This window comes from Lissotriton helveticus, chromosome 4_1, assembly GCF_964261635.1.
Source record: "Lissotriton helveticus chromosome 4_1, aLisHel1.1, whole genome shotgun sequence".
NCBI lineage: Eukaryota > Metazoa > Chordata > Amphibia > Caudata > Salamandridae > Lissotriton > Lissotriton helveticus.
The window spans coordinates 440,533,842-440,678,020 of NC_136063.1; positions in this window are offsets into that span (position 1 = coordinate 440,533,842).

Below are 144,179 nucleotides of genomic sequence, written 5' to 3' on the forward strand. Positions count from 1 at the left end.
GGGCCATATGGCAGGCATACCTGCCCTAAGGGCAGGTCTGCCTGTCATATGGCACAGGTGTGCATGCACACATGTGCATGCACACCTGAATCGGTATTTCACCATCAAATTGAATTTGATGGTAAAATACCGATTTCTTAGGCCTTGTGGGACTCATAAGAGTCCCACCTACATATCAATTTTAACGAATCTGTAAAAATACCGGTCGGTAAATATACCGACCGGTATATTTACAGAATCGGTAAAATTACCGATCGGTAAATTTACCGAATGGTAAATTTACCGATTCTGCCCCCTACATCTCAAAATCCTTTTACCGGTCGGTAACGGCCGAATTCGGCCGTTACCGACCGGTAAAACCCTACCTACATCTGGCCCCTGATCTACAAAAGTTTTTGACTAGGCCCTCAGATTGAAAGAATTTGAATAGTGGTTATGCTTTCTTGATTACATATTTTATATTCCTATTTTTGCACTGCATGAGGACTTTTTGCACGGAGCAACTCAGTAGAAACCATTGTATACTTGAGTGGTGCAATGTTTCTATAAATGTACTTCTACGTTTTTTGACTCCTGTGTGTGTTTTTGAAAAAATAATTTGCTATGTTTCCTTTTCATATATATTTTGAGTGAATCTGACAGAAACAATTTTTTATGATATGATATTTAAATCCCAGGGGCCTCATTTATGGGGCTGTGCATCACTTTTACGCCGCCGGTGCGTCACTTTTTGTGACGCACCAGTGGCATAAAAAATGCGCCTTGTTGTGCCATATTTACAAAGTGACGCATCTAGTTAGATGCGTCACTTTGTAAACCCGTGCGCCACATTATACCTGTGCCAGGTATAATGTATGCAATGGGGGCGTATTGACGCAAGAAAGGGTCATAGAAGTGACGCAGTGAAATCTATGAGATTTCACTGCGCCACTTCTAGGACGCCATTGCGTCATTATCTTGCGCCTGCCTCACAGCAGGCGTAAGACTGATGCAGGCCCTTTCACATGGGGCTTGCCCCATGTGAAAGGACGCATTGCTGGAGTTGCGTCACTTTTGTGACACACTCCAGCAATGCGTCACTTTTGCGCTTACAGAAACATCAGAAATACTGACGTATCTGTAACTCCTTGCGACATGATGCATCATACTGTAAATATGACGCATCATTAGTGTCACAAGGAGTTCGCAATGAAAAGTGACGCATCGCTGTTTTCACGCAGCGATGCGTCACTTTTCATAAATGAGGGCCCAGGTTCTAAGGAACATATGGTAGCCCCATTATAAATAGCAGCCATTCCCACTATGGTACAGCCGAAGGCCAAAGTTCGATGCAGAGCCCTCACCATGCACTGCTTATGACCTAATATATTACAACACTCATGACATGTTCTGTCACATCATTGACAGCATTACTGATGACAATTGAACTGACATCATTGACGACAACTGTGCAGGACGGGGACGGGAGTTATAGTTTTTGAAATATATGTAACTGTTGAATTTCAGTGTTTTTTAAGTTTAAAACTTTAAGTTTAAACTGACATTTTTACCTAACTATGACGTCACTTTCACCTTTGTTTTTTTTAAGTGAATTTCTGAGGTTTTTTCATAACGAAAAGTAAGTTATTATTACCATACCTAACTATAATGTCGCTTTGCCTGACTGGTCTCATAGGGGAGACGAGGTTTATAGTTGTACTTTGATGGTGTGACGATCACCTCTGTAACTTGGGACACCACCTAGCCACACTCAACAGGAGGTGTGTTAGGGCAAGTCCTCAGCAACTTGTTACTGAGTACATTGTAGGTCCATTTAGAGGAGGAGATGGGATGGACATAAATGTAGGACAACGTCAGTCCATGCTGTTATAGGATGTATGAGAAGCCTACTCTGTCAAACACTGCCAAGTTTTTAATGGTTATATTTTTATTTGATCATTGTATCACTGTTACTTGTTCACATTAATAGGGATATGCAGCGCATTAACCACCTCGTTGCATTCCACGTCACAGCAAGTATTTGCCCCACGCTTGCAATTTGATCTAGGCACCGTAAGTATTCTGTATGTGATGGTACTATATATTGCTGCTACACGTGTCCCGAAATCAAAAAAGTTACACAAAAAAACAAACTTTAATTTCGTTTTAACCTTTGCTTTTTTCAGTGACTGCACTTACCTGTAACATCATTGAAGTAATGCCTCCGGTTTAACAGTAACATTTTTTGATAGAAAGAATGCTCTAAATCCAACCAAGATAACTATACCAATGGAGACTCAATTGAATGTAATTATGCCATCAGACAAATGTATTTAAAGGATGCAAGTTCTTCCCCCATATTCTTTCTATCACTCTATCACTCCGTACCAAGAAATGATCGGCCCAGTGCTTAATTTGTGCCGGTGCTTTCCGGTGCTTAGCACCGGCACTTATTCATGAGGGCCGGGTCTACGATAAGCGTCGGACACAATGCCATATGACGTGAAAAGTTACTATAATTACCTCACCGACTCATTGAAGACCGTGCTGTTCCTCTCCTAAGTCCCCGGTGAAGTGTGTTGTGGCCGTGGGAGCCAGTAATAAAAAGACTTTAACCATATCCATGATGCAAATTTGCCTTGGGCCCTTAATTTAGTGTTGCAGGTGGGCGGGACACTGATAGGGCTGGGTTTAGTTCTTCGGGAGTAGGGTCTGTGCTGCAGCGTGCGTAGATTTTTTCAAAATGCGACGCCCTTGCACACACGCACCCGACGAGTCACCAGTAGTTCAACTCGACGTCGAGGGCAGGCAGCAAAGGCAGTGCCGCCCGCCAGTAACTGTAAGTAGCCAAACCAACTCTGCTTGATAATAAACAGACTTTTGGTATGTGAAGTTAACCGAGTCAGAGGCCTGCCCTGAGCAATTATGCATCCGGCGCCGGGCACCGTGTGGAGGTACAATGCCCCTGGCGAGGAGGAGGCTGAAAGGGCAGCACCTTTAACTTAACCCCTATGGGCGATTCTTACAAATATGCAGTTTTTCTATTAACAGCACAGTGCAGTGCTGTGAGAATTCACTCCCCCACAATCAAGGACACGCATCTCTCGCACACAAATATGATCTTGAAAGGACACAAACAACCATGTGCACAAACACCTACATACATACATAATGCCCTAGACACACACATACATGCACAAACGTGCGCACACAAACACACTTAGATCACAAACAGTCATGACCATTATTTCAACATTGTTCACCCAAACGTGCACATGCACGCAAACGGAGGCACCTGGGAATGCCTCAGACACGTATCTACACCCACATTATAAATATTTCACCCCATGCATGTGTCAGGTCGCCGGGGGTCGACCTACATGAAGGGGGGCGATATGGGAAAACTGCACACACAAATTATAGACAGCCACACGCTAGCTCTCTCGTGTGGACTGGAAGTCACGAGCGACCCTGGCCCTTTTATTTATGCTCTCTGGCCATGCCTGGCTAGAGAGTGTTACATTGTGTGGTGGTGCTTCCGGGGCTCCGTCCAGAGGGGACAGAGCACTAGACCGCTACATCCCATCCCACGTTAGTCTTTTCAGCCAATACTAAAATGTTCTTAGCATGCAAAGTCTGCGAGTCTCCGGCTGGGCCTGGGATTTGGCCTGACATTGTATAGATGCTGGTGGCCCTCTCGTTCTCGTCTGGGACTCACCGATCCTCTGTCATTCGCGACACACTCGGGAATGAGCGTTCTAGATGACGATGGCCTCATGGGACTTGGAGTTGAGTTATCACCATAGTTGCCTTCTGTGTCGCAGTTTCCAAAACTCAGAGGTCACGAACGCCACACTCGAATATTAGAGGTTCATAGACTTTCTGCCACATTTTTGAAGGATACGAGGAGCGGCTTCTAATTAAATAAAGACGCCTGAAACAATTCATCGCTGAAGACAGGGATTTCTACATACTCTAGCACTGCTTTGCATCTAGAGAAAGATCTGGGACCAACTGTGAATTTATTTTCATCTTTTGGAATTTCCACTGACAGACTGCTATTAATAACGATTACTCTGCACATTACAAAGGGGTCAACCGGTATATTTTCATTTTGTCCTGAAGATGGTCTCGGCAATCAAATTCTAGAGACCGAAACGTCGACCAACGCTTTTTCTCTTATTATCCTGTATTGATTACAACAAAGAAGAAAAGCGTATACAATTGTTACAGTGGAGTTGTTTTGTTTCTGTATCATTTACTTCTTCTAACATTGTAGATATACTTTTCAGTACCCTATTTTATCAAATTACACATAAAGAATATTTTTTGTATACACCCGTTTTTCTGCTCTTTTTCTTGATCATTAAAGTGACTGTCAGCACTTGCTTTAGCTTTACATGTTTGAATATAGACCATCATTTATTTGGGTCGTGAATTGAATTTTCTTTAATAAGCATAAAACATTATTAATAAAATCCCTTGACGGTACTTTTACCCTTTTATTTCTGTGACTTCGGGCTGGGGTTCCACAATTGGCGCTTGCTCCGTGGTTTGCTGTGTCCTATTCGGTGATGGAACTTTCTTAAACCATGAGATGTTTCTTGCTATCACTTCCCCATCTCGTTCAATGGTGATGGCAGTCCCTTTGGTTGATTTTACGGTCCACAGCCCTGGCTCATATGGGGTGCGGAATTTTCCCCCACTCTGCCGGTTCCATATTAGTACGGAGCAGCCTGGGATCACCACACGGGTTTGCGCCCTTCGTCGACAACTTGCCTTGTCATTGGTTCTCTGTCTCCATGCTTGGGTGCCTGCCAGGTCGTATGGCTCGGGAGTCCAGTTGTCGGCCATGGGTAGCATGTTGCGCCAAGGTCCCGTCAGCATGAGCGACCATGGAGATCGTTGCGTCGTTCAGTGCGGCGTGCTTCTGTATTCTCTTAAGAATTGTTGGAGAGCAGCTTCTGGATCCTTTTGTTCAGCTGTTGCTACGCGCAATATTTTGTTGGTGGTGCGCATGAAACGCTCGGCTTCTTCATTGGCTTGTGTCCACTGTGGGGTAATTTGGTGATGTTTTATACCCAGTCTTTTCAGAAAATCTTTGAACTCACTACCTTGGAATGGAGGCCCATTGTCTGTCTTGAGGACATGAGGCAGGTTGTATGTTTGCAAATGCTGTAGATGGTAGTACTTCTACAATGGGATACTTGGTGTAACTATCGATGAGGACTGCTGTTACCCTCCCATCGGGAAAGCTTCCGAAATCAAGGCTTACCCATGACCATGGCGATGGGGCCGGATCTTCCGTGATCACTGGTGCTGGGGCTTCGGAGTTGCCAGTGAGTTGGCAGGCTCTGCAGTTACGCACAACGCTGTCCACACTGTCTTCCAGCCCCAGGAACCATACTTTTTCCCTCATCCTTGACTTCATTCTCCCAATGCCTTGATGACCTTCATGTCTGAGGATTGTTGCTTGTTCTTGTAGGCCTTGCAGTACCACGATTCGTGAGCCTCTCAGGATTACTGCATTCTCCGCGGAACTGAGTTCCATCTCAAATCTTCCAGAATTTCCCTAAGTAGGTCCTGTCGGGCTCACTCCACCCTTGGATATTCTTTAGAAAACCTTCCCAAGATCCATGTTTCAGAGCTTCGGCTACTCGCTTGAGGATCACATCAGTGTCCATATGTGTTTTTATTTCGTCTATCGAAATAGCTCGCGGGCATGACCACTGGGAGATCATGTTGACAAACTCTTCTGTCCTTGTCTCTTTATCACCGTCTGCCTCGGCTGTGGACGCTGGGTGGCGAGATAGTAAGTCAGCTGGGTTCTTTGCCCCTGGTCAATATATTAGTTCCATCTGGTAATGTTGCAATTGGATGGCCCACCTTTCGATCCTGGGAGGTGGGCGAGGTGCAGTTCCCTTGAACCAAGGGAGAAGGGGTTGGTGGTCTGTTATTACTCGGAATGGGTGACCACTCACGTATAAATGAAAATGGTTGCATGCCAATTTGATGGCCAGTGCTTCTCGCTCTATTTGTGAGTACCGGGCTTCTGTTGCTGTGAGTGCTTTACTTGCAAAGGCTAACGGGACCCAGGTCCCTGGTTCAGTCTCTTGGGTGAGCAGAGCTCCTAGGCCCACCGGGTTGGCATCTACTAGCAATTCTGTGGGGCGAGTGGTGTCAAAGTATGTCATGGTTGTGCTATCTAATAGAGCTGATTTTACTTTCTTGAAAGCTTTGTCTTCTACGGGGGTCCACTTCCAAGGGGTTTCTTTCTTTGTAAGGTTTCGCAATGGCTCTGCAATTGTGGCTAGGTTTGGGATGAATCGTCCGCAGTACGTTGCCATCCCTAGAAAACTTCTTACTTCAGAAGTGCTGGTTGGAGCAGGGGCGAGCTGACTCGCTTGGGATTTTCTTGGGTCTACTTTGACACCTTCCGAGCTAAACACATATCCGAAGAAATCAATCGTTTTGCGGAAGAATTGGCATTTTTCCTTGTGAAGGGTCACGCCAGAGTGGCTCGGAGTTGTCAATGATGGTCTTCAATTGTCTTGGAGTGAATGAGAATATCGTCGCTTACGTTAAAGACACCTTGGAGGCCTGACAGAATCTCTCTCACTGCGTTCTGGAATATCTCCGCTACAGAAGATATCCCAAAGTTCTTTTGTACCGACGAAGCCCAAGGTGGGTCGAAAATGTAGTAATGTACCTGCTTTCCTCTGCTAGTTTCAACTGGTGATAGCCAGCATTTAGGTCTAACTTTGAGAACCATTGCAAGCCATTGAGATCGGCCAGAATGTCGTCAACCGTTGGCGTTAAGTGTCTCTCTCTCTTTATGGCTTGATTGGGCATTCTCATATCGATGCAGATTCAATCTTCCCTGGCTGCTTTGGCTTTTCAGCGATTACCATGGGAGACACCCAAGGAGTTGGACCCGTTACCTTTTCGATCACTCCTTGTTGTTCTAGCTTCAGGAGCTCTTGCTCTACTAGTGGTCGGAGATGGAAAGGGATTTGTCGGTGTCTTAGCGCAACAGGTTGTACTGCCTTATCTATATGCAGTTTTACTGGTGGTCTCCTTATATTCCCTAATCCTTTAAACAACTGTGGGAATAAATCCAGAATGTCATCGGTTTGGAGGAGTTTCACTGCGTTTGCAAATGCAATCAAATTGAGGTCCTCTGCGGTATGACTACCGACTAATATGTCTGCTTCTCTATCAACAACGTGGAATGTTGTTACTTCTTGGGTCTCCGTTTTCACCTGGACTATCATTTTTCCTTTCAAGGGAAGCGGTGTCTGGCTTCTGTACGTTAGAATCCTGATCTTGGACGGGGTGAGTGGCGGTCTCGGGTTCAGTTTTTTGTAATGTTGCGACCCCATTACGTTAACTGTTGCTCCTGTATCAATCAATCCGATTACTGGTGATCCATCAATCTCAATGTTGCACTTGGGTTGTGATCGTCGTCTCTTCTTGAGGTCGCCTGCAAACTATACGAAGTAGCATTCTTCATCTTCTTCCGTGGAGGAGTCATCCAGGCGCTGGTTGTGGCGAGTGGTGGTTCTTGTTGATCGCAAAATTGTGGGTTCTTCTAGCGATAGATGCCTTACAGCTCCTGTCGGTGTCCTCCTCCCTGGGTTGCCTCTGCCTCGTGAACCTCCTCGACACACGCTCGCAAAATGGATGGGGATGCCACACTTGGTGCACGTCTTTCCCCTTGCCGGGCCATTATCTGGAGGGTGCTCTTGTCTCCTGCAATATCCACACTGTGTCTGTCGCATTGTCCTGGTGGGCCATCTTCCTCGCCCACCACGAGATGGTGTGTGGACGGCGTCAGCTCGCTCTGTCTTGACGTTAACTGTTTGATCAATTTGTTGGTTGAGCGCAGTCTCCATTGCAGTTTCTCCGATGTCAGATAATTCGTGTGAGCGAGCGAGGATTAAGAGATGCGGGGTTGTCAAAGGATGAGTGTCCGCAGTGTCTTGTTGCGGCAACCTTGGATAATTTGTGCCATCACCTCTTTGGTCTGATCGTCTTCAGTGCATGTGCTTGCTAGCTCCCTGAGGCATGCATGATAAGTGTCCATTGATTCTCCCTCTCTTTGCCTGGCTTGTCTAAGTTTAAAACGCTCGTAGTGAGGGTTAAGCTGGGGTCAAAGTGTGCGTTTAAAGTTCTGACCGCAGCATCATAATCGGTGGGCGTGCCAGTGTTTGGGAGATGCGCAAATAGTTTGTATATTTCGTCTCCAGCAAAATGTAATAGTAGTGATCTTTGATGGCTCCGTCTGTCTCCCTCGTTGCCACGAAGTAGTTGTCGAGGCGGCCCCCACACTTTCCATCTTGGTGAAGCGGTGGCCGGGTCGATTAGTTCGCTGAACGGAGGAAGTGCGTGAATCTGGGAGTGTACTGGAGGTGGTGGCTCAGGCAGGGCTGCGGGCTGTTGAGCCGCTGGAGCCGCTGGGTTCGACATTGTGTATTTCTGTCGTGGCGATGGCTTTCTCGTTGGTGTTTCTTTGGTCTTGTGCTGAATTTATGTTGCCTTTGCCAACGCTTGTTTGTTGGTTTCGCCAATGCTTGTTGTTTGCTTAGGCACTGATGTTTTTTTTTCACTTGCTAATGTTTGTTTGTTTATGCTTACTCTAATTATAGCCGATGCTTTCGGGTGGGCGCTGAGTGGCTTGTGTGTTGTTTGATGTTCTTTCTTCTCACTGCGTGGCAGTCTGCTAGCTGCTCTGTGTCCTAGCGCGCTCCCCTCTTCGTGCTTACTGACTCTCCGCCGGGCTTCTGGTGCTTCTGCGCATGCACGCACTCACTCCGGCAATACAGGACGCCCGGGAGGTGTTACAGAGGCCTTCGGCTGCGTGCGCAGGTACTTCAGGCTTGAGCAGTTACCATGCGCTGTGTCAAGTTGTGCGCTGCTCACCGTGTGTCCGCTGCTGGATTTGGTTGTCCTCTACGCATGTTGCCGCTACCGTCAGTCGGCACAGCGAGTGTTTCTCTCTTCCTTTGCGGAACGCGCGGCTTCTTCATGACGCGATCTGCTGCATCCCGCCCTCGTCGCCAGTGTCAGGTCGCCGGGGATCGACCTACATGTAGGGGGGCGATATGGGAAAACTGCACACACAAATTATAGACAGCCACATGCTAGCTCTCTCGTGTGGACCGGAAGTCACGAGCGACCCCTTTATGTATGCTCTCTGGCCACTCCTGGCCAGAGAGTGTTACATTGTGTGGTGGTGCTTCCGGGGCTCCGTCCAGAGGGGACAGAGCACTAGACCGCTACAGCATGCACACATTTCTCAGCATAATTTGCACACTCGTGCATTTTTGCCGAGCAATAGCTACACACAGCAAAGGTGAACACACACACTGCTATGTATGCCACGTACACACCCCCCTAAGTATATCTAACGTGCGAGCTACATTAACAAACACAGCAGTGGCAGCACATATACACATGTGTTCAAAGTATTAAAAGCCTTCATGGAGACTGTCAAAAACTAAATAAAGCATAAGCTAAGCACTTTTCATATCCAGGATGTTTATACATTTGTATGAAAAAACCTCAAAAGGAAATCCACACCAGTTTCTCACATTGATACATATACAGACATACACACATTAAGTGTACATACAATTAAAATGTGATTTGCCAGATTTTCTCTTTCCTGTGTTTCTCAGCCACAGATGCCATGTTTCATTGTCACCATGTCTAGTCAGGATATGAGATTGAAAACTATATTCCAAAAGAATCCAAATCACCTTTTTCAGAAAAAGCCTTTCCAATCGATGTACACACACATGACGCACATCCATGCCCACACAAACACTATTAACACACACACACATGCACACAATGAAGCTTATCGATGCACCCATGCAGACCAACAGGGACACATACTCAAATGGCACACATACTCAAGCTTTAGCACATGAGTTTATAGGTAAACAAACAAATAAAGGAGGCAATCATTTACACACAAAGGCACACAAATAACACACGTCACACACAAAAACAACCCCACAAATGCACACATACATGCAAAATCCCGTTCATCCGCACACATGTGAGGACCAGCCACAAACATGACAATTATTTAAACTTAGTTCACACAAGCACTTGGAAAGGCTTATGAGTAGACTATAAGCAAATACAAATATGGACAAAACTGAATTTCCAAATACATACATACTTTTCAATACAACGCACATTACCATATACATTTAAATCTTTCAAATGTATTCCCATGCACATTGGTCCAGTGTGACTTGAACATAAACATTAGTAGAGCAATAATTATACACAGAGCAAAGGTGTCCACATGCTCATAAATAGAAAGTGATGTGCCAGTGACAGGCACAAACTCACACATGTGGCTTGCGTAAACAGGGACATACAAGCAATCAGTCATACAACAACACTCCAAGTCAGGCAACACATAAGCATACGGTAACATACACTATCAGGCACATACAAGCACAGGCACAATTGATGTATATAAGCAGAACTGATGAACATACGCATGAGGCACACACAAACATGGAGGAGCACACAGTATTGCACACATAGGGGTATGATGCACATAATGTGCACTGTACTTCTCCCTCAAGTGTTCCTTTCCCCTTCTCTGCTGATGGTCCCCACCTCAGCTCTCCACTGTACCGCCTGCTGCTCCTCTCTGCCCTGGTCAACCTTTCTCTCCCCCAGTGCAGGCCTTGCTTACCTTCTGGTGACCACTGACAGAACTTGTCTTTGTGCCTCTGTGACATTTGACAACCTGGGAGCAGACTGATCCTCATACTGCTGTGCTAGTTGAAGCAAAGGATTCAGACCAATTCTGTGTTAAAAAAATTGTCGCTTTTTTACCCTTAAATATCATTCTATGCTAATAAATAAAGTGTAATTTGGCAGGTAGGTAACTCTAAAAGGGCAGGTGTGTGCCTCCTTGTGTAACACTAGAAAGAGCAGGGTTCTCTGGGATCTAAGACAAAGTACCGGGTATCGCTTTTAGGGGTGAAGACAGGAGGGTAACACAGGGAGAGTATATTCATTCTTTTGTTGTCACAGCAGCAACTTACTAAGCACCATGGCACATGTGCAGGATACAGGTCTGGCTAGGGCCTTAGTCCTGACCCAACTAGGGCTTGCCAAACTGGTACTAATCGGCCTTATACGTCATTGGGTGCATGAGGAGAGTCTGTGCATGAAATAAAATGTTAACCTCTACTGATCTAGCAGGAATAAGTAAAGCACAGCACTTTATAGATCATGTAGTTTATGTTCAGGTTGCCAAGAATGAATTCACTTTCACTTCTCTCCTTGTTCATGAAGTGTTTTTGCAAGAAGCAGGCAATATCCCTACCTCAAAGAAGGTCCATGGATACAGCTCATGTCATCAAGTCCTTTTACTTGCCATTTGGCCTGTCTTTATTAACTTACTGGCACCTGTGCCATGTGCTTGTTGCCACATGGATTTCTGCGCCTTTGCTTTACCCTCCTTTGTGCTGTGCATACACAGTAAAGCACTGAAGCTCTGGCTCGGCTTGTGCTGTTTAGTTGCCTGATGTTTTGGTATTAACTGTGCACATACCCTCCTGGTCGCAGCCTCTCAGATAGGAGCACCTCTCCGGCTACTCACACCTGACACCAAAACACTTCCTGGAAATTCAACCCGGCCAACTGTGCACTCCTCGAAGGTGTAGTGTGCTATAGCACCCCACATAGGGGCATGAAGCGCTTTATCAATGCTACAATGCTAAGCACACAGTGCATCCAACAGAGGCACATCTCTCAAGTCCTAACCCAGGCGGTCCAGTTTGCTTCTGTACTACACCTATAATTTTCCTTCCACAGGCACTTCCGATATAAGCATACATGTAATTATAGCTCAGAGGTTAACCGTGTCTGAAACAGAGAACTGTGCGTGTCTGGCAGGGTCTAATTCGAAGACAGCAAACTCAGCTTCTCATTCTTTCTAACTCAATAAAATCAGTACCATTAAGTTGTATGACAATAAGATGAAGTATTTGAGGGGTGCACTGATACGTGTTTTATACTTTTAAATAGTGCTTAATTTAAGCCAGTTGTTTCTGGTGCTCGGCTCCACCACTTAATTGTCAGCATCATCTCCAACTCTAGTGACAGTCTACCACATGGTAGAGCTGTCTAAGATGTGCACTACAACAGTTTTTATTAAGTCACATGGCACTGAAAATGAATTCAGCCTTTCACACCATTATTATAGCTTTGTGTGGCTAGAAATAGTCTGAAATGTCATACTTGTATGATGCGATGGTTAGGTGTAATGTTGGTATTGTCATTGGCAGCTCTGGCAAATTGTTTACAAATTAATAACTGGATCGGCCACAGAGCACCTATGCTACTACGCAAAGAATTTTGTGAACACTATTTTATCATATATCAATGATGAACTGAAACACTCAGTGTTCAGACCTGTATTCAGCATGAGGCTGATACACGCATATGCTATGTATGTGAGTTATATGTGCGTCACCTACCAATAGAGGTCTACAAACAATGCTCCACTCTACCCTGACTTCACAACACGGAAGCTGGTATGCAGCTCAAATAAGTGGCTCCACGGGGCAACAGGGTAAGAGCGTGTTCTCACTGGCTCGACTTAATGCAGTCCTATTGTATTTCAGTCATCCATTTATAGTTTTCCACATACCAGTACTTAATTACAGTAAGTCTAAAATTAACCCTCTGGCACCACCCTTCATGGTGCCCTTTCCTTAGTGTAGTAGAGTATGTACCTTCCTAAGAATTTCTGTTCAACTTTCACTGTTTTCCAAAAAATACGTGTGCCGCCTTGCATGAGTTTCGTATGTTTACCTACACATAACGTAGAGAAAAGGATGTCCGCTGCACTCCAAAAAATATTAAGTGTACTGGAAAGGTACTCAATAGTATCAAAATGTTTAGGGTGCTCAGAGTGATCCCCTTCTGTCGCATTTACACTCTAATACAGGAGCCCGAGTGTATTGCTTCTAGTACAGGATCTGTCCAATCGAATGTACGTCAATTATTGTTTGCTGCCAAAAGAGAGATCAATCAACGCTTACATGCCAGTACTTTGATACGCTACCACAAAGTTTCCAGAATACCAAGAGGTCTGCGCATACCATTGAAATCTACATTATGTAAGAACAATATAAGATTTACAGAGAGGTGGTATGGAATCTTGAATAAATGCTCACTCGATTACATTTTATTAATTGTAGAGGAGTTACCAAAAATGTTGGAAGATCTTACGACAGAAGTAACTCAATTGAAAGATGAACTAAGTACCAAGCTTACCCCAGAAGAATAGGGGAAAACACTAGATGATGTCAATACACAAATTGAAAAATATACGAAAGAAATCAATGAAAGCAAGTTGCGTAAATTTAAAAGAGATACGGTAGATTACAAACTTGGGGAGGAGTACCACTGGGTAGAAATTTACGCGGCACGGAGACAACAAAGATCATATTCCACTAAATCCATCGAGGGAGAAACATCCTCTTCAGACGATTCCACACGCACCAGATTTTCCAGGCAAGACACACGTCAACCCTCACGCCAAACACAGCCAACTCAAAGTCGCGCTTCTACCAGTCAACCCTCCACATCAACTACTGGACCGGTGCCTTTTTTAGGATTAGGCATCGACGCAACCGGCGATCCAGGCGGACCCGGTTCAACACAATTACAGCGCCCTATAGCCCAATCAACACGGAGCCACAGAACTTAATCATCAACATTTCACAAACTACCATCTCAACCACACAGATGAAAGTTTTGCAAAAAGGAGTCTCATTCGTTCCTACCTATTCTACCAATGATTTGGAAACACAGGTGTGTTTCTACAAGTTTATGCGGACATTACGTCTCAAACACTATTTTTCTAATGTCTGTGTACCTCCAACATCCACTGAGGACCATACCCTTATGGATTTACGTCCCAAAAGTTCATTTCTGGCTCCGGTCAGTCACAAAACTCTTGACTTATTTGAAGTATTCGTAAACAAAGACCTTGACATCATCAACAAAACTATGACTAACACAAGACCGAATCTTTCAAAAAATGAAAAAATCGCATTAACTCAACTTGCCACAAATAGTGACATCATGATCTGCTCCGCAGATAAAGGCGGGTCTATAGTAATAATGGACACCCAATTTTATCTGGACAGTGTGCTCTATCATCTGTCAGATTCCAACACGTATATGGAGATAAACTCAGACCCTACCCATGAGTATTCAGTTATCCTCCAGTCTCTCGTTGACAAAGCTGTCTCTTTTGGAACAATTACCGACAAAGACCGACGCTATCTCATCAACACACATTCTCAAATTCCATACCTCTACAGGATTCCCAAAATCCATAAACATCCGGTTAAACCATCATTCAGACCAATCGTAAGCACATGCAATTCCATCCATGAACCGATTGGTACCTACATCGACCGTCATCTTCAATCATCTGTCACACAAATGCCGAGTTATCTACAAGATACCACTGATTTTCTATCCAAAATCAACAACATTTCCATCGACCCTGAAGTTCCAATACTACTGTGCACTATTGAAGTGATCTCTCTTTACACATCCATTCCCCATAATCTAGGATTACAAGCCATTGAAACAGCACTTTTAAGGACTCACAAACCATCTGATCTACAAGTATTTCTTTTGGAACTCGTTCAGTTCACCTTGTTTCACAGTTATTTCAAATACCAAGGCAAATTTTTTGTTCAACTTTCTGGTGTGGCGATGGGCAACTGCGCTGCACCTGCTTATGCAAACCTTTTCATGCAAGAGTATGAAATCCAACACATACTCCACGTACCACATTGGCAAGACCACCTTAAAACTTATTATCGCTACATCGATGATATTTTCCTCATCTGGACTGGTACTGAACAACAATTGATTTCAGCCATTGATCATCTCAACACCATTAACGACAGGATTCAATTTACGCACAATATTCACGCTTCAAGAATTTCATTCTTGGATGTCGACATCAAAATCAACAATTTTCAACTTGAAACTTCCATTTACACAAAGCCAACAGACCGCAATAACTACCTACATTACTCCAGCTTTCACCAACCTAGTCTCAAGAAACATCTCCCATACTCTCAATTATTGCGCGCTAAGAGAATAGTTTCAACCAATGAAGCTTACACACATGACAGCAAGTACATTATGAACAAATTTCTTTACAGAGGTTACCCTGACCAACTGGTCAAAGCTGCCAATAACAAAGTCATGACTATTGATCGCTCCACTTTACTGCAACCTAAAATCTCCACAGGTTCTGACCAACAACGGCATGTCTTTGTTTCCACCAAAAGCTACTTGATCAAAAAAAGCATCATTAAACATTGGCAGGTTCTCCAATGCGAACCTGATTTCAATAAGATTTTTGATGAAACTCCTATTTTTGCATACCAGCGTTCAAGGAACCTTCGATCAATGCTGAAACCACGCACTACTGTACCTACCATCTTCAAAGGAACTATTCCTTGCCACAACTGCATAAATTGCCACAGCATAATCACTGGGAATACCATAACACATCCTTCAAAAGGCACGCCTATTCCACTACGTGTCAATGCTACCTGCAACACCATGAATACAGTATATTTATTGAAGTGTCCATGTGGCCTGCCTTACGTAGGCAAAACTGAACGTAAAATCAAAACCAGACTTATTGAATACCGCAGCAACATCCGCAACAAAAATCTCAAATCCTGCGTCGCAGCTCACTTTGTTCAACAGAAGCACAATATTAGCCAAATTTGTTTTCTTATACTGGAGGTGGTCAATAAACCAGAAGGCATAGACCCAAGAAAATTTCTTCTCCAAAGAGAACTCTACTGGATCTACAAATTGGGCTCCTCCCATCCTAAAGGACTCAATGACAGACTGGAGTTTAGCAGTTTCCTGTAAACAGTCTTTTATAAACAGTTCTTCTGACTTCTATTTCATGTAACCGTTGACTCTTTTGACAGCATTCATTTTCTGTATCCCTCTTTTTATGTCTTCGTTTTTTGTTCATTCCATTTTTTATTATATTCTTCAACCTTCTTTTTCTGTTCATTCCACTCTACATTATATTCTTTAACCTTCTTCATGTCTTTCTACCGTTTTTAATATATTTCACTTTGTTTTATACACTTATTCTCTGTCACCTACTTTCGTTTTTCCAGTACTTTTCTCATTTGTCTATTCCTTTATACATTTATTTGATTATATACGTACACCATGCTACCTTTACTTAGCACTCTTGGCCCCACCCTTTTCACACTTCTACCTTTGTTCTTGTTTGTTTCTCCTATTTCCGCTCTGCATCTTTCTTCACTTACATCATCCTTTTTTCTACGCTTCGATATGTTTCACTTCAGTTATTTATAACAATTCCGCATTTTTTGCAGATTGTTTTTCTTGTTCCAGTTAATACTTTCTATTAATCCTTAATATTTTGCTTATTGTACTGCATCACGCATTCTGTTTACAGCTGGTTATTCCCTTTAGTCCTTTCACCTTGTTGTTGCCCCGTTTACCGAGTCTCGGGATTTCTGTTCACTTTCTTCCACACAGGCTTCCTCGCGCCTGTCCTCTTTCTACCACTCACACGGCTTGCTTAATACGCACGCGCACACCCGTTTCATTTCCGCATTCCGTAGCTGACGTCCTGTCACTTCGGCGTTCTGTGTTTCCCGTCCTGAACCTTTCCACTTTGATACTTTCGGTAAGCGTTCCGTTTTACTCGTATTTTTTTCTTTTTTCTTTTTTGCATCTCACCTTTTGCACTGGTAGTTCGAATTACAATTCCGGTTGTATCTTTATTTATATTCTCACTGGCCCATTCACGTATACTCACCCAGACCTATGATCACAGTACACATTGGCAGCTAACAGCTAAGGAATTTTCCTTTTTCCTAACCACTCGGTTCACCGTTTTTATTTACGCACTTTTTCCTGTCCACCCTTGGGTCTTATTTTTCCAATCACTTTTTATATGCATGGTCACCCATTTTACATCGCATTTCCTATACCTCGGGCTCCATTGTTTCCTAAAACGCGGCTTTTCTATTTTCTCCTAGACTATATGGACCCCCTGAAGAAGAGCTTAACAGCTCGAAATGCATCGGGGATATTCAAGTGGTTTTCTATGTAAATGAAGCACATGACTTTGAATCGATGTCGTGAATTTTTCTAAACTGATAAAAACAATTCGTTTTCATGGACACTAGTTATATGTACTTTTGAATTGCTCTTCACAAAACAAAGTGAATAAAACTTTGAATTAAGAAATACCCTCGTGTAATTTTCAACTTTACTTTAGCACATAGGAGTGCTCAGAAGCTCCACCTTACACCCGTAAGGTCCTTCATTTGTACCTACACATAACAACATTTTATCTATTTCTTGAGATTCACTGAAATAGAAAACTATATATATATATATATATATTCCTGGATTCTCCTCGCCCCTTACTCCCGGCAGAAGTCACAGCACCGCAGCAGATAAGTCTCTTTCAAAAAAGCTTTTATTTGTTATTCACACACCATGTGCAGGATGCAGCTCATCACAAAACGGACGGCCTACGCGTTTCGGCTACTCTAGCCTTCCACTGGACCATAGAGTCCCAGTGATCTAGATCTTCATTTATAGTGCAATGTATAAGTACCCTCTTCCATGTCTGTTAAAAACATCTAGACCAGCAACTTCGCTCATTTTACATGGTTTCTTTTAAACGCCATTTTTGTTCAACATTTCTGTGAAGTACACATACTTGACAAACCTCTCGGCTTATGTATAGGTATATACAATTATATACATATTTATATATATATATATTGAGCTCTCATTTTGCATGAATAGAATCTGGAAATCAGCAGAACTTTACTTTTCCAAGGCACATGTTTTACATGTTTTTTCCTGTTCTAAATTATTTTCTAGTTGGGCATTTTATCAATATTGATAATTCAAGTACTGATCATGTAGAAAAAAATTTTAAACATTGTTTTCTTTATTTGCCTACCCCCTAACTATCAAAAGATAGGTTGAGACTTCATATAAATAGTAAACAGTTGGTGGTGTCTTAGGGATCCTGGTCCTGAAGAAAGCCACAAAGCCCAAATGGGGTTTTTGTTCAACGACTGAAACATATTGACCCAAGAATAAGGGTAAACATTGCCATTTTCCATTTGTCTTTGTAACCTTACAAAAAATCTGAAATCGGATGAGGAGCAGACCCGAGGATGACAAGGATGCTTAAGGTTTTCAAATCCCTTAAGCAAATCTGTCCGATGGTGTAATTCAATTCAGCCTACTTCCTGGGCCTGCCATCATCAAATATGAGTGTTCCCTTTCCTTTTCCTTTCCTGAAACATGCAACTGATATTTGCAGTAGTACCTTTCGGTGTAGTGCTGTGGTGGTTATTCAATGTAAACTGTTGTGAGTACCCACAAAGTTCTGACATTTTTGTGGGTCACTTGATTTTGCACAGAACCCGGTCTTGCCCCAATACCCACCCTATCTCCTTTTTCCACCCCTAATATTGGATTACTCGCTTACTCATGCAAAAATGCCCTCCAAATAGATAGTGTTCCCTTGTCAATTAAATAATAAACATATCTCTTCTTAAAGCCATTGACATTTCAGCCTGTACAATTCCCATCTCACACACAAATAAATTAATCTTGACGACTATTTATACCAAGATAGACTTACTGGTGGAAATGGAAAAGTAGAGAAAAGTGTTCCATCATAAGAAAGACGTTTTACTCTGTGGAGAAAATGCTAGGCTAACAAAAAGTGCAAAATGCATTGTAAGAAAAAAATGAAACCTGTGCATAGTCTTCCTCCACATGGCATGGTTCTGCTTGTCTCAAGCACCTTTTGGCAGGAAGTGATAGACAAATTAAATGGGGCTATGGGCTGCAACGTACAACTTAATATCAAGCAAGTCAAGTTGGGCATTCTCCCATCCCCAACAAAGAAAAACTTTGTAGGAAGTTTCTGCTTTTGGGGTTGGTGCTGGCTAAGTGCCGCATTGCTATTAGATGGTTGGCGTCGGATCCTCCGAGTGATAGAGACTGACTTAGAGATATTTCAGAATTGGCCGTGGCTGAGGAATTGCACATGAAACATGTGAGGAGAGACGAGAAGTTGGAGGATGACCTGTGGGCGAGGGGGGCTATGCTGACCAAGCTGACAGACCCTCCGTATGCACGACCGCCCTGAGGGTCTGTGAGGATGTTGAGTGTTGGAAGCATGGTATGATAGTCTGCGAGGGTGATGCTGGGGAAGAGTGATTACTGTCCTTCTAACTGTGTCTCCTGCGGTTCTGGGGGTGGAATTGGCTTAAGTACCGGAATTGATTATGAATGGGTGGTTTCCTGGGGGACAAAGAATAGTAAAGCAACTATTTCTGCAAATGCCAGGTTTACTCACCATGTCTGTGCATGGGTATGAGCAGGGGGGGCTTGATGGGGAGGGGTGTTGAGGGGCTGTTTTGAATACTGAAATGGGTTTGGCATCAAGAATTCATCTAAGCTATTCTGAAAGCTCTTGTAAAACTCAATTAAGATTATATCGTCCAACAAAAAGCCTGTGCATAGTCCTTGTAGATTACAAAGATGCCCTGAATTACGCCTGGCCTCTTTATGAATGAGATCAGGCAGTTGGCAATGCCTGTAGATGCCCTCATGAGCCTACTCACACCTCCTTTGTTTGATAATTGCTTTGATGACTGCTTTGTACTAAATACGGAATTCATTTTCTACATAGCTGCAGTCACTGACATACTGATGCTATTTTCATAGAAACAACTTGCTTCCATTACTAGCCGAGCAACATCCTAATGACTTAAAGTGCTACGCGTTCATGTATGGCTGAATAGCTGTCTTCTGGTTCTGGAGTGATGCGCATAGTCCAGTTTGGGCCTTTGTTTGACATAGACCCTAGTAAATACGAATTATACATTTCCAAAATGAGGCCCTCCTTTTACTTTCCGATGAGCATGTGCTCTTTACCAAGGGTAGTAGCTGCACAGAAATGGCTGGCCTTACTTGGAAATTGCAGATGTGGCACGGAGGAGTCCAGGAACAAGAGCCATGGTTGCCTTCCCTGTTGCTGGCACTGCTAAATCCCTTCTGTGTTTAGAATGTCATCCCAGGTTTCCTGATGAACAACTGAAGTCCCATTTGGTAGTTGTTAGAGCTGTAATAGCTGTTAGCTATGGGTGTTACTGTACATGCATTAGCATAATTCACGACGACAGGCCTGCCCTACAAACCCATAAATGTTAGTCATTAAAAACTATCAGTTTCATTTACGAATTGTATTCAAATTGTAATTGACATATCTCACTAATGCACATCCATGAATGCCATGTGTGAAGCTCATGGGCTGGATGTGTTATTTCAAAAATGTTGTTCTCCTTCTCGCAGTCTTCCCTTGGGTGAAACTTAGACAGAACACTCTGCCTTTTTATTGAGTTCCAAAGTTTTCCATGAGTAATTAATTCATGCATGTCACTTGGCAACCGTGCTACTTTGTTGTACAAAAATGAACACATCTCACAGACTTTGTATCGTGGGCTGTTAGGATTCAACATGATCTCGGATACAGCCCCGCCACTGGAGCCCTCAGTGGAAGTAACAACTTTTTGTGAATCCTGAAAACTACCAACAAACCTTTAAGAATTCAGAAGCATTAATGGAAGTTGCAAGGTTTCTCGGTAAACTGGGCGTTACAGCGTCTAACATACATGACCTTACAATCCATCTCTAAACAAGGGATTCTCTGACAATAATTAGGAAATTGTCACTGACAACACTGACTCGTTTGCACAGAAGAACTATCTATGGCAAAGCAACGTCGCTAGGCTAGGAAGCCAAGAACGGACATTGACAGCCAACTAGATGTTCACTTAAAATAACATATTTTTCTGGTCACCTCAAAAATATATAATTTTATTCCATACTAACTCAGAACTTCAACATAAATGGAGGCAAGAGAAGGAGCGATTATAAATAGTGTTCCGACAGTTCCTCGTTAATTGTCATTCATTTGGGGGTCTTCCTGTTCCAAAAAATGCAAACGGTTGATCCTTCCCTTGGCACGAATTGTTTTTAGAATTAATAAATTTTTTTTTTTATCTGAAAACAAAGGCATGATGAACAGATAAATCTGCAGATCTGCAAGTTTAAACCTGTCATTGAAATATGAATATTTACAGGGGCAGATTCACAAAGGAGACCTAATGTTCAGCTACCTTTTATAAAATGTGTAAAGAGACAGTGCTTTCTATTTGTACTAACTCTATACAAAAATTCCCTTAACATTCCAATGTTAGATGTTTTGGGGGCAATTCCCAGTGGCATGTAAGAGTAGGAGAAGGGGTGCTCCAGGAGCGCTTCATTACATACTCAAGACTTCCTTTGACAGTTGGCCACAAAGGGAATAATTCACAAACCACATCAGAAATCTATGCATCGTAATACTACATTCTTTGCCAGTAACCTCTTTCTTCTAGAATCCCACTGTATGTGCCCAATTCACAAAGTCATTTGCAAAAATAGTGTTACTAACATACATGAATTTACAGTAAACAAAAATCATTCTGAAAGGTATGCACAGAGGTGCCTGACATGAGCGTGCATATATGGTCGGGTACTCCCTATGACCCCTCAACACTACTCCCCTGGTGCCTAGACATTCCCGTCCGTCCCGGTCCCCCCCGGCCCCAGGGATTTTGACAACCAGACTCGGTGTTTGGTAAGATATTTGGATTAGGGGGGTGTGACCCCCCCCGGCCGAATTTATTAATACTAAAAGCAATATTCAAACATTTCAAATTACAGAAATCATTTAACGCAGAAAGTACAGTTTACATTGATAGACACATGTTGTTGCAAGAGCTAACCTTAACACATTCTAATACAGAAGGCACTCCTACTGTTAATCTAACAATGCACAATATGACTTTCTGCGTGTCCCTTTTGAACCTAACGGCAAAGTCAACGTCTGGCAAGCTTCTCTCCCCTCCCTCTTCTAGTCCCAGGGTACTGCCACTATTACTCCTGGAGCAAGGTTGCGCAGGGGGTCCAGCTTATCGGATGGATCTTTTTCCCCCGGGCCCCCCCTACGCCCTGGTCTTGAACTCCATAAAAGGGGGCCGCAGACTGCTGCGCACGCGCGTACAGGGGGGCCCCAGGCCAACTGGGAAGGATGACTCCCCGGCCCCCATACCCCAACAGCCTACTTACCGGCTGTCACTACCCCCGGAGTTACATGGTGTTGACCGCTAAGACCGCAGACTATGCTTACCAGTGTTGACCTTACCGCCTGACCAAGTACACCTAAATACGACACTAGTGAAAAAACATGCAAATTACCATTCATTTTATTTACATTAAATCACGACCTGTGGAACATTAAACATAACATTGCAAAATTATCACTCAAATTGAAACACTATATACAACTACATACAATAACCGCCAAACAGGTACCCTGAAATCTAGCTTTAGGGGATGGTGGGTGGGCAAAAAAGATTACAGGGACGGGTGAGGGGGGCCAGCTGGCCCGCGCGTGGGTAACGAGGTGGAGGCAGCCGCAAAAAACAAGAGGCTGCCTCACTCGCCTTTTAAGGGGTGCCGAAACCTGGGGGTGACTTCCAGAAAGGTTCTGAACCGGAATCGCTGAAGCGCTTCCGGTTCACGGGTTCTAGAGCGGCGCCCATTGGCTGCCGGTCACGAGGGGGTCCGCGTCATTGGTGACGCGTCCCCCTCCCCTATGCTTGGGGTCTCGGGTCTAGGGCAACCGCCATAATGGCGGCCCGTCCCATGCTGGTCCAGGGTCGCACAAATAGTCTTCTACTACACCGAATATTATGTACATAAAAATGTACTACGAAGGTGTAAATGTGGCCGTGGGCATGCATACAGACCCAGAAGTCTGTAATATCCCTTCAAACTTGGGCGGGGTAAGGAAAGAATCAAGCACAATGAAGGTAAGGTAAATCCACTGATACACCTACATAAGTTTAAGTCATGCTCACATATGTACACCCAATACTAAAGAAGTGAGACCTAGGTTCAAAGTTACAACCACCCATCCTTCAAGTTATCACACACCACATGATGGTCATTCACAGGAACTGTAATTAATGTAGAAAAAAACAATGGAGGCTGAGAATTACACCACCAGGACATAGGAATAAGGGAGAAATGAAAGGTTAATGGTACAGCAGTTTACATACACCCCTGGGGTCAGCACAATGATATACACAAGGCAGAACCTACAACTTACAAAGCTTCAATCACAAATAAACTCAATTAGATGGCCGCTTCAGGCAAAAATAAAAAATATAGGAACGCATATTATGACACTACAAAATATATACAGACAGAAGAAAATGCAAGTTTTCTAATACTTAATCATACTGCGTTCCGCAGAGAATCATTGAAAACACCAGCACCACATCCCTCCAGAGCTGCTTGCTGTCAACCCACTAACTATTCACAAACAGTACCACAAGCGAGCCAGCCATAACCACAAGACCTTTTGGGCAATGTTGGCAACAGTGTTTGTTTCATTCTAAGGCAGAGATGGCAAGAGTGGCTCATTTCTCCAAGCTGGCTCCCAGGCTATCTCTACCCATGTCAAGGTATTTACTGCACTGCCACTGGATCATTCCAGTGGACCAGTAGGGTCACAGCTGGCATCTTGCAAGCAAACCAATCCTGTTGCTTACATCAGTTATTGATATGCATCACAAATCAAGTGCCACAGTACACCACTAGTCACTGCAACGGGTGGCACAACGGTTCAATATCATGGTTAATTTCTCTCATGAGCCAAGAGCCATCGACTGCACACGTGTCACTTAAAAAAAACCTATAGACGCACAATTAGTGTGGCAATTGACACCACAGGTACTCTATCAATGTGCTAGAAGTGTGTGATGCCTGGGGTTGCTTTATACCTGTGTATATGTCCTTTCCTGGTGCAACACACAACAGTTATATCTCCTTCATTTACAAGTCAATTGATTTGAATTGATATTAATTGAACCTGTGTCTGCTTGTTGTGTACAGCAAATACATAGGGCCTGCATCTTCCTTCAGGGCCTGACATGACAATGATAGACACGTCACAACACGCTTCCCTACATAACCCCTGATTTAAGTTATGAATGCATGCATGAGTGTGTTAGAGCTCAAATTTGTCTCTTTCATATGTAGGGCTGATTCATAATCATGGGTATTCCGCACCTACATATTTAATTGTGTTAACATTAGGCCCTTAGAACGTGAACAGTAATAACGTGAAAGGTGATGTGCTAGCGATATTTCAATGTAAACGTGAAGAAATGAATGTTGCAATTGTGTGTGTGGAGTTGAAAACACTAACGTGTAGAATTCATACATGCTGCTGACAATTATTCACGTATTTGATGTGCTTATGTAACGTGTTAATTTAGAAATGCACAGTAAATAGCGTTCACTGTATGTGTAATTTCATGAGATCTTTTCCCATTCCTTATGTTGACCGATTTCTGTAGGCCTGAATTGCATTTTTCCCCTGGAAGCTCTCGCATTAGACTTACTAGTGAATTTCATGTGCTTGTTGCCTTTGTTCTTTCTCGCGATTCTGTTACAGGTGAAGAAATGAATCCTTGTTAGCTAGAATAATGTCTTTGCTTTAGGAGTTAGGCTTAGGTAGGAGAGGATACATTGAACAGCGATACTGATAATAAAGAACTGTTGTACTTTCTCATCGAAGTGGGCCTGGGAATCACGGTCATCTAGCCAAGGCCTGGGAGCATCGCTGCTGTGTAGAAAGTTACTTACGAGGAGGTGGCTTGACTGGATGGTGTGATGCCGAAATGCGTCTTGGGATACTACCTCCAAGAAGTACTATTAATATTATTATAATTACATTTATAATGCGCAACAGCCACCCAAAAAGGGTTTCCCGGCGCCAACCAGGACACGTAACAGCTGCCAGCTTCAAGATTACTGATTGAAAAGTCAGGTTTTTAAGGATTTGCAGAATTCGACATATGCTGTTTCATTCCGAATGGCTACAGGGAGGGAATTCCATAAGGAAGGGCCAAGATAGGCAAACAATTGTCCGCCCATCCGGGATAGTCTGAATTTCCCTCGAGTGGATGAGCGGAGAAGCCGAGAGGGCTCATAGGGATGAACTAGGGATTGCAAATATTTGGGGGCCACGCCTGATTTTATTCTAAACATATAGCTCAGGGCCTTGAACTTGATCCAGTTCTCCACCCTGAGCCAATGGAGGTCCCTCAAGTATCTGAGTTAGGGACTGTGTCCAGGGGCAACTTCTGCCTTGCCTTGAGAGAGAGAGCATCTGGTATAGCACCTAGATGCTCTACAGGTCTGTGGAGTTTTTGAGCTATTTCCTAGGCACACACACACTTTCGCAAACACTCCGACTGTCCCCTTGGGGGAGAAATCATGCAACAAAGTGCTGTCTCCCTCCTCTCAGGGTCAGTGGCAACACACAGAGTCTCCCAAAATCTGCAGCACCTACGTCTGCCAGCATATTGAACTCATATCTGGTCACATGCTGAAGAGATGTGCGGGTCTGCATTTGAAATGAAAAAATCAGCACCTTTGTGCTCAGCACAATGTCATCCATTAGTATGCAGTGGAAACAACACAATTTAAAAGTTTAAACACACCCACCACCCGGTCCCACTCTCAGCACAGAACACAAGTTTATCTTTCACTCAGGCTCCACTCCGGTCGTGCATGCGTTTGTGATATGAGCAAGTTATCAATTACCTCACCTCCCCTCCCCTCCCCTCCCTCAGGCCCGGTCCCACCCCTGCATCTCCAGCAGCGCAAATATTGGCTGGGTCAGGAGCTGCCAACGCTCATTTGGAGCCTTGGGAGATGTGGCAACAATTCCCCCAGGCTCCTACGTTTCAGAGCTCGGCAAGGGTTCAAGTGCGCATGTCGGGCTGATTAGAGCAAGGCACCCATCCAAACAACATGAGCACCTCACCCCAAGGAGGCCCAGCACCTGCCAAGCAACAAGCAGACTCGGTGCAGAGGTTCCCCCTCGCCCCCTCATCAGGGCCAGACTGGCCGTAGTGGGCACCCGGCGTTTTCCCGGTGGGCCAGATGGGTAGGGCCTGGTATTTGAACTATGGGGGGCGGTTTTGTAATCTGGGGGCCAGTTTTTCAGCAGTGCTGCAATATCGGCCCCCTGTAACAAATGTGGCAGTGGTGCGCGATACTAAAACCCCCTCCAACGTGACCGGAGCTTCTCAGTAGCACCCCCCCCCCCCTACATCCCCCCATCCCCAGGAGCCAATCAACCTGAATTGCAAGGGCTGGTTTCTGTTCCCAGTCCGGCCGTGCCCCTCATATAACTTCTTTGCTGCAGCCACACACTGCAAGAAACTGCCACAGCAGTATTAGCAGAAAGAAAATGTGCTCAAACCATGTATCTCAATTTACAGCACCATCTCTGTGGGTTACAGATCTGATAGGGTCCTCTGAAATTTTGGAAACGTCCTGTGTGAAACAGTCCGCTTGAGAAATGTGGTCTCCTCCAGCACAAATCTGTGAGCCTTCTCCATGGTATTTTAATTGTTGAGCAACGCTTTAAATTTAAATTCACAACTTGTTTTCCTGTGGGATGTACAATTTCAGACTATTAGAAGACTACACTTGCCTGAAATTTGTTAGATCTCCTCCATTGTCTTGCACCGCTTACTAAATATATGGTACTGAAATTAGTAAATTGACATTTAAAGGGGACATATCCGAGCTGCAGATTTAAGGGCACATTTTGAAATGGCTGGCCCATGTCCCAGGCTGCTGCCCCTCAGCAAGTGTTACATATTTTTGCCGCCCTCTGTAGAATATCCCTAGCTTTAACACTCTCTTATGAGGCGATATGTGCGTGCGGTCCTGACCCCAAACTGCAGACATACTAACATCAAGATGGCTGACTGGAGGGGAAAGACGCCATTTCACGGTAGAAAGAGCATGTTCTCGGATTTCGGCACAGCTTGGGAATAGACCAGAGTGTTTGAGTCTAGCATTTTTTGGCTGCCGAGGATAGCAGAGCGAGTGATCTTTCCACATCTGGTCAGGAATTTCAAGAACAGTTTTTTTTTTATCCCCGAGACTTTCCAAGCTTCCGGGCTCCTGGTCGTTTTTCACATTTAAGAAGCGATACCATACCAGGGTGAATTATTGTTAGTGCGAGCTGTCCAGGGCCCCGAGCTTCCAGCGCAGCTAAGAGGCGAGTGAAAGGAATGCCCCAGAAGAGCCCGTGTGCCCTGGACTGGATTTACCTCACAGAGTCCTAGCCAGGGGACCACTAAAGAGAGGTGTAGCAGCATCAATGTTATTCCATCGCCCCAGAGAATCAGCCGATGGGATACCCAGGACAGTTTGTTTCAAGCCTCTCCCCACAGCTGTCAGTGGGTCGGAGTATTAAAGAGAGAGTGCTAAAATGAAAACAGATATAAATCTGGTCTGAAAAAAACAAACGGGGCACGTGGGAGCATGTGTACGCTGAGAGGTGATCTATTTGTAAAATGCAATATTTGATTGCTACTTAGCGGTGCTTCAAGGGATCCGAACCCCAGGCCTTTCCATAGATCACTGCCCCCCACAACGACCCTTGCGTTCTGCTTCTCCAGCGACCCCTGGTGATATTCCCAATGCAAGAGAAGTGAAAACTCTACTCTCTCTGGTGCACGACCATTGAGATTCTGTGCAGCAAAATCCTCAGTCCAGAGTTCTGGAGACAAAAAAATGAACAAATGTCTTAGAAATCAGAATGCATATTTAGGACAGTAGCACTATGTGCTCTAAAACTGGTTCTAAGGTCTCCCACTTTTGTTGTTCCTTCTGCAGCGTGCAGAAGGATTAAAGGAAGAGGTGCACTGGCAAAGCCAATAGATAAGGAGCATATTCAGAAGTGCCTGGATTGTTCCATACATGCATTCACTCATCCATCTATGCACTCAGTCACTCACTCAATATGCTTGCAGTCTGTCAGTAATCTTTGTGTGGCATATAACTAAGAGTGCCTGGATGCTTCAATCTATGTACTCACTCATTCATGTGTTTACTCCATCATTCACTCATCGTCCATACAATCAGTCAATCCGTTTTCACATAAGCAATGGTTCATCCACAGGTTGTCTAATTTTTACATTTATCCACTCGCATGTTGACAATACCACAAACACATCCATCATTGAAAATACACTTTTAACTAGACCTGCAGGCTTTGGAGCTAGCCCATCAGAAGCATCAGAGTGCAATCAGTAATGTTAAAGTGCGAACTAGAAATGTGAGAGCACAGTTGTAAGGTGGAGGCTGCTTCTTTGAGGGGTATGAAAATGTTTTCTGTAGTTTGAGATTTCTACTGTGAGTTATGAGTGACATGAGAGTACTGATAGCAAGATGACACTACTAGCCTGAGTGGTCAGATGCCCACCCACACTCAGAAACCCAACAGCAACTTGGGCATGCCTACTCACGTCAACACTGTTACTTCATCTTGCTTCCACACCATGAAAAGGGGCTGGAGAAGACCTTTATATGGCTCCCAAGCAACACTAAAAAAACTATCACTCACGCCCTAGTCACCATCAAGATATAATATGAGAACATCCTCTACGCCAGGATCACCGAGTAACTCACTACAAGACTAAAAACCATTTAGAACTCAGCAGCCAGACTCATCCTCATCCTTCCACACTAAACTCATATCACACCACACGCGAGGGAACTCCATCTGCTCAATTCAAACTCCTCACACACACGTTCAAGGCACTAGACAACTCATGCCCCACCTACCTAAACTGACGCATCTCCTTCCACCAACCAGCTGGAACACCTCTGCTCGGCAAGACTCCTACTCATACACATCCTGCAGATACACAGAACCAGATAAAGAGGACGGGTATTTTATTACATCTCTCATAAAGCATATAATGGCCTCCTACTCCACATCAGAGCCTCCTTCTCTCTTCTTGAATTCCACAAGTAATTAAAAACATAGCTTTTCAATTATTTAACATACCATAGGCAGGGCTAGCCATGCATACCTGCTCAGCACCAGAATACCCTTGCAGGTGATAGTGTGCTTTACAAATACACATTGTTTTTCCCTCTCATTCCTGGTCACTATTCAGTTTTCCCTCCAAATTTCTCCTTTGCTGTGTGCTAAGACCTGTACGTTAAATAGTGCACTCCCAGCCACCATTTTGTGCTAACAAGCCAGTGAAACCAGCCTCCCCTGCCTCCCCCCCCCCCAGCACCAGGGTTATTCTACATCAGAGGGTGCTTCTGTGAGCCACTGTGTTTAATAGGGACTGTGCACTTCGTGTTTTGGCCAGGAGAGGGAGTAAATATTTATTCAAACAGTATTGTTAGATTTCAAGTTTGTGAGGCCTTTACCTGCAGAAGTCCAAAGTGTGGATTGAGCCTGTCTGTCTCCTAGGAGATTCTGAACAGGAGAAGCAGCTCCCCAGCCCCACACCCAGACCAGCAGGCCTAGGACTGGGGATTGGCTATTCAGCTACCAAGCAACTCTGAGCCCTCCCCTCACACCTGCCCAGGCCCCTTAAGGCTTTGCTGGGTGCACCCCAAATAAGTCTCCTCCATCTTGTGAGTTGCAGCCTACCTGTGCCCCAGATTGCAGTGAGCAGAGTCCAGGAATTGGTAAGGAGGCAGACTAGTGCTATCTCTCCCACCCCCCAAAAAGTTTTTTAAAAAAAGATTTTCCCTTTCTGTGGTTACTGTCTTTGTCTGTGGTTGTTACAGTTTAAAATTGTAGTTTTAACCTGCTTGTGATTGTATATTTTATCACCTGTTTTGTGTTTTAAACTTGTGGTTTTCCTACCCATGATTGCTTCCATTTAACGTGTTGAATTGTGGGATTTGCAGTCCAAACTCTGTAGTTTTTCCCTCTCATTCCTGATGACTATTCAGGTTTCCCTCCAAATTTCTCCTTTGCTCTGTGCTAAGACCTGTATGTTAAACAGTGCACCCCCAGCCACCATTTTGTGTTAACAAGCCAGTGAAACCAGCACCCCCTGCCTCCCTCCCGCCCAGCAACAGGGATATTCTACATCAGACGGTGCTTCTGTGAGCTACTGTGTTTAATAGGGACTGTGCACTTCGTTTTTTGGCCAGGAGAGGGAGTAAAGTTTTATTCAAAAGTATTGTTAGATTTCAAGATAGTGAGGCCTTTACTTGCAGAAGTCCAAAGTGTGGATTGAGCCTGTCTGTCTCCTAGGAGATTCTGAACAGGAGAAGCAGCTTCCAACTCCCTGGTTAGCAAACCTTGTATGAGGTTGCCGGGACCTTATATAGTCTGCTGGTGGTTGGTACATGTATACACCAATTTATTGGTTGTATTTGATGATTCTATTGGATGAGGTTAGTGTCCTCATTGGCTGGGTATTTGAGTGTTCTGATTGGTTTCTGGGTCTATGATTCAAACAATGTAGGGTTGGGACTAGGGCTAGCGTTATGATTTCAATTGGAAGTAGGTACTAAGGTTTCCTGTGTTATTGGTTGTTGGGACTAGGGTGAGACTAGGGCTAGAGTTAGGCATTTAATTGGAAGTAGCGATTAGGGCTTCTGGTGTGATTGGTTGCTGGACTAGGTGTGGGACTAAGAGTAGGGTTAGGCTTTCTATTGGAAGTAGGGACTAGGGCTTCCTGTCCCATTGGTTGCTTGGACTTGGGTTGGGACTACTGGTAGGGCTGGGGCCTCTATTGGACGTAGAGATCGGAGTTTTTGAACTGATTGGGTGCTTGGACTAGGGCTAAGATTAGCTGTAAGGTCCTGGTCTCCTATTGGGTCTAGATTTTTAGGGCTAATGTTTGATTGGATAGTTTTAGAGTTAGGGTTCCCATTGGCTAACGGGGTCACCTGATTACTAGGGCTATAAAAGGCTAGGGTTAGGGCGTCTCAGCCTGGGCGTCTTGGCTAAGGGCGGAGAGGACAAGGGCAGTTGCCTGTTTGAGCCTGTTCGAGACGGGCCAGGGCCAGAAATGCTGCCCATTTTTACATTTAGTAATACCCAGCCCACACCATCCACATCCACAAACAAAGCAACACACTCACACCAAATGTACACCACGCACAACACTATGCACAGATTAATGTACCAGCATGCACTACAAACCCAACCAAACCACATCTACACACTCTACTATCCCAACTACCACACATATCCACCATCACCTACAAACAGTACAGAACTCTATCCTATACCACTAACCAATACACTCTTCACTAACACAATGCCACTCAACACCATACATAACTAAATCCCATCCAGACACACGCTCCCTGCTGTAATTACACCTAACAGTCCACCTTTTATCACTAACAAACATATAATCAGCCTTCCCTCATTTGTCCAACAAACACCCTCCTCTCCCTTCTACCATAATAGCACTAACACACAACACACACACTGCAGACCACCACACTTTTTAACTCTTGCAACAAACCAGTCTAAGACAAACACTCTTATCTCTACTTCATTCCCATCTACACACAACATAAACTCTACTCATAAACACATCACCACCCCCTCTACCGTACAGCGTCCTCTCACAAACAATACTATACAACCAGATCCATTGCATGAAACATATACATCAGCACCCCTTTTCACTACTCCTCAAAACCAAAACATATCACACACACCAGCACAATATCTTCAAAGGGCAACATCTCATAATACTTACCATCACAAAATACCAACATACATCCACTTTTAAAACCACACAAAGGAACAAACTCCACTGCCAAGCTTTCTCTCGTCCCTCACACCTAACACAGATAAAGCAAGACAGCAACTCTTTTCTAAGCGCTTATCACCCAGTAGACAATTTAGAACCTTACTACATGACCCACATGCTGCACCACCACCCCTGACTCATACACCTTCCGCTTTAAACACATGCAAACAATATAAGCAACATGCCCTACCTCACAACTTCGCTTCCCCATGCCTACTTCACAACAATGTTACACCACGAAAGCAACACAGCACTACAAATCACTCTCAAACACCATCTCTACCACATACACACACAGACCCATCAAAATGCCTTCTTAGCATGCTGGATGAGGAACATGATACAGAACAGCTACACAATTGCTATCCTAATACAGCTAATGCCAGCTCTATAAACGTACATGCTACAAACCCACACAATACTGATCACTCTTCTACAAAACAAACCCTCACTATCACCAAAGGCCACTCTCTAAACTGTCTACTAATAAATGCTCAATCCCTCTCTAAAAAGAAGCATCACATCTACGACCATCTTACAAATGCAAAACCAGACATACTATTCATAACCGAATCATGGTTGGAAGAGGATATGGCTCCAGTCCTGCATGAAGCCATTCCTCTAGGTTATCAAACAACCACCCTAAATCGTATAGCCAAAAAAGGAGGTGGTCTTGCTGTTGTATTCAGGCAAACACTACATATCACTAAAATTGACATCTCCATAAAGAATTGTGAGCATCTTCTAACAAGATGCAATCCTACACCATCTTCCTCCTCTAACTTCCCGCTCCTTTACTGACCTCCACTTAGGAAGGCGACATTCCCAGACACACTTCTAGACACAGTCTCAAACCTGATAACACTACACTCCAACCTATGCGTTCTGGGTGACCTCAACATTTGGTTTGACAAACCCAATTTGACCCATCCAAAAACAATAATCACTGGCCTAGACGCACTGAACCTGCATCAGATTGTCCACAAACCGACACACACCGCTGGACATATCCTAGATGTCATTTTTGCTAATACTGAACTAGTTACCTTTCAAACTATAACTCCAGTCACATGGTCAGACCACCACTTGCTTGCTTTCTAACATAAAACAACACTAAGCGACTCACCTAAAACTACTATACATCCATCCACCTATCGGCCGTGGAACAAACTCAATTTGGAACACTAAGAAACACAACTAACATCAAGTACACATCTAGAAACAGGAAATTATGTTCAAAATCTATATGAGTGGCTACAAGAAGCTTTTGACATCCTGATACCACTCAAAACCACACAACAGAACAAAAGAAAAAAAGCGCCTTGGAGAAACATAGAAATAAAAGACAAAAAGCAACAAATCAGAAAGCTGCAACGTACCTGGCTCAAAACTAACGCCAAACAAGACTAACTTCACTTACAAACAATGAACAGATTATACAAGTTGGCTATCAAAGAAGCTAAGAAAATGTACTAATCAGACAGCATTCGAAACGCTAAATGTGCAAATAAAGAATTCTATAAAATACTTGTTTGGACTTGGCCCTTTTTGCAGGGTCATCCCTGACCTTTTTGCCTTCCTTCTATATTTTTCTGACCTGTTGTTGGCTATTTTATGACTCTGGGCACTTTACCACTGCTGATCAGTGCTAAAGTGCATATGCTCTCTCTATTATAAATTGATGTATGGATTAGTGATTCCATGATTGGCTGGTTTGGTTTACCTGTCAGACCCTAGTACAGTGCACCAGGAGTGCCCATGGCTGGTAATCCAAATGCTGCTGGTGTGCTTGCGGCACAGGTTGTGCCACCCACAGAAGCAGCCTGTAAAAGTGTGTCTCAGGTCTGCCATTGCAGAGGCTGTGTGCAGTCTGGTACTGTCATGCTGATGGAGCAAGTGCACCCACTTTCCAGTCCCTAAACCTTCCCTTTTCTTCATATCAGACACCCCTATGGTATGCCCAAGGGCAGGGTGCATTGTAAGTATAAGGTAGGACATCTCCTGGTCTGTGTGGCATGTCCTAATAGTGAATTACATCCATTTTCGTTTTTCACAATTGCAAGGCTACCTGTTCTCCATAGGTCAGAATGGGCAGTTAGATTATTACATTTTATAATCCTAACTGACTCAGGGAACATGGGATAAATTCGAGTTTAGTATGCCTGAACTCAGAATGATAAAATACATATTTTAGTAAAGTTGGTTTTAACATTCTGTGTTTGAAAATACCACTTTTAGAAAGTAGGTATTTTCTTGCCTAACTAGCCAAGCCTGCCTCTGCTAGGTTGTGTATTCCTTGTCTGGAGTTTGAGTGACAGGGCTGGGGGATTCCAGGAAACATAATGAGTCCGCCCAGTGGTGAACAGAGAGATCTGCATCTAGATGGGAGGGAGGAGTTGCACCTGGGACCTGAATAGGACCATGCCTGCCCCCCACAGTGCTGGCTCCACCCCCTGTGGTGCATCTGATGTCTCTGTCCAGCACTGTGAAAGGAGAGAAAGAATCATGCCAACAAAGTGCTCCAGGGCTGTGCTTTCCCTCCACAATGCTGGCTCTCCCTCCTGTGGGGTATCTGGTGTTTCTGCCCTGCACTGTGAAAGGAAAGAAGGAGTCATGTCAACAGAGTGCTGCAGAACTGGTTTGGACTGGGAAAAGGCCCCACTGCCCTCAGAGGACAAATGATTTTGGGGTATACATATAGGGACCCTGTTCCCAAGAAATTAGATCACTTTTGGACTACAAGAAGAAACCTTTACTGAGGAGAGGAACCTGTTCCTAAGCTGAAGTGCTTCTTAGGGGATTGGCCTGCAGTGGTTGCCTTACTGCCAAAGGAAGAAGAAAGAAACTTTGTGTACTTTGCTTTCAACTTGTGAAGGATCTCCAAGGGCTTGGAAAAGATCTTGCCTCCTGCTTGAGTCTCAGGGACAACAGACATCACCCCGAGTTCCCCAGAGTTCTTTGGAAGTGCCTGTTGCTGTTTTGGGCCTTCTGAGGGACTGCGTGTCGCAAGGAGCTGAAAGAGCGACTCAACAAAAATGAAGCGTGTCGCCGTCACTGCTGCTTCCGTCACACTTCTGAACAAGGGTGTCGCTGCTGGAGTTTTCGCACTGCACCGCATCGAGAAAAGCGTCTCGCAACGAAGAGGAAGCGTGTCGCCATCGCTGCTGCCTGCCGTCGCACTTCTGAACAAGGGTGTTGCCGCTGGAGTTGTCGCACTGCACCGCATCGTGAGAAGAGTCTCGCAATGAGGTAGAAGTGTATCGCCGTCGCTGCACTTCTGAACAAGGGTGTCGCCGCTGGAACTGTCGCATTGCACCGCATCCAGTAAAGCACGTTGCATCCCCTGAGAAGCGCACCACTGTCGGAGCTGCTGCTTTCGCATTTCTGAACAAGGATGTCGCCGCTGTAGTTGTCGCATTGTGCGGAAGCTTCACGTAAACATGGGAGAAGAGTGTCGCAGCTGAAGCTGTTGCCGTCTCACTTCTGAACAAGGGTGTCGCCGCTGCAGTCCACGCATCGAACCGAGAACTTCTCGCATCCCGAGAGAGCGTGCCGCATCTGGAAGATCTTCATGTCTTTATTTCTTTGCACTGGAACCTTGCCGCATTTCCCTCACTGCGACATTGCTTGTCGTGGAAGTGCAACGCATCGTAAGGTACATTGACGCAAAGTGTTGCGTCTTAAGAACTGAACTGAACTAAGCTAAACCTACCATCTTAAAGTAATAGTATTGTGTATTTTTGTTGTTTATGGTCTTGTGGTAAATCTATATAAAGTATACTTATTTTTTATATAAAAACCTTGTGTGGTGTCCATCTGTAGTGTTGTCACTGGGTTACTGTATGTCGTCACAAATGCTTTACACATTGCCTCTGAGATAAGCCTGTCTGCTCGTGCCAAGCTACCAAGGGGGTAAGCAGGGGTTATTTAGGAGTGTAATCCCCTTATCCTGACTAGAGGCAAGGGTCCCTATTTGTCACAAGTACCTACCTGTGCCAACTAGAGACCCCCAAATCTAACAATACTCAATGAATTTCATAAACCAAATTGCCTAGAAGGAACTCATCCTGTTACTCAAGATTTCACAGACAAACTGGCAAATCATTACACAGACAAAGCAGACACGTTGGACTCATACTTAAAACAGAAACAAAGCACCAGCACTAACCCTTGTACAAAACAACAATCCAAGAATACTCTATCCAAGCCTCTCCATTCCTTCTAACACATCTCACACAATGAATTTACGGACCTGGTCAAAGCAAGCAGGACTGCCGGCAGCCCTTCTGCACCCCTGTCCACCACAAACTTTCAAGATAATTCTTTTAACAACCTCTGCTGCCACTCCAGTAGGAAGAATCATGAACGATTCCTTCACTACCAGAATATTTCCAGAAGAACTAAAAAAATCACACATATGCCCTTTACTGAAGAAAACAAACTTGGACCCGTTGAACTCTGACAACTACAGACCCATCACAAATTGACCTTCCTTGGGCAAACTGATAGAAAGAGCAGCGTTCGCCCAGATGTCACAATTCATTGAAGAGAATGACATGCTTTCAGACTTCCAAACAGGATTCCGCCCGGGAAGAGGCATTGAATCTGCCCTCCTTGCCATCTGGAATGACCTGAAGAATACAGTTGACCGCAACGGGGTTGCTGCACTACTCCTCTTGGACCTCTCAGCTGCCTTTGACAAAGTTGACCATGACACTCTGAAACAAAGACTCTATGAAGCCGGCAGAGAGAGAACTGCTCCAGACTGGATCGCGTCCTACCTTCGAAACAGAACTAATGTCATCCATACCCCACCTTTCTCGTCCAAACCATACTCCACAAAAGCACGGGTCCCTCAAGGTTCTATCATCTTGCCCATACTTTTCAACATCTACATCAAGTCATTACCAGTACTGATCAATAAATTTCACCTCACGTGCTATAACTATGCAGAGGACATGCAAATACTTCTTCAACTGGAATGCCCCAAAAACATTGGAATATCACCAATGTTCAGCTGTCCCAGAGCTGTGGATCAGTGGATGACTTAGAGCCATCTCAAATTGAATGCTTCAAAAACGGAAATACCCATGTGTGGTGATTGGAAACATTACAACCCGCTTGCCGCATGGCCTAATAAACTAGGATCACCGCCTAAAGTATTGATGGAAGTAAGAAACCTCGGAATGACCATAGACTCCAAGCTGTTGATGAATGCCCAAGTGGACAAACTAGCAAGTTCAAGCTTTGTCACTATAAAAACGCTGCAAGTAATTTTCACTCATTTGGGATTTCCGGACAAGGTCCAAGCTACCATCTCCCTTGTTCTGTCCAAACTTGATTACGCCAATAGCCTCTACCACGGATCACCTTTAACGACCATGAAAAGACTACAACGGATTCAGAACTCGGCTGCCAGATTACTCTTGCATATCAAACCGCAAGACCACATCTCCCCTGCCTTGAAAGCCCTGCATTGGTTACCAGTTCCCAGAAAATCCACGTTCAAGCTGCTCTGTATCACCCACAAAGCAATACATGGAATGGGACCACTCTTCATCAGGAATGTAATAACCAAACACATTCAACAGAGGAACCTGCGCTCTAAGAAGCATCTCGCCTCAAAACCCCAAGATACAAGAAAAAAAACATAGGTGGCACATCCTTCTCTGTTCAAGCAGCCAAACTATGGAACTCTTTGCCCCCCAACATAAGATCCAACGACAACCACCTTATCTTCAGAAAACTACTCAAGAATTGGCTCTTCCCCACATAAACACCATACGGAAACAGAAATTTACAGCATACCCTTCTGTATATAAGCATTTGTTTTCACTATAGATATGTACCTACCTTTGTGGATTGCTTTGTATAAATATGTAGAATAATTATGTTGTTGAGAGAAAAAAAAATAATAATAAATAAAAATCATCTTTGGTCTACATGTACTTACTTCCATTGTGCATCTATGTACCTAACATGTACTTGGATCTGTGTGTCTGTTACTTTTCTCCTGAAAAGGCATATCCAATGCACTACCCTATTTCTCATCCTGTGCCTCTATCAATATCTTTAATTTACATATACTTACCTCCTTTATGTATCTATATACTTTCAATGTACTTATGGATCTATATATTTATCACTTTCTACTAATTTAGCATTTCCAATGCACTACCCTATTTCTCAGCCTATACTTCTCTCAATATATTTTCTAGCCCAATATTCTGACTCATCTCAAACTTCTTTCTACTACCCTTTATAATGCAGTACCCTATCTCTCATCCTATACATTTATCAATATATCCTCCACATCCACTTTCTCATTTATCCCAAACCCCATACCACTACTATGATCCCCAACATAACCCTTTCTAAACTCTTACTCGACCCCTCCTTGCATCATCTGACACCTCTTTTACTATACTGATCCCCTAAAACAAACCTTTCTAAACTCTTCCCTCTGACTCCTCCCCTCCAAAACTCCTTTTTACTCATCTAAAAGCCTCCTCCTACCGCTAAAACCTTAAAAAACAAATCTTCACTCTTTTAACCCTCCACTATCCTTTTCAATCAAAGTTAACAGACAAACATGTTCACTTCTCAAATTCCATATTCAACTATACTAATTCACCACTAATCCTTTATGGGTTCCAGAGTAGCGTGCTACACGCCAATAAAGCGTCTCAACAACCCATCAGGGTTACAAGCACTATATAAATGCATACCTTTTCCGTTTTCTACCCCTCCCCAACCCTTCTCAATCCAAATAACTGACTAACATATCCACCACTAAAATTACTTTCATGTTTCACTATACTAATTCAATACTAATACTTATGGGTTCCAGAGTAGCGTGCTACTTGCACTTCAAAACCCCATCAGGGGGAGCAAGCGCTATATAAATACAAACCTCTTTCCCTCTTTTATACCGTCACCTATCCTTCTCTACCCAAATAACTGAATAACATATCCACTACTCAAATGACTTCATATTTTACTATGCTAATTTTCAACACTAATCCTTTATGGGTTCCGGAGTGGTGTGCTACCCGCCAGAAAAGCGCTTCAACACCCATCAGGGGTAATAAGTGCTATATGAATGCAAACCTTTCTTCCCCTTTTATATCTCCGCTTTCCTTCTCACTCCAAATAACTGACTAATATCCACCACGGAAATTACTTTCAAATTTCACCATATTAATTCACCACTAATCCTTTATGGGCTTCCGGAGTAGCGTGCTTCAACACCCCAACAGGGGTAACAAGCACTATATAAATACAAAAGTTTTTTCCTCCACTATCCTTCTGCTATCATTCCAAATCCAAATAACTGACTAACCTATCCACCACTTAAAATGTGCTTGCATGTTTTACTATACTAATTCAACACTAATCCTCTATGGGTCCCGGAGTAGCGTAATACTCGCCAAAAAAGCGCTTTGATGCCTTGTCAGGGGTAGTAAGCGCTATATAAATACACTTACAATACAATTCTATACAATAACATAACAACATAACAGAGGTCTCTGAGAGCATGTGACTGCTAATATGTGAAAGTGTTGCCTGTAGAGTCTGATGGAGCGCGATGGTGCGCTTTCATTTGTAGGGGTGCATTATCATCATGAGTAATTCTTACCTACATTTATTTCTTTGTCGTGTTAACCTGTGTCAGTAGAATGTGTATTGTGATAGTGTGAAACGTGCTGTGATAGGTATATTTTTCATATAAACGAGGAGAAATTAATGTTGCAATAAATGCGTTTGTAGCTGAAAACATTAACGTGTAGACTTGTGCTAACCACTTGCACTTCTTCACGCATCTGATGTACTCATGTAACCTGTTGATTTAGAAATACTCAGTAAAATAACTTATTTATATGTAAACGTATGAGGCCTAGGTATTATTCTCTTATGTGGGCCGATTTCTGTGGGTCTGAAATGTATTCTCCCTGGTGCTCTATAGTCATGGAGGTAATATTTAAACTTTATGTGCATGTTAGATTTGTTCCTTTTTCACGTTTCTGTTGCAGGTTGAGAAACCCGCCTTTGTTAGTTAGAATAACACTTTTGTTTTAGGAGCTAGGCTTAGGGGAAGAAAGAATACAATTACACAAGAAGCACTGATAACGTGAGACGGTGTTCTTTCTCAGTGGAGAATGCCTGGGAATCAAGGTCATTGAGCCAGGAGCTGGGAGTATCGAAACTAAATAGTAAATCTCCCATGAGGAGTGCCCAGCCGGATGAGATGATTGAAACACAAGCAGTGGGCGTGATCAGATATCCGCGGGGTGAGCCTATTGGGGTGTTGGACGCTGTGTGTGCCATTCAGGGAGGCGTTGGATGTGACCCTCGCCGCAGCCTGCTACCCAGAGTGGAAAAGACCTGGGGAGTTGCCTCTCGGTCCCCGCAGGCTTCCCTCGGGACCCTTGGCTGTGGCCCTGGACCATAGTGTTTCGTGGCATACTCCCTGACTTCTGGTGCTCTGTGGAGGTCCATTGGTGGCGGGGCAGTGATAGTGGCCAGTGTAGGACGGGGTTCCTGTGTAGAGGCCACTGGGTGCCCGGCTTCCTCCAATCCCTCCGTCTGCTGGTACCTACTCCCGTTCGGCAGCTAAGTCGGGTCGCAGGAATCCTGTGTGGGGGCCCCCTTTGCTCTCCTTTCTCCCTTCATCCTATATTCGGACAATCGGACGACTGCCCGGACGGTGTCAACAAACCCGAAGCCAGCCATTACAAGAGACAGAGGAGGTGGTGGCTCGTCTAAACAGGGCCCTATCGACAAGTTTACGGGCCCATGGGCCGCTGCAGGATCCTCTGGGGGACCACAAGGAACTATGCCTGACAATGCGTCGCTCATGGCCGCTATCACACAGTCCAGGGACATGTTGGAGGCTAAAATCGGGGAGATCAGGTCATACGTTATGCTTTTGCGGCAAGATATGCGGAACGCCATATCCCGTATCACCGAAACTGATACTCGCTTATCAGGAGTGGAGGATGATGTCACCACGCTGAAGAAACAAGTGGCCGCCATGGAGACCACCCATGAGGCACAGGGTCAGACCGATTTGCATATGGCCATGTCTGAACTGGGGTGGCAGAGTGGGCTAAAGAACGGTGATGGATTAAACCCTGATCTTTTGACTGGGTGTGAGTGTTTGATTGGTTCAGATGCTCTGTCCATCACCACCCCCTTTTGTACTGCTTTTGGCCGCCATAAGTGCGGCAGGGTATGCTCAGAAGTGAGTCCCTTGCTCACTTTGCCACTGGATTCAAGCAAGCCGGGCTGAAGACGGCTGTAATGCCAGAAACCGGTCCTCGGAAGCTTGTTTCCGGTCCAGGGAAGACATGGCTTGGCAGTTCGGGCTGGACTGTTCCCATGAGGCACAGGGTCAGACTGATTTGCATATAGCCATGTCTGAACTGGGGTGGCAGAGTGGGCTAAAGAACAGTGATGGATTAAACCCTGATCTTTTGACTGGGTGTGAGTGTTTGATTGGTTCAGATGCTCCGTCCATCACCACCCCCTTTTGTACCGCTCTGTGTCCTGCGACGCACCATCCTGGACTGGCTCTGCTTCGGGCCGGCAGACATTTGGGCCCTGACTGGTACACCTGCGAGGGGCAGTGGTGGAGCAGTCTACCTTAACCTGAACTGAGAGGCTCAATTATGGGGCAGATCTGCTGGTGAACCTGTGTTAGCAGAGAGAGTGCCAACGATAGATGGGTTGTGAGTTGGGGATCCATTGGTCGGGTGGGCTGTGTCCTTCCGTTGGGGGACGCAGGCCGCTCCCGCCGCGACAGATGCTTCATTGTTTTTGAGGTATAGGGTGGGGGGTTTGTTGGGTGGGGGTTTGTTTTGTTTGTTGATCGCACATTCTCTCACCGACAGTAGGCCTATACACATAGACCGGGTTCGATTCTATATCCTTGCATTCGCGGACACAGTCCCTCATTGCAGATATCCCCCATAGGGAGCGAATGTCCCCAGGTACACTTTGCATTATTAGCTGGAATGTGAGGTGAGCCCTTGATAAGATTAAACGTGCGGCCATACTTCAACAGGCCAAACGGGCTGGGGCGGACGTCCTCAAGCTACAGGAGACACACCTTCTGGGGACAACGACCCTCTGCTTTCAACGATATGGGTATCAACAAGTGTTTCATTCTGACTTTGTGAGGGGGTCACGAGGGGTGGCTATATTGATTCACCGTAGAGTTCCCTATACACACGTTAAGCAATGGACCGACACTCAGGGGCACTACATTTTTCTGCAGGGCCAAGTGGGGGAGGAATCCCTGGTACTGGGTAGCGAATACGCCCCTCCTCCATTTCAGTGGAACCTGGTGGAACATCTCATGACTCTCTGGGTGGATATGCCGGACGGGGTGTCTGTGGTTGGCGAGGACTGGAACGATGTGATGGATACGGCCAAAGATGGAAAGGGGGAAAAGGGGGGATCCTGAGGGTGGCCGCACCACGAAGCTGTATTCCTTAGTGACAGAGCTCGACTGGGTGGATACATGGTGTCATTTGCACCGGGATGGCCTGGAGTGCACGTATCTATCAGCGGTCCACGACTCTTATTCCAGAATTGATTACCTCTTTGTCCCCCAAGTGGTGGTGAGCAGAGTGGAGGTGGCGGATATTCTTCTGATGGGCCTGTCAGTCCATTTCCCAGTGGCCCTCACCATACAGATAGGGCGGAAGAGGCAGCCATTTCAGTGGCGCATGTGGGTGTGGCGCCTGTGAAATTATGACTATAGAGAACACATGTGCGACGCCATAGACGGGTATTTGAGAGTAAATGTGGGGTCAGTCTCTGGGGCCGATTCATTGTGGAAGGCGATGAAGCTTACCTTGAGGGGAACTGACATATCCTGGTGTGCGGCGGCTCGCAGAACGTGCAGGGAGGCGCTACTACAGGCGGAGGCGGGCATTGAGGATCTTAAACGTCAGAGTTGAGAGGCCAGAAGCGGCCAGGCCTGGCGGCAATAGCTGTTGGCCCAACAAATTTATGCCACGCTACTGCTGGACGAGGCCCAGCAAGCCTGGCTGGCAATGCGCAGCAGAGTATACTAGTGGGGGGATGAATCTAGCAAAATGCTCCACCGACTCTGGCAGGGGGTGTACCAGTCCCAGACCCGTCCAGGCATATTGGGCTCAGTAGACGAGCCACTCACGGATCCACGGGTCCTGGCGGAGAGCTTTGCTACATACTAGGCAGACCTATACGCCCATAAAGAATGTTTGCCAGCCGACACAATCGATTATTTCCTGGCTGACCTCCGACCCAGGGCTCTTTTGAATGTGAGAGAGGAGCTGGAGCTCCCGCTGACAGACGAGGAGTTGGGAACCGCACTAGGGGAACTTAATTCCGGGAAGGTCCCAGGGCCCAATAGGTTTCCTAGTGAATTTTTAAAGCTGTACTTTTTGCAGCTGGGACCTCATTATCGCGCAGTGGTAGAGGAGGCGCGAGACCAAGGCTCTCTCCCCCCATACTGGAGGCATGCGGAGGTGGTTGTCTTTCCCAAACCAGGTAGGCCACCAGATCAGCACGCATCATATAGACCCATATCCCTTTTGAACGTGGAGGCCAACATTTTGGCTAAGGCCCTGGCGAATCGCCTACTGCCCCACATTACTGCTCTGGTCCACCCCGACCAGGTTGGCTTTATGCCTCAGAGGGCGACTAGGCACAGCATTAGGCAGGCGCATATAGCAGTGGCGGCCATCCAATGACTGGGTGAACCGGCGGCGCTATTGTTAGCAGACATGGATAGGGCGTATGACTCCATTAGCTGGGTGTACCTCTTTGCCTTATTGCAGAGGCTGAATTTCGGAACGAGGTTTATATCCTATTTGACGCTTCTGTACACAGACCTCACAGCATCGGTGCGGGTAGCTGGCGAAGCCTCCTCTGTGTTCTCTATCGGTCGGGGAACGGGACAGGGCTGCCTCCTGTCCCCATATTTATTTGCCCTCGCAATGGAGCCTCTGGCCGCGTGGGTGCGAATGGATGCACGCAGGTACAGGGATTTGAATGGGCACAGGGATTGTCAGATAGGATTGCATTATACGCAGATGAAGTCCTATTCTTCCTCACGAACGTGGATAGAACGGGGCCACGGCTCCTGCGCATTATGCAAATCTTTGGGGAGACCTCTGGATTGTATATGAACCTCTGTAAATCTACGTTGTGGATGCTCAGAGACCAGGAGGGATTGGGCGCCTGGGCATCGTTGATTCAGTTGGCAACGGGAGGACTGAAATATCTGGGTGTATTTATAACAATTATGCCCGCAGTTTCCTGGGAGCGCCATCTGGTTCCAGTGTGGGAGCGAGTGCATGAAGATATTAAGACCTGGTCCCGTATGCCCCTGACCATCTTTGGCAGATCGGGTATATTTAAGATGGTTGCGCTTCCCCGTCTTCTCTATCAGTTGCAGAACCACCCCTATCTGATCTCCCCCTGATGGTTCCGGCAAGTCAATGCGGCTCTTGGGCAGTTCTTATGGGAAAGGGGGAAGGTATGTGTGGCCCTGCGGACATGCTTCTTATCTACCTACTGTGGGAGAGTAGCATCGTCGGACATTCTGTCATATTATCAAGCATCCCACCTGCTCGTATTGAATGAATGGTGGTATGGCAATAGGGAGGATCCGGCCTACGCGGTCGAGCGGCGGCTTATGGGAGATCACTCGCTGCACAGGGTATTATACTCGGCACCACTGCGGGGATCGTTGCCCTCGGCAACAAAGGTCATGTTCTAGGTCTGGAGGCATGCATTGCTTAGGATGGAGTGGTGGAACACACTGAAGCATGATACTCCCCTTTGGGATAACGGGCCCTTGCGGCAACTAGCTGCCTTGCAGGGATTCTGGGGCTGGGATCATATAGGGATATCGGTCTTGGGGGATTGTTATGAGGGGTCGAGTCTTGAAATACTTCCAGGACCTTCAGACGGAATTTCATATGCCACGGTCCCAATTCTTCAAGGATCTTCAATTACGGCATGCCCTGTCCCCCATTCTGGAGGGCTTGGAGACCATAGCTGAGTTCAGCCCCCTGGAGGCTAAAGGCTTTATGGGAGAACTCCAGGATTGTAAGATCTCCAGGATACACCGACCACTACTTATCCATTGCTCCTCCACACTACAGAAACTCCGGAAGGATTGATAGGGGGTTATAGGTCCCTTGGAAGAAGAGGAGTGGGCGGAGGTCCTGGCTGCACCGCGTGGGGCGGCCATAATGGTGCGTCTGCGCCTAGTCCAGTTCAAATACCTGCATAGGGCCTACTACACACGAGAGCACTTGTGGAAGGCAGGGTTGATTGCCCCTTCTGTGTGCCTTAGATGTAACCGGGAGGAGGGTACGCTTGGGTGCACACGGTTTGGCAATGTCTCTTCTCTTTTTGGAGGGGGGTTCACACTTGTTTATCAGAGGTTCTGGGTTGGGACCTTCCCCGCTCGCCGAAACTTGCCCTGTTACACGTCATGGAGGGGTTAGGCGGCAACGTCTACAAACGCCATTTACTGCTGTTGGGTGCTTACATTAGCAAAGCGGGACATAGCGAGGGCGTGGAAAGCACAGAGGCCCCCTGCAGTAACGGCATGGAAGAATGGTCTGGACTTTTGCATGGGCCTGGAGAAACCCATCTTCATTGCCAGGGGTTGTCCCCAAAAACATTTTAAAATATGCAACACGTGGGCAGACTATCGGGGATTGCTCCTAGAGCCGGCTCCAGTGGCATGGGATCCTCATCTATAGAGATTAGGGTTCTTCGAGGAGGTTCCAGGGAGTGGGGTGGTATTTGGAACTCCGGAGGATAGCTCTACTGTAATATTCAAATGGTTCTGTCTAGTGTGGGTGTATAGTGCGATCAGGGGGAGGGGATTAGGGGGGGGGGTTAGATTTTCATTGCATTACTTTTCCTTTTTTTCTCTTGGGTATCATTATGAAAAATGTCAAAGTCAGTATTACATGCTCTGATTGTGCAGACGCCTCTGGGTTACAGGGTCCTGCTGTATATGTGCCATTTGACAAATAAAATTTGTTTTAAAATGTTATTTTCACAAAAACTAACGCAGTCCCACTGCCTTAATTATGACTTAGTGATACGCAAACAAATGATGGACGGAATGCTGAATAAATCATTCATTCACCCCCAGTCAAAAGATCTGGGTTAAATCCATCGTTCTTCTGCTCACTACCCCACCCCAGCTATATGCAAATCAGTCTTGACCCAGTGCCTCATGGGAACAGTCCAGCCCGAACTGCCAAGCCAGGTCCTACCTGGACCGGAAAGAAGCATCCTGGGACCGGTTTCTGGGTATTACCCTTCATCAGACAGGCTAGCTTGAATCCAGTGGCAAAGTAAGCAAGGGACCCACATTTGGGCATACCCATCCCACTTAGGTCGAAAAGTGATACGCAAACAAATGATGGACGGAATGCTAAATAAATCATACATTCACCCCCAGTCAAAAGATCTGGGTTAATCCATTGTTCCCCTGCTCACTACGCACCCCAGTTTGGACCCACCTATATGCAAATCAGTCTTGACCCTGTACCTCATGGGAACAGTCCAGACAGAACTGCCAAGCCAGATCCTCCCTGGACTGGAAAGAAGCATCCTGTGATCGATTTCTGGGTATTACCCTTCACCAGCCAGGCTAGATTGAATCCAGTGGCAAAGACAGCAAGGGACTCAAGTCTGGGCATACCCATCCCACTTAGGGCGAAAAGTGATAAGCAAACAAATGATGGACTGTCACATAAAATTGCAGATTGACTAACCTTAATAATCAGATACAGCAGGAGCGATGTAGTAGCTGATTTCACTCCTCCCTAGGAGCGGCACCTCAAGTGAGTTTATATGTATACAACTCTCCTATGAGGACCTCACCCAGGGAAGGGGAAAAGTGGAGAAATAAAACATAAAGGACTGGCAGCCAGAAACCATCTACAAGGCTTGGCGACAGGAGAGGTACCATACGTTAGGTCTGCATTCAGGTTCCTGCATAAGAATACAAAGAACACACATAAATACACTCCGGTATGATGTATGCAGTTACTAAGTATATGGATGTGAGAATCACTTACTGAAATATGCTGCCACAATCTCCCATAGAAAAGATCTCAGTGTAAAAAAGGCAAAAATAAAGTAAAAGTCATAGGAAACATAAGCTCCCCCCAAGTGTCCTTGATATTTGGAGTAAGTCTTAGTCAAGGTAAGATGAAGCTACTTAGCTCACAACTCGACGTCTCTTCCATCTGTTCTTATGAGTCCAAAGCCTCGAGTCCTTGTATGGAAACAATACTTCTTGTATTCCAAATAGTAGTACAGTACGTAATCCGAGCCTCTCAACAGCTCAAGGGTTTCTTTAGTATTCCAGCAATTGGCAAAGTTCCACTATAAAAGACTGGCAGTAATAGTTTCTCAATACTCTCAGCGCGGCTCCCCAGCGCGACTCTTTGTCAAAAGGGCACTTTTACTGCGATCACGATAACACCACCCAGAGCTCTCCCTCGCTGGATTTTCAGCGCGGCTCTTCAGCGCGGCTCTTTAGGTCAAAAGGGGTCAACTACGCGATCTCTGAAAGTGACACACAGCGTTCTCCCGCGCTGAACCTCAGCGCAGCTCCAAAGCGTTATATTACCAAAGTGCTCCAGATTCCTCGGTCTCCAACAACTCAGCGTCAGGTAGGCAATCAGGTGACAAGCACCGAGCGCTGCCTTCAAAGAACGGATATAGGAAACAGAGGGGAAGTAAGAAGAATGAAACAAACAACAGACTACAGAGCAGGCATTCTGGGAGATGTTGTCTACACATAAGGGCACCTAAATTGTGACAGAACCCCCTCTCAATGACCGACATCTCGGCGGTCCACCAGGCTTAGAAGGGTACAAGGCGTGAAAATGTCTCAAAAGCCCAGGACAGTGGAGATTTGAGTGAGGTTCCCAGGAACGTTCCTCAGGGCCATACCCTTTCCAATCAATCAGATATTGCAGGACACCCCTCACTCTCCTAGAATCAAGCACAGCCCGCACTTCGTATTCCACATCCCCCTCGATGTCTAATGGCAAAGGCCTCACCGCAGCTCGGGTACCTTGAACGTACGGTTTTAGCAGAGAAACGTGGAACACGGGATGTATGTGCCACGACGAAGGGAGTTTCAGTTTCATGGCAACCGGAATAATCACGGCCACAATAGGGTACGGACCAACGAATTTGGGTTGTACACGAGTATTACCCCTAAACTTCAAGTGTCTAGTACTCAACCACACCTTATCTCCCTGAGAGTAAGCCGGTTCAGGGGTTCTCTTTCTGTCTGCCTGAGTCTTGTCGCGGTTTCTGGCTGCCTCCAAATGTTCCCTGGCATCCTGCATAACAGAAAGAAGATGAGAATGGTGCTCTTGTATAGAAGGATGGGAGGACAGACTAGGCTGTTCAAAAGGTAAAGAGTTAGGGTGATACCCATTCAGGCAGAAGAAGGGCGAACAGCCCAAAGAGGAGTGTGTAGCGTTATTGTAGGCGAACTCCGCCATCCACAACAACGTTCTCCACTCCTCATTCAACTTGAGAGTAAAACACCACAGATACTGCTCTAGCGTTTGTTTGAGTCTTTCAGTTTTACCATCAGTCTGAGGGTGATAACTTGTTGACAAACGAGCATCAATTTTCATAATGTCACACAGAGCCTTCCAAAATTTCGAAGTAAACTGTGTTCCTCGGTCCGTAATGAGGACAGAGGGAACACCATGTAACCATACCACGTTCTGTAAGAAGACTGTGGCTAATTCTCCTGATGTGGGCAATTTAGTTAGTGCGATGAAATTACCCATTTTAGTGAGATGGTCTATAACCACTAGGATGCTGTTGTTGCCGAAACTGAGAGGCATTTCTACAATAAAGTCCATAGAGATGGTGTGCCACGGAGCAGGGGGTATTGGTATGGGCCGCAGTAACCCACTGCTTCGATGATGTTGTGCCTTGGCTTGAGTACAGATGGGGCATCTGGCAACATACTCTTTGATGTCTTTCTGCATCATCTCCCACCAGAAGTGCCTGGAGGTGATCTGCAATGTTTTTTGCCCTCCCAGATGGCCACTTAAGGAGGAATCGTGAGTCCATAGTAGAACTTGAGTCTGTAGCTCAGTTTCGGGTAGGTACAGCTGCTTATCTCTAAAGAGCAACTTAGCTTTCAGCGTTCTCATTAAAGGTTCTTTAGCTATCCAAGCTGGTACATCCACTGCATCGATGTTCTCCTCAACTTTTTAAAAAAAATCAGACGAACATGTGATTGCTGAGGCCTTCTGGAGGATATTGGGAGGGTCTTCGGCTTCTGACGTTAGATCATTCATTACTGATTCCGGTCTTGAAAGGGCATCCGCCTTACCATTCTGCGGACCAGGACGATATTTAATGATGAAGTCAAAGTCTGAGAAAAATAAAGACCGCCGTAACTGACTTGGAGTTAATGCTTTCGCACTTTTAAGGAACAAGAGATTGTGATGATCAGTGAAGATTTCAATAGTGTGTTTGGCCCCCAGAAGGTGGTGTCGCCATTCTTCGCATGCCCTCTTGATGGCCAGCAACTCCTTGTCTGTAATACTATAGTTTACTTCACTGGAAGACAGTTTTCTGGAAAAGTATGCCACAGGATGGAGTTGGCCAGTATCGGGGGTTCTCTGCGAAAGTATGCCGCCTATAGCATAATGAGAGGCGTCTGTCTCCAACACAAAGGGCTGACTGGCATCTGGATGTCGTAGGATGGGTGCCGTGATGAAGCAGTTCTTCAAAGCCTGGAAAGCCTGTTCTGCCGAGTCAGACCACTTGAAGATCGCTCCCTTCTTCAAGAGATGAGTTAATGGTTGTATGATCCTCGAGAAGTCATGAATAAATCTCCTATAAAAGTTCAAAAAGCCCAGGAAACTTTGCAACGCTTTCACACAGGAGGGAGATTCCCACTGTAAGATGGCCTGTATCTTCTTTTGGTCCATTCTTAATCCATTAGGGCCGATGACATAACCAAGAAACTCCACTTCTGTGGTATGAAACAAACACTTCTCCAATTTGGCGAACAACTCATGTTGTTGCAACCGTTCCAGTACTTCCTTTACGTGCTTCACGTGGTCTTCTCTTGTAGGTGAATAAATCAAAATATCGTCAATATAGACAATACATGAGACGTCCAGCAAGCCCCTCAGCACCTCATCCATAAAAAATTGAAATGCCGCAGGGGCATTGCATAGTCCAAAGGGCATAACCTGATACTCATAAAGCCCATATTTGGTCCGGAAATCAGTCTTCCACTCGTCTCCACGGCAGAGTCTCACCAGGTGATACGCACCCCGAAGATGGAGTTTGGTAGATATTGTTGCGTCCTTCAGTTGGTCCAGCAAGACGGGTATCAGAGGGAGAGGGTACCGGTTCTTTCTGGTTACTCTGTTGATTGCTCTATAATCGATACATGTTCTCAGTCCTCCCTCCTTCTTAGGGATAAAAAATAGAGGCGACGATGCAGGGGAGGTGGGGGGGCGTATGAACCCTGTTTCCAATAGCTTCTTCAGATATTGTTGAAGATAGGTGTTTTCTGCCTCTGTAAGGGCGTATATCCTACTGCATGGAATACTAGCCCCTGGTTCCAACTCTATCACACAATCATATTCTCTGTGTGGAGGCAGTTTGATGGCCTCCTTCTCACTAAAGACATCCTGGTATTTCCTGTACTCTTCTGGAAGAGTAGTGACAGAGTTGACCCCCAATGTTCTCTCTCCACTTGCTAACGCTCTTGCAGGGGTTTCCAGCTGGATTTCCTCAGGAAGGCATTCTGAGGTACAGTGCTCTGCACAGTAGTCTGAACTGAGGGTGATAGTACGAGCTGCCCATTTAACCATGGGATCATGTTGAGTTAGCCACGGCATTCCCCAAATTAGTCTGAACTGAGGTGCGTCAATCAGATCGAAGGAAATAAGTTCAAAATGATGTTGTCCTACTTGCATAACCAATGGGCGTGTATGATAACATACCGGCCCGACGTCAAGTCTGACCCATCAACAGCCTTCACAGCTTCTGGTATCTCCTTCTGAATGCATGGGACTCCCAACATCTTGGCATATTGTAGATCGATAAAGTTGCCCGTTGCTCCGGAGTCCAGCATTGCGTGTACCATCACGGGCGTTTGTTTTGGCCATTTGATGGTAACACACAAATTCAAGTGAGGCACAGATGGTTGCATTGTGTTCGCCACAGCATGATAGACCTCTTTCTCTGCAGGGTGGCTCAAACAAGGGGTCTCTAGCTTGCTTGAGCTTTCTCGTTTCCCGAAGCCGTGGAAGGATAGTCAATCGCAGGTATGGTTCTAACACTTTTGGTCTTTGCTTTGCAATCTTTAATGAAGTGTCCAGCCTTTCCACAATACATGCAGAGTTTCTGATTGCGTCGTCGCGTTCGTTCTTCGGGACTCAAGGGACCCCTTACCCCTCCGATTTGCATAGGTTCTGCAGAATCAGTTGATGAAGCGCCCTCCATTACAGTTCTAGGTTTGGAGATCGGAAACCGCACCTCATAACGATGTTTATCGCCCTTCCGTTCCTGTAATCTGTGATCCAGCTGAACCGTAAGATCTATGAGCTCTGCACATGTCGTAGGCATATTCACCACCTGAGCCAGAACATCCTTCAATTCTCCTCTCAAGCCTTGATAAAAAAAAGAGATTCTCTTTTCGGATGGCCAATCAGTTTCGACAACAAGACGGTTAAAATTTGTGATGTAGGACAAAAGATCTTGTGATCCCTGTTTGAGCGTAATCAGCTCTCTATCTAGAGAAAGCATATGGGCCTTGCGGTCAAACAGTTTCCGCATTTCCTTACAAAACTCGTCAAAATTGTCTAATACTGGATCATTTCTATCGATCAGAGGAAACGACCAACTTGCCGCGTTGCCTCCTAAATAAGACAGCATAAACGCCGTCTTGGAATGATCGTCAGGAAAGACAGCGGGTTTGCACATAAAGTGCAACTTACACTGTCCCAGAAATGTACCAAATTTCTTAGGATCCCCTAGAAACCTTTCTGGAGGGACCAATGGTAACTGCACTGGTTGTATAACCTGAATAGTGGAAGGACCTTGTACTCCCGAAGTCTGGAGGGACTGAGTTGGTACAGGAGGTTGTAGGGTAGCGTCCCTAATGTACTGGGCTCCTCTAGAACTGGTAGGACTGGACCGAGCTATTCCAGCTAGCTCACGTCTAAGGGTACTCATTTCATTCCTCATATCATGATTTTCCCCACGGACTGCGTCTACTTCCACCCTTAAGGCATTAAGGGCTTCTAACACAGAGGCCAAGACTGTGTTGGTATCCATCGCTCAGGCCGTATGTGTACGTGGGCTTGTCACTCTGTCACATAAAATTGCAGATTGACTAACCTTAATAATCAGATACAGCAGGAGCGATGTAGTAGCTGATTTCACTCCTCCCTAGGAGTGGCACCTCAAGTGAGTTTATATGTATACAACTCTCCTATGAGGACCTCACCCAGGGAAGGGGAAAAGTGGAGAAATAAAACATAAAGGACTGGCAGCCAGAAACCATCTACAATGCTTGGCGACAGGAGAGGTACCATACGTTAGGTCTGCATTCAGGTTCCTGCATAAGAATACAAAGAACACACATAAATACACTCCGGTATGATGTATGCAGTTACTAAGTATATGGATGTGAGAATCACTTACTGAAATATGCTGCCACAATCTCCCATAGAAAAGATCTCAGTGTAAAAAAGTCAAAAATAAAGTAAAAGTCATAGGAAACATAAGCTCCCCCCAAGTGTCCTTGATATTTGGAGTAAGTCTTAGTCAAGGTAAGATGAAGCTACTTAGCTCACAACTCGACGTCTCTTCCGTCTGTTCTTATGAGTCCAAAGCCTCGAGTCCTTGTATGGAAACAATACTTCTTGTATTCCAAATAATAGTACAGTACGTAATCCGAGCCTCTCAACAGCTCAAGGGTTTCTTTAGTATTCCAGCAATTGGCAAAGTTCCACTATAAAAGACTGGCAGTAATAGTTTCTCAATACTCTCAGCGCGGCTCCCCAGCGCGACTCTTTGTCAAAAGGGCACTTTTACTGCGATCACGATAACACCACCCAGAGCTCTCCCTCGCTGGATTTTCAGCGCGACTCTTTAGGTCAAAAGGAGTCAACTACGCGATCTCTGAAAGTGACACACAGCGTTCTCCCGCGCTGAACCTCAGCGCGGCTCCAAAGCGTTATATTACCAAAGTGCTCCAGATTCCTCGGTCTCCAACAGCTCAGCGTCAGGTAGGCAATCAGGTGACAAGCACCGAGCGCTGCCTTCAGAGAACGGATATAGGAAACAGAGGGGAAGTAAGAAGAATGAAACAAACAACAGACTACAGAGCAGGCATTCTGGGAGATGTAGTCTACACATAAGGGCACCTAAATTGTGACATGGACACAATGCTGAATAAATCATACATTCACCCCATTCAAAAGAACTGGGTTAAATCCATTGTTCTTCTGCTCACTACGCCATCCCAGTTTGGACCCAGCTATATGCAAATCTGTCTTGACCCAAGCTACCCTTGACCCTGTTTAGGCAGGTTGCTCCACACGCCGCACAGCACCACCAGTGTGTTGCGCCCTTGAGCCCTGCTGCCGCTCTGCCGTGAGATCGAGGCCCTCCTCCACCCACAGGCTACCACCTGCGCCTCATCCCTGGTGGCCAGTGGTAGGCCGTAGGTTTGCTTGTTTGCTTGGTTGTTGCCCGTATTGTATTGTAATTGAACCAGTATTGTATTGTGCCTGTATTGTATTGTTTTTATTGCTTTGTGTACTCTTTTTTCTCGCCCCTTATTTCCCCTGTCTCTGCTGTGCCCCTCTTTTTTCCTTCTGCACCCTCCACAGATCCTGCTTTCTCGCCGCTGCGTCCCCTGTGGCCCCGCCCCCCTGCTCCCATTCGTCTTCTCCCTCCCGCCTCCCAGCTGCTCCTCCCTGCCAACTCCCCTTCTTATGGCAAGCCCGTCTGCGCCTGCACCGCTTTCAGGGCCAGAACGCCAGGCCCCCGCGAACGCTACGATGCCCGTCTCCACTATGACTCCAGCACCCTCCACGCACTCTACGCCGGCCGATCAGGCACCTGCTGCCTGGCCACCCTGAGGTGCACCGAAGTACCCTTCTCCTGCCGGAACTGCAGCTTCACCAGCATCCGGCCCGCCAACCCAGCAACTAGGAAAGAACCCAACCACCTCCGATGCATCCTCCTCAACACCCGCTCCGCACCGCAAACACGCCGTGGAACTCTGGGACCTACTCGACTCAACCTCCCCAGACGTCGCCTTCCTGACTGAGACCTGGCTGAACCCCTCCTCAGCACCCGACATCGCCATCCCAGAAGGTTACAAGATCACCCGAAAGGACCGCACCAAAGGAGTAGGAGGAATCACCATTGTCCACAGGAACACCCTCAAAGTCTCAACAAACACCAACAACACCCTCAACGCCGACAAAACACCTGCACTTCCAGATCCACAGCGACCCCAACACCACCCTCAGAGGAAGCCTCCTCTACAGACCCCCCGGACCCCGACCACAGTTCAGCGAATCCATTGCCGAATTCGTCAGCACACACACCCTCGTCTCCCTCGGACTACATCCTCCTCTGGGATCTGAACTTCCCCCTCGAGAACAACAACAACACCAACTCCACCACCCTGATCGACAATCTCACCAACCTCGTACTCAGACAACTCGTCACAATGCCCACCCACTCTGCCGAACACACGCTTGACCCCATCTTCTCCGCAAGCCCCCACGTCTCCTTCTGCCACACCACCGAACTCCACTGGACCAATCATCACTGCATCTACTTCACCTTCCGGAAACCCACCACGCACCACCACACCCAACAGATCCCTCGACGCTGCTGGAGCAAAGTCACAGAAGACCAGCTAACCATCACCATCACCCGAAGCCCCCCCCACCGACCCCGACACCACCGCCCGCAACTTCAGACAGTGGATCGACGACTGCGCCAACACCCTTGCCCCATTCAAGAAACCCTCCAACGCCACACCAACAAGAAAGTCAGCTGGTTCACTGAAGACCTCCAGACCTCCAAGCAAACCTGCCGAAAAGCTAGAGAAGATCTGGCACAGTGAACAAACACTGGACATTTATGCAGCCCACAAGAACGACGCCCGCAGACACCACCACCTCATCTGATCCGCCAAAAGGGCCGCCTTCAAAGACCGCCTTGACAACAACGCACACAACAGCAAAGAGCTCTTGAACATTGTGAAGGAACTCTCCAACACCAGCTCCAACACCTATGACAATCCATCCTCGCAAGACCTGTGCGACTCGTTGGCCTCCTTCTTTCATCGCAAAATCGCAGACATCCACGACAGCTTCAACGCCACAACCGCTCTGACAAGCACTGAGACCTCCGCCCCCACGACCACCATCCACACAAACCACCTGCTCTCCTGGTCCAACATAAGCGACACCATCAAAATCATGAACACCATCCACTCTGGATCTCCGTCAGACCCATGCCCATACCACATATTCAACAAAGCCAGGACCGCCATCTCACCCTATCTCCGGAAAGCCATCAACATCTCCTTCGAGACTGTAACCTTCCCGGAGAGCTGGAAGCACGCCGAGATCAACGTCCTACTCAAAAAATCCAAGGCGGATCCCAATGACCTCAAGAACTTCCGGCCCATCTCCCTACTTCCGTTCCCGGAGAAAGTCATCGAGAAGACCGTCAACAAACAACTGACCTGCTACCTCGAGGAGAACAGCCTCCTGGACCCGTCCCAGTCCGGGTTCCGCAGCGACCACAGCACCGAAACTGCCCTCATTGCCGCCACTGACTACATCAGGGCCCTGCTAGACAACAGAGAAACTGCAGCCCTCATCCTCCTGGACCTGTCAGCCGCCTTTGACACAGTCTGTCACCGCACACTACGCACATGCCTCCACGACGCCGGGATCCAAGAGAAAGCACTGGACTGGACCAGCTCCTTCCTCTCCGGCAGAACACAGAGCGTCCACCTCCCCCCCCCTTCCGCTCCAAAGCCACAGAGATCATCTGCGGCGTACCCCAGGGCTCATCCCTCAGCCCAATGCTGTTTAACATCTACATGGCACCGCTCACCCACGTCACCCGACTGCACGACCTCAACATCATCTCCTACGCCGATGACACCCAGCTGATCCTCTCCCTCACCAAAGACCCCCGCACCACCAAAAGTAAACCAACCTCCACGAAGGAATGAAAGCCGTCGCCGAGTGGATAAAGAACAGCCGTCTGAAGCTGAACTCGGACAAGACGGAGGTCCTCATCCTCGGCTCCATCCACACAGCCTGGGACAACTCCTGGTGGCCGACCGCACTGGGGACAGCTCCAACACCCACCGACCACGCACGTAACCTGGGGGTCATCCTCAACTCCACCTTCTCCATGACAAAGCAGGGCAACGCCGTCTCCTCCTCCTGCTTCAACACCCTCCGCATGCTCCGCAAGATCTTCAAGTGGATCCCGACTGAAACAAAAAGAACGGTCACCCAGGCCCTCGTCAGCAGCAGGTTGGAGTACGGAAACGCCCTCTATGCAGGAGCCTCGGCCAAACTCCTGAAACGACTTCAACTCATCCAGAACGCCTCTACAGGCCTGATCCTCGACATCCCTCGCCGCAGCCACATCACACCCCACCTGAGAAACATACACTGGCTCCCTGTCAACAAGAGGATAACCTTCAAGCTTCTCATCCACGCTCACAAGGCACTCCACAACACCGGACCAACATACCTCAAGCGACGATTAAACTTCTACACCCCCACCCGCCAACTCCACTCCGCTGACTTCGCACTCGCCACAGTCCCCCGCATCCGAAGAGCAACCGCCAGCGGCAGATGGTTCTCCCTCCTCGCCGCCAAGACCTGGAACACCCTCCCCATCCACCTACGGCAGACCCAAGACCTGCTGACCTTCAGAAGACTCCTCTAAACCTGGCTTTTTGAGCAGTAGCAGCCCTCCCGCCAGCGCCTTGAGACCCTCACGAGTAAGTAGTGCGCTTTACAAATGCTATGATTGATTGATTGATTGCCTCATGGGAACAATCCAGCCTGAACTGCCAAGCCATGTCCTCCCTGTACCGAAAAGAAGTATCCTGGGACCGGTTTCAGGGTATTACCCTTCATCAGCCAGGCTAGCTTGAATCCAGTGGCAAAGTGAGCAAGGGACCCACGTCTGGGCATACCCATCCCACTTAGAGCGAAAAGTGATACGCAAACAAATGATGGACGGAATGCTGAATAAATCATACATTCACCCCCCGTCAAAAGATCTGGGTTAAATCCATCGTTCTTCTTCTCACTACGCCACCCTGAGTTTGGACCCAGCTATATGCAAATCAGTCTTGACCCTGTGTCTCACGGGAACAGTTCAGCCGGAACTGCCAAGCCGGGTCCTCCCTGGACCGGAAAGAAGCATCCTGGGACCGTTTTCTGGGTATGTAAATGTAATGTAAATGTGCTGGACTTGTAATTACCCTTCAACAGCCAGGCTAGCTTGAATCCAGTGGCAATGTGAGCTAGGGATTCATGTCTGGGAATATCCATCCCACTTAGGGCGAAAACTGATACGCAAATAAATGATGCTCACTACGCCACCCCAGTTTTGTAAGGGGCGTACTTCTATTCCGAGGCTGCACTTTGTAATAGAAAAATATCAGAGATTGAAGACATTTCTACAAAGAGAATCTTTTTATTTTTGGATCCATTTCAAAGCGAAACAAATAAACGGAAGGAAGAAAGATAGGGTCAGAACCGTTTCTTGAAGTCACGGTTTTCAGAAAGTGAGGAGCAGCTAGGCAGATATTCAGAAGCTTGAGGGAATATGAGGAAGAAAGAAAGAGCGGGGGGGGGGGGGGGGGGGCAGCTCCACAAGAGCAGACTGTCCTTGTCTTCAGTGAGCAAAAAGTGCCCTGCTGAACCTGCCCACTATGACCACTGGGCATTTGGGAGCCACGAGGGTGCACCAGGCACAGGCCGCACTGCTAAAGAGGCCAAAAGTCCTATTCAGCAGCGCAGCCTTCTCCTGGCGCGGCCTCGAGGCCAAAGTGTACAGGGGTGTTGGGAGCCACGATGCACGGCAGACGCTGGCCGCACTGCTAAAGAGGCCTCACGAGTGGCGATGAGAGACGGACAACCTCGTGGCAGGTCCGCCTGGCGCGACCTCTTGGCCAATGTGTATGGGGGGTGTTGGGAGCCACGAGGCACAGCAGGCACAGGCCGCACTGATGAAGATGCCTCATGAGGGGCTTTGGAAGACGAAGAACGTCGTGGCAGGTTCAACGCTGTCCCCGCTTCCATTCAAACAAAACGCATAGAAAGTGGCCAAAGCGTTATTTAGGCTAAGAGTAAAAAAAAGTCACATTTGCTATTTTTACACTGATGGAACTCGACCCGAAGGTATAGGTATGTTTTGCATGTGCACCAGTAACATTCGCACAGTTAATTAGGTAAACAACTCACCTTGAAACAAGAGGAAAAAAAGTTGTGAACTTTCTTAACAACGCTGTGAGCAATACCTGGTACCGAAATTAACACCATACGCAGGGGTGTGACTGCTGATCAGGAACATTTCTAGAAGGTTGGGAGGGTAGCTTTACAGAGCTGTGATTGGTAGCGCATGATGTCAGTGGTTTGCAGATCTGTGATTGGTAGCGCTTGATGTTGTCAGAATGATGACCGTGCTTTGCTGTTGTAGCGGGGAGTGCATAAAAACATGTATACGTTTTATGCGCCTGCACACCCTTCATTCACCAAAACACGCATGCACAAAGCGAGGGAAATGCCAGGGGGTACACAGACATACGGGGTGCGGATATCAGAACACCCACACGGGGTGATAAGTCAACAACTTAACCTGACCACCACATGTGTTTGTTGGGAGTTGGGAGGGGGTGCACACAGTGTCCATCCTGGCGTGCACAAATATTTAATAAAAAGCACGACATGGGTTCATGAGTCCATCTAGAAACACCGTGCCAGAGCAACCCACTACAACGAAGTTCCTCAGCTCTGCAGGGGATGGAGTCCTGACTCAAAACAGACTGAGGTACTGGACTGGGAGTCCAGTCTAGAGCCTGTCTAACGCAGCAAGTGGCACACCAGAGCACCACTCTAAAGCTCAGCAAGCAGAAATTTAAGGCAACAAGAGGTGAACAACCAACAAGTGCGTCATGCAGAGGTGGCAGTGCCTAGTGGTGTTGCAACATTTGAAAACAGAGTGGTGGTAACTAGTGGCCAGACCAGTTGTTTCTCAGCTTCTCAGGTTATGCTATGGTGGTGGGGTGGTCGTGATTATAATTGTAGAGTTAGGATGAGCTCTCCTGCATTATTTGCCACTAGAAGCATAGTCAGTTGGTAAGTGGCCAGTGGGATGAGGCCTTACTAATCACTAGGTGATCTGTGGCAGAGGTTGGTTGGGCTGAGTGTAAGATTACATCAGGACTGTGTAATGCTTTGGTTGATTTTTCCAAATTTTATACAGGCAGGGGGACAAGACTTCATTGGTTGATTTAGCTCACAAGAAAGTGTCACTCATATTCGTTGAAATGTCACTCATAATTGCACTGAAATTATGGAAATGTCTCACATAGCAATCTGAAACCTTGGCCTTGGAAGCTATCCCTGTTATTTGTGCTCCTTTGTCCTCTCCTTTTGGACTAATGCGTGGACCTTCCATGACCTGGAAGGATTCCTTTGCCTTGTCCAACCTATCTGTGATGCAAGCAAGCAGTGTTCCTGTAAGCCTTATGTAGTGGGTTAGTCCACATGTTTAGATAATAATGTAGCCAAGGCAAAAGTAGCTGAGATAAATCGTAGGTTTATTAGGTCCATAAGTAAGATAACAGGAAGCAGAGGTCTGGAACAAGCAGCCCCACCAGGAGCAGCCTACTAGCTGCTCAGCTCATCTCCCAATTGACAACACCAGGCACCCAATCATTCCAATCACCTAACATTCTACCCGGAACACTCACACTGGCTGAGCAGCTAGATACAGAAGTGTAAAGTAACATATGTACAAACCTGAGGATATTACATTATTCTCTTTCTCTCAAAATGAAAAAGCAAAAGAGAAAATACAATGAAGAGAGAAAACTATACACAGTAAATATACAATCGTAGCAAGAAGTCTGTAAACCCAAGGATGAAGGTGAGACCACATTGCGAGAGGGAAAACAGACAACAAGGAAAGAAAGAAGGAAGAAAAGGATAGAAAACACTAACACCATCCTCCTCCTTTCATAGTGAACAAAGAAAAGATATAAAATGAAGGAAGAGCTCACAAACAACAAGTAAGCATGACCAAACGTGAAGAGGAAGTCCTCACGAATGGAGACTGCGGCGAAGGGAAAGGAAACCCTACACGCCACCCCTCATATGAGGGACTCTGTGAATAAGGGGCTAACCCATAGCAAAATAAGTGTAGGTGTAACATGGGACAAAAAACCAAGAACACACGCAGCATAAGAAGGTGAAGAACAGTGTGGCGAACGCACACACAATGTCAAGGTGAAGCACAAGGTGACTTACACACACAAGACGACATAAGAGTACAGGGTGTTGCACGAGGCGGCTTATACACACAAGACAAAGTGAGCCGCGGGACGACTACACACACAAGAGAACGTGATGCACAGGGCGACTTACACATGATAATGAAAAGTGAGGCGCAGGGTGGCTTACACACGGGAGACAATAGAAAATGACACGCTGGGCGACTGACACACAAATGACGTAGAACGAAGTGTCCAACAAACGTAGAAAGAGGATTATCACCCATAACCCAAAAATGAGGGTTAACAGCAGAGATGAATTGTAAAATGACCTTGAAATGGGGCTGACACCCATCCCAAACTTGACAAGGGAACACTCATTGACCAAAACTGTGAAAGCAGGGAACGTGGGACTAAAACCCACTCCCATCCCTTAAGCAGGGATATCACAACTGTAATGAAAATAAAATAAGTGAAGAACATCACTGTAATACAGTCGTGAGGGTGAGTACACCCAGCAGTAGAAATATGTTACCAGCGTAAATATGACACATCTAAGAAAAACTCACACATTTTTTAAATGAATGAAACCATAACCATTTGGTAAATACTGTAAGCCAAAAACATGCATGTTGATTAACCAAGGTCATAGGTGTGTCTGTCACCGCGATGATAGACATGCGAGGCAAGAAACAGTTCTTGGAGACGTGCAAGAAGGTACTCTGCAAAAGACACAATGCCAGCAGAAATTCAAAGAAAATCAGTGCTTAAAAGAAACAGAGTACTTGGCAGCAGAACAAAGAACTCTGCAGCAGGCACAGTAGATTTCAGTAACCATATTGACCACACAACATGAACGATGAACTGAAAGGCGGACACTTGACAGATCCTTGTTGAAAATGAAAGTCCTCACGTTGCTAAACTTTAATGATTTAACAATGGTTGGCAGAGTACTGAAGGGCACTGTCAACAATCAATAACAGCAGATGTGCACTGCGATACCTGTACCAGCCAAACAGCCTTGAAAAACTTCCAAATCCTGTTGTCTCTATCAGGCCTGTCCATCGCTTCAGATTGGTTTATAACTCCCACATCATACTTCTGATCCTGTCTCAATATTTGTAAGCCCGGTTGCAGCTTGGATCCGCCAACACCAAGATGGCGGGACACACAGGAGATGCATGCCGAGTGGCTCACAGCGCGCTCCTGCTGGAGAACGTCCATAGGCATCATCGAAGACCAGAAAAGCTCCAGACGTCATGGAAGGTTGACGAGAGGCTCACCATTGTGATCAAGGTAAGTTGCACGTGCCAAGTTTAAATTTAAAAATAAAGCGCAACTGTCATTAATTACTTGCCACGTAGTAGGAAGAACAAACACTGGTAAAAACAAAATTGAAGATACTATTCCCTCACCGTGTAGATCAGAGGTCTTCAAACTTTTTGATGCTGTGCCCCCTTGTAAAACCTTTTTAGGCGTAAGGACCCCTTTCCGACAAAAGTTTCTAGAAACTGGTACTCCTCATTATCAACAACTATCGACAACCATAAATGCGCCTGTTAGACCTCATCACATCCATCCATCCATTATTCATCCACCCACACTTTCACACATCCATCCATCCTACATCCATCCACCCTTTCATCCTTCCATCCATACATCCATCCTTCATCCATCCACCCTTTTAATCCTTCCATCCATCCATCCATCCTTTACCCATCCACCCTTCCATCCATCCATCCATACACCCATCATTCACCCACCCACCTTTTCACACATCCATCCATCATTCATCCATGCAACCTTTTATCCATCCATACATCCATCCTTCATCCATCCACCCTCTCATCCTTCCATCCGTACATCCATACATCATCCATCCACCCTTTCATCCATACATCCATCCTTCATCCACCTACCCTTTCATTCATCCATCCACCCATCATTCATCCCCCCACCTTTTCACACATCCATCCATGCATCATTCATCCATGCAACCTTTTATCCATCCATACATCCATCCTTCATCCATCCACCCTTTCATCCTTCCATCCATATATACATCCTTCACCCATCATTCATCCCCCACCTTTTCACACATCCATCCATGCATCATTCATCCATGCAACCTTTTATCCATCCATACATCCATCCTTCATCCTTCTATCCATACATTTATCCTTTACCCATCCACCCTTCCATCCATCCATCATTCATCCACCCACCTTTTCACACATCCATCCATCATTCATCCATGCAACATTTATCCATCCATACATCCATCCTTCATCCATCCACCCTTTCATCCTTCCATCCATACATCCATCCTTCATCCATCCACCCTTTCATCCATACATCCATGCTTCATCCACCTACCCTTTCATCCATCCATCCACCCATCATTCATCCCCCCACCTTTTCACACATCCATCCATGCATCATTCATCCATGCAACCTTTTATCCATCCATACATACATCCTTCATCCATCCACCCTTTCATCCATCCTTTATCCATCCACCCTTTCATCCATCCATCCACTTATCATTCATCCACCCACCTTTTCATCCATCCATCCTTCATCCATCCACCCTTTCATCCTTACATCCATCCATCCATACTTACATCTGTCCACCCTTTCATCCATCCACCCTTTCATCCCTCCATCAACCCATCATTCTTCCACCCACCTTTTCTGTGCCTCTCTCATGGGGCGGGGGGGGGGGGGCTGTATCTCTCTGCGTCTTCTTCCTTCTTCTTCCTCTCTCATGGGATGGCATCTCTGTGCCTCCTTGCTGGGGGCAAGGGGGAGGGCAGATAGGGTGTAACAACATCTCACCGTGAAGAACAGCACCAGGTATGAGGGCTCATGGGACTTGAACCAATGATTTATGGGATGTGGGGGGGGTGGACCTTTCATGTGCAATTACTGCGGGACCCACAGCTCCAGGCGCGCAATGTCCATTGAACTCAAACTCAAAAGTACTAGTCTCTGTCAGGTGGTCAGTGGTAGCATGCTGTAACTAGCACTGGTCTGTCAGGTGATCAGCGGTAGTGTGCTGTGACTAGTACGGGTCTGTCCGGTGTTCAACAGTTGCATGCTCTGGCTATCATTGGTCATTGTCGCCTGTCAGGTGATCAGCTGCAGCACATCGAGCATTGTTGAGTGATCATAAGAAGCATACTCCAGCTGTCACTGGTCACTGCTGAGTGGTCAGAGGCATCATCAAATGTCTCTCGCGTGTCATTGCCAGACATCACAGTCAGCAAGCATCGCTGCCATTGGTAGTTTTCAGCTGTCACTGTCCATTGGTGAGGCGCGGCATGCTCCAACTATCACTGCTCATTGGCAGGGACAGGAGGCTCCATCAGTCACTGATCACCATTCAGTGGTCAGAGGCAGAGTCCTGCTGCTCTCAAAGGCAGCGTGCTCCAGCTATCACTGGTCGCTGTCACAGGCAGCATGTTGTGAATATCACTGGTGACGATCCTGTGGTCAGAAGCAGAGTGCTTCAGCTACCGCTGGTTAGTGTCAGGCAGTAAGAGGCAGTACCCTCTAGCTTTCTTTGCTAGAATCAGCATGCTACGGATGTCACTGGTCACTAAAGCTGGTCGGAGGCAAAGTGCTGCGGCTATTGCCACACGCACCCCTGGTAACTGCCAGGGGGTCAGAGGTAGCATGCTGCAGCTGTGAGGTGGTCAGATGCTCCATGCCCCAGATATCATTGGTCACTTTTGGTGGGTCAGAGGTTGCATGCTCTGGCTATCACTGGTTTCAGTGAGAGTATCAGCTACCACTGGTCTCTGTCAGGTGGTCAGACGCTGCATGTCCAGGGCTCTCACTAGTTAGTCAAGGAGTCAGGGATAGTATGCTCTTGTCATCACTTATCACACTCAGGCGCTTTCACGTGCAATTACTGGCGGGACCCACAGTGTTGTAAATAAAACAGCGGTATTATTAAGCATTAGCTGAAGCCATAATGCATCAGTCCAAATATCTAGTATAGGGATTCCACTTTGTATTTCGAGTCCGCCATTTTCATGCCCTACATTGCCATGTGCTCAATGTTCTGATTGTCCTACCTCTCTGCCAGTTACACTGCGGATTCTACCTAGCAACAGTTATTATTAGTCCTTCTTGAGAGTGTAGCGCATGCTCAGCAGAAGTAACAGTTGTTCCTTATTAGCATAGCCCTCCCATGTTCTAGAAATACTGTTAGCTCCACCCACTGATATATTTGAAAATGTCCTTACGTGGTTGTAACCTCTGTCTAAGCTGTAAACTGAACCCCTTCCACTGTGTATAAAAGGGGCCATGTGCTTGTATTCAGGGTGCTACTCTGTACAATACTGTAGAAGTGTTGTGGAGGTTGTATCACCACCTTTAAAGGTTTATTAAACTATGTTTTTGTATTTCCAGTTTCCTTGCCAACTTCGTTTGTAAGTCTAAGGACTTTGTACACAGAAGGGCGGACCCTTTCGGTACCTTTGGGCCTTGCTGAGGCCTGAACTCATCAATTGGCGCCCGTCACGTGGGGCTCATCGGCGACTCGGAGGCTCGAAGGACTGGTCGTGACGAAGGAATGGAACTCTGCCGGGGAAGTGATCACTGCCAGCGGCGTCTTTAGTCCTGGCATCCTGAGGTATTTCTTCCTTCCTTCCAATCTGACCATCTGGGTGGCGCCGGTCTTCGACTGAGACCTCTTCTGTCGGTTTGCTGTGGATAAGCTGTTTGAGCAAATTGTGGAACTTGGCAAGTGGAATCTGGACGCTCGTGCTTGGTAAGGACCAATGTATGGTAATTACTGTGAGTGTTTATGGTAGCCAGTGATTAGCAAGGCAGTTTTAGCATACGCTTGCTGTGGCTTATGGATATGGATATGGATATGTTTGGATGATCGATCATATTATGATTATGAAAATGGGTATATATGCGTTGCAACACATATAGGCAGGCAATGTGGAGATTTTTCTCCAACATATGGTTGTGAGCGGCGCAACGATTAAGTGCCATTTTTCTGTATAATATTGCGTATTTCGCACTATTTCTAGCATGCCTGCTTTTAGCGCACTACGTAAGTGGTGCTGCTGTGGAAACCGGTTAAGTCTTGAAGAATCGCAGCCGGCTCCCCCAGAAGGGACGCCGAATAGGGACATGTACATTAAGTTTGGTCTTTCCCCTATAATGTACAGCACATTGTGGAGGAAGTATACCAAGAAAGATCCTGAGTTGAGATTGCCTTTGTATGGTTCGTTTGATGTGCGCAAAATTGAGTATGTGGAACAGTGCCTGTGTAAGCGCCGAGCGAGACAAGACATGTTTGAGAGTGTGCGAATGTGGGTGAAAGAAGTACGTGAGCGTGAGAAACGTGAACATGCGCTGATTGAGAAAGAGCAGAGGAAGAATGTGCGTGAGAAGGCGCAAGAAATGAGACAACGTGAACAAAAAGAAGCGGAAGAAAAACGGGAAAAGGAACGTAGATTGCAGATATCTGGCCAATATCCTATTCGACGGCCTCTTTATCCTGTCCTTAATAATTCTGATGATGATTTTTCATTACTAGATCGTTCTCCGCCTCCGTATGCTGGCCCGTCTGCTCCGAAAGGGGAAGATGAGGATTCTGGATCATTTAAAGATAAGGTAGACACGCGGTCTAAGTTAACATCTGATCGTATGGCGGAGCTCCGACAAATTTCTTAACGTATTCTTAAGAGTACAATTCCTCTTGCTGAAATATTGTTGTCTCTTGAAAAATGGCCGGACAGGGAAAAAATTTATTTTCTTGAAACCTTTTCTGATGAAGTAGTCGGGGCTTTTCGAAAATATTCTCCTGTTCTTGAACCTGATGACATAATACAAGATAAGAAAGAATTGCGTAAAGGTCTCTTTTCTCCTTCCCAGGCAGCTGATGCAGTTCGACGGTTATTCGTATTGCGGGATGAGGCGTCTCGGTTACGAGAAGAAAAGCGACAAAAGACGGTGGACGACAAAGAGACGGGTTTGAGTGGCGACGGGAAACAATCACCTATCTTTTCTTCAGATAAGGTCGATATTGTGCATGTTAAACCTATGCGAGAGGCAACGCCTTTGTATGTTCCTCCTAAAGGAGCGGGTACTAGTTCAGATAAAGATTCAGCTGATGCCCGAGGGTATTTTATCTATAATTGGGTATATACTCCTTGGAATAGAGCGGATGTTATGGCCTTAAAGAAAGCGTTACCTGACCCACGGAAAAATCCTGCTGCCTTTTATGAAGAAGTTGAGGGGGCTTTGAATTCTTGTACTATGACATTAGCTGACATTGATTTATTCTTTGGTCTTATATTACCCCCTGACATGTGGAGATCAGTACGGAAAATTGATGATTTAGTGACGTTTAAAGCTAAATGGGAAGACATTGAGGAGGAGGACAGAGCTAGGAAACCTGCGCAGAAACCACCCCAGCTCATTCTAGACCTCCCTGCTGCCATTTTGATTAAATTGAAGACGATTATCCCCCCTAAAAAGATTGATTGGACTATGTTAGCATCTTGCAAGCAAAAGACAGATGAATCAGTTTCTGACTTCTTTACGCGATTTGAAGAAACTTTTCACGATTTCAGTGGTCAGTCTCTGACGGATGACACGGGTTGACATCTGTTTGTAGACAAATATGTTTCGAATTTATTACCGGGAGTAGCAGCTCGGTTGAAAGCGAGTGAAAGCTCCTGGACGACTTCGACTCCGGCATCCCTCCTGACAATGGCTCAGTATTACGAGCGTCAGGAATTAGAAGCAAAAAATAATGAAGATAAGAAATCTAAGGATTTGAAAACAAAAGTTATGTTAGCACAAGTGTATGGACCACCCCAGAGAGGAAATAATAGAGGTGGTCGGGGTTTTTATGTTTCTACATATAACCGCACAGACTTGGCTAAAGATCAATGTGCATATTGTAAGCAACGAGGCCACTGGGCCAATGAGTGTCCTTTAGCGCGAGAACACAGGGCTATGGGACGGGGTAGAGGTTTTGGGAGAAATCGTGGGGGTTTCTCTGGACCACGAGGTAACCTAAATGACAGGGCTAGATTCGAATCTAGGGAGCAACAACAAGGAGGGTCTAATACCTTTGATAGACGAAATCAGTATCAGATGTCTGACTATGTGCACCCCGAAAGTCATGATTCCCAATATGCATAGGATTGCGTAGGATGGGGGGAGGAATCAGTTGAAGTACCAGTAGATCAGAGGGGTCCTTATGTTACAGCACATGTTTTGGGTTCTACTGATCAGTTTCTGGTTGATACAGGGGCTACTCGTAGCGCTTTGTCTAAACAATTGGTTCCGAGGGCTCCCCTGTCTGGCTTAACGATCACATCTGTAGGGTTCGATGGAACACCTTCTCTTAGCCCATTATCCCAACCCCTTGCATTTCATGTCGACAAATTTACAGCACCATGTCCATTCTTGCTTTCCTCAAACACGCCTGACAACATTGTGGGTCTAGACATGCTGAAACATTTTAGAGCCACAATCCGCTGCTCCCCTGAAGGAGTACGCGTGATTTTAAATGACAATTACCCAGCAAAAGAGAGAGTGTGTATGGTCGCTGAAAGTGCTGCATTAGCCTCTTTACCTCACACGTTGTGGGCTACTTCAGACACTGATGTGGGACAGATGGTCATTCCCCCGGTTCGCATTAGTGTAAAGGAGGGAGCTGTGTTGCCACGCCTGCCTCAATATAGGATTTCACAGGAGGGTGAGGAGGCGCTCATACAGATTGTGCAGGATCTCATTCGAGTGGGGGTGGTGGAAGAAGTCCCATACAATGTTTGTAACAGTCCTATTTTACCAATCTTGAAGAAAGACACTGATACTAGGGTATATCGATTTATTATTGATTTGAGGGAGGTGAACAAGATAGTGGTGCCCCAATACCCTGTTGTTTCTGACATCACGACACTCCTTACCTTGGTCCCACCAACAGCGACAACATTCTCGGTTGTCGACCTGAAGAACGCCTTCTTTTCGATCCCTATTCACCCTGATGGCCGTTACCTTTTCGGCTTCACTTTGAATAATCGATCGTACAGATTTTGTAGAATTCCACAGGGCTATACTGAGAGCCCTAGTATCTACAGTCAGGCATTGAAAAGACAGTTGGATTCCTTTGTCTTGCCTGAAGGGGTAGTGCTTATTCAATATGTCGACGATATTTTGTTGGCTGCTGACACCCCTGAGCAATGTGAGACTTGTACGTTGTCCTTGCTTTCCTTTTTGGCTTCTCACAATCATAAGGTATCTAAGAAGAAATTGCAATTCTGTAGACCTAAGGTGACCTACCTAGGCCACCTTTTGTCTAAGGAGGGGCGTGCACTTACATCAGATCGTATCCAAGCCATCCTGGACACACCAACACCTTCTACACAGAAAGATGTTCGAGCATTTTTGGGTCTTACGTCCTTTTGTAGGCAGTGGATACTGGGGTTTTCACATATAGTCAAACCACTGTTAGCGCTATTGACAAAAGACACTCCAATTCCCCTTCCTTGGACAGATGAATGTGAAAACGCTTTCCAACAGTTACGTCAGGCCCTTTGTTCAGCACCAGTGTTAGGCACTCCTGATTACACGAAACATTTCACATTATATGTACATGAGAGAGATGGATGTGCGTCATCTGTGTTAGTACAGATGCATGGGGACAGGCAGCGTCCGTGTGCATATTTCTCGGCATTGCTCGATCCTGTCGCTCGGGCATTGCCGGGGTGTTTTCGTTCGGTCGCAGCGACAGCTGTGTCAATACGTCAGAGTGAGGGAATAGTGTTATCTCACAAGCTGTTAGTGTTGGTTCCCCATGCTGTTGACGCCCTTTTGAATCAAACAAAGACGCAGCATTTAACAAGTGCCCGTCTGACCGGATATGAACTAACGTTGCTGGCTCCTCATATCACATTGAGGAGATGTGCTACGTTAAATCCAGCAACATTGTTACCGAGCCACACCGAGACGCACCCACGGACCCTTCAGCTGCCACTCCTGCAAGTTCACCTGCAACCGGACCCATGCTACACCAGCACCCACCAGGCCGAACTCCAGCACCACCCACCTGAAGTGCATCCTGCTCAACACCCGCTCCGTCCACAGACACGCCGTCGAGCTCTGGAACCTGCTTGACACCACAGCTCCAGACGTCGCCTTCCTCACGGAAACCTGGATGAACGCCTCCTCAGCGCCCGACATCGCCATCGCCATCCCGGACGGCTACAAGATCATCCGGAGGGACCGCGTCAACCAGACAGGAGGAGGCATCGCCATCATCCACAGGAACACTATCCGCATCACGACCGACACCGACGATACCCTCGCACCCACCGAACACCTGCACTTCCAGATCCACGTCAACCCCAAGACCACCTTCAGAGGCACCCTCATCTAGAGACCCCCGGGACCACGGACACAATTCAGCGAAGACATCGCCGACTTCATCAGCCCACACGCCCTCCCCTCCGCCGACTACATCCTCCTCGGGGACCTCAACTTCCACCTGGAGAACAACAACGACCGCAACACCATCACCCTGCTGGACAACCTCGCCAACCTCGGACTCAAGCAGCTGGTCAACACCCCCACCCACTACGCTGGACACACGCTCGACCCGGTCTTCTCTTCCACCAAGGACATCGCCTTCAGCCATGCCACGGGACTCCACTGGACGGACCACAGCTGCGTCCACTTCAGCTTCAGAAGGACCACGTTCCACCATCACCAGCAACAGGTCCCCTGCAGAAGCTGGAACAAGATCACTGCAGACCAGCTCGCTACCTCCCTGAGCAAGAACCCTCCCACCAGCACAACGAACCCCAGCCAAGCGGCCACCAACCTCACGAAATGGATCAGCGACTGCGCAGACGACCTCGCCCCTCTGAAGACCCTGCCCAGCAGACCCGGCAGCAAGAAAGCCCCATGGTTTAACGACGAACTCAAGAGCTCCAAGAAGAACTGCAGAGCACTCGAGAAAACCTGGCGCAGAAACCCAACACCAGACAACATGACTGCCTTCAAGCTCGCCACCCGAAAACACCACCAACTGATCCACACCACCAAGAAAACCGCATTCAAGGAACGACTGGACAACAACGCACACAACAGCAAGGAACTCTTCAACATCGTGAAAGAGCTCTCCAACCCCAACGCCGGAAACAACGACATCACCCCTTCACAAGACCTCTGCAACTCCCTCGCCTCCTACTTCCACAACAAGATCGCGGACATACACAACAGCTTCAGCACTCAACCGACGCACGCCACGACCGACCCACCGCCCCCCACAACCACCCTCCACGCCTGGACCCCGATCAGCACCAAAGACACCGTCCACACGATGAACTCCATCCACTCCGGATCTCCGACAGACCCCTGCCCTCACCACGTCTTCAAGAAGGCCGACGCTGTCATCGCACCCCACCTGCGGGACATCATCAACACCTCCTTCGACACCGCGACCTTCCCGGAGAGCTGGAAGCACGCCGAACTCAGCGCTCTACTCAAGAAACCATCAGCCGACCCCACCGACCTCAAGAACTACCGCCCCATCTCGCTGCTCCCGTTTCCGGCAAAAGTCATCGAGAAGACCGTCAACAAGCAACTGGCCGCCTTCCTCGAGACGAACGGTTCCCTCGACCTCTCGCAGTCTGGCTTCCGGGCCAACCACAGCACCGAGACCGCCCTGATCGCAGCTACCGATGACATCCGAACCCTGCTCGACAACGGAGAAACAGTGGCCCTCATCCTCCTGGACCTCTCCGCGGCCTTCGACACGGTCTGCCACCGTACCCTAGTACAGCGCCTCAGCAACGTCGGAATCCAGGAGAAGGCACTGGAGTGGATCATCTCCTTCCTCGCCGGAAGGACACAGAGAGTCCTCCTCCCCCCGTTCAGATCAGAGGCCACCGAAGTCATCTGCGGCGTTCCTCAAGGCTCCTCGCTCAGCCCAACACTCTTCAACGTCTACATGAGCCCCCTCGCAGCCATCGCACGCCAGCACAACCTCAACATCATCACCTACGCCGACGACACCCAGCTGATCCTCTCCCTCACCAACGACCCCGCCACCGCCAGAGCCAACCTGCACGAAGGGATGACAGACGTAGCCAAATGGATGTCGAACAGCCGCCTGAAACTGAACTCGGACAAGACGGAAGTCCTCATCCTGGGATCATCACCCTCCGCCTGGGACGACTCCTGGTGGCCCCCCGCCCTAGGCAGTGCACCCAAACCCACAGACCACGCACGCAACCTGGGCTTCATCCTGGACTCCTCCCTCTCCATGACCAGACAAGTCAACGCTGTCTCCTCGTCGTGCTTCAACATCCTGCGCATGCTACGTAAGATCTTCCGATGGATCCCCACCGAGACCAGGAAGACGGTCACCCAGGCCCTCGTCACCAGCCGTCTGGACTACGGCAACTCCCTCTACGCCGGAACCACCGCCAAGCTCCAGAAGAAACTACAGCGGATCCAGAACACCTCAGCACGACTCATCCTGGACATCCCCCGCCGCAGCCACATCTCCGGACACCTGAGAGACCTGCACTGGCTCCCGGTCAACAAAAGAATCACCTTCCGGCTCCTCACCCACGCACACAAAGCCCTACACAACCAAGTCCCAGGATACCTCAACAGCCGCCTCAACTTCTACGCTCCCAAACGCCAGCTTCGATCGACCGGCCACGCCCTCGCCACCGTCCCCCGCATCCGAAGAGCCACCACAGGAGGAAGGTCCTTCTCCTACCTGGCCGCCAAGACTTGGAACTCCCTTCCGACCCACCTCCGCCTGACCCAGGACCACCTCGCCTTCAGGAAGCAGCTCAAGACCTGGCTGTTCGAGCAGTAGCGGACCCCCCCCCCCAGCGCCTTGAGACCCTCCGGGTAAGTAGTGCGCTATATAAATGCTTTGATTGATAAATGCTTTGATTGATTCCTGACGACTCAGCCTGAGGCACAAGAAGCACATGATTGTATTTTTGTGACTGAGGAACAGACAAAGGGTCGTATCGATCTCCAGGATACGCCTTTCTCAGATGTAGATGGAGAATTATGGGTGGATGGCTCCTGCCTGAAGCTACCGGATGGTACGACTTCGGCAGCATATGCCATCACTACTTTGTATACTATCGTGGAAACAGCACGCATACCACAGAAATCAGCCTAGGCAGCGGAGCTGATAGCATTGACACGAGCATGTGAGCTTAGTGCAGAGTTGTGTGTGAATATTTATACAGATAGTCGCTATGCTTTCGGAGTAGCGCACGACTTTGGCCTGCTCTGGAAGGAAAGAGGTTTTCTGACATCACACGGAACACAAATTATGTATGGAGAATTGGTGCACAATCTTTTGACTGCCCTGACATTTCCTAAAAAGATAGCTATAGTAAAATGCAGTGCACATAAGAAAGTTATTGACAAAGTAGGGCAAGGAAATGCTTTCGCTGACCAAGTAGCACGAGAAACTGCAATGAGACCTGACTCCACTTCAATGTATGTTGTGAAGTCACAAGCAGAACGATGGCATGATGCTAGGAAAGAAGTGAGGGAAATACAGAGAGTTGCTTCTGATAAAGAACGAGAGCAATGGTCTGAAAATGGAGAACTGGATGATGAAGGTTGTTGGCGCAACAAACAAATGGATAGGTGGAAGTTGCCCACAGCTTTTGTCCAACCTATGGTTCAAATGGCACATGCCTAGCACATGTTGGAGCTTCAGCGATTGTGAAATTGCTTGCGCAAGTTTGGGAGCATCCAGAGATTGCTAGCACGGCCAAGAGAGTGGTACAGACCTGTATGATCTGTCTTAAATACAACCCAGGGAAAGGAACACGGACTCCAGCAGGAGGATTTGAAATACCTACTGCACCTTTTGAAGTCCTGCAAATGGACTATATCCAACTTGAACGCTGTAATAATCTAAAGTACGTCTTGGTGGTGGTGTGTGCTTTCAGTAAATGGATTGAAGCCTACCCTACTAAGGACAATACTGCAATGACTACAGCAAAGGTGCTACTGAAGGAGTTCTTCCCTAGGTATGGTGTTTGTAGACTATTATGGAGTGATAACGGGCCTCATTTTATAGCAGACGTTACTAAGTACGTTCTGAGAGGTCTGGGGATAAAACAGAAGTTTCATGCAGTGTTCCATCCACAGTCGGCTGGCTTGGTGTAATGCTACAATGGAACACTGAAGCTTAAACTAGCAAATATCCAGGCTTCCACTTCTCTGACTTGGCCCGACGCTTTGCCTTTGGCATTGTTGTCAATAAGATCAGTACCACACTCCCGAACCGGCCTTACACCGTATGAAGTGGTGTTTGGTCGTCCCATGAATATTTGGGGAGTGCCCAAACCAAGTTCTGTATATGATGTACCTTGTGTATTGATGAATGACTATCTGGCACAATTAACTGATAACTTGGTTTCTATTCATCAACAGGTTCGAGAAGCACTCCCTGACCGGTCCACAGGTGAGGGTCATAGTCTCCGACCCGGTGACTTCGTCCTCATCAAGGCGTTCGAGAGGACGAGTGGCCTGGAGCCCCGATGGTGCGGTCCCGAGCAGGTTCTGCTCGCAACAAGAACGGCCGTCCGAGTGACCAACCGGAAGAACTGGATTCACTCCCTTCATTGTCGCAGAGTGCAACCCGGATTGGTGGAGCCTGCCGTGTTGACTGACCATCGAGAAATCCTGACTACAGAGAAAGGCCCTGCTGTGGTACCTGATGAGCAAGAGGAGTTCTTCCCGGACCCGACGACTTCTGGAGTAAGAAAATACAACCTTCGACCCAGGAAGAAGTTTGCTGCTGTTTAGACTGCTGTCAGAACGGCCTTTTGGTTAGTGCAACGGAGAGCCGATGAGGCAAGGGGGGGGATCAGCCTTGCATTAGAGTAGTGACACCCGTCTTGGCCCGTTGGTGAAGAAAACAACAGCCGCCTTGGGGGAAGAGTTCTGACAGCCTTTTTTTTAGTTTCAGGAAGATTTGCGAGACATTTGTTCAACATGGAGAGAAAGAAAGTGATCTGCGCCTTTGGATTTATTGCTAGTGTGGCAGTTGTTGCCATTATCACGTGGTTTGTTGAGGATGTAATTCCTGCCCGTGATCTATATGTGGTTTCTACACCGGTGCCAGAGGAGCATTTCTTTTATACGCTCCCCTATCAGGAATCAAAACACCGCTTGTCCTTTGTAAATAACACCTTCATTCAGATGCTACATCATACCCACACTGCTACAAATGAAACAAATTGCTGGATATGTGGTATGATGCCAGCGCACCAGAAGAAGGGGGGAACACCGTTTATACCTCTCCCTTTCTCTCATAATGGTTCTTGTCGTGCCTGGTATACTCTTCTATTTGCCACAAGAAAGCCTGCTGTTGGAAGATTACTTTTTAGACTAAACAAAGAATGTCACCAGAATAAAGAAGGCTATCCACAAGCCAATGGAACTATATGGGAGTGGGAAGAATATCGACCGGACAATGAGTCTACTCCCTACATTTTTACGAACACTAGAGACACTGTCGAAAGTGAAAAATTTGTGATCTCAGTTGCACAAGCACAAGCGGACTTATGCGTACAAAGTGTTGGGTACATCCCTGTAGGTGTTAGTGATTGTATTAAAGTCTTAAATATAGATGGTCTGAATAATAGCACATTTTTAGCATCTCATAATACATATTTTGTATGCGGTAATAGAGGATATTATCGATTACCAGCTGGCTGGTCAGGAGTATGCTATGTATCGTTTTTATTACCACCAGTGTTTTTAGCACCTGCCACTTATCATAAAAACTTGAATATGTTGAATAATGCCACTGTGAATAGATACAAACGTACTTTATCTATCGATGATGTGGACCAGACCGACACTAGTTTGCAGCAATATGTAGATTTTAACCTAGGTTTATTCTTCTTTGTTGGAGCTGCCCTAAACAGTAGAAAGATAAGAAGATTAACTAGAGTTGTAGAGGCAGTGACCAACCAAACTGCTGCAGCACTAGGAAACGTAACTGAAGAGTTGCAAATTACTAGAATTGTTGCCCTGCAAAACAGAATGGTGTTAGATGTCATATTAGCAGAAAAGGGAGGAGCTTGTAGACTTTTTGGAAGTAGCTGTTGCGTCTTCATCCCAGACAACTCGCCTTCTGTTTATAATGCCATAAATAAACTGCATAAAATAGCTGCTGACATACATGTAGATAATGGTACATGGACCTTCTCTAGTTGGTTTTGGACCTTATTTACTACATGGGGTTGGAAGATCCTCACTGGCCTTTGTATAATAGTAGTAATTCTTTTCACTTGCTGTATGTGTATTCAATGTGGTCCTATGATATGTTCTCTTTGCATTACCTCTTGTATACCCAATAAGAAAGCTGTTTCCGAAGCTGCTTATAAAAAGAGTCTAACTAAAGAGATTTCTAACATTATGAGCATTGACATTCAAGATGAGTATGATGACTACCCTATGAAATGGAATGGCTTCAGCTAACGCTGAAAGGGTCGTCTGTTGTAAATAAAACAGCGGTATTATTAAGCATTAGCTGAAGCCATAATGCATCAGTCCAAATATCTAGTATAGGGATTCCACTTTGTATTTCGAGTCCGCCATTTTCATGCCCTACATTGCCATGTGCTCAATGTTCTGATTGTCCTACCTCTCTGTCAGTTACACTGTGGATTCTACCTAGCAACAGTTATTATTAGTCCTTCTTGAGAGTGTAGCGCATGCTCAGCAGAAGTAACAGTTGTTCCTTATTAGCATAGCCCTCCCATGTTCTAGAAATACTGTTAGCTCCACCCACTGATATATTTGGAAATGTCCTTACGTGGTTGTAACCTCTGTCTAAGCTGTAAACTGAACCCCTTCCACTGTGTATAAAAGGGGCCATGTGCTTGTATTCAGGGTGCTACTCTGTACAATACTGTAGAATTGTTGTGGAGGTTGTATCACCACCTTTAAAGGTTTATTAAACTATGTTTTTGTATTTCCAGTTTCCTTGCCAACTTCATTTGTAAGTCTAAGGACTTTGTACACAGAAGGGCGGACCCTTTCGGTACCTTTGGGCCTTGCTGAGGCCTGAACTCATCAACAGCTCCAGGCACGCAACATCCATTGAACTCAAAGGGCTACAGCCTCTTCCCCCAGCCACCCCACCCTGCTCCCCCCTTGTGTATGTGAGCCCGGCTGAAACAGCTTGGACACACACAAAGCCACGCCGAGTATTTCACAGGTCTTTAAAAGACCTTTTACTTTTTAATGAGGCTTTGATGTTTTTCACCCCTCAGTGTGAATTAGGCCTCCGCCGTGAGCACCCTCAATCAGCCCGACACCACTAAGGCAAAACCACGCATTTCAAGGAACTGCTCTTACAGAATATGCGACCCCATTCTCAGGACTCCACGACCCTCATGGGGGTCGCGCCCCACAGATTGAAGACCTCTGGTGTAGATCCTCACACTTGCAGCAGGCAAAGAGAACCGGCGAAAACCCAAGGAGCCAGTATTTCATAATCAAATCAGCACACATACTGGTGCAGAGTTGGCAGGAGAAACGTTAAGAATGTCACACATCCAATCCCTCAGGAAGGGAAAATATAGCACCTTTAAACAAATGCGCCTTACTGTCACTAGAAACACTGAACTTCGCACTGGAGGCAAAAACTTAAAAAAAACACAGGTTACCTTTGTTCAAGAGGCACTTTAAATATTTTCAGAGGCACTGTAGAGGTTTGTAGATGCAGCGTAGTCTTTAGTTGTGGCTTAGAAGACCTTAGCAGATGTGAAAACGTAGACAGCTTTGATGACATATTTCCAGGTGTTGAGATGACTTCATAGCACGCCTGAGCTAGGGCTGACCGTGGTGTAGTGGACACTGGTGGGGCTACTTGTTGAAGTTCCTTCTTCCTGAGTACTTTTTGCTTGTTCCAACTTGGTTACTGGTGAGTCCCAACTCCTGTTAAATGTCACGTTGAACGCAGGTAAGTCTCCTCAAGATCGTCGCTAAAAATGTGTAGTGGGTCCACATGTGAAGATAATAATGTACACGAGGCAGACGTAGCTGAGATAAATAGTATGTTTATTAGGTACATAAGTAATATAACAGGAAACAGAGGTCTGTAACAAGCAGCCCCCACCAGGAGCAGCCTACTAGCTGCTCAGCCCATCTCCCAACTGACAACACTCACACTAACATTGTACCCGGAAAACTCACACTGGCTGAGCAGCTAGATACAAAAGTGTAAAGTAACATATGTACAAACCTGAGGATATTACACCTTACCGCCTGGCTTGCAGGTCTGTAGTATATATATTCCAACTATAACAGTTTGTCACTTCAAGTTTATTTCTATTTTATTTTTTTAACCACAAGGTGGAGCAGTTGCAGAATATTCCTTGAGGATCACAGCGAGAACATTCTTGCTGTTAGCTGAACGTTGATCGAAAACCACTCTTTATGTGAGTTCTCTTACTTATTTCAAATTTAAATTGAGTTGCTTATCAGCGTTTTGTCATTAATTCCTCAAATACTGCTTTTTAATCGTGAGCAACATCATTCATGTTTTGCATGTGTACATCCCTATTATTATATAGAGTGTATTTCAGTTTGGTTGCACATGATAGCTTTCTTTTTTCATGTGTAATCTTTGAAAGGAATCGATCACACTTCAAATTTCCAAAGTCATGAGTTTATAATTTTAAATTGTTTGTTATACTGCTTGCGTCCTGCAGGCATGTGTGCCGAAGTTTTCTTCCATAAGCATGCTGCTGACAAGAGATGCTTTCAAGTTCGATTTAATCTTGAGAAAATTCGTTTTTTCTCTTCCTCTACCAACAAAAGTGTCTTTGATGAGTTTACAACTATATTCAAATGAATTTTTCTTAATACTTTTCTAAGCTTTCAAATGTAGAATCCGATGATTTCAAAACTGCATCAGCCTTTGCCAAACAAACAAAATGTTGCATACAAGACCCCTGGAAATTTTTAAATATAAATATTTTTGTTGAATGATACCTAAATTTGTTCATACCAAATGCATGTCCCTGATGCACAAACGCAGCAAACCTTAATATGTTCTCCTCATAAGCTGCTTGGGGCATATTACCAAGGGTGGCCATAGGCAATTATCGCCGGTTTAGTGGCCGTTTTCGCTCTATTAGCAAGCTGTCGCTAACTGATGTTAGCGACAGCTTTTAGGCGATAGCGAGCGGTTTGGGGCCCGCTTTGCATGTCAGCGATATTTATCGCTAATGACATGCAAAGTGGGCGTACCCAACCTGTTAGCGACTGAAAGCAGTCGCTATCGCCTATTAGGAAGGTAGGCGTAGCGATGGAAATATTCCCGCTATCGCCAAAAACTAACGCCTGCTCAGACCAGTTCTTAAGCATGTTTATCCAATGGGAGGTGGATAACATGGCTAAGAGCATTTCGTCGCTAATGTGTAAATATCGCTGTATTCTCAGCGATATTCACGCATTTCGCCGCTATTGCTGGATGTTTTAGCACAATGGAGAAAAACATTGCTAATAGCATGTTTTCTCCGCTAACATATCCAGCGATAGGCAGCGATAAAAAAATCGTCGCTAAGCCTATTTAGCGATTAATATCGCTACTTGTTGGTAATATGCCCCTGCTTGTCCTTTGAACTCTGACCCACTTTACAGTACCTTAAAGTTGAGTTATTTATTTATCCTTTTGATCTTGGGACATACTTTTAAGTAGTCTCATTTAGAGCAGAGAGATGATGCTTTCTCTTTGTTCCTTCTCCACGTTGTTTACATTTTACTCCATTGCCTTTTTGTGCATTTAGCATCAATATTGTCTTTTTGGGGTGTCATCAGGAGACGCTTGTTGCCAGTTATAATCGCTTAAAGCAGACGAGAAAATCTGTTTGTGAGTAGACAAATTTCCTCTTCCTAATATAGTAGACACATGTCCTCTTCCTAATATCTCTGATATGATACTGCACTAGGTAGAGCCAAATATGTCTCTACCTTAGACTTGGCCTCAGCCTTTCATCAAGTTCGACTACACCATGAGTCCCAAGAACTGACAGCTTTCATAATGCCCATGGAAGCAAACACGTTTAAGCGGATGCCTTTTAGTCTGGTATCTGCGACTTCTATTTTTCAGAGATATATGTCCTATATTCTTAAAAACAAACCAGGTATCCTCTGTTGAAAAAAAAAGATATCTCTTTTTTATCAGGGTGATGTAATGGCTTGTTGAGCTACCAAACTTGAACATAATGTGAGAGCTAAAGCGTAATTAAAAAACATTTAAAGAATACGGTTTGACGGTTAAACCTGAGAAATGTAAGTTTGGTTGTGAAGAACAGAGGGTAGGGTACAGAGTGAGTGCTGGAGGAATACAATCAAAGAAATAATTGATAGATACTATATTGAAGCTAGTTGCTCCAAAAAGTAATGAGGAATTTCGATCATTTCTAGGGAAGGTAGAATTACACAGTAAGTTTATCGACAATCTCCATAACTGCCAAGGTTTCAGACTAATTATGTGTGACATTTTCATAGTTTCAGTCTAATTATGAGTGACATTCTATGACTATGAGTGACACTCTGTCGCAAGAAAAATCAAGCAATGAAGAAGAGGGAAACCTAACTATCAGAAATTACATCAATTTGAGCAACGAGAAACTCTAGGAAGATCTAAAACTGCTGCAAAGCATCAGACATAGCTGCCAAGTGTTCAGATTGCTTATGTGTGAAATTTCCATGGTTCAAGTGCACTTGTGAGTGACATTCAACTGCCAATTGTGTGACACTTAGTGTGATACTTTCTTGTGAGTAAAACCAAGCAATAAAGTACATATAAAAGATAAATACCAGAAATTACACCCTTGGAACAATGAGATTCTCTAGAAATATCTTGAAACTGCTATAAAACACATGTAATTGAAGGTTACCACTTGCTTTATAATGAACAATGAAAGTCTGTACATTTGCGTCTGCCTATTTAATATTGCGTGTAATGCAGTCTTAAAACAATGTGCCTAATCACAGTGCTTGAAGTCATAGACTGCATTCTCATAGCACTATAATAGAGAAGTCACTATTCCCCACTGCGCTAATCAATCCTCAATACTGTTTCTGATTACACACACACCCACAAACCCACTGCAGAGAATGATTTAAGCAAATGAGGTAACATAATATCAGTGTAAAATAATGTACTTCCGATCAATTTCTTTAATTTGTATGATGTATCATCTTTCATTTAGGTGTGTGGTTATTTCTTATGAGGTTAATCAAAGACTGAATCATTATAGATTCTTTTTTCCTTGTTTCTTTTTTTGTGAGAGCTTGGCCGCTAAAGCCCTTAGATTCCTTATTTCCTCTGCAGTTTCATATTTCACCAGAAGTTAAACGGGTTTTAGTGCCACATTTGATGTTAAAGTAAATAGGGATTTGAGGGTAGATTCATATTAAAATCCACTCAGCACAGGTTTCCCAAATGGAGATGTTCCCCTTTTTGATATAAGATTAACTAAACAGAGACATCTTTGACTTCTGAAAGGAATGTATGATTGGAATAGAACAAGGGTAGTGCACACATAACAAAGGAATGTGTCCAAGAAGGGAGAGCAGCATTAGGCGCGCAGCACTGAAGATTTGCATGTTGAAAAAATAGCAAGTGAAAAAATACTTATAAAGCCTGTCTCACTGTGACTCCCAATGCCATTACAGTGTATTGTGGCCTAGTGTGGAGTAAGGCATGCTGCAGAGATCAATTACAGATATGGCAGAGTCGCTATAGAGTGAAAAAGCAGCGCCACGAGACCCTCATGGGTGAGTACCCGCGCTATACAAGTCCCTGATTGATTGATTGATTGATTGATTGAGTGTGTGACTTACCTGATGGCTGCCAGTGAGCTCTTCCCCTGCTTCCTTTTTCATGAGCTGGGAAGTGTCAGGACTGAAGTTCTTCGGCCAGGCTGGGGAGGGGGCCACGCACTGTAGTAGCAAATGGCAGTTCAGGGGTGACCTGAGTGTCTAAATTGAATTTGTGCAGAGACGAATTACAGGTGGCTCCACCAGGGCCGGATTGGGAACCACAACCAGCCCTGGCAAAGTGCTCAGTCGGCCCTCCCTCCCCACTTGTGGGGGTTGTGGGTGCCACCGAGCTCTTTGCTTTCGGCCGATTTTGGTACAGGGCCGATTTTGCAGCTGCAAAAACGGCCCTGTAACAAAAACGGCCCCTAGGGGCCCAAAACCGTCACCCACCCGTGCGGCACACCGGGGGAATTGCCTGGTGCCCGCTATGGCTAGTCCGGGCCTGGGCTCCACCCACCTAGCGCAGGAGCGTCTCACTCTGGCTGGCTGGCAGCAGTGACACTAAATATTTGAATAATTTCTATGTGAATAAGCCACATCGCCATTGTGACTTGTTCACACAGAAATTATTACAATATTTTTACGTCTCTACTGCCAGCCAGATTGCTTCAATTGCTTACAGGAGTGAGGACCCCCTGCATGTTGGAGGATAGTTGGGGTGAAAATCTGCTCCTGTGTTCCCTTCGCTGAGAGGCTGCCAGCCCCAGCCAAAAACCCACACTTCCATGACTCACAAGTTAGCCGCCCGCTAGAGCCGGATGAGGCACAGGGCCACACTTGCCGTAGTGGGCACCGGGCAATCCCCCGGTGTGCCACACTAGTGTGGCCCGGTTTTGGGCCCCTGCGGGCCGTTTTTGTTACATGCCGTATTTGCAGCATAGCTTCAAATCGTCCCTGTAACAAAATCGGCTGAAAACCCACCCTGGCAAAGAGCAGGGCGGCACCCCCAAACCCCCGCAGGGAAGGGTGGCAGCCGAGCACCAGGGCCGGTTTTGGTTACCAGTCCGGCCCTGATGAGGCAGCAGCTACACGTGTGTGTCAGCGAGGGCATGGGTGGGTCCACAGAGAGAGCACAGTTTGTTTTTGTTGTAAATGTAAAACAATCTATCCTACTGTGATGGCCCACGTCACCATAACAACAAGTTGGTGTACCCTTTAGGGTTAATTGCTTCGCAGGCAGAGCAGCAGTTCATAGATTAAGTGCTGTGCTCCAGGTCTTTTTTTCTGAGCTGCACATGAGCTCCAAAGCATATCAGGGTGCTGTCTATGCGTGACTAATGCATTTTAATGCAGTGATGCGGACACCAGCATTAAAATGCGTTAGACTTACCCTTGATGCGTTGTACTTGACAGGGCTGAATCTGAAAGTTAATGGAAATTAATGTGATTTTTCTGTGGGATAAGACATGTAGCAATGAGTTTGAGCATATAAAGAAATGCTCTGCAAGTGTACCTAAGTTGAAGTCATACACATCGAGGTGAAAAGGTATTATTACTACAGATGCTAGTGCCAAAGGTTTAGATGCAGTAAGGAGCAAATAAGGAGTACATCATAGTTTTTGCCTCAGAGGAGTTGAGCGGGGCAAAAGTTAGTTACTCCATCAAAGACAAGGAAGCCTTGGCTGTTTTTGGGCTTTGAACAAGTTCAAAGGATTCACATGGGATAAAAATGTTAACATTCGTACTAATCACAAAACCCTAAAAGAAATATTCATGAAGAAGAGTGTCCAGCAGAATCAGGCAAAGGGTAATTAACTTGCAAGAATTTTCTTTTGAGGTTGAGTACATTACAGGGATTAAGAACAGAGCCACAGAATGCTTGTCCAGACTGGTTGATGATTTGTTGGACGAATTTGGAACCCATACATATGAAAGAGAGATGAATGGCCCACAGATGATGTTTGTGCCATAACTGAGGGTGGCGTTTCTAAACAAGAATAGTAAAAATAGAATTGGAAAGGGATCCGTTTTTAATAAATGTGTGACAAATGCTTTAGGAGTGTTGGAGATCTAAAGGTGAAGTTTAGGAATAAGTGAGACCTTTTCTAGATGGTCAAAATGGAGCTAGCTGTGGTTGATAATTGTCTGTCTAGAGGCACCAAGTATATTTCACCGAAAACAAAAGGTTAACATGGCTCATGAGGTTCATTTTGAAATATCCAAACCCAAGGAAAGGCTTAGACTAGATTTCTGGTGGCCGAACATGAATACGCAAACAGAAAGGATGGTCAGAGATTGTTTCCAATGTGATAACACTGGCAAGATCTTATTGTCCTGAAAACCTCCTAAGCATTGTCGTAAATTCCCTGAGAGACCATGGATGGAATTAGCTCTAGACATAGTTGGTCCCTTGTCACGTGAGTTGCAGTCACAATTTGTTTTGGTACTAATAGACCTTTATTCAAGATGGCCTGCTATAAAGTTAGTCTTAGACATCAGTTTTAAAAATGTCATCAAGGTTCTAGAAGAGACATTCATTACAGACAACATTGTACAATTTTGTTCTCGAGAAAGGCAAGAATTTTTGTAGAGTAAAAGCATTAAACACCCCAGTTGTGCCCTATCTGATCCTAAATCCTAAGGTATTGTGGAGAGGTTCAATAAAGGAGCAAATTCAGTTGGCTAAGTCAACAATTTTGGATTGGAAGGACAAAGTGATGAAGCGACTTGTAGCTCACCGGTTGACGCCTCATCAAACAACCAACAATGCTCTATTTAAATTACTGAGGGGAAGAAAACCTAACTCTAAACTTGTTACCAGATGAATGAGATGGTATATAGGATGGGGGAGTGCCAATATGAATCAACCTTGGAAGCAGTGAGAATTTAATTTTGAAATTGAGTGTAAGAAACAGTATGGTTTTGCATACAACACCAAACATATAGATTTGAAGGTAGGAAAACTGGTAAGAGTTAAAGCGCCTACTGGAAATTGTAAATGGTAAAAGTTTACCAGACCCATGATAGTTATTAACATATTCTGTAATGCTGTAAAAACTCAAGATGGGAGGATCTGGAATCTGAGAAGAGTTGCGAGAGATGCTGGAACATGGTTAGATGGTGCAGACTCTGAGGTGGGTGATGTAAAACAATTAGAAAAGGTGATAGGTGATGTTACCAATGATCCTGACTATCAAGAAAATTACACAGGGGTGTGTAACTCTAGAAGTGAAGCACCGAGATCGAGTGGTCTCTCTTCTCATCCCCCATGTTATCTCAGAAATTGAGGGCCAGATGTATGTACATAACATATTGCGATTCTGAAATAGCAATTTTTACAGAATCGCTATTTTGGAATCGCAAAATGCTATGCATGTAGGAATCGCAAAAGAATTTGAGATTCCTTAATGTTACTTAATACCGATTCAGTAAATAGCTAATTGCTATTAGGTAATATGCCTCCATTCATTCCAATGGGCCTACAGGCCCATAGAAATTAATGGTATTGCATTTGTTAATTTATGATTACCAAATTGGTAATCGCAAATTAAGGCCCTCGGGCACCCTTGGCTTTTGATCCGCTAATTTGAAGCACCCACAAAATGTAAATAGTGCACATGTAAACCGCACACATGTATGCGCAACATGACACTTTGAAAAATGTTTTGTTTTTACATTTTTCACAATTCGCACATGGTTACCATCAACTTGAAGTTGATGGTAATTAGCGTTTCCTAAATGCACAGTTCGCATTCAGGAAAGGCTTCTTCCATGTGCAATAGGGATTCGCAAATTGCGATTCCCTATTTGCATTCGCAATTGAGGTAATTGCAAAAAATTGTGACTATCTAAATTGCGAATGGCAACGCCTTTCATACATAGGGAAAGACCTAATGTTCTACAGTTTGAATCCTTATCATTCTTTCGTTGTTATTATATTTTATGCATGTTTACAATTTTCACAACTGTTGATTCACCATTGACATGAATGTATCTCCATGTTGATTCAATAATTATTACATTTTCATTCATCTCATTTTATTTTCAGTAATGAAAGATGTGTGGTATCTTCCAACTTAACACCTGTCCCCCATTGCCCTTGCCATTGGAAACATCTATTCTGAAGATTCTAGAACTGGTGTGGAGATTGGCCATTGAGAGAGAGAGAGAGAGAGACGGTTGCTTCTGCTGTGGCTGGGATGTTTACAATAAATCTTTCGAACGCATCTGAGTCTCTGAATTTCCATGAAGACCTGTCTTTCCCGGTGCCTCAACCCACGATTCGTTTTGTCCAGTTCAGGGATGACATAGCCTGACAATTCAGGATGGAGTGTTCCAATTGGAGCAGAGTCGAAATGGAGGTGGCATAGTGGGCAAAAGAACGATAATGGGATGCTACCCCCAAGTGATTGCAGGTGGTTAGACAGATTACAAGCTTTGCTCCTATCACCTTTTGTGTGTTTGACATACCCCCCAAGTGGTAGGGTATGCCCAGACGTGAGTCCCATGCTCACTGTACCTCTGGAACAAGCTACACCTGACTGATGAGCTCAAATCAGGGTGAAACCAGCATTGGGTTGCTTGTGTTCAGGATCAGGAAGGACCTGGTCTGGAAGTTCGGGATGGTCTGTCCCTATTAGCACAGGGTTAAGACTGAAGTGCATATGTTTGGGTACAAACTGAGGTGGCATGGTGGGCAAAAGGACAAATGCTACCCGAGCAATTGCAAGTACTTAGACAAATTGCAAGCACTCCTCCATCACCTGTTGTTTGTTTTACGTTAAATATCAGTCAGATGTCATTAAATGAGATCTAGAACACATTTCAAACAGTTTTCATCCTATAATTACTGTTTAAAGTATACATTAATGAGTGAAAAAAATACAGACTTCAGTGAATTTTCCTAATTTATTTACCGAGTAGGATTTTAAAATACTGGTCATGCAGTACAAAAAATAGCTGTGTGGCAACCAATGTTCCCTCTAATTTTTTTCCTCTGTGTGCGGCAGTGGAGGGTCTCTGTGCGCTGCAACCATGGCTATGGGTGCCAGGAACCGAACCTCGCGTGTCTGCGGCGCCAAATGCCACTCTGTCCCACTCGTTTTTTGTGCCTTTCTGTCCTCTGTCCCACTTGTTTTTGGTGCCCTTCTGCCCTCTGTCCCACTCTTTTTTGGTGCCCTTCTGCCCTCTGTCCCACTCGTTTTTGTGCCCTTCGGCCCCACTCGTTTTTTGTGTCTTTCTGCACTCTGTTCCACTCGTTTTTGGTGCCCTTCTGCCCTCTGTCCCACTCATTTTTGGTGCCCTCCTGCCCTCTGTCCCACTCGTTTTTTGTGCCTTTCTGCCCTCTGTCCCACTCGTTTTGGTGCCCTTCTGCCCTCTGTCCCACTCGTTTTTGGTGCCCTTCTGCCCTCTGTCCCACTCGTTGTTGGTGCCCTTCTGCCCTCTGTCCCACTCGTTGTTGTGCCTTTATGCCCTCTGCCCCACTCGTTTTTGGTGCCCTTCTGCCCTCTGTTCCACTCGTTGTTGTGCCTTTATGCCCTCTGTCCCACTCGTTTTTGGTGCCCTTCTGCCCTCTGCCCCACTCGTTTTTGGTGCCCTTCTGCCCTCTGTCCCACTCGTTGTTGTGCCTTTATGCCCTCTGTCCCACTCGTTTTTGGTGCCCTTCTGCCCTCTCGTTTTTGGTGCCCTTTTGCCCTCTGCCCCACTCGTTTTTGGTGCCCTTCTGCCCTCTGTCCCATCGTTTTTGGCGCCCTTCTGCCCTCTGCCCCACTCATTTTTGGTGCCCCTCTGCCCCACTCGTTTTTGTGCCTTTATGCCCTCTGTCCCACTCGTTTTTGGTGCCCTTCTGCCCTCTCGTTTTTGGTGCCCTTCTGCCCTCTGTTCCACTCGTTGTTGTGCCTTTATGCCCTCTGTCCCACTCGTTTTTGGTGCCCTTCTGCTCTCTGCGCCACTCATTTTTGGTGCCCTTCTGCCCTCTGTCCCACTCGTTGTTGTGCCTTTATGCCCTCTGTCCCACTCGTTTTTGGTGCCCTTCTGCCCTCTCGTTTTTGGTGCCCTTCTGCCCTCTGCCCCACTCGTTTTTGGTGCCCTTCTGCCCTCTGTCCCCTCGTTTTTGGTGCCCTTCTGCCCTCTGCCCCACTCGTTTTTGGTGCCCTTCTGCCCCACTCGTTTTTGTGCCTTTATGCCCTCTGTCCCACTCGTTTTTGGTGCCCTTCTGCCCTCTCGTTTTTTGTGCCTTTCTGTCCTCTGTCCCACTTGTTTTTGGTGCCCTTCTGCCCTCTGTCCCACTCGTTTTTGGTGCCCTTATGCCCTCTGTCTCACTTGTTTTTGGTGCCCTTCTGCCCTCTGCCCCACTCGTTTTTGTGCCCTTCTGCCCTCTGTCCCATTGTTTTTGGTGCCCTTCTGCCCTCTGCCCCACTTGTTTTTGGTGCCCTTCTGCCCTCTGTCCCATCGTTTTTGGTGCCCTTCTGCCCTCTGCCTCACTCGTCTTTGGTGCCCTTCTGCCCTCTGCCACACTCAGTTTTGGTGCCCTTCTGCCCTCTGTCCCAATTGTTGTTGTGCCTTTATGCCCTTTGTCCCACTCGTTGTTGTGTCTTTATGCCCTCTGTCTCACTCGTTGTTGTGCCTTTATGCCCTTTGTCCCACTCGGTGTTGTGCCTTTATGCCCTCTGTCCCATTGTTTTTGGTGCCCTTCTGCCCTCTGCCCCACTCGTTTTTGGTGCCCTTCTGCCCTCTGTCCCACTCGTTGTTGTGCCTTTATGCCCTCTGTCCCTCTCGTTGTTGGTGCCCTTCTGCCCTCTGCCTCACTTGTTGTTGTGCCTTTATGCCCTTTGTCCCACTCGTTATTGGTGCCCTCAGCCCTCTGTCCCACTCGTTGCTGTGCCTTTATGCCCTCTGTCCCACTCGTTGTTGTGCCTTTATGCCCTCTTGCCGTCTGTTCCGCTCATTCCCCAGCCGTTGTAGCCTCTCGTATAAGTATTGTTGATAATCAGAGCCCCTTCACGGGCTCCGGTTAATAGCAATACTTTAACAATCGCCACCAGCCCCCACCAGCCCCCCGCCTCCTTACCTGAACTCCTCACGCCCGCTCCGCCGCCACACGGAAAAGTGCCTCATGACCGCGCCGCTCACTTTTTAAAAGCGGCGGGCGGCGCGACTCTCTAGGGACGTCCTCTGTGTGCGCTCCACGCTAGGTGGTGCGTGCTGACATCAGGGGAGGTGCGCGCGTGCGGCCTAGAGGGAACACTGGTGGCAACCCTCGTAGCTACCTTGCCCACAGAAAAATACTGGTCATTTGTTCAAGTTTTTTTAACAATTCTACAAATGCTCGGACATGATACTTAATTATTAGTTTAAAAAAAAATTACCGTGGCCTTTTGACTTTGCTAACATGGGGCCAGATGTAGGTAATTCTATTTTACCGATTCATAAATACCAAATTTTACCGATTCGGTATTTATGAATCGGTAAAATAGAAGTAGTCAGATGTAGGTAAATTTATTTTCCCATTTACCGAATCGGTAAGATTCTGTATTTACCGATTCGGTTAATACCACATCGGTATTGCCCATTGATTCCTATGGGCCTTGAAGCCCATAGGAATCAATGGGCAATACCGATTTGGTATTTACCGAATCGGTAAATACCGAATCTTGCAAGGGTGCAGGGGGTGTCACTTTGACACCCTCTAGCACCCCCAATTCAGGCATGTGTGCCATGTGACACACAGACATGCACACCTGCATTCGGTATTCCACCCAATAGGATTGGGTGGTAAAATACCGACTCTTAAGGGCCTGTGGCACTCTTAGGAGTGTCACCTACATCTGGGATTTAACGAATCGGTAAAAATACTGATTTGGTATTTTACAGAATCAGTAAATTTACCGAATCGGTAAATTTACTGATTCTGTAAAATGTTGGCCCCTACATGCCAAATTCTAAATTCTAAGTATTTCGTGACCTACATCTGGCCCATGGTCTTTATGCCTCTGTTTAGTTTCATTATCAATCATTGATTTCTGTATTTGTTTAGTTTAATTATTGTTGTTTAGTTTAATTATTGGTCAGAGATCATTAAGTTAGCTATAGAACAGATTTTAAAGTGTGTTCTTCGTATATTTACTGTTTAAAGGATGTACTGAAAAGGGAAGATACCAGCTTTAAGTGATTTTCCTAATTTATGAATTGTTGCTCCCTACTAATGAAGGAACGAATCCAGAATCACGTGTCTAGAGCTACACAGCGCAGGGTGCACCAACAAGGGTGAAAAATTAAAGACGAGTGCTGAAGTAAATGTTATCATGCACTGCATTTACCATGATGCACTGGGGAAAATTGAGGGCCAGGGTTTGAGGCAGTGTGCTCCTACCTTCCACCAGTTTGAAAAAGGCTCCCTTGAGCTACTGAGCTGACAAACTTGTGTTGATGCACCTGCGCCCAGTGAGTGGTACAGAGACATGAGAATACTTTGGGCAGCATTTCCACCATCCTTCAAATGATGTATTGCTCTCTACTAATACAGGAATGAATCCAGAATACATGGTTAGAGTTACATAGGACAAGCTGCACCAACAAGGGTGAAAAATTAAAGACTGCTACTGAAGTAAGTGCTATCATGCATTACCATGATGCATTGGGGCAAACTGAGTGCTGGGATGTGAGCCAGTTTGCGCCCACATTCCTTCTATATGAAAATACTGGTCATGCCGGTAAAACAAATGGACACATGACAACCCTGCTAGGTGCTATGAAAACAATTGCATAGGAAATAGCCCAGCACCCAGTTGCTTGAAAATTAAGAGGTTTTAAAATGCCTGGCTACCAATGGTCTATGCAAGATAACCTGCTTGCGCGTTGCTGAGGCTTATTTTCCAGCTGGCTGCAATGGCTACCCACATTATTTCCTGCTTTGCAAAAGCCTGCATAGAGAGACAAGAATTTAGTAAATAAGGGGTATGTTACCAACGATTAGCGATATTTATCGCTAACGAGGTTTAGCAACTAATTTTTTAACGCTAAGCATCACCAGAAATTATCGCAGAGATAACTTGCTACTAGCAAGGTTGATCTCAGAAGTGATAAAAATCCTTGCGCTAACTGCCAAATGAGAGATTATCGCTGGAAAACCAACGATAATCTCTCGAAGTTTGGTGTTAGCTTGATAATAGGGGCTCACAAACTTAGCCATGATATCCACCTTCCATAGGATATCATGGCTAAGTCAGGAAAATACCAGGTGTAAAAAAAGCAGCGCTAACCGCGGTTAGCACAGCTTTTGTTTTTATCACTAACAGGGTTAGCGAAATCCTTGATAATAGGAGAAATGTCGCTTAAGAACATTTCTCCTATTATTTTTCTCTGACACGCCCCCTTTGCATCTGCAAGGGGAAGCGTAGAGAAAAAGGGTGCTAACATGCGAATTTGCGTGTTAGCACCCTGTTGCTGATAGGGAAATCATTTTTTTCTGCTTTCTTGGCTTTTAAAGCCAAAAAAGCGGAGATAAATCTCTTGATAATATGCCCCTAAATTCTCCAGCAGTTCTAGGGCACTGCATCTACCAATGTTTTTACTGTCCACACATGTAACTTTGCTTGCTGGGGTTATGGTATTTTATCTAATGGTTGTTAAAAATGTAAAATGTGAAATATTTTGGATTGTCAAAAGCAAACTCTTTACTAATACATTTAGTCTTCTATCTGTTTTGAGAGGGTAATTCCCAAGCTTCCCTTTCATAAACCTCTTATGCCCCTTTATCTCTTCTCTACGCTTACACTAAAATCCCTTTCCCTCCCTTTACCTCTACCCCTACTCCCTTATATCGGGTTGCAGCTCAGTCCGTTTTATACTAGCATGGCCAGTATTTTAATGTCTCGGCTGGTAAAACAATTTGAAAAATGACCTAAAGCATGAATAGATGCTAATAAAAAGCATATTTTTTGTGTAATAAATAATAATTAATTATAATAATATTTATGTTGGATCCAATATGCAAATGATGAGTTAACATGATTACACTTGAAAAGAGTTTACTATGGTATATTGAAGTGTGTTTATTATTACATTTAGTTATGCAACATTTATATGAAATTGTCATTTTTGATCAAATGAATCCTTCCATATGCTTCCCCCGTGCCTTTTCTCCTCACCAGCTTTGCAGTTCAACACAGTTGATTTAATGGATATTTTCCTACTGAGATGGATAAAAAGCTTAGAATTAACTTGTGTTCCTGATATGGTGCAACTTCCAAGAACCTTCCATTGTAGGTTTGCTGTATAAAGAGGGCTTATTCATTTCTACGAATTGATATTGTTGAAATGTGTCATATTTTGTTTCGACACCTCGGATGGCAGCAGCACATAAGAGGCTGGATGCTTTCTCAAAATGGTTATGGGCTTATGTATTAAGTAAAGGAAGAGTCTATTTACCCGGCCACCAGCCAAGTAGTACAAAATCTCTGCTATTTACCCAGCGGCCGGCAAAATAGTACATTATTTCTGCTGTTTAGCCGGACATAGACTCAATAGCAGAGAAAAAGTTGATGTACAATTTGACCAGTAGCCGTGCAAAAACTGTAAATAGTGTAATGGGGGGTTTTATTTAGCAGACCATAAAGAACAAGCATTTGCAATGCAATAGGTCTCGCATTAGGAAAGTTTGAGTTATTGGTCTTGTGACAATTTTTTTATTTATGTGTTGTTTTTTAAAATAGCTAAATTAATAGCTTTGTCATTTACAATGCCAATAGTTATAACTTTCGCAAATGTGACACCTATAGCATTTGTAATGCAAAATGTTTTGTATGTACGTGACTTAGATGTATTGATATTACAAATATCAATGGCTTGTAATTTTTTTTAATAATGAATACTTAAATAAAAGTGATTGTCATGGCAATAGCTTAAACTTTTGTAAATAACTTTTGTGAAGATTATGTTCAGTGTATTTTATTGTGACGAAAATCCAAGAACAGAAGTGAAATATTAAAATCTTTTTGTGACATTTGTATTAAAGGTTTAAACATTGAGAGAACATATTTGAACCAGTGATGCTGTTGTGGTGCTGAGTGATGCTGTGGTTACGCTGAGTAATGCTGTGGTTGCGCTGAGTGATGCTGTGGTTGCGCTGAGTGATGCTGTGGTTGCGCTGAGTGATGCTGTGGTTGCGCTGAGTGGTGCTGTGGTGGTGCAGAGTGGTGCTGTGGTTGTGCTGAGTGATGCTTTGGTGGTGCTGAGTGGTGCTGTGGTGGCGCTGTGGTGGTGCTGTGTTGGCGCTGTGGTGGTGCTGAGTGGTGCTGTGGTGGTGCTGAATGATAATGTGGTGGTGCCGCCCCCTTCCCTCCTTGCCCCAAAGTGAGAAAAGATAGCCCCTGCTGCTGTTACACTCTCTAAAGAGCGACCAGGGAGGCAGGAGGCTCTCGTGTGGGACATCCAGTATGGGCAGGGGAGAAAAAGTCACCAACTACTCTTATGTTGTTGCGCTTGGCCAGCTCTCGCCGATGCCGCTCTGCTTTCCTTAATCTACATCATCATCTAGATCTATTTAAAGATACTTTGTGCACTAACAAACGTAGTTAAAGGCTTCGATAACATCAGCAGAATAATCTGCATCATTACACCGAGTCGGTATCAATCAATACAATCACTTGGACTGGGAAGGCACTGTTAGGCGTGCGCATTCCGGTCCATTAATATTATTTGACACTGTCCCCAATCCATAACCCGGACAACAAACGTTCTGTCTCCTTACGCCGGGAAGTCAGCAGCACAGCTACCTTTTGATAGCATTTTGAGATATTTCACAGCAGGCGAATACAAGCACTGGGCAGAGAGTATTCGGGCTGCGAGGAGACGTGGGAGGGCGGGGGCTGGCCGCACATGCGCGCCATGCGCCATTCATAACTTTCGTCCGGAGCCTGTGTTGCAAATTGCGCACCTCATCATTGTTGTACCCCGCGCAAAGAGTAATTAGCATGCACATACCTTGCAATCAGGGCCTAAGCGGTGATATTAACTTGGTGGGTGAGGCAACTCCAGCAACTATTATGTCGGGGTCCAGTGGGAGTTGGACTCAGCACCACCTCAAATCTACTACCCTCCTATCTGCGCACACCATGTTGACAGCTGTACAGTGGCTTCGTGTCATGTGTGACACCTTCTCCCGATCTTGACTTTTTTTAAAAACCAACAGTTAGGCACACTCACTTTACCTCAGTCAGATAGGGCAAAGTCTTTGGAAACGCCATTCTCCGATCTCGCCATTCAATAAGGAGCCTAGTGCATTCTGGGACCTGTAGTCTTTGCTAACATCGAATGAACCAACTGGACTAAGGTATCAGAATAGTATGGTTTCTACAATGAAAGCCCAGTATTGGAGCAGCATGCTGTCTTAAGTGAGATGACATCATGGGTCACCCTACAGAAGGGTAATCCATTCAGAAGGTTGTCCGGGAATCCTTCTGTACGCCTGTTAACAGAATAATGCCAGTGGTGCAGTACTGATCATTATTATAAAGCAACACAGGCCTAGCGCTTTCTAATGCTGTGAACTCCGAGCCCACCACGTCATTTCCGTTGAGCATTGGCCTACACGTCCTATCGTACTAGTATTACAAAATGAAACATTTGGTTACAAAAAAAAGCACTGGGCAGAGAGTATTCCGGCTGCGAGGAGACGTGGGAGGGCGGGGACTGCCCGCGCATGCGCAACATGCGCCATTCGAGCAGCGGATAGAACGGCGGGGCTCCCATGCCTAAGGGGAGAGCCCTGCATCGTGCTGCCAAAAGACCTGGAGTACAGAGATTAGGTAAGGGGGGTGCGCGTGCGAGCGTGTGTGTATGCAGTGTGTGTGTGTGCGTGCGTGCGTGCGTGTGTGAGTGTGGCTGTGTGTATGTGTGCGCGCTCGACTGAGAGAGGCATGGCGGCATGGCTGTCTTCCTGGGAATCTGAGATAGGATATGTGCACGGCGCCGGCCTGGGCGTGCGCGCCCACGAGGTGCAATCGGCGCGCATGTCCGAACCCTGTCTCAGATTCCCAGGAGACTGAAAACAATAGTTGTCGAGCTAGACGCATGCTACGCATGCGCACTCTAGCTCGACCTAAAAAAGGGACTCCAGGCAATGGTAGTGTGCTGGCCATCTTTTAATGGGGATGCGACGTGTGAAGCATTTGAAAGTAAATGCATATACAAATGTACAATAATTTGTAAAAAGGTAGGTGCATGAATTAAGCTGAGCAGTTTACAGACGAAAAAAAGTAAAATACTTTTTGAATGAAAACATCTATGTTATTTTAATATTCGAATAATACATGTGCAAATCACACAGAAGCTTCAGGATATGGCACAAAGATATTTTAATCTTCAGACAAGGAGATTTGGCTGTCAGCAAATAATACTGATTATGGTTTTAAAGCATGGTACATAAATATTTTATTCACTTATGAGAATACAATTTTTATTTTAATGTGCATGATGCTCCTTTTGATAGCTTTTGAGGGGTTGGCACTTTTTGGGCTTCTTATGAAAGCTTTTGGCTTCTGTTTAAGGGGGATTGTGCTTGCTTAATATTTAAAATCTGGCAACACAGCAGCAGTCAACAAGCAGCAGCAAACAGGGAGAGGGACATGTGAAGTAGGTCATTTGGACAACAAGTGATTAAAAGCATTCATAGAGCTGAGAGAGAATCTCTGTCATGTCCCAGCACTGGAAATGCCTGACTACAGTAAAATGTTCACTTTGTTTTGCTGTGAGAGGGAGGTCTGCTCTCTCTCAGTGCTTACTCAATTACATGGACACTCTTGAAGACCTGTGGAATATTTTTTAACTACTCTAGATTCTGTTGCCGCAGGCCTGCCCAGCTGCCTTCGAGCCATTTCGATGAGTGGTGTCAGTATTGAGAGAAGCGAGAGCATAGTTATAGTTATGTAAAAAAAAATGTAAGAAATCCTCTTCCAGAGATGGTCCCTCAATCAGTAGAAAGTTTGCACACTCATACTAATACTCTATTTTTGACAACAGCAAACGTACAAAATATGAACAATTGATTCTTGCGACTGAAAATGTGTTGAAGAGATGTCAGACTTTCAATCCAGCTACACTGTTATCATTGCCTGCAAATAAAATTGATACGGATCTATGCACTAAGACAAGGCCTTACGTCATGGATGAACGGCTTGATGAGCCGGACTATTTATTAGTTGTAGCCCGTGCAGGTTTGAGAGACAATGAGGGGACTTTGATAACAGGTTATGCTGCTTGTAGAATTCAGGAAGTGTTGGAAGCCTCCTGGCTTTGAGATATTACCTCTGTACAGGCCAGGCAGAGCCCACCATTCTAGTCAGGGTAAAGAAGTTACACACCCAAGATAACCCCTGCTCACCCCCTTGGTAGCTTGGCCGAGCAGTCAGGCTTATCCAAGAGGCAATGTGTAAAGCATTTGTAAAACACACACATACACCAGTGACACAATAAATACACTATAAAAGATACTCCACACCAGGTTATAAAAATATCTCCTTTATTGTATATAACACATAGACTACAAGAACATAAACCATAAATCAATTTTTCAACTAGGCAAGTGTGATAACAGTACAGGTAGTGCAATAAAGGAATTACTTATAGGTTGCTCATCTCATCACAATATCATCACTGCGTATAGATTATATAGCTCCTGAATTTATACTTAGTATTCCTTTTTTATACGATATGAGCACAACCTGCCTCCTAACTTGGGGCACAAAACATGAAGCAGATTTTAGGGAAAAACACATAAATCAGATAAGGCCCCTAAAGGCACAGAAATCACGGAGTGTTGCCACAAACAGAAAAGGAGCAGCATATACACTCCTAATATACGAAATATGGTGCGCCTGTTCTCGACCTGTAGGTTATTGGGACACCTGCCTACATACCACAGTAACTGTGGCAAGTTTCTTATGATGATCGGGCCTCCGTTGCGGTCTTCCCCATGTGGCAAACTCCAATCAATGCCCCCAACATATGTTTCAGAATGAGGGGGAGAAAACAATTATGTCACCCGTCATGGGTAACCCACTCCTGGGGCCACGCCAAAGAAAGCTACCCATGTCGCTGTGGTGTAGCTGCGGGCCCCTGTGTGCGGATTCTGTGGGGAACTTGATGGATACGTCTCCTGGTCTCGTGCAGCTGGCTCGGGAGTCAGTAGCTTAATCCTCCCTATGGCACCGGCGCCACTTGTGAACGCTGTGCTACTGTGTAAAATGTGGGAATGTCTGCCTGTGTCTCCCTCAGTAAGGCATATGGCAATGTCAGTGGCCCCCCTAAGAAGGCCCAACAGTTGCCAAGACTCCAGGCCAGAATCCTCGTGCCCCAGAGAATTGGGCAGGGCCATACTCCATGGCTGCAGGTTGCTAGGCAACCTCTCAAGGCTGAGCCACAGTGGGAGACACTGACTTACAGTGGTGCCCCCGCGCTGGTATAGGCTGGGAAAAGAGGGTTTACAACGTGCTGGTCATGTCCAGGGAGAGGGAGAGACCTTCCTCACAGCACGCTCTCCCCTTGTGCTGCTCTGAACGGGAAGGACAGTACAGTGCTGGACACCTGGTGGAGCAGAGTGCTTCTACGTGAAAGGGGAAACACTCTCCACATGCTTACTTTATAAACAAGGAATATACACAGTCCAGTCCTCCTCCTTCTCTAGACAGGAGCAGAAACTTCAGGCCAGCCCAACCCACACACAGCATGGGCAGTGTTCCTCCCACAGCTTTTCAGCTCTCCTTCCAGGCAGGTTTACTTTGGGATTCAACAAGGATCTGGTGAAGTATTTTATCTCCCTGAGACTTCCATCAGGAGGCAAGCAGACACACAAGCCCTTGAAGACCTTCTAAATCAGGACACCACAGCAGGGTTAAAAGGAGTCAGTCCTTTTCCTCCACCACACATAGTAGCAGCAACTGCAGGCCAACCCACACTCACACAGAAAATGTAGCGCTTCTCACACAGCTCTCCCGCTCTTCTTCTTGGCAGGGTCTTTTTGTTTCCAGAAGGGATCTAAAGTCCTGGGGTTTAAGGTCTCATACTTATACCCCATTTTCACATTGAATTCTTTGTTCCAGAATCTCTGAGCTCAGTACAAACCAGTTATGTCCTCACTGGTCCAGCTTGACCACAGGGGGTGGCGACAGCATTGTGCAAAAGAGACACAGCCTATCCAGGTGCTAGTGAAAACTCATCCCACCACTCTAAATGCAGACCAGGTGTAGTCAGCCAAGCAATGAGTCACCCAGTCAAGACAGGATACTCTTCAAACACCCCCCCCTTGTGACTGTCTAGAGTGAATGCACATCCCAAGCTCCTATCACTTCAAAACCAGATGGTGAATACACAACAGGCAGAGGCACACAGAATGTTAAAGCCAGAAAATGCCCACTTTCTAAAAGTAGCATTTTCCAACACACAATTTAAAAACCACCTTTACTAAAAGGTGTGTTATTAAATTCTGAGTCCAGAGAGCCTAAACTCCAGTTTTCAAGCTTGTCCCAATGGATAGTTAAACTTGTAAGATGTTACAAGGCAGCTCCCATGTTAACCTGACAGCCTGTCAACATTGAAAAACGAAATACACAGAATCTCAGGACTTGTAAAATATACCAGTACATGTCCTACCTTTGACATACATTGCACCCTGCCCTTGGGGGTACGTTGGGTCTACCTGAGGGGTGCCCTACATGCAAGAAAAGGGAAAGTTAAGAACTGCACACACAGACACTGGCGTGGCAGGTCTGAGACACATTTACAGGGCTACTCATGTGGGTGGCACAACCAGTTCCGTAAGCCTGCTAGTAGCTTTTGATTTACAGGCCCAGGCACACTCAATGCACTTTAGTAGGGACTTACCAGTAAATGAAATATGCCAATCATGTATAACCAATCATAATCATAATATACAAAGAGAGCATATGCACATTAGCACTCATCAGCAGTGGTGAAGTGCCAAGAGTCCTAATGCTAACAAAACAGGGTCAGAAAAATAGGAGGCAAAAGGCCAAAAGTTAGGGAATAAGCCTGCAAAAAGGGCCAAGTCTAACAATTGCGCTTACACAAGCTTGTTTTCTTTCAGCTCAATTGAGAGTGACAATATTTATAGAGAGGATGGCTTTGGTGGATTCATGACTTTGGACAGTTGTGGTCACCAAGGGGATTCATGATTTCATCCGTTTCTCCAATTCGAAATGAGGAATATGTGATAAGATTGTTGGAAGCATTACAATTGCCATAAGAAATTGCAGTAGTTAAATGCACAGCCAACAGAAGTGGAAATTTGTATGTGACAGTTGGAAATCGATATGCCGATGAAGTTTGTGCAATTTTGGCATGCTCATTTAACAGAGAATATATAAATTAATCTTATGAGGATTCCACCTTTTCAATGCTGTGGTCAGTAGCTGATACATGGATCAAGAGATTGCAGGAAGACATTTCAGAGAGAGAACTACAAGGATGGGTCAGAGCAGAATGTGTTAAAAATGCAAATTACATTTGGATTTGAGCTGATGGAACACCTGTGTTGCCAGATAATATGTTCATTCCCATGACAAGACATTTTCAGTGCACTGCACGCACTGAAAGGGAAACAATGGAAGATTTTTCAGGCAGAACTGGTTTAATCCTAGATTCAGAGTTTTAGCTGAAGAACTATGCCATAGGTACATGACATGTCAGCAGGTGAATGTCGGGAGAAGAACCCATATACCATTGAGTCACACAGGGAGATAAGGAGGGTCATTTAACAGGATGCAGTTGAAGTTTATCAAAATGCCTGTTTGTAATGGGCTGAGATATATACTGATAATAGTGTGCATTTTCTCTCAATGGGTGGAAGCCTACTCAACCCGGAGAAATGACAGCTGTTATGCGAATTCATATCGAGGTTCAGATTTCCTGTTTCTCTGGAGTCAGACCAAGGGACCCACTTTAACAACAAGGTTCTTAGAATGCTATGTGCAGCACTTCAAGTGCAACAGAGACTTCATTATAGCTATTGTCCAGAAGCCTCGGGTATAGTTGAGCAGCTAAATGAAATGTTGAAATCATGTTTGGTCAAAATCTGTGCATCTACGTCTTTGAAATAACCAGTTGCTTTGCCATTGTTGTTGATGAGTCTCTGAAGCACCCCTTGTAGAAAGACAGGATTATCACCACTCAAAATACTCATCGAACATGCTATGATACTGACTGCTCTGCCTATAAATGTGCTTGTATATATCACAAATGACATGATTCTTGACTTTTGCAAGGAGTTAGCTGATGTGGTACATTCTGTTTCTCACCAGATTGGAGCTGTCACTGCTACTCCAAGCCAAGACAAATGTCACAACCTTAACCCTGGCGACTGGGTCCTACTTGAAAACCATGTTTGAAAATCATGCCTGGAGCCAAGATGGAAGGGGCCCTACCAAGTGATTCTAATCACCAACACTGATGTGAAGTGCCCTGGGATAGCTAATTGGACGTAAGCCTTTCACAACCAGAGAGTGAGGCGTTTGCTTGATTAAGTGGTGACATTCAAACAAATCAGAGACCTCCTGTATCCATATTTCCTGAAGGACCAGAGGGGGGTGACGTTCAACAGAATTCCTCTCTTGTACAAGTTCCTGAAATTCCGCAAAGTGGTGTGGAAGTATAACCTGAAGATGGAGATCTGTGATTTGAAAATGGGGGGGTCATTGAGCTTCCACTAGAACAAACAAATGATACTGGTGAGGGAACAAGTGTGAGGAGGGAAAGACTACAATGAAGAGTGGAATGGGAAAGTAATCGAAAACAATTGAGATCTAGTGTGTCAGTTAAACGTATACCACAAACCATCACTGAGGAAGCAGAATCAAGTGGTGTAAGTGACATGGAAAAATCAACAGACACCAAGGAGATCCAAACGAGCAACAGTGTCTTGTCGGAGTTATTCAGCACCACAGTGGACCTACTACACAGGGAAGGTGCCTAAAGCACAGGATCCGGATCCCAATGAACTGAGACAGGAATCATTTGCAACTCTGTGATGCCACATTTGATTCCAACTCAAGATAATACTACAAAATAAGAATTGACAATTGATATCTTTTCATCGCTGTGACCACCTGGATCCGATTCCAGACGGTCGCTCCCCCCACGCTCCCTGGCCATTGAGATCTGCTGCACACTGGTATTGTAGAAATTTGAGCATCACGCTCACTTGCAATTACTCTATTTCATCGCGCATAGCTGTAAAGCAGCATTTGTAACTCGCGCTCGACTGCATTAGCATACTAAACATAGCGCGTGATTGTAAGGAGCTCTGAACATCGGGTTCGAGTCAATTAGCTTTTAAAGTGCATTCTGAACATCGCGCTCGACATTGAAGCACAGCGCCTGAGTGAAACTGACCTGGCATCATCGCGCACGATAGAAATTGTTATTTTATACATAGCGCTTTGACTAATTAATAGCGCCGTACCTCGCATCATTTTCTGCATTGTGGTTTAACTTCACGTGATTGTAGCTACTGCTGACATTGTTTAATCTGCATTCTTGTGCTGCCTCGACTGTGCATTCATTGTGGTATTAGCTTTGCACTAAACATAGTCTGTCCCAGTTTCACTTTCCAAACTCCATTTTGGAACCTGGCTTGTTGTTTACTCGATTGTCCCGCCTACCCTCCCAGCTAACGCCTCCCTGCTGACCCTCCCACCCACGAATACAGCTTTCACCTCCTCCATTTCATCGCAGTGACCACCTGGATCCGATTCCAGACGGTCGCTCCCCCCACGCTCCCTGGCCATTGAGATCTGCTGCACGCTGATATTGTAGAAATTTGAGCATCACGCTCACTTGCAATTACTCTATTTCATCGCGCATAGCTGTAAAGCAGCATTTGTAACTCGCGCTCGACTGCATTAGCATACTAAACATAGCGCGTGATTGTAAGGAGCTCTGAACATCGGGTTCGAGTCAATTAGCTTTTAAAGGGCATTCTGAACATCGCGCTCGACATTGAAGCACAGCGCCTGAGTGAAACTGACCTGGCATCATCGCGCACGATAGAAATTGTTATTTTATACATAGCGCTTTGACTAATTAATAGCGCCGTACCTCGCATCATTTTCTGCATTGTGGTTTAACTTCACGTGATTGTAGCTACTGCTGACATTGTTTAATCTGCATTCTTGTGCTGGCTCGACTGTGCATTCATTGTGGTATTAGCTTTGCACTAAACATAGTCTGTCCCAGTTTCACTTTCCAAACTCCATTTTGGAACCTGGCTTGTTGTTTACTCGATTGTCCCGCCTACCCTCCCAGCTAACGCCTCCCTGCTGACCCTCCCACCCACGAATACAGCTTTCACCTCCTCCATTTCATCGCTGTGACCACCTGGATACGATTCCAGACGGTCGCTCCCCCCACGCTCCCTGGCCATTGAGATCTGCTGCACGCTGGTATTGTAGAAATTTGAGCATCACGCTCACTTGCAATTACTCTATTTCATCGCGCATAGCTGTAAAGCAGCATATGTAACTCGCGCTCGACTGCATTAGCATACTAAACATAGCGCGTGATTGTAAGGAGCTCTGATCATCGGGTTCGAGTCAATTAGCTTTTAAAGTGCATTCTGAACATCGCGCTCGACATTGAAGCACAGCGCCTGAGTGAAACTGACCTGGCATCATCGCGCACGATAGAAATTGTTATTTTATACATAGCGCTCTGACTAATTAATAGCGGCGTACCTCGCATCATTTTCTGCATTGTGGTTTAACTTCACGTGATTGTAGCTACTGCTGACATTGTTTAATCTGCATTCTTGTGCTGGCTCGACTGTGCATTCATTGTGGTATTAGCTTTGCACTAAACATAGTCTGTCCCAGTTTCACTTTCCAAACTCCATTTTGGAACCTGGCTTGTTGTTTACTCGATTGTCCCGCCTACCCTCCCAGCTAACGCCTCCCTGCTGACCCTCCCACGCTCCGCCCCCTCAACTATCCATTTAAGTCGAATGCCCCAACGCGCAGCGTCCACGCGCTGCGGCCGCGCCGAAGGTGCGCCAAAGGTAAGCTCGTCTACGCCCGTCCGCGCCAAGACCACGCCCAGCGCCAGACCCCCTGGCCCCTGTACTACCCACCCTACCAGCATTACCTACGCCGCCTCCACCCTCTTAGCCCTTAACCCCGGCCGACTCCCCAACTGCGCCCAAGCCGCTCCTGGACACACCCATGGACCCTTCACATGCAACTCCTGCAAGTATGACGGCACCAAGACTAACTCCCCATCCACTAACACCAAACAGAGACCTGACACCAACCACCTTAAATGCATCCTGCTCAACACCCGCTCAGTCCACAGACACGCCATCGACCTCTGGAACCTACTAGACACCATCTCTCCGGACGTCGCCTTCTTAACAGAAACATGGATGAACGCCTCCTCAGCCCCAGACATCACCATTGCCATCCCGGAAGGCTACAAGATCATCCGGAAAGACCGCGCCAAGCAAACAGGAGGAGGCATCGCCATCGTCCATAAGAACTCCATCCGCATCTCAACCAGCTCAGACGTCAACCTCGCTAGCGCCGAGCACCTTCACTTCCAAATCCACACCGACCCCAAGACCACACTCAGAGGCACCCTCCTCTACAGGCCACCAGGACCCCGTACACAATTCAGTGAAGACATCACTGACTTTATCACCCCACACGCCCTCCCTTCCGAGGACTACATTCTATTGGGAGACCTCAATTTTCACCTGGAAAAAAGCAACGACAGCAACACCACCGCCCTTCTGGACAATCTCGCCAACCTCGGCCTCAAACAACTTGTCAACTCCCCCACTCACCACGCAGGCCACACACTCGACCCTATCTTCACCTCCAGCAAACATATCTCCTTCAGTCACACCACAGCTCTCCATTGGACGGACCACAGTTGCGTTCACTTTATCTACAAAAAGACCACAACCCACAACCATCCTCAACCTACTCTGCGAAGAAACTGGAACAAAACCACCTTCGACCAGATCTCCTCATCGCTTCTTCAAAAACCCCCTGCCCATTCTTCGAACCCCAACCAAGCAGCCATTAACCTCACTCAATGGCTAACCAACAGCGCCGACAACCTAGCTCCCCTGAAAAAACGTCAAATCAAAATAGGCAGCAAAAACGCCCCCTTGTTCAATGATGATCTTAAGAAATCCAAGAAACTCTGTCGCTCCCTTGAGAAGGCCTGGAAAAAAGACCCAAACACCAGCACCAAGGACGCCTTCAAAAACGCCATCCGCATACACCACCAACTGATCCGGACTGCCAAGAAAGCCGCTTTCAAAGACCGACTTGAAAACAACGCCCACAACAGCAAAGAATTATTCAACATCGTCAAAGAGTTTACCAACCCCAATGCCAACTCCAACGATATCACCCCCTCTCAAGCCCTTTGCGACTCCCTAGCTTCGTTCTTCCACGACAAAATCGCAGACATCCACAACAGCTTCAACAACCAACCCGGAGACCAACCCACCCAACCTTCTGCCGTACCGTCACCCCCCCTGAGCATCCTTAATGACTGGAACACAATCTCCACTGAGGACACCATCCGCCTGATGAACTCCATCCACTCAGGATCCCCCACAGACCCATGCCCTCACCACATCTTCAATAAAGCAGACTCCATCATTGCACCACACCTCCGAGATGTCATCAACTGCTCCCTCAACTCCGCCACCTTCCCGGACAGCTGGAAACACGCCGAACTCAGCGCCCTTCTAAAAAAAAACACAGCTGACCCCACCGAACTCAAAAACTACCGCCCCATCTCGCTCCTTCCATTCCCGGCCAAGGTCATCGAGAAAGCTGTCAACAACCAGCTCGCCGCCTTCCTCGAAACCAACAAATCCCTCGACTCCTCTCAGTCCGGCTTCCGAGCCAAACACAGCACTGAGACCGCACTCATCGCAGCAACAGACGACATACGAACTCTTCTGGACAATGGAGACACAGTCGCCCTCATCCTCCTCGACCTCTCCGCAGCCTTCGACACAGTCTGTCATAGCACCCTGCTACAACGCCTCAGAAACATCGGAATCCAAGGAAAAGCACTGGAATGGATCAGCTCGTTCCTTTCCGGAAGAACCCAGAGAGTCCGCCTCCCACCATTCAAATCTGAGGCCACTGAAGTCATTTGCGGCGTGCCACAGGGATCCTCACTCAGTCCTACCCTCTTCAACGTATACATGAGCCCCCTCGCGGCCATCGCCCGCCAACATAACCTCAACATCATCTCCTACGCTGATGACACTCAACTGATCCTCTCACTCACCAAAGACCCTAACCCCGCCAAAACCAACCTACATAAAGGAATGAGAGAAGTAGCCGAGTGGATGAAGCAGAGCCGTCTGAAACTAAATTCAGACAAAACAGAAGTCCTTATCTTAGGCACCTCCCCCTCCGCCTGGGACGACTCGTGGTGGCCAGAGTCCCTTGGAAAAGCTCCCATCCCGACAGACCACGCACGGAACCTGGGCGTCATTCTGGACTCCTCACTCTCGATGACCAGACAAGTCAACACCGTTTCATCATCCTGCTTCAACATTCTTCGCATGCTCAAAAAAACATTTCGCTGGATCCCCACCGAAACTAGAAAAACGGTCACCCACGCACTGGTGACAAGCCGCCTGGACTACGGAAACACCCTATATGCCGGTACCACCGCAAAACTTCAGAAAAAACTCCAACGCATCAGCCTGACTCATACTAGACATCCCGCGTAAAGACCACATTTCTGGTCACCTGAAAAACCTCCACTGGCTCCCCGTCAATAAGAGGATAACATTCCGCCTTCTAACCCACGCACACAAAGCACTTTACGAACTTGGACCCGAATGCCTCAACACACGACTTTCCTTCTACACCCCCTCCCGCCTGCTACGCTCCTCCCACCAAGCCCTTGCTGCTGTACCTCGCATCAACAAAACCACCATGGGAGGAAGATCCTTCTCCTACCTGGCGGCAAAAACCTGGAACTCACTTCCCATTCACCTTCGCCTCACTCAGAACCACCTAACATTCAGAAAGCAACTTAAAACCTGGATATTCGACAAGTAATTCCCCACCCTTCTCCAAGCGCCTTGAGACCCTATGGGTATGTAGCGCGCTATATAAATTAACTGAATTGAATTGAATTGAATATCTAGTTGATTCAATTCAGAAAGAACTGATTCCACAAATAATTAACCCTGTCTAAATCAGACTGTAAAGACTGTAATAAATGAACATGACAACTATTTTCTAAAAAAGACAAATAAAAAGAATTAAGAAGAATTTCTTAGGGCCTAGGTGGCAGTAGAAGAGTAGGGTCAACACATTTAGAAGACAACGGAATAGGATTAAGAATGCCTCACAAAGATTATTGTATATAAACTGAAAGAAATAAACACAAGTTAACAACTGAATGTTTCCCTCATTTTGCACAAATAGAAGTCAATGCAAAATATTAAATCTGCCCGCTAATATATTGTATTAATGGTCAAACTGTAGACAAATATGTGTTTCCTTAGCGAGGATAAGTGTAGAATAGTAATTGCTATTACCCTGATAGTTGTTATGTTAGCACTTATAATATATAGAGAGAGAGAAACACTTAGATCCACACCTGCACCTATATTAACTACAAATGCATTAGCTGGGAGAAAGTTAAAAGCTTCATTCATAGATGCTTCAAATGGAAATTTCACGTTAAATGTTTACTCTATATTAGTTCAGGAAAACACATAAGCTTTAGATGCTAAAGTCTGCGATGATTCAGCACCCTTACCTTACGTAGCTGCTGACGATGTAACATACCATCGTATTCCACTTTCCTATGCAGTTATATTTAGCATTTTGCATAGTTTGTTTTATAGGCAAGAACGTTCTGAATATTATTTTTGTCATTATGATATGACCCTTTCTAAATTTCCCCTTCAGTAAAGAATAAACCCTCATCCACAAGCTAAGGATACGGAAGTTGCTTGGTATTTCTCTAGATTCTCAACAAAGATAGACATTGAATTATAGATTTTTAAATTAATCGTTTTATTACAAACATATTTTTTAGCAATCATTGTAAAAGCACAGTTGAAGTTGTCTAAGGATCCAAGGGTTTAACTAGTTTTGTCCAGCCCCTGCAAACTTTGTATTTGAATGGACTCTGAAATTGATTGTGTGTTCATATTGCTCCATTTTGTGTAATTAACATGTACTTATGAATTTTTTATCTTTTTATGAAAATAAAATTTCTTCTTTTTAAGTGTTGATTAAGTTGATAAATTGGATATATGTTTTTATTAGGGGTGTGCGGAATTTGCGTAGTTGCGCTACGCAAAGCTCAGCGAAACGGTAAAAAATCTCTGCGAGCACGCAAAAGTTCTGCGAACACGCGGAATTGTTACTTCTGCGTGTTTCTGATGCTTTTTTCCTGTTCGCAAATGCTGTTTGCGTGCTCGGGGAGAAATATCTTGCGAACACGCATTTTGAAAGCACAAACAAGCAAAAAATTCTGCGAAGCCGCAGGTCGCGGAATTTTTGGCAATTCCTCATTCTCCACTGAATGCAAAATTCCGCAAATTCCGCAAGCGGAACGGAATTTACCGCCCAGGCCTAGTTTTCATGTGAAACTCTTCCAAATCATAATAACTAAATTGAATAGAATTGAAGTTGTTTTTCCTCTAGATCCCCTACAAAGATAGACACTGTTAAAGCATGTGAATGAAATTGACATATTTAATGAAGCCAATAGAAAATAAGTTTATTCTAGCATTAGAGGAAAGGCGAGCTCATGTGTTTCATAAGACAAACTAAGAGGAAGATGTGTTAAAGTATGTCTGGAAGAAGTAGGAAGAATAATATAAGAAAATAATGTATCCAAACCTAAATTATACAGGTGAGAGATAGAAAAATGATGTGTTTATATAAGGAAAATCCAGTTAAGAAAAAATATATTGGGATAAGTAGCTGTGAACACACATTTGAATTTTTTTGGAGGACTTATTCAAATATTAATTGGAGAAGAAGTTACTCCTGTAGTCTATTTCATTAGTGGGCAAGATGCATATGTCCAGTTACCTGCTGCCTGGGAGGGTGTTTGTTATTTGGCTTTATTATTCTCTAAGATTGGCCCAAATAAATAATATAGATGTTCTACCAATGACTCCTTCCCACAGGCATACCTGCTGTACCATTGATGTGACACAATAAGTGTGAGACATTTTTGATGATATTAGTCCTCCAGTAGGAGTAGTCCTAAATGACGAGAAAATCAGAACACTTTCTACTGTAGTAGATAAACTGGCTACAAGTACATATGGTGTTTTATTATCAGTCAACGCAGAATTAGCAGCTATTAGATCAATGGTTTTACAAGATCGATTAGCTTTAGACATATTGCTGGCAGAAAAAGTCAGAGTCTGTAAGATGTTGAAAGCTCAACATTGTTGTTCATACATACCTGGCAAGAGTGGAACGCTAGAAGAACTTGATTAGAAATTTTAGGAACAATTAGTATGTAGAGTGCAGTGGGTAGGGTGGCGTACAGTGGAGTGGAGTTACGTAGAGTAGAATCGACTGGCGTAGAGTGTTGCAGAGTAAAGTAGGTAGAGTGCAGTGGCATAGAACTCAGAAGCATACAACGCAGTCATACAATGTAGTGTCATAGATTAGAGTGGTGCATAGTAGTGTGCAGTGGTGAGGTGTGGAGCGGTGAAGAGTGGAGTGGTGTAGAGTAGAGTGGAATAGAGTGCAGTGCCATAGAATACAGTAGGCTAGAATACAGTGGTGCATAGTACAGTAGAATGGACTTGAGTGCAGTGGTGCAGAGTAGAGAGGCATGGAGTGCAGTGATGTAGAGTGGTGCGCAGTGACATAATGCTGCAGAGTGCAATGGTGTAGAATGCAGTAGTGCAGAGAAGAGTGGCATAGAGTTCAGTAGCAGCAAATGCAGTGTTGCAGAGTAGAGTGTTGTGGAGTGCAGTGGTGTAGCGTGGTGTACAAAGCAGCTGCGTAGACTACAGTGGTGCAGAGTAGAGTGCTATGGCGTAGAGTGCAGTGACATAGAATATAATGCTGCAGAGTAGAGTGGTGCAGAATAGAGTGCAGTGGCGTAGGGTGGAGTAGAGTGGACCTGTGTAGAGTGCATTGGCGTGAAGTGTGCCAGAGTATAGAGGGGTAGAGTGCATCAGCTAAGAATTCAGTGGCGTACAATGCAGCATCGTAGAATGCTGAAGCATAGATTAGAGTGGTGCATAGTAGAGCACAGTGGCATAGAGTGCAGTGGTGCAGAGTAGAGTGGCATAGAGTGCAGTGGTGTAGAGTGGCATAGAGTGCAGTGACATAGAGTGGTGCAGAGTAGAGTGGCGTAGAGTGCAGCAGCGTAGAGTGGTGCAGAGTAAATTATAGTGGCATTGAGTGGTGTGGAGTGAAGTGCTGCAGAGTGCAGTGGCATAGATTTCAGTGGGAGAGGGTGCAGTGTTGCTGAGTAGTGTGTCATAGAGTGCAGTGGAGTAGAGTGGCCTAGAGAGCAGTAGCGTAGACTACAAAGGTGCAGAGTAAAGTGCTGTGGCATAGAGTGGAGTACAGTAGCGTAAAGTGGAGTAGAGTGGCATAGAGTGCAGTGACATGTAGTGCAGTGGCGTAGAGTAGATTGTTTCAGAGTAGAGTGCAGTGACGTGGAGTGGTGCAGGGTACAGTGAAGTGGCGCAGAGTGGAGTGGTGCAGGGTAGACTGCAGTGGTGTAGAGTGGAGTGGCATAGAGTAATGGCAAAAAGTCGTACAGAGTTCAGTGGCATAGAGTGCATTTGTGCAGAGATTTGAGTGGTATACAGTCGATTGGTGTAGAGTGTAGGGGCATAGAGTGAACTGGTACAGAGTAGAGTGCATTGGCATAGAGTACAGTGGCTCAAAGTGCAGTGTTGTAAATTGGGGTTGTGCAAAGTAGAATGGAGTGACCTAGAATGCAGTAGTGTGGAGCACAGTGGTGAAGAGTGCAGTGGTGTAGAGTAAAGTGGCATAGAGTACACTGGCATAGAGTTTAATGGTGCAGAGTAAAGTAGAGAGGCACAGAGTGAAGTGGCATAGAGTGCAGTTTTGTGGAGTGGTGCAGAATGGAGTAGTCAGTGGTGCAGAGTGCAGTGGCATGGTGTAAACTGCATTGGTGCAGAGTAGAGATCAGTGACGTGGAGTTGTGCAGAGTAGAGTGGAGTGGCGTTGAGTGGAGTATGCATTCTGCCAATTGCTTTTCTTGGCTTTGTGGCTTGTAACTGACATTTTCTGGCTACTTGCTAGATTTATTTGTTTTGAGCTGTCCGTTGTAAATATCTTCATGATAGGGGAGAGAACCACATTCATATGACGTGAATATATACAAGATGCTTCAGTCATAGAGATTCCCGTACCTAAAATGTTCATTATGAAGCGAGAAACATTTATTTGTGTTAATCAAACCCTGGATGGATATATCAGGTTAAGGTCCGTACTTAGGGGCCGATTAAGATGAAGGATTTTCCGCCTCCTCCGGGCCGGCGGAAGCCACCGCCGGCCCGGAGGAGGCGTAAAATCCTCTGCGGAGTCACCAAAGACCCACCGCCGCATTACGATGGCTGGTGGGTCTTGGTTTCTGTCCGCTGCATTTCCGCCGCGCTCGGATTACAACCGCGGCGGAAAAGCTCTCATTTGGCGGGCAGTGTCTATCAGACACCGCCAGCCAAATTAGGATGCATTAGTAAACATGCTTTTCCGCGGCGGTTTTTCCGCCGTGGAAAAGCATGTGTACTTTTGATTTTGGGGGCCCGTTGCGGGCCCCCAGGGTGTAGGTGGGTGGGGGGTGCACATGGGGGGTACCTATGGTACCCCCCAGTATTTACATGCACAAAGCGGCAGGCACAAAGCGGTGCCTGCCGCTTTGTGCATGTAAATGTAAAACATGCACTTTTAACATTGCGGCGGGTGCTGCTTGAAGCAGCACCCGCCGCAATGTTAAATATCCAGGATGTGACCGCCAGGGTGGCGGTCACATCCTAATTGCCATGGAGGGACCGCCGCTGCCCATGCGGACGGTACCTCCTACTCAGGGGTGGCGGACGGACGCAAGTCCGTCCGCCATCCTAATCGGCCCCTTAAAGTCACAGTGCAGTGTTAGCGAATATGAGTAATCAAGCATGCAGAAGGGGGACCATACTTACCAAAAATCTTGTCTGTGGTCATGTATTCTATCTTGGGAAATGTAAACAAATCATGAAGACAGGGTATAGAAAAGCATCCGCTCTAGATGGAAGTTCAAGACAGGTGTGGGATCGTTAGGACAGGCAAAAGGGGAGTGGCGTGTAAGTGATGTCAAGTGTGTTGATATCGTAGCTGAGTAAAGTAAAGTATAAATATTAATATAATTGCGATGTCACAGGAGCAGATGAAAATTAGTGTGGTCCGAAGGAACCAATAACAGTGAGATATATGCGCGAATAAGCCTCGGGATGTAACATGAACAAATCCCCATAATAGGCAGGAGTTCAAATTGTGTCACTGCCAAGTACCGACTCCGACATTAAGTGAACTCAAGGGGATCCCACAGACCCAGTGGTCGAAGTGGGCGGGATCGGCAGGGCACGGCGTGCCCCTACTTATTTACTTTGATTGATTCCGTTCCCCTACTTTGTTATTTTAAACACACGTCCAGGGACGGGTGGGGTGGGCAGAGAAGGAACAGCAACTTCGCTTCCTTCCTCCTCCGAGAAGACAAGATCAGTGTCGACCTCTGCTCTGTCGCTGACAGCTGTCCCCCTCTCTTTCTCACTCATCCTTCCTCTCTTTCTGTCTTGCTTCTCCTCACTTACTGGAAACTGTGACTTCAAGGTTTCTCGCCCTCTTTTTCCTCCTTTCGTTTATTTGTTCCTCCGTGAAATGGATCCAAAAACAAAAAGCACTTTTGCTGGAAATGTCTTTTTCTGACATTTTTCTATTCCAAAGTGCAGCCTAGGGACGTAGGGAAATAAATGGTTCAAAATGGGGAAACAATAACTAAACAAATATTGTTTTATTTTATAGGCGCTTCGAAGAGATCTTAGAGACTAACCCCCAGATGCATCAAGCCCATATTCTGCGAACTCTAAATTGCGAAAAATACCGAATCGCAATTTAGAATTCGCAGAATGGGATGCATCAAGAAAAGCGACAAAAAAGCGAATCGCAATCGGCCGCAATTGCAGATAGCGATTTTTGCCAAATCGCATAAAATTAGCAGAATCGCCCGTTTGCCGTGTAAAAATTGCAAACTCGCAATTACCGAAATAACAAATTGCGAACTCGCTAATTGCGAGATCGCAAAAACGGGAAGTCGCATTTCGAGCACAATGATGACATCACAACCAGGAAGTAGGCAGTTCCCTCCCTCATTCAGAACACAGAGCCTGAGAGTGGAAGAAGCACAGCCCAGAGCTCCACAACAGACATCCCGCAGCACCACACCAGGACACAAACAACAACTTAAAATGTCCCAGGAAGCAGCGGGGAGCAATTCACCAGGCAGAAAGAGAAAAATAAAATTCTCTGAGCAGAAATTGGAGTACCTCATCGAGGGAGTATCAAAGGACCATGACAGGCTGCTTGGAAAGGAGTCCCGGAGGGTGCCTGAGGCCGACAAGCGGTGCATTTGTCTGCGCATCCGCGCAAAGGTGAAGTCAGATGGAGTGACCCAAGCTCCATTGACGAGCTCAAAAAGATGTGGTACGACCTCAGAGGGCGTGCCAAAGAACGCATCGCTGAGAGGCTGGGGGAGCAACTTGCCACTGAGGAGGAGACACCACAGTTGCACCCAACACTCCACTCGAAGACCTGGTGGAGGACACCCTCAATCCTGCAGCCTGCGTGGGGGTCACCCGGCAGGACTCCTCCCGACCCACCCAACAATCTCAAGGTAAGTGCCATGCGAATGCGACCCCGTCCCCTAACAATGCCCATGACTCCAGAGCTAGCCATTTGATAACCCCAGTAATGCAGGCCATGCACACCTGAAATGCCCTATTGCATTGTGGGACCTGTAGTGTGACCACAATTGCCTGATAGCCACACACAGCCAGACCTGTCAAGTGAAAGATATTCCTAAAGCCAGTCAGGGAATGCAAGCCTGCATGCATGTAGCAACATCCCATGTGCAAGATACATGTCATTAATCATGCACCCATTTACATCACAGGTGCGTCTGAACAACTCAGCACAGATAGCGAGGCCCTCCACATAGAGGAGAACCCTCAGGACACCGAGGGAGAGGGCCATCCTGCCCCACGACCCGGACCATCACTACCACCAGCAGCAGTACCACCACCTCCCCATGTGGACAGGGCCACCCCTACAGCCACATGAGCACAGAAACCACCCCATGTGACACCCATGGCAGTGGTACAGGCCACACCACCACCACCCAGGAGGCAGACACGGCGCACAGCCACTGTGCGATCTCAGTCCAGCGGACTGATGAGGCAGCAGCGCAACGTCTCAACAAGCGCTGGCAGTGGGGAACATGTCTGAGATCCTGGGCTGGCCATAGAACGCCGGATGCTCGCTGTCCACCAGAAGCAGGCACGGCACTTGGCAGCCATCCACCTGCAGCTCAACAAAACAGCGCAAAACGTGAGCCAGCTCACAGAAAGCATGCAGGTCATAACCGCAGCTGTCAGGGAGAACAGCCAGATCCTGGTGTCCCAGCAGGACTTCACCCGCCGCCGCCACCGCCACCGCCAGCTGCTGACCCTCCTGTCAGCATACACAAGATCCAACCGTCTCATCGGAAATGCCACCTCCCAACTTTCGCGCCGCTCTCTTGCGATGCAGATACAGATGGTTCAATGCTGCCAGGACGTCGCCAGGGCCCATGAACAAGTCACAACAGATGTGCAGAGTATGCAGGCGTCTGGCCATGGCCAAGCAAGTGGGGGTGATGATGCCAGTGAGGGCACTTCGAGTCACAGCAGCCTGTCCTTGCCGCAGGTAAGTGTACGCCGCCGCAGCACCAGGCCCACTGCAGCATCACGGGCCAATAGTGTCGTGGAGGACGTGGAGAGGCGACTAGGTGCGTCCGGCCGGAGGCGCCAGTGACTCTATGAACTCTACCAGCAGGGCCATGCTGAATAGACAAGCACGCCCTCTTCTCTATCATGGGGCTGTATGAGGAAATACAGTTCTCATGTAATTTGTAAAAAATGTAAAGACACATTATTGTGAAAATAACAATAAGAATTTATAGTCACAAGTAAATCCGAATCATGTCATTATTACATTTGTCATGCATGAGTGCAGTGTTGTGTGAGGGGAATGGGTGCACTAGAAACAGTTCATTGTGATTTGGTTGCGGCGCCTGTGTCCTTCTGCAGGATTCTCCCCGTGTGCATGATGCACATGTGCAGGTGGGCGGTTGTCCCCTTCCGACTCATTGCCAGAGATCTCCACAGGTATCCTCCGCTTGGTAGCAATATTGTGGAGTATTGCACACAAGGCCACGATGCGGCAGCAGACCTCTGGCTGGTATTTGAGGGTTCCACCAGTCTTGTGTAGGATGCGTAATCGGCTCTTTAAAAGCCCAAATGTCCGCTCAATGCAATTTCGAGTGTGAATGTGTGCAGCATTGTAACGCCGTTGCTGTGGTGTGGCAGGGTTGAGGTATGGGGTGAGGAGGTACTCACGGAGGCCGTAGGCGCTGTCACCTGAATGAAAGGAGCAGAGGGTGAGTGCCTGTTATGCGCAGCTACATGGTCTCAATGTAATGTTTATTGGCATGTGTACTTACCTAGAAGGTGTCCTTCGCCAAAGTCTCCCCTGGCCAGGCGTGTGTGCATGCCGCTGTGCCGGAATATGAAGGAATCATGCGTGCTCCCCGGGTAGTGTTGCACTATGTCGGTGATGATTGTCTTTGCGTTGCAGACCATCTGGATGTTCAGTGAGTGGTAGGACTTGCGGTTCCGGTACATGTATTCTGTCTCAGCAGGTGGGCAGATGTGGATGTGGGTACAGTCAATGCATCCAATTACATGGGGGAATTGCGCAATGTTGTAAAATTTTAGCTTGGTTTCATTCAAGTCCTGTTGGGTGGTTGGGAATGTAATGTAATGGTCTAGCCGGGTCAGCATGGCCTCCAGGAAACTCCGCAGGCAGCGGGACAGTGTGCTCTGGGACATCCCCCCTGCAACTGCAACTATCCCTGGAAGCTTCCGGAGGCCAGGAGGTGCAGGCAGCACAAGACCTGGACATGGGTGGACACGGCATTGGTCCTCCTCGTTGGGTGCTGCATCAGGGGGTCAAGGTCCCGGATGAGCTTGGTAATCATTGCCCCATTCAGCCTGCACTTTGAATAGATTTCCTCCTCAGTCTGGCCCAGGAGTGTGATCCGCTGCCGGAAAATTAGCTCCTGGATCCTGCGTCTGTTCCTGGCTGCAGCCTGGAGCCTTCGCCGCCTTACCACCATGTAGAGTCCTGGCATTGTGAATGTCCTCATGCTCCTACTGTGTCTCCTTAAGTGTATTTATTCAACCCCGCACCTGTAGCTAGTTGGAATTTTTTTTAATTCTTTTTTTTTTTTACTTTATGGTTACCACCTGCTTTGAGTTCTCCTTAACTTGCGCCTCGCAAATAGCGATTTTGAGCTTTTTCTCTAATTGCGATTTTTCATGCATTTGGTTTGCGATTATTTTGTGATTTCGCAAATAAAATCGCAGAATGATTGGAAACTCGCTATTTCAGAATCGCAAAGGGGGTTCCACCTTGATTCTGCGATTTTATTTGCGAAGTCGCAATATATATTTTGCGAATTCACAATTTGGTTGTTTTTCATTACATGAATTGCGGTTCATGGAATTGCGATCGCAATAGCTGTTTCGCAACTATTTCGATCGCAATTTGTGTTGATGAATTTACCTGTATGAGCACTAAAATGTAAAACGAAAGCTAGACTTGGAGCCTGATCAGTGCAGAACTCTGGGTAACTTGTGGCAATGGTTAGGACTCAGGTCATCTGTTGAGGGAGTCGGGAGTTACATAGGCCAGCTTATTTCCACTTTCACCTTGCGCTACAGTTGCTACTCTCTGTTAAAGAGGTTCTCAGTGAGACCACTAACGTACACAGGTGAAACACTGGCTTAGTCAGAGATAAAAGTAAAAATAATAACAATAGCAGCAATAATTACAATAATGTCCAAGTGTGACCCTAAAGTGTGCTGTTGAAATACATACGCTTATTGTTGGGACGCTGCGTATGACACTCTCACCTCTGTGCGCCGTATTACACCTGATCTCCCAAACATGCATGCTTTCAGGATCGGAAGACGATTGGGAGGGAGGGAGTGGGGGTTCCTCAGGGTGTGGGCGCCACTTGAAGACAAGCCTCACATATCAGAGTGAGGCGCTACACTAAACAGCTGAATGAATACATGGCAGGCTTTATAAGGAGGCTCTGCTCTTTCAAGAACACTAAGGTCAGGAAAAGTGAAGCACGTTTAAAAATCAGCTCAGGAAACAAATGTAACAGGAATCTCCCAAGACTTTAAACGGCGACCACCACTGTAAACGCCTGAAGTTCCTTGTGGTCCATAGCATCCTTGATAAGGCAATTCATAGTTGCTGCAGCTGTGCAGCTGTTTGGAATTTAGAATTTGTGTAGCCTGTTAGTCTGAGAAGTCATCAAAATACATGACTGAAATTCCCATATAAAACTTGTTTAAGGATAAAGACTTGTATTTTTTTTAATTTTCACAAGGAGTCATCTACAGGATTGCAAACTCACAGCATTGTGGGAAAATATATTATGTTTCTAAAAGCACTTGCTGCCTCCTTCCTGGCCTCCAGCAATTTTCTGCAACAATACAAATGCCATGATAATTCTGGTGATTAATGTTCTTCCTAGAGAGAGAGAAATGGAATTCTGTCAAGTGGAGCTTTTGACTCATGGAAAGGGAGTGTAGGTGGTTAATGTGCCAGCTGCAGAGAACATGTACCATGCAGATCACAAATCGCACATCATGTAAATAGGTCAGTGGGTTACTGCTTTTGTAAGAGAGATCTTTTTGTTACTTGCAGTTTATAAATTGAAATCCTAACATAGAACCGTGAGGTATTAACTGTCATCTAAGAGCTGAATGGAAACTGCAAGCTATAAATTAGAGCCTTGTTTTTTCCCCAGTCTTTGATTATCCTAATGTTGCAAAAAGGGTTCATTTGGCTAGAAATCAGTTCTGGTTATTAAAGAGAAACCCCAACCATGGTGTTGCGTTCTAAATTCAGAGTTTGTGTTTCTCCAGACTAACCACTATTAAACTATACTGCCTACCAGTATGGATGACATGGGACTCCTACACCTTGTAGTCATTTGTCTTATGTAATATTTCCTATACAGTGATTTACACATGTATGATTGATTGTCTCTGTGTAATGTATGTGATGTAAAGTGCTCTGACAACCTACACTGGTATCAGTGGCGCTGTACATCAAATTAAATGCATCTGAGAGTGTGGTTATGGAGACTTGAGGAGCACTGTTAAAGGGTAGTAGTGAGGGAATCAGGGCTGGCTTTAGGGTGAGGCGACCGGTGCAGCGGCACTCGGTGCTGACCTGTTTGGGGGGCATTGGCCTCAGGGGGCGGGGGTGCAGTGTTTAGCAACAACTTACCATTTAAAAGCACCTGCTGCAGAGTTCCTTGTGCCTCCAGCTTTCAGGCACCAATACAAATGCCATGATAACTCTTGTAATTAATGTTCCTGGTAGAGAGATTGAGATGGAGTTTTGTCTAGTGGCAGTTTTGACTCGCCTTAAAGTTGCATAGCGAATCTATGACATAATATCGACAGACAGAATATAGACATACAAAAATATCGACATCAAAAATATCGGAGTTCTATCTACATGAAGGTAAGTACAAAAATATCGGAAAAAATATATCGTAGTACAAAAATATCGAAGTTAAAAATATTGTTTTTTTAAATGTATTAATAATAATGTAAAAATAATTTAAAAATACTTATAATTTAACAAATTATAAATATAAACATTAAAACATATTTAAAAAATAATAACTAATACATATACATTTAAAATAAATTAAAAACTCTACATATAAATTAATATATATATACTTACTCCACATATTGCAACAGTAGGAAAAGCGTTGGATAGCGTAGGGGTAAAAATTACTATTCCCACTCCAGAGGGTGCAACAGTAGGGAAAGCGTTGGATAGCGTAGGGGTAAAAATTACTATTCCCACTTCAGAGAGTGCAACAGTAGGGAAAGTGTTGGATAGCGTAGGGATAAAAATTACTATTCCCACTCCAAAGGGTGCAACAGTAGGGAAAGCGTTGGATAGCGTAGGGGTAGAAATTACTATTCCCACTCCAGAGGGTGCAACAGTAGGGAAAGCGTTGGATAGCGTAGGGGTAAAAATTACTATTCCCACTCCAGAGGGTGCAACAGTAGGGAAAGCGTTGCATAGTGTAGGGGTAAAATTTACTATTCCCACTCCAGAGGGTGCAAAAGTAGGGAAAGCGTTGGATAGCAGGGGGGTAAAAATTACTCCCACACTACTCCCCCTTTAACACACAACACACTAAACATTAAAAAAAACACAATTAATATAAATATCAATTAATCAATTAATAACAATTAATAGTATTACATTGATGTAATTATAAATTAACTAATTAACACATATTAATTACCAATTATTAATTAATTACCAATTAATAATTAATTAACAAGATATTTACAAGAATAAACAATATTTATTAATACATTATTTATAATTAATATTATGAAATAATAAAAAACTAATTACCAATTCATTAATTAACAATTAATTAACAATAAATACCAATAAATAAATACAATCTCTTTAATTAATTTAGTTTAATTATGTCACACCCTATTCCCCTATAAACACCCAACCCACTACACATAAATAAATCACATAAAAAATGTCATTGTCATTTAATCACTTAATAATTAATTACCAATTAATTATTAATTAACAATAACAAAAAATAATAAATATTACTACATTAACTCTAATTAATTTAATTAACTAATTAATAATAATTATTTACCAGTTAATTATTAATTACTAATTATTTATTAATCAAAAATATTAAAACAAAAATATTAATTAATTCATTATAATTAAATTACTTCCCACCCTATTCCCCTATAAACTCACAACCCGCTCTGATACTAAAACGCAAAATGTAAACAAAATTACCAATTTCTAAACATACATTAAAAACATGTTTAACAAACATATAAACAACATAATAAAATATATAACACTAAACAAAATTTCGATATTAGTAACATACATACCTTAATATCGATATTCTGTCTATCGATATTATTGCACATCGATATTCTATACCATCGAAATTAAAACATCGATATTATTGTGTGGCGCCGCGGCCAGGGCGACTGACGCTGGAATCTGGGGACCACGGTTCGTTCCCCGGCTCCGGCGGCAGGTTAGCCCAGCACCATGCGACTCTGGGCAATAGCTTGCTTAATCTTCCCGACGGCCCCCTAGCGCCTAGAGACCCTAACGGGTGATTGTGCGCTATACAAATGTGGATTATTATTATTATTATTATTATATTTTCGATATTTTGTCTCTCTACCAGCACAGCAGGTTAATATGCCTGCTGCAAATACAGATCTATAGTTCATGTGGATAGCTTAGTGGATTAGTAAAGCCAGCCTTCACCAGCACTTTAAAACAAATTAAATGTATGTGAGAGAGGATCTATGGAGAGATGAGGGGCACTTTGGCCAGATGGTAGTGAGAGAATCCAAGGAGGAGGTCATGGGGAAGAGGGGCGCCATGAAAGATTGTCGCAGAGGGTGCCACCAGTGCTAAAGTCGGCTGTGCCCTTGAGGCCAGTGTGCCTCATCCATTGGTACCTCTATTGGCTTTGTTTCAGCAGTAGTAGCTGCAACTCAGCAGGGATCGGCAATGCAGGATTTGCACGCACAAACTAAGTTCACAAACGTCATGGTCTCTCTGCTTCATGCACTTGCATTTTTAGCATGTGCTGCCTGCTTTGGGGCACTGGAAAATGCAGTAATGGGGGGCAAAATTATGCCAGTGTTGACTAAATTATGCAGCAAAAGAAAGGCTGCAACGTGATGCAGCATATTTTCTGATACTTTATTATTTTGACATTTCTACACATGCTAACAGTCTCTGCAAAGATTTCGCCTTATTAGCACCAGTGTAACATACAAATGCAGTTGTGAGAAAGGTGACCGGTCAACCTTTGCAAAGGGCCCTCCACTTCTCAGAAACACAAGTCACATCTTTTAGTGACTTTTGATCAGTTTGAGCTACAAACAAATTATTGGTTATAATCGTCAAATTATGCAGCAGATGATGCATTATGTAGCAGATATTGCATAGCCATAATTATATAGTAAACATTTGCAAGCTAGGATATTTTGCCATTCATGTTTGAACTGCTCTTGTAGAAAAAGGGAAAAGTGCTGAAGACAGAAATTCCATGCTCGGAGACAAATGGCTTGTGATTCCACTTCTAAGCGTATTTGGGGCATTTTGTGATTAGAAACATATCCCACTTTCTGAATGTTAACAATTTATATTATACCCTAAATAGACGGGTATTCATTGGTTGGATTAAATAGCGTAATAAGCTGTAACTGGGTAGTGAAATGCCAAACAAATACCAAAAATTAGAATGATTTGCTCTTTCTAGTCACACCTCTGACTCCGCCCACTGTCCCAATCCTTGGGTTATTCCCGCCCTCTAATTCTCCGCCCACTGTTCCCCTACTTTTCCCCCCACTTCGACCACTGCACAGACCTAACAAGAAATTGATGCAGCGCATTAGGGCCTTGGGGGGGGGGTGCTGACCAGCGGGAGGCCTGCCCCCCCGGGGGGGTTTTGGGCCGGGGGACAGCCGCTGTTCTATCTATATCTGGCCCCCCGTTGATCTGTGTACCCCCTACATCAGAGGGGAGCTGATACATACAGGTTCTGCCTGTCTGTTGGTGCGCCCCTATCTGTCTGTGCTCCCCTTAAGCGCTTCAGCGGTTTCTGACTGCACCTCACTGAAAACTGTTCTGGCATGCGTGAAGAGTCACAAATACTATTTTAAGCAATATTTTTCAATACATTTAATTTATTTTGAGACCATGGCTTATGCATGATTGAAAGGAATATATTTGTTTTCACATATTCACATAATACTTGATTTTAAAGTATTTAAATTTGGTCAAAACAAGCTTTCTTGTTTTTCATTTATAATATATAACTTTTTGTATAAATATACACACACATATATGTGTAAATACATTCATATATATATATATATATATATATATATATATATATATATATATATATATATATATATATATATATATTACCTACTGGCGGTCGCCAGTAGGTAGTTATAGTTAGGATCGATTTCCATAGGGAAATTGCAACATTCTATTTGGAATAACTTTGGCGCCGGTTGAGGAATCAGCCTGAATTTTTTAGCAACTTTGCCTCGCATCGCTCTGCTCCTTCCCTGAAAGTTTGGGGGGGATTCGTCAAGCGGGGGCCGAGATAAAAGGGGAGTCCCAAAACGTGTTTTCCCCATGTTAATTTCCATAGGGCGGTCTGTCGCACTTTTAGCTCGAACGGCTGAATGGATTTTCACCAAACTTGGCAAAATTGTAGGGACTGGTAGCCCGATGTGCCTTTGTTATGTCTCAAGATATGTGGTCCAGAGGATTTTGAGTAATTTAGGTTCAAAAAAATTTATATATCTGTAAGCGCGCCCCAGTGCGCGTACCGGGGAGCGCTCCGGGCGCGCCACGCGACCTGCGCACGGGAAGCTGATTGGTTCTCGGGTGTCTGTAAACATTCGAAACAGTTCGCAGCGGCCGCCATCTTGTGTCTCGGTAGGATCGAGACACAAGAGGTGGTAAAAACAAAAGGGAAAATATTGAAAAGGGGGCAGGGTACACCCCCCCTGACCCTCTCGGTTTGATGTGGGGGCCATAAAAGGGTCCCTCGGGGGAAAAAATAAATCGATTTTCGCGGGCGTACCGGGGAGCGTACTTTAGTGAAAATAGTGAAAATAATAGTGTAAAATAATCATTTTGAGTGATTACAGGTAGGGTAGCTCTGAAAAGAGCTTTTGGGTTCTGTGGCTGTTTTAGGTACCTACAAGTACGTCCCACACACACCCACACGCACACAACCCTACACCCCCACAGTCACACACTCCCCACACACACCTCACACACGCACACCTCCACCCACACCCAAACACCCCACAGCCCTACACCGACACCTTACACATCAATACCCACAACCACACATCCCACACACCCAGACACACACACACACCTCACCCCCCCAACACACACACACGCACACACAGATACCTCACAGACACACCTCACACATCCCACACACCTCCCCCCACACACACACGCACACCTCACAGACACATCCACACATCCCACACATACACACACATCCTATACACATACTCCCCACACCCACACACACCCAAACACACCTCACACACCCACACTTCCACCTACACCGAAACACCCCACACACCCACACACACACTTTACACACCCACATCCCCACCCACACACACCTCCCCCACCCCCACAAATGGGGAAAACTCAGTGAAACACTAAAATAATAATTTAAAGTGCTTAAAGGTAGGGTATCTCTGAATAGAGTTGTTGTGTTGTGTGGGTGATTTAAGTACCAACATGTAGGTACCAATGCAGAGTCTTAAATTCAATGTACACCTTTTACTCTGTAGATAATGTGCATGTTGTTATAGAAGTTATTGTGGTATATGGAATGCATACCATAGTCTGTCAGGAAAACATAAAGAACATGGAGGCAGGAGATGAAAAAGAGATGTCAAATACACTTTGGAGATAATATAGTGGGAGAAAGGAAGTATCTATGAGCAAAATTACTATGTAAAACAAAAAAGTTGCACAGTATACTATAAGTTTGACTTTACATTATAATCAATTTGGTAGTAGTTTAAGATTTACATATAAAAATGAATAATGTCTCAAACAATTTTAGAATTATTAAATATACATTTATTTTTGAGATTCATTTTCAAAATTTGATAGAACGTCTAACATTTGACTGTCCGAAATGTCCTCTTTTTGAGTGAACATAACTTCCAACATTTGACTGTCAGAAACGTCCTCATATTGAATTAACAAATCCACAGATTCTACACATTGTAGAAGTTCATGGTCCCGTGATTCATCCATGAATTCCAAGTCATTGGGTTGAATGATTTCCTCATTGTTCATCTCTAGGACAATTTCAAAGTAAACGTTCTGTTCTCCTTCATTTTTGTGCTGAAATTTACATTAAAAAAAAATCAGTAGAAATATGGCACTGTTGGGTTTAAGTTCAGACAGGTAGTTTTGATTTTTTAACAGTGAAGTTAACTTTGGGCAGTGTATGGTAACAGGCAGGAAGTAGAAATATAAAAAAGTGCCTGTGAAGAAATGTAAATAAATTCATAATTATAGCAGAGAAGCCTAAGTCAATCCATAAATATAACAGAGGAGCCTATCTCTATCTATAACTATAGCAGAGGGACAGTAAATAACTATCAGAAAATGTTTTTAAAAAATAACTTGAAGTGCCCCTTACAAATTATCAACTTACTTTACAGAGAGGTGAAGAAGACAAAATGCGAAAATCCTTTCAAGATGTACCTCAGGTAGTTGTAGTCAAAATGGCTGTGTTTCCCTCTCATTTTTCATTTATATTCATGTACATAACCAATCAAATGTCAGGAAAAAAAAATAGAAAATGAAAGTAACATTTTAATTGGTTGTCAATTCTAACACTTCAGATGTGTTTTTGTGAAGTAATTTACCTCAGGGTATTTAGAGAGGTCTACAGGCTAAATGGCTCAAGGGAATTCCATCGAATTTGGGAAAATGGTAGGGATTGGTATGTAGTATGAGCTATTCTATATTTGGTGAAAGTGTCTCCAGTGGTTTTTATGTAAATTAACTTTTAACATTTTTTTAGAGCGCTTCCCGGTGCGCGCCCCAGTACGCGTACCGGCAGCGCTACGGCAGTCCTCCATTTTGTGTTTCGGTAGATTTAAGACAGAAAATGGAGGACAAACAACGTTGGGAATGGGTATAAGGGGGCATCGTAGGCACTCCTTGACCCTCTAGGTTTTCTGAGGGGGTCTTAGGAGGCCCAAATAGGCAAACAAAAAAAAATAGAAAAATTATTTTTCGCGGGGGGAGCGCCCGGTACGCGCACCGGGAAGCGTACCGGGGAGCGTACTATGGTGAAAAATAGTGAAAAAAGTTAGAAAAAGATAATCATTTGGAGTGATCAGAGATAGGGTAGCCCTGAAAAGGGCTTTTGGGTTCTGTGGCTGATTTAGGTACCTACAAGTAGGTACCAATGCACAGTCTTAAATTCAGGAGGAATATTCTATTCCCCTCATCTGAAAAGTGCACACCATCTTCCCTGTAGATATCTTGCATGTTGTAACGCAAGTTATTATTGTATATTGAACCCATTCCATAGTCTCTCATGTAAGCAGAAACAGATTTATTCACATGTTTCCGTGCTTTCTCAAATTGTGGACAAAATTGATTGGACCACTTCCATTTCTGCCTTTGGCATATATTGGAATATACCAAGGCAGTTTGAGGAAAAAGTGCCATCAATTGATCAAAGGTGTCCTTTATAAGCATTTCCAAACCTACCCCAGTCAAAGTGCCCAAGTCATTTCCTCCACAGTGCACAATTAAAAGGTCAGGGTGTGGCAAATGCAAAAAGGTTTTCACCAATGGTATCAATTGGTCACATTTCAATCCTCTGTGGCCAATCCATTTAATCTTCACATTTGGTAAGTCAAGGTTGTGAAATTTCTGGTAGCTGCATACCTTTGAGCCCAGTGGATATAGCTATGTCCAATAATCCAGACAGAATACATGGTGAGAGGAGATTCTGATGCAGTCAGATGAAGTGTGGAAAAGAAATGGCAGTTGGAACAATAGGAGTTTGCAAAAAAAAACCTGTGGAGTTTCAAGCAATGATTGGTAGAATGAGATAGTTGAAAACTGAAAGTTAGGGTGCATGGTTGTGTTCTGTGTAAGAAGTAATTTGAATGGTTACAAAAAAATCATTTAAAGAAACCTTGCACAAGAAAAGCTGGTGTATTCGCAGGTCAAACATCCTTGATGAGGTGATTTGCAACATTGTAGAATAAACTTTTAACCCTGGGAGCTCAGTGAGGAGGGAGTTGCTATGGTAACAGGTATAAAGGGCTGAGGGGGGGAAGGGTGTTGGTTTGAAAATACAGAGGGAAGAGATTTGATTGGTTACCATGAGCAATATGTGTGTAGAATTAGAGGTTTTCTGTGCCTTTATGGTTTGCAGTGTCTGGAGAACATACCTTTTGCTCTGCTAAAGAAATATTGGTGTGAGTATCTGACACTGTTCTGAATCTCCTAAAATATTTGTAAAGGTGAGTTATGATTCATTTAATATACATAATAATAATAATAATAATAATCCTCATTTGTAAAGCGCACAATCACCCGTAAGGGTCTCTAGGCGCTGGGGGCCGTCGGGAAGATTAAGTAAGCTATTGCCCAGAGTCACATGGTGCTGGGCTAACCTGCCGCCGGAGCCGGGGATCGAACCCTGATCCCCAGATTCCAGCGTCAGTCGCCCTGGCCGCGGCGCCACACGACTTGTATACTCTATGGAGAAGATTTGGAAGCAAATTGTGGTTTTTTTAATGTTGCTTTGTGTCATGCTTTTTGATAATGCTTGGTAAAAAGTTTTTACTGCATAGAGTAATTGTATTTTGTAAAATTGTGAAGTTTTAGTCGTGACATGGAATGCTTCTACATAGGACCTGTGCTGTGTTTTGTAAATGTGATGTCAAAAACGATTTTGGGAAAAATAAATGGTTTTTACATTTTTTTAAAGGAATAAAGAATGTGTGCATGTTTAATAGAAATACATTTGACTCTTTACAATGATGTTACCTGTGTTAACTCAGTGTAGGAAGCATATTGAGTTTGTTTGCATAGAGGAATTGTATTTTGTAAAATTGTGAAGCTTCATGTGAAAGCGTTTGCCTCAGTCTTATTCCTGTTGTGAGGCAGGTGCAAGATTTTGCCTCAGTCTTATCCCTGCTGTGAGGCAGATGGTTGTAAATATGATCTGTGCTGTGTTTCCTAAATGTGATGTCAAAAACGATTTTGGGGAAAATAAATGGATTTTACATTTTTGAGTATAATTTGGCGCAAAGGTTTAAAAAATGACGCATACATGCGTCACTTTTTAAATATGGGGAAAAAAGGTACATGTTTGGGCTTTCCTGGGGAGCCTAGGTGGTGAGGATTGTATCTAAGTGTGCAGTGGACTAGGCTTCATGAAGCATATCCCTGTCTGCATTCTTAGACACAGGTGTCAATTTGACTCTTTACAATGATGTTAGCTGTGTTTTAAATCAGTGTAGGAAGCATATTGAGTTTGTTTGCATAGAGGAATTGTATTTTGTAAAATTGTGAAGCTCCATGAGAAAGCGTTTGCCTCAGTCTTATTCCTGTTTTGAGGCAGGTGCAAGATTTTGCCTCAGTCTTATCCCTGCTGTGAGGCAGATGATTGTAAATAGGATCTGTGCTGTGTTTCCTAAATGTGATGTCAAAAACGATTTTCGGGAAAATAAATGGATTTTACATTTTTGAGTATAATGTGGCGCAAAGGTTTAAAAAATGACGCATACATGCGTCACTTTTTAAATATGGGGAAAAAAGGTACATGTTTGGGCTTTCCTGGGGAGCCTAGGTGGTGAAGCTTGTGTCTAAGAGTGCAGTGGACTAGGCTTCATGAAGCATATACCTGTCTGCATTCTTAGACGCAGGTGTCAATTTGACTCTTTACAATGATGTTACCTGTGTTTTAAATCAGTGTAGGAAGCATATTGAGTTTGTTTGCATAGAGGAATTGTATTTTGTAAAATTGTGAGATTCATGAAGCCTAGTCCACTGCACTCTTAGACACAAGCCTCACCACCTACGCTCCCCAGGAAAGCCCAAACAAGTACCTTTTTGCCCCATATTTAAAAATTGACGCATGTAGGTAGATGCGTCACTTTTTAAACCTCTGCGCCACATTATACTCAAAAATGTAAAAACCATTTATTTTCCCCAAAATCGTTTTTGACATCACATTTAGGAAACACAGCACAGATCCTATTTACAATCATCTGCCTCACAGCAGGGATAAGACTGAGGCAAAATCTTGCACCTGCCTCATAACAGGAATAAGACTGAGGCAAACGCTTTCACATGGAGCTTCACTATTTTACAAAATACAATTCCTCTATGCAAACAAACTCAATATGCTTCGTACACTGATTTAAAACACAGGTAACATCATTGTAAAGAGTCAAATTGACACCTGTGTCTAAGAATGCAGACAGGGATATGCTTCAGGAAGCCTAGTCCACTGCACTCTTAGACACAAGCCTCACCACCTACGCTCCCCAGGAAAGCCCAAACAAGTACCTTTTTGCCCCATATTTAAAAATTGACGCATGTAGGTAGATGCGTCACTTTTTAAACCTCTGCGCCACATTATACTCAAAAATGTAAAAAAACATTTATTTTCCCCAAAATCGTTTTTGATATCACATTTAGGAAACACAGCACAGATCCTATTTACAATCATCTGCCTCACAGCAGGGATAAGACTGAGGCAAAATCTTGCACCTGCCTCACAACAGGAATAAGACTGAGGCAAACGCTTTCTCATGGAGCTTCACAATTTTACAAAATACAATTCCTCTATGCAAACAAACTCAATATGCTTCCTACACTGATTTAAAACACAGCTAACATCATTGTAAAGAGTCAAATTGACACCTGTCTCTAAGAATGCAGACAGGGATATGCTTCAGGAAGCCTAGTCCACTGCACTCTTAGATACAAGCCTCACCACCTAGGCTCCCCAGGAAAGCCCAAACATGTACCTTTTTCCCCCATATTTTAAGTGACGCATGTAGGTAAATGCGTCATTTTTTAAACCTTTGCGCCACATTATACTCAAAAATTTAAAAAACATTTATTTTCCCCAAAATTGTTTTTGACATCACATTTAGGAAACACAGCACAGATCATATTTACAATCATCTGCCTCACAGCAGAGATAAGACTGAGGCAAAATCTTGCACCTGCCTCACAACACGAATAAGACTAAGGCAAGCGCTTTCACATGGAGCTTCACAATTTTACAAAATACAATTCCTCTATGCAAACAAACTCAATATGCTTCCTACACTGATTTAAAACACAGGTAACATCATTGTAAAGAGTCAAATTGACACCTGCGTCTAAGAATGCAGACAGGTATATGCTTCATGAAGCCTAGTCCACTGCACTCTTAGACACAAGCTTCACCACCTACGCTCCCCAGGAAAACCCAAACAAGTATCTTTTTGCCCCATATTTAAAAATTGATGCATGTAGGTAGATGCGTCACTTTTTAAACCTCTGCGCCACATTATAATCAAAAATGTAAAAACCAATCATTTTCTCCAAAATTGTTTTTGACATCACATTTAGGAAACACAGCACAGATCCTATTTACAATCATCTGCCTCACAGCAGGGATAAGACTGAGGCAAAATCTTGCACCTGCCTCACAACAGGAATAAGACTGAAGCAAACGCTTTCACATGGAGCTTCACAATTTTATGAAATACAATTCTATATAACTATATAACTCAATACTTTCTCTGGAAGCATAGGTGGTGAAGCCTGTGTATAAGAGTGCAGTGGACTTAGACATAGGTCTCATGTTCTTTGTACTTGTGGACAGAGCTGTCTTCCACTATACTCTTCAATACAGGCCTCACCTTTTGTGCACCCCTGGAGAATCCTCACCTGATCTGTAACCCTGTATAGATCGTTTGCTTTTTGCCATTGCTTTGTTGTTTGGTAATAGTGGTCTATAATGTGCTTCTTTTTTCTTTAACACAGATTGAAATCGTTATTTGAAGAGTAAGCAAAGATGCCCACAAAGGAAAGGACAAAGAAACAACGTAACCGGGAAAAATCAAAAACAGCAACGGAATTACAGCACTCTTCCACAACAAATACTTCAAAAAACAGGAACCAAACTCCTGGTAAGACAACTAAGTCTTTTTTACGTAACATATGTACATCCCAAAAAAATGATGGACAGCATGTAGAAAAAGAAAATGAGAGAGTAAAATGGAAAAGGAAGGAGAGAACTTCAAACAATCCTAAAACTGGAGCAGGAGAGAATAATATGTATAGGAACAGAAGGCAGAATCAGTTTAGAGACATTCGTAGACGAATGTTTCGCAATAGAGTGGTTTTAAATTTGGTAAAAAACATTAGGAAAGGTAAACAGAGAGCTGCTTTTTATAAGAAAAAGAAAAGTGTAGAGAAGATTGTTGATAAGGCTTTTGAAGTTAAGAAAAAATTATTTATTTTAATAATGAATAGAATTAGGACACTTAACAAGACAATTGATGTTTTGAAATCAAACAGTAGATGGAAAAGAGTAATTAATCAGACTAATTTTTGTAAAGTTTTTTCTGGAGAATGGATGCACAGTTCAAGTTGTGAGCCATTTTTTAATGAGGAGAGTTACTTCCAGGAGAATGATTTAGTGCATGCAGTTGACACCAGTGGTCGAGCGTATGAAGTGAAAGACGGTTGTCCGATTGAAAAAGAGAAACTTGTGCCTAGAGAACCAGAAGAGGTGTTATCTGATGGAGTTTTAGGGAGACGTACTAAGGGTCCAGTGTACACTTGGAAGTGTAGTAGTATTTGTAGTGTGCGACAGGAATCAATTGATTTGTTTTGTAATTTCTTACGTACATATAGTAAGAAAAGTATAAAGCAGAAAGTGAAGTTGTTGCAAGACTTAGATCCTTGCAGAGTGAGAGGAATCACAGGTTTGCAAGGCCATTCACTGGCTTGTCTTTCTAGAAAAGTCTGTCAGAGTGTTTTTCATCATTTTAGGATGTTAGCAGTGCATCATACCAAAATGAGGAAATTAGTGAGAATGTTGTATTATGCAAAAAGTCCAGCACTTAAGCTTAAACAATTAAACAGTGCTCTTTTGCATGGAACTGAATTAGATGTGAAGAAGATTTGTGAAGAAATTGAGATTTGTTATTTTCGTGAAAAAGAGGACAGTGTAGAAATTGAGACAGCAATTCAAGGTAATGTGGAAGACAATGTACAGATTTTAAATACAGAAAAATTTGAGAAGCAAATTACCAGGTTTAAGGTGAAATCAAGTGAAAGGCCGAATTTTACTTGTGTGTGTTGTTGACGGACTCATTATAAGATTCAGACTAGGTTAGTTGATTTATATGCAAAAAGTGAAAAGATGGATAATTATGAGTGGAAAGATTTAGCAACTTATTTGTGGGTGGAGAAATGTTTTGATTTGAGTTCTGATCAGCGTATTTGTAAATATTGTTATGATAAATTAAATCAAAACAGAATGCCTGCTAGAGCTGTTCATAATAATCTGGAGTTGGTAGACATTCCCTGTGAATTGATGGATTTAAATACATATGAGTCTATTTTGATTCAATGTGTCCATCCTTTTCAGGCAATTGTTCGCATGGAGCCTAAGATATGGAAATTGCCTCCTACGGATTTGCAGAGAGGATGAAAGGGAAGAGTTGTTTATTTGCCCCTAGATTTGAAAACAAATATTGATACAATTGGTATAGAAAAAGTAGAAGAGGAACCTTTAGTTATTCTAGTTATTGGGGTTCCAACAAAGAGTAAAAAAAATTGGCAAGATTTAGTGGATGTTAGGAAAGTCAAAAAGGTAACGTTGTATTTAGTAAAAAACAATGAGTACTACAAAGATGTATGTGTTGCAGCAGAGGAAAAAGCTGCAGATGAAGACAGTGATTGTTCAGGCGGCCAAATTGAAAAAGTTGATGTGTCTAGAAGTGAAGAAATATATGAACATTATACTGCTCATCCTTTGCATTCCAAAGAAGTAATGGGGAATGCAATTGAATTGTTTCAAATGAAAGCAGCAATAGGAATTCCCATTAGTGTATGGGAACAAAGTTTGGAAGCTCGTTGTTTTCCACAGCTATTTCCAACAGGTCGAGGTGGACGATATGACGATCGACCACTTCAAATTCCTGCATCCGAATATCGAACTGTAAGATTATATGCTGAAGATGCAAGGTTTCGTCAATCCATTCCCTATTTGTTTCATCTACTGTATGAAAGTGACTTGTCTGGGCTTTCTTATGCAGTAAACCATATTCTGAAAAGTGGAGCACATCTGCAAAATGTTTCGGCGAGGGACTTTATGGAGAAAGTGAATCTGCAAGATAATATTTTAGAATCTCATCTAATCAATCTCATGGCATGTCAGCGTGGTACAAATGAGTATTGGTACCGTCGCCATGAGGAATTGAAATGTATGCTAAGAAACTTAGGAACTCCTACATGGTTCCTCACTCTTAGCTGTGCCGAGTATGCATGGGAGGACTTACTTCAATTTCTACGAGAGGCCAATGCTAATATACAAAATATAGAATTCAAAACACCTGGAGAACTGTGTTCTTTGGATCCAGTGAATGTATGCAGATATTTCAATCATAGATTTGAAGCTATGATGTCTTATATTACCAACAAAAAAAATCCTCCCCTTGGAGAGGTTTTGGATTTCTTTTGGAGAAAGGAGTATCAGGCGAGAGGTGCTCCTCACATACATATGTTATTATGGATTAAAGATGCACCTAAATTTGGAACAGATTCAGATGAGACAGTGATGAGCTTCATTGAAAAGTATTCAACATGTGCTGTTCCGAAAATTACAGAAGAAAACAATTTAAGGCAACAAGTTTTACGCTTTCAATCCCATCGTTGTGGAAAGTACTGTCGTCGAAAATTCAGAAACAAGGACAAGTTCAACACAAAATGTCGTTTCGCTTTTCCACGGCCAGTGATTTCTAAAGGAAGAGTAAATAATTTAATGTTTTCTCTGCGACATACTGTGACGAGAAAATCACCAAAAAATACATACAATTTAAAAAGAAACGAAGAGTCCAAGTACATCAATGACTACAACCCAGTGATTTTGTCCATGTGGAATGCTAACATTGATATTCAATTCGTTGCTGACAACTCTATTGCTGTAGCTCGATATGTGACGTCTTACATCACAAAAAAAGAAAAGACAGAACTGAAGGAAATGTGAATTAAATGAAATTAAAAATTGACGCATGTAGGTAGATGCGTCACTTTTTAAACCTCTGCGCCACATTATACTCAAAAATGTAAAAAAACATTTATTTTCCCCAAAATCGTTTTTTATATCACATTTAGGAAACACAGCACAGATCCTATTTACAATCATCTGCCTCACAGCAGGGATAAGACTGAGGCAAAATCTTGCACCTGCCTCACAACAGGAATAAGACTGAGGCAAACGCTTTCTCATGGAGCTTCACAATTTTACAAAATACAATTCCTCTATGCAAACAAACTCAATATGCTTCCTACACGGATTTAAAACACAGGTAACATCATTGTAAAGAGTCAAATTGACACCTGCGTCTAAGAATGCAGACAGGTATATGCTTCATGAAGCCTAGTCCACTGCACTCTTAGACACAAGCTTCACCACCTACGCTCCCCAGGAAAACCCAAACAAGTATCTTTTTGCCCCATATTTAAAAATGTATGCATGTAGGTAGATGCGTCACTTTTTAAACCTCTGCGCCACATTATAATCAAAAATGTAAAAAACAATCATTTTCTCCAAAATTGTTTTTGACATCACATTTAGGAAACACAGCACAGATCCTATTTACAATCATCTGCCTCACAGCAGGGATAAGACTGAGGCAAAATCTTGCACCTGCCTCACAACAGGAATAAGACTGAAGCAAACGCTTTCACATGGAGCTTCACAATTTTATGAAATACAATTCTATATAACTATATAACTCAATACTTTCTCGGGAAGCATAGGTGGTGAAGCCTGTGTATAAGAGTGCAGTGGGCTTAGACATAGGTCTCATCTTCTTTGTACTTGTGGACAGAGCTGTCTTCCACTATACTCTTCAATACAGGCCTCACCTTTTGTGCACCCCTGGAGAATCCTCACCTGATCTGTAACCCTGTATAGATCGTTTGCTTTTTGTCATTGCTTTGTTGTTTGGTAATAGTGGTCTATAATGTGCTACTTTTTTCTTTAACACAGATTGAAATCGTTATTTGAAGAGTAAGCAAAGATGCCCACAAAGGAAAGGACAAAGAAACAACGTAACCGGGAAAAATCAAAAACAGCAACGGAATTACAGCACTCTTCCACAACAAATACTTCAAAAAACAGGAACCAAGCTCCTGGTAAGACAGCTAAGTCTTTTTTACGTAACATATGTAAATCCCAAAAAAATGATAGACAGCATGTAGAAAAAGAAAATGAGAGAGTAAAATGGAAAAGGAAGGAGAGAACTTCAAACAATCCTAAAACTGGAGCAGGAGAGAATAATATGTATAGGAATAGAAGGCAGAATCAGTTTAGAGACATTCGTAGACGAATGTTTCGCAATAGAGTGGTTTTAAATTTGGTAAAAAACATTAGGAAAGGTAAACAGAGAGCTGCTTTTTATAAGAAAAAGAAAAGTGTAGAAAAGATTGTTGATCAGGCTTTTGAAGTTAAGAAAAAATGATTTATTTTAATAATCAATAGAATTAGGACACTTAATTTTAATTTTAATTTAATAACGATTTCTAAAGCGCCTGGTGACCCAAGGGCATCCCCGCGCTATAAGGTTAGTGATCCTGTTGAGGGGGAGGGAGAGAGGAGAGATACTTAACAAGACAATTGATGTTTTGAAATCAAACAGTAGATGGAAAAGAGTAATTAGTCGGACTAATTTTTGTAAAGTTTTTTCTGGAGAATGGATGCACAGTTCAAGTTGTGAGCCATTTTTTAATGAGGAGAGTTACTTCCAGGAGAATGATTTAGTGCATGCAGTTGACACCAGTGGTCGAGCGTATGAAGTGAAAGACGGTTGTCCGATTGAAAAAGAGAAACTTGTGCCTAGAGAACCAGAAGAGGTGTTATCTGATGGAGTTTTAGGGAGATGTACTAAGGGTCCAGTGTACACTTGGAAGTGTAGTAGTATTTGTAGTGTGCGACAGGAATCAATTGATTTGTTTTGTAATTTCTTACGTACATATAGTAAGAAAAGTATAAAGCAGAAAGTGAAGTTGTTGCAAGACTTAGATCCTTGCAGAGTGAGAGGAATCACAGCTTTGCAAGGCCATTCACTGGCTTGTCTTTCTAGAAAAGTCTGTCAGAGTGTTTTTCATCATTTTAGGATGTTAGCAGTGCATCATACCAAAATGAGGAAATTAGTGAGAATGTTGTATTATGCAAAAAGTCCAGCACTTAAGCTTAAACAATTAAACAGTGCTCTTTTGCATGGAACTGAATTAGATGTGAAGAAGATTTGTGAAGAAATTGAGATTTGTTATTTTCGTGAAAAAGAGGACAGTGTAGAAATTGAGACAGCAATTCAAGGTAATGTGGAAGACAATGTACAGATTTTAAATACAGAAAAATTTGAGAAGCAAATGACCAGGTTTAAGGTGAAATCAAGTGAAAGGCCGAATTTTACTTGTGTGTGTTGTCGACGGACTCATTATAAGATTCAGACTAGGTTAGTTGATTTATATGCAAAAAGTGAAAAGATGGATAATTATGAGTGGAAAGATTTAGCAACTTATTTGTGGGTGGAGAATTGATTTGATTTGAGTTCTGATCAGCGTATTTGTAAATATTGTTATGATAAATTAAATCAAAACAGAATGCCTGCTAGAGCTGTTCATAATAATCTGGAGTTGGTAGACATTCCCTGTGAATTGATGGATTTAAATACATATGAGTCTATTTTGATTCAATGTGTCCATCCTTTTCAGGCAATTGTTCGCAGGGAGCCTAAGATAGGGAAATTGCCTCCTACAGATTTGCAGAGAGGATTAAAGGGAAGAGTTGTTTATTTGCCCCTAGATTTGAAAAAAAATATTGATACAATTGGTATAAAAAAAGTAGAAGAGGAACCTTTAGTTATTCTAGTTAATGGGGTTCCAACAAAGAGTAAAAAAATTTGGCAAGATTTAGTGGATGTTAGGAAAGTCAAAAAGACAACGTTGTATTTAGTCAAAAACAATGAGTACTACAAAGATGTATGTGTTGCAGCAGAGGAAAAAGCTGCAGATGAAGACAGTGATTGTTCAGGCGGCCAAATTGAAAAAGTTGATGTGTCTAGAAGTGAAGAAATATATGAACATTATACTGCTCATCCTTTGCATTCCAAAGAAGTAATGGGGAATGCAATTGAATTGTTTCAAATGAAAGCAGCAAAAGGAATTCCCATTAGTGTATGGGAACAAAGTTTGGAAGCTCGTTGTTTTCCACAGCTATTTCCAACAGGTCGAGGTGGACGATATGACGGTCGACCACTTCAAATTCCTGTATCTGAATATCGAACTGTAAGATTATATGCTGAAGATGCAAGGTTTCGTCAATCCATTCCCTATTTGTTTCATCTACTGTATGAAAGTGACTTGTCTGGGCTTTCTTATGCAGTAAACCATATTCTGAAAAGTGGAGCACATCTGCAAAATGTTTCGGCGAGGGACTTTATGGAGAAAGTGAATCTGCAAGATAATATTTTAGAATCTCATCTAATCAATCTCATGGCATGTCAGCGTGGTACAAATGAGTATTGGTACCGTCGCCATGAGGAATTGAAATGTATGCTAAGAAACTTAGGAACTCCTACATGGTTCCTCACTCTTAGCTGTGCCGAGTATGCATGGGAGGACTTACTTCAATTTCTACGAGAGGCCAATGCTAATATACAAAATATAGAATTCAAAACACCTGGAGAACTGTGTTCTTTGGATCCAGTGAATGTATGCAGATATTTCAATCATAGATTTGAAGCTATGATGTCTTTTATTACCAACAAAAAAAATCCTCCCCTTGGAGAGGTTTTGGATTTCTTTTGGAGAAAGGAGTATCAGGCGAGAGGTGCTCCTCACATACATATGTTATTATGGATTAAAGATGCACCTAAATTTGGAACAGATTCAGATGAGACAGTGATGAGCTTCATTGAAAAGTATTCAACATGTGCTGTTCCGAAAATTACAGAAGAAAACAATTTAAGGCAACAAGTTTTACGCTTTCAATCCCATCGTTGTGGAAAGTACTGTCGTCGAAAATTCAGAAACAAGGACAAGTTCAACACAAAATGTCGTTTCGCTTTTCCACGGCCAGTGATTTCTAAAGGAAGAGTAAATAATTTAATGTCTTCTCTGCGACATACTGTGACAAGAAAATCACCAAAAAATACATACAATTTAAAAAGAAACGAAGAGTCCAAGTACATCAATGACTACAACCCAGTGATTTTGTCCATGTGGAATGCTAACATTGATATTCAATTCGTTGCTGACAACTCTATTGCTGTAGCTCGATATGTGACGTCTTACATCACAAAAAAAGAAAAGACAGAACTGAAGGAAATGTGGGAGGACATTTCACATGAAAAGAGCCTAAGCAAGAAATTGTACAGTTACAATCTGAAGATGTTGTCGCATCGAGAAATTGGAGCATATGAATGTTCTGATCGATTGTTGTCAGCAAGTCTCTATGCTAAATCTAGAACCATCATTTGGGTGAGTCTAGGTCTTGCTGCAACACGAAATCGAGTTTTGAAATCTGTACAAGAGATAGAGTATTTCGCGGAGAAAGAACCAGAAAGTACAGATATTTTGAAGATAAACATGTTGGATACATACTATCCAAATAGAAGTCCTCACCTTGAGAACGTTTGTCTTTATGAAGTTCTGCAAAGATATATTTATAAAAGAAACATCAGAGAAGATATCAATAATGGAATATATGGAATCATTGGATGTGAAGGATGTCTAGTGAAACAGAAAAAAAAGTCATTTGATTAATCATCGAAAATTGAGTTGTGAAAATCCAGACAAATGAGAATTTTACTATTCGGCTCTTTTGCAACTCTTTAAACCATGGCGAGAAGAAGAGGAACTACTTGGAGATTTTCTCTGTTATGAAGACTCTTTTAATGCTACGAAGGATACAATAGAATGTCCTGTTTTTCCAAATTATCTGCAAATGTTGAATGAAGAAATAGAGCAAGAATCAACAATTGCTGCAGAGATTGCAAAAGATAGTTCTCAAGGCAGTAAGAGTTCTGCTTCATTGAGTCAGGATCCACTAGGAGGACCAATTATCCAAAATGAAGCTGCCACTGCCATGGATGAAGTGGAAAGAGCTATGGAGCAAGCTCAAGAGGATGTAATTCATTTAGAAGATTTGGTGAAACAATTAAACCTTGAGCAGAAACTGATATATGACGAAGTCACAGAACAGGTTGAACATGGATTGAGTCATGAGAAGAAAGAGTGCTCATGTACATCATTTAAGCCTGTCCAACTGTACGTGAGTGGAGAAGCGGGAACTGGAAAAAGTTTTCTGATTAAAGCAATTGCATCTTATCTGCAGAAAAGGACTGAATCACCACTGTCTTGTGTTGTTACCGCTCCAACTGGGCTGGCAGCACATAACATTAAAGGGATTACTTTACATCGTTTACTGATGCTGCCAGTGGAGCATGATAACAAATTGCAATATCACAAGCTATCTGGAGATGCGTGTTCCGAAGTTTCGAGAGTCCTGAAGAAAATGAAACTTCTTATCATTGATGAAGTTAGCATGGTGTCAAATATAATGCTTGCTTTTGTGCATTTGAGAATGCAAGAAATTCTTAGAACAGACTATGATGTTTTATTTGGAGGAAAACATATTATTGTTTTTGGAGATCTTCTGCAGTTGACTCCAGTGAAAGGACAACCTGTGTTCAAAATGCTCACACATGAAGATACCAGGAAGTGCCTAGGAAGCATTGGAAACGTTAATATATGGTTAAACTTCAAATATGCAGAACTGCTTCAAAATATGCGGCAGGCAAAGGATGAAGATTATAAAAATATTTTACAAGATGTAAGAGTAGGAAAAATAAGTCAACAAGGGAAAGAAGCTTTACATGGACGGTTAATTTCTAATTTGTACCCAAATGAAAACATTCTTCCAGAGAATATTTTTAAGAAAATTAACGAGAAGAAATCTGCCATATGTTTGATGCCTACTCTGAAAGAATGTTCCATGTTCAACAACAAAATGCTGAAGTTAGAAAATGAAGAGATAGTGAAACTGGAAGCTATAGATAAAATAGAGCATATGGGAGCAACAATTATTTTGTCAGAAAATTTGAAATCAAAATTTGATTCATTGGAGAAGACTATATCTAAAACTGCTGGTTTTGAAAAGACTCTGAATGTGTGTTTAAATTGTCGTATCATTTTGAGAAGGAATTTAAATGTTGAAAGAGGTCTGGTAAATGGAGCAATGGGTCATGCTGTTGGTTTTGTGAATTACAAAAATAGAGATGGAATTGAAATTAAATTTGATGGCATTGATGAAATAGAACAAATTTGTCGTTGTTCAGCTATATTTTTGCTCGTGAAAGACTTATATGTTCGCCGAAAACAGTTTCCTGTTTGTTTGGCATATGCGGTGACAATTCATAAGTCTCAAGGTTTAAGTGTAGATAGTGCTTTGGTGAACATTGGAAGTTCTGTGTTTAAAGAGGGTATGGCATATGTGGCATTATCACGAGTCAGAACTTTATCAGGATTGTACTTGATTGAGTGTGATGAAACAAAGATTTGTGCTGATCTAGATTGTGTTAAAGAATACAATAGGTTAAGAAGAGAGTATGCTCCACATTTGCCTCAATATCCTCTGATTGAAAAACGTGTGGTAGGCCGAAAAAGAAGAAATGAGAGTAATTGCAGTGAGGTAGTAGCAAAAAGACAAAAAGTAGATGAAACTGTAATTGTAAGCAGAAGGAAAAAGGATTCTGTTGAGGATGTTGTTGGATTTCAGTTTGAAAACAGTTCTGGTGTCAACTGCTATGCTAATGTAGTAGTTAATGTTGTTTTTTTTCTTCAAAATTTACAAAAACAGATTGTCGAAAATCGGGAACAAACAGTTTATTGAATTCTGTGTTAGAGAAATGTAGTAGTGATAGAGCAAAAATAGAAAGTGTTTCAGATATTAGAAATCTTCTAGACATATGTTCAGGTCAAAATCAATTTTCACAGAATATTCAGCAGGATTGTCAGGAATTTTTAATGTATATGTTTGATGTATTGCAAGATGAAGGAGTAGATATAAAAAATCTTTTTAACCTTTCTTATCAATGGCAACATGACTGTGATAACTGTGCTTCATCAAGTACTACTAGAATAGACTCTGAAAGATTTATATATTTGACTTTACCAGACTGCAAATCAGTGCCTTTTAATAATCTAGTTAAAGCAGCGGATCACAATATGGTGAGTACCCAATGTAAGTCTGCAATGCTGTCCACATTATTTCTACAAAATTATGGTCACTATGTCATTTTAATGTTCCAACGATGTAGACCTGATGGAACTAAATTGACAACTTCTATTAAAAATTTCGTGGCTTCTCAGTTATCGATATCAGGAAGAACCTTTGCAACTGTAGCTATTATTTTTCATGATGGTCCTTCTACAACATCAGGGCATTACACATGCTATTATTTGGACCCAATGTAACGACACTCATTTGACTTTCAAACAACATTTGCCTTTTGGCTTTATAAATTCATACCTAGTGTTTTTACAGCCAAAATGTAGGTAAAATTAATTGGCATATGAAGACGGGAGTAGTTTATAAAGGTTATTTTGCTGTTTAAAAATATATTCTGAGTAAAAGTGTTCCTGGCAATATAAAAAATTGACTTGTCATATAGGTACTGTAATTGGATCTCATAATAAGTGAGGTTAGTATTATACAAAATGGTGAACATGAGTGAGTCAGAGATGGTTTTACAAATATTTAAATGTTGTGAAAATGTTGTAGAGCCTTTCTTTCAGAACGTCGGGAAAAAGATCATTTCAGAGTGCCTTAGAATTCATTTGAACAAATACTCATACATCTGACACTATTTGGCCAAATGGAAAGGTGCAGGAATGAGTAAAGAGTCATGACTGAAAAAAGGAGTATATTAAAATATTGAAAATATTTCAGATGTTCTTGGAGCTTTTCTTCTAGAAAGTCGATGAAATGGATTTTTAAGTGAACAGCAAAGTACTTTCCAACGCGAAAAGGACCACCATGATACAGTATTTGGCCTCAAGGAAAAGTAAGTCAATCTAAGATTAGCGTAGATTTCTGATTTGTCAGTATCTAAGGTTTTTTTTAAAACACAATCTTTTAGATTGTGTTTTTTTCCCCCGCAGTCATATGATGAGTAATTTGAACTCACTCTTTTAAGTGAAATTCAATATATTCTGAGAACAGCAAAAATAAACTTTGTAACATGTTGTAAAAGTTATTGAATACTTTGGATTGTGTAAATTAAATTGTATTGCCATTGTCTGACACTCACTTTTCTTTTTCCGTCCTCTTTCAGCTCTTTTTACTCACTTATAATGTCTTTCTCTCACTGTCTGTAACCCCCGTTCCTTTACTCCACTTCTTTGACAACCCCTCATTGTCATTTCAACTGTGTGCATCCCCTCTCTCCCTTGCATAACTTTTCAGCTTTCAGTCTCTCTGCTTTACTTCCCTTTTCCGTATTTTACTCCTTTGCTCTTTTAGTAATTCCTCTTTAGTCACTCAGCAGTATTGTCGCACTCTATCACTATAAATCACCCACTCTTCCTTGCTTATCTTTGTTTAATCCTTACTTTTGACCTCTTCTCTCTATTTTTCGTTCACTACTTCTATGTCCTCAGTGCCTCACTGTCCTTTTCTTATGTTCACTTGTGTTTATCTACCTTCTATCATTTCTTTTAGAACAACTTCACTGCTCTTCTCTCATCGTTCTTCATCCCATTTCTTTTACTCTGATTCTATTACTGTCCCTGATTTTCTTTCTTTCAATGTCCTTCTCTTTACTTTCATCACCAAATTATTTTCTCTCAGTACCACTGTTTGTCGTCTTCTCCTCTCTTTCCTTTTTTTGCTCCCTTACTCATTTCCTTTTCTCACTCATTGTACTCCACCTCACTCAGTTTTTCTCTTAGTGTGTCTGCCTTCTAACTTCCTCAGTCCATTTCCCTCAATCGTTGTATATTATCCTCTCTCCCTTCATCCTTTCACTCTATGACTATTCTTCACTTACTCTCAGTTATCTTCTATTCCTCATTCTTCTAAATGCATCCTTAATTAGACTGTTTTCTGTCTCAGTCATTATCTTTTTACTTACTACTGTTTCCTGATTTAGTTTTGCTAACTCACATTGTTTTAGTATCTTTCTTCCCTTCAGTTCATTTCTCTGTTCTTCTCTTCCTCTGTCTCAGTGAATCTATATGCCTTACTCTTAGTAATTTGCTCTCATTCTATTTCTTTTTCCCTCTTTTAGTCCTTCTACCTTAGTTTATTTCCCTTTCTGTGTTCTTCACTCTAACTTTATTTCTAAATAGAGTGTTATGATTTTTAACCTCTTCATTTGTATCTTTTAATTTAAAATACATATTTTACTAAGTATAACCTATTTTTTCTTCTCTCTTTCACAGATACCAACTGTAGTAAAAAAAAATTAAAGTTACATTTATTATATGGTAAGTATGACTAAAAAATGTAGTTTGTTATCACCCTTTGCTTTAAGGTCACTAACATTTTCTCAATCTACCTCACTCCTGTCTTTTTACTCTGCTTCTCTCACTTATTCTTATTCTCCATGTTTACTCCCCTTTCCCTATTTACCCTATCATATTCAACTTCTTTTGATCCCTATTCTTTACTTCACTTACCCTCTGTTCCCTTCCTTTGCTTCTTCACTCATTCTCTTTTTCTTAATTATTTACCTTACTCCTACACATATACCTCATCCCCCTCCCAACACATACACACACCTGTAACACACACCCCACACACACACCACACACACACCTCATACACACAAAAAAATCCTCCCACACACACTCCTCAAACACACACGCACATTCCATACACACACATACATCGAACACATATACACCACACACTCATACACTTCTCACACATATTTCACACACCCTCATCTCTACCCACACCAAAACACTCCATACAACCACACCCACAGACACACCTTACACACCCACACTCCGACCTACACCCACTGACTCCATGTAAGTCACACACACTGCATTACTTATCTTTTTTTGCTGTTTTACTCAAGCCCATTCAGGTACTGTTTCCTTTACTCTCTTTGTCCTCTCTCTTTGTCACTCCCCATGTGTTATCCTAATTCAATATTTCTCCCTCTTTAGTTATGCACACTACTTTTTTCTCTCTCTCCCTCACCAGTGTTATTTAAATCTGGTTCCGTTATTACCTTTTATTTGTACATCATTTTTCTCTTTCCTTTTACTCTTTACAGCCACTCACATTCTTCATGTGCCTCTGCTTTAGTATTCTTCTTCTCTCTTTCTTTGTTTCACACCCTTATATTTTTTCATTTTCTCTCTTCCACTTTATTATATCTTTTACACTGTTTTACTATGTATTACACAGTACCTCTGTGTTGCTCCCTCTTGCTGTCTGTCTCTTAACAATACTCTCTCTTTCTCTTTCTCTTATGCTCTCCTTCTCTTGTTTTTTTTTTCGTTTTTTTTTTGATTGCGCTAACGGGGCGCTTACCGGTGCGCGCACCGGGAAGCGAACCCATGAGAAAAATGAAGTCAAGAGTGCTAAAAAAATATGTAATTTTTTTTAAAATGGGAGGTAGTTCTGAAAAGAACTTTTTTTTAATGTTTTTGTTGTTTTATATTTTTTTTATTATTTTTCTGAACATTTTTTTTTTTTTGATTTTTTGAACAATTTTATAATTTTTGGGGTGTTTTTTGGGGGGAACAACAAAAAAAGGAATTACAAATGGCTCAACAGGAGCAAAAAAAAAAGATTTATTGATTCTTCTTTTGGTTACATTGATGGTTTTCCACCGCATTGCTTATTAGGATCACGCTTAGTTCCCCATAGCACAGTGTCTTGCCACAGAAGACACATACAAATTTGAGACTGCCAACATTTTTTTGAATATTGGGCACCATTTGCCGTCCTTCAGGTGCTGCATGTGATACTTTGGCAGAGGAGGTGCTGGGCTGTGGATTCTTCTGATTTCGCGCCATGGCACGAACCTCTGCTTGAGCAAGATTATTAGGATGCAACCTTTGCATGTGGCGCAACATAGTATAGTTGCCGAATGAATATTTCTTCTTGGAATTGCCCCTGGAAAGAATATCTCCGCAAATAAGGCACTTAACCTCAGGGGCATTCACTTTCTTCTGCCCAGGAGGGTGGGAGAAGAAGTCCCACATAAAATGCACTTTTATGTGACTCTGTCTTGGCTCTTCAGGCAAAAATTGCCTGTCTTGTTCCTCCTCCTCCTGTTCTTCCTCCTCATCCTCTTCTTGTTCAGGGACAAGGAACTGGGATGGTGGTCCTTCCTTTCTAGGTGGTTGTGGTGGTGGAGGGGGTCCACCAGCTGCAGCTACTAATGATGCCATTGTCAGAATCAGATACAGGTCTTCCTTCTCAAAGTTAGAAAGTCAGAGTGAGGAAAAAGGTGGGGGCTTTCATCATTTGAAAAAAAAAGTGTTCTGGACCAATGAAAAGTGTTATTTTCAAGTCACATGATCCAAGCTTTCATCATTTGGAAACCAAAACTGATCTGCACCAATGAAAAGTGTTATTTTCAGATCACATGACCCGACGCGCTTACACTACGCGCCCCGGGGCGCGTTGCGTAAGCGCGTCATGACGTTGCGCGATCGTATGCGATCGCGTGGTTCCGGGTGCGCTTACGCAGTGCGTCATATGACGCATGACGCGACTACGCGAAACGTCATGATGTTGTTTTTGTTCGCGGGAATAGCGCTCTCGGGACGCTCCCCGGTACGCGCCCCGGGGCGCGCCGTAACATTGCGCTCACCCGTGCGTTCACCGGTACGCGCCCCGGGAGCGCCCCGGGGCAAACAATAAAAAAAATAAAACATATTTACACAATATAAAATTCGTTATAAAAATTATTACTTTTCATACCTATAGAGATTTGCTATTAAAAAACCTATGAAATTCACTGAAAAAACCATAGGTTTCACACCAGTTATAGTTAGGAATTAGCATTTAAAAAACCTATTAAATTCACTGAAAAAACCATAGGTTTTACACCAGTTATAGTTAGCTGGAAATTTTACTCGCATAAAACCATTGAAATTCCCACGTTATAGTTAGTTGGACTCACTATAACTTGCGCGTGCAATGCACTGCTGATGACGTCACATATTACATCACTCATGACATGGTCAGTGACATCACTCATGACATCACTGATGACACCATCCTTGTGACAGAGTGACAGACCTCCTTTCACTGTAATGTAACCCTTGAAACACATATTCAAAAATAGAAACTAAAATTTACAAAAAAATGGAGATACCATACCAGTTACAACAACCAATTCAATAATTCCACCATCTATATACACATCCATCAACAGTTCTATATAGTCGCTCATACATATACTCACTCATCATATGTAGTGATACACCTATACATCCTGTTACACACCAACAGTCATCCAGAAGATACTCTCACATATACTCACACATGCAAATAAACTATTAAACATCCATTTATTTGCATATACAGCTATACAC